The sequence below is a fragment of the Aplidium turbinatum genome, chromosome 2 (assembly GCF_918807975.1).
Source record: "Aplidium turbinatum chromosome 2, kaAplTurb1.1, whole genome shotgun sequence".
Lineage (NCBI taxonomy): Eukaryota > Metazoa > Chordata > Ascidiacea > Aplousobranchia > Polyclinidae > Aplidium > Aplidium turbinatum.
In genome coordinates this window covers 45,441,744-45,566,286 of record NC_137473.1, presented here as the reverse complement: position 1 = coordinate 45,566,286, position 124,543 = coordinate 45,441,744, and the positions used below count along the sequence as shown (strand labels likewise).

At 38.8% G+C, this 124,543-nt stretch overlaps 4 protein-coding genes across 4 annotated transcripts in view; 2 read left to right on the top strand and 2 right to left on the bottom strand.

Annotated features, from left to right (window-relative positions):
• Window positions 1–11,586: 11,586 nt before the first annotated feature.
• On the top strand, window positions 11,587–59,472 carry LOC145764561 (uncharacterized). The gene is made up of 49 exons (XM_082576186.1): window positions 11,587–11,854; window positions 13,754–13,829; window positions 28,326–28,588; window positions 29,043–29,209; window positions 33,894–34,089; window positions 34,630–34,752; window positions 34,962–35,045; window positions 36,131–36,280; window positions 37,297–37,458; window positions 37,608–37,793; window positions 38,145–38,258; window positions 38,555–38,668; window positions 39,374–39,461; window positions 39,594–39,746; window positions 40,161–40,267; window positions 40,635–40,739; window positions 40,921–41,011; window positions 41,991–42,136; window positions 42,263–42,376; window positions 42,604–42,723; window positions 43,085–43,237; window positions 43,578–43,753; window positions 44,309–44,563; window positions 44,785–44,938; window positions 45,210–45,381; window positions 45,853–45,998; window positions 46,230–46,353; window positions 46,573–46,675; window positions 46,831–46,953; window positions 47,087–47,294; window positions 47,540–47,595; window positions 47,862–48,055; window positions 48,383–48,518; window positions 48,776–48,925; window positions 49,274–49,435; window positions 49,864–50,062; window positions 50,474–50,631; window positions 50,907–51,053; window positions 51,209–51,422; window positions 51,726–51,905; window positions 52,241–52,430; window positions 52,572–52,883; window positions 54,371–54,528; window positions 54,922–55,279; window positions 55,897–56,062; window positions 56,282–56,463; window positions 56,694–56,883; window positions 56,970–57,062; window positions 57,474–59,472. The coding sequence occupies exons 1-49, from the start codon at window positions 11,788–11,790 to the stop codon at window positions 57,681–57,683; spliced, it is 7,695 nt and encodes a 2,564-aa protein (XP_082432312.1). The 5' UTR covers window positions 11,587–11,787; the 3' UTR covers window positions 57,684–59,472.
• Window positions 59,473–59,491: 19 nt separating this feature from the next.
• On the bottom strand, window positions 59,492–74,697 carry LOC145764562 (hepatocyte growth factor receptor-like). Its single transcript, XM_082576187.1, has 10 exons — window positions 74,602–74,697; window positions 73,098–73,323; window positions 72,539–72,745; window positions 68,696–68,892; window positions 67,591–67,700; window positions 67,120–67,279; window positions 65,376–65,512; window positions 63,465–63,686; window positions 62,874–63,023; window positions 59,492–61,291 (listed from the first exon to the last, which is right to left on the bottom strand). The coding sequence occupies exons 1-10, from the start codon at window positions 74,692–74,694 to the stop codon at window positions 61,192–61,194; spliced, it is 1,602 nt and encodes a 533-aa protein (XP_082432313.1). The 5' UTR covers window positions 74,695–74,697; the 3' UTR covers window positions 59,492–61,191.
• A 16,008-nt stretch (window positions 74,698–90,705) lies between these two features.
• Window positions 90,706–93,844, top strand: LOC145764335 (uncharacterized). Its single transcript, XM_082575952.1, has 6 exons — window positions 90,706–90,787; window positions 91,600–91,693; window positions 92,010–92,107; window positions 93,158–93,229; window positions 93,406–93,540; window positions 93,695–93,844. The coding sequence occupies exons 1-6, from the start codon at window positions 90,749–90,751 to the stop codon at window positions 93,842–93,844; spliced, it is 588 nt and encodes a 195-aa protein (XP_082432078.1). The 5' UTR covers window positions 90,706–90,748.
• Window positions 93,845–110,845: 17,001 nt separating this feature from the next.
• LOC145764650 (kelch-like protein 12) overlaps window positions 110,846–124,543 on the bottom strand; it is a 22,929-nt gene continuing 9,231 nt past the window's right edge. Inside the window, exons 5-13 of the mRNA XM_082576292.1 lie at window positions 118,517–118,666; window positions 117,559–117,670; window positions 117,165–117,244; window positions 115,108–115,294; window positions 114,807–114,968; window positions 114,384–114,437; window positions 114,109–114,228; window positions 112,941–113,091; window positions 110,846–111,748 (exon numbers count right to left, since the gene is read on the bottom strand). Coding sequence (XP_082432418.1) covers window positions 111,625–111,748; window positions 112,941–113,091; window positions 114,109–114,228; window positions 114,384–114,437; window positions 114,807–114,968; window positions 115,108–115,294; window positions 117,165–117,244; window positions 117,559–117,670; window positions 118,517–118,666 — 1,140 coding nt within the window. The 3' untranslated portion in view covers window positions 110,846–111,624. The remainder of the gene's footprint in view (window positions 111,749–112,940; window positions 113,092–114,108; window positions 114,229–114,383; window positions 114,438–114,806; window positions 114,969–115,107; window positions 115,295–117,164; window positions 117,245–117,558; window positions 117,671–118,516; window positions 118,667–124,543) is intronic.

Sequence of the window (124,543 nt, the reverse complement as noted above, 5' to 3'; positions counted from 1 at the left end):
CTGAATCCGATGCATGTAAAATTTAAGTGGCATATGTTGCGGATTATAGTTTTATTTGAGCTTTAATAAAGAGGTGTCAATTATGCAAAAATCGCATTATTCTCTTGATTATCGTCAATATATCCTCCATCTTTGAACCGTTCTGCTGGGAGTTCCTACCAAATGCCCACCTATTGGTGCACACCCCTGGAAAGGGAATTCAATACTGAATCCGATGCATGTAAAATTTAAGTGGCATATGTTGCGGATTATAGTTTTATTTGAGATTTGTCGAAAGTACCTCGGGTCGCATTGTATACCTCGCACTTATTCACGGATGACTTTTTAGGCGGAAAGCGGAAAAATTATTCTGCCAGAATGACGGTGGTAAGACGCCCTGTTGGTCAACCGGATAAAATGATGACGTCATATTACGTCACACTCATTGGAATGGACTATTATGAAGGAGGAAGTGCGGGGTGGAAATGCAATGAAACACACCAGAAGGAAATTGTCTCCCATTTATTGATTTGTTGTTCAATTTAAACAAATTTGCGATTGTTGAAAAGCACAAGCATAAATCTAACCAACTAAGTTAATACCAAGTCCCAAAATATTACTAGTTCTATCTGGTGGCCACCTAAACTTGACCTAATTCAAACCATTATCAAAAGTTTATTTGCAATGATAAAAGGGCGTCTTGTGAAAGAGCACCAAGAGTTGTTGCCAGGGAATTATTCCATCCACTGAATGGAGAGCAGTCTTTAGAATGCATTGCTCAAGCAAACACCCCGAAAGTGGAACCAGCACTGCTTAATCTTGAAGCTTCTTCGTTCACGAAGACACAAGCAAACCAACTGAGCTATCGGGGTGGAACAATACAGTAACAGCACCAACTAGCTTGAATCTACTAGAGACCTAGTTTTAGATCACATAAGTTTCGACTTGTACAACGTAGTAGAGTGCTGTTTCACTTTTACTATTCATGCCAGGAGGTTATACCAATGATTAATGGTTAAATAATAAATAATATATACATTATAACGAGCTAGCACCGCCCTTGTTCCCTGGTCAACAGAAACAAGAAATGTCGCATCTGTGACGGTATACATCAGAATAAACCACTAAACTAAAAAAAAACTTAAAGGTGAAAGTTAAAATGAAGGGATGCATGGTCAAGTCAATTTATAATAATCATTCGCTATCTCCGCTTGCAGCAGATTGCGCATCAACATGGGTTACTTGACAGGGTTCCATCACATGTGATTTTATGATCCGTAGGCTACTGCTTCCATGCTGGCTCAAGGAAGATTGGAAGAGGGTGACTGATATGTCACTAGATTATTCTGTCAATTTATTTTGTTTCAATAGAGCCACGTATAAAAAAAACAAGCAGAGTAAATGAGAAGTAAAAGCAATGCGTTGTAATTTACAGCTGTTGGGTAAATTTTAACACAATCAGGATGGTAGCGAAAAACCATACGCGGTCATCTAGCGGCATGGTCTCCGAAAGAAATCAGAACTGGTTGGGAAACAATACGAAAAGTGAGCCAAATTTTTTTTTTCAGCAAAAATAAAAGCAATCAATATGTATCATGCGTTGCATCATATGTTTGATTTAAGCTGAACTTAACTTACTTTCCTCAGCGTGAATTTATATTTCTTTGAAGTTTAGATTTTAACGACGTATCAATCAGAAAACAAAAACTTTTTTCAATATGAAAATCAATTAAAATCAATTGATTATAGCCTACACAATACACATGCAGAAAATTGCTTTTGTTGCTCACTATTTTGTCTAAAAAATCTTGTAGTTGGCGTAGGATCGTCTGGTGTGCACATCCCGTATGCGGTTCCTTTGGCGTTTCAACCAGTGTTTATAAATATCGGGTGTAGGCTATTGCTCCATATCCTCCACTGATTTGTTGGCTGAGCAATCCTTGACTAAGTGCACGACGTCCTGAATGTTGGATTTGCAGTGTGGACATCCAGGGCTGCAGAAAGTAGGCTACCCCATCAACAGTATCTAGTGTTTGAGCATTGCAGGCATGTTTGCTGATGATCCTGTTAGCTGTGAGGCCTACACATTCTTGTTTGTTGCGTGGAATCCTGGAAGAGCCGTTGTTGAGTCGGTGATAACGACCTCGTCTCCTTGACAAGTCTGCGTGACAGACCAGTATTGGTTCTGATCTTGGTGCCAATCCAGTTTGTTGTAGCTGGTAATTTTAATATAGATGGAAAAAAATTTGTAATCACACAATAGCCTACAGGCAGTGAAAATAGCTCTTCAAAAATTCCTGTCTGTTGTGGTAGGCTATCTAGATTGATATGGTGCTATTATATTCGTATTGTGTATAATTGTACCTTAGTCTACTAAGCTATTCTCGCAACAGACGAAATAAACGTTGCTCTCTCTTTCTCTCAACAAAGCATTCAATCCGTTTCGGACCTTTTGCAGTGCAAAGTTACGCATCACGTCATCAAATAATCAAAAATTTTCAACGTCTGATTTGATTCACAACATGCATAGGCTGTTCAGTCGGTTTTAAGTCATGGTGGAGCGTAAACAATTTTTACAAACTTCTGTGTGCTTTTACAAACCATGTTTTCATCAATCAATCAATGTTTTATTTGTCAGTAACAGGAACATAGGTAGCCTACATGTTTGAAATATCCAATTAATATACACAATGCACAAGTTCCCATACCGACAGGGAGACAACGAGACGACCATACGGTCTACTAGTCAATTGCCACCCTACGAAAATGACGATTTTGCCATTTAAAATAAGCTTACAAGAGAAAAATAGAATAAAACGTTCCCGCGCTTCAACGTAGCCTACGCACCAAAAAAAAAACATATTTAAGATAACGTAGGCCTAAACACAAAATTCAAAAAAGCAAGCAGAGATTAATCAAGTTTCCGATTGAACATGTTGTAGGCCTATTGCATAAATATGAAACTGGCAAGTTGGTTTCCATAACATATCACTTACGATGGACTGTAGCTTTGTAAAATTAACGTTTTGATCTCTTTTTTGAAACAATGAAATGATAAGTTTTTTAGCCTACTTGGAACCTCTGACCAGACCATTGGTCCCAATACCTGCATAGACTTTTTGCCAAATTCTGTGTTTGATCTATTTATAAAATAGTTGTTGCTTGTTTGATATCTTGTGTTATGCTGATGAATGGATGAAGCATTTGTAAATAAATCACAATACGTAGACAGATACTGATTCATATGAACTTTGTACATATGTTTTTTTTATTTCAATGTTATGTATGTCTTTTAGTTTCAAGATGTTCATTTTGAAAAATAAAGAATTAGTGTGAGCATATAGTAATTTTGTTTCGTAATTATTCTTATAACCTTTTTTGTAATTTTATTAATGGATCCAGTACACTGTCACAGGCCTTTCCCCAACTAGATATACAATATTGCAAATGACAGTAAATCAAAGCGTGATACACATCTTTTAAAGTGTCTGTGTTGACATAATTTCTGACATAATCTTCATCCCGAAACAGTTGGAGGTACCGGCTACGTAAAAGATCCTCAAAACGTAAAAGCGTTATGTAAAAGATCCTCAGATCCCTAATTCGTGCAATCTTAACGCTATTGAAAAACAATCGCAGGTTGAGCTTTCCTGTGATATAGGCCTACCATATTTTCACCGCCTAAAAAGAGGACACGTTTCGCCAGCAAGTAGAATTTTACGCTTGAAGAATGTTTTACATGTTTTTAGGTCAATACAGTATAGGCCTACGCAGCAAAAGTTACCATGATCGCAAAATCTGCAAAATGTGACAAATCAGGCACGACCTCCAAGTCAAGTCGTACATTTTTTCAAGAAATGGTCAGCCTTAACGAAATTGTTAAATTATTTGCAAGAAATACAGTCACCCCGCTTAATCGGACCACATCGGGACCAAGCCAAATTGGTCCGATTAAGCGGGTGGTCCCATTAAACGGGGAGAACGAATTTCGTTATTTTTTTCATCGTTTTTGAAAATAGTTTAAGCATTTTACAATTGCGGCTGTAAACACAACCAAAACACCATCAACAATCAAAACAAAATACAGTAGCCTACTGTACAGTAGTCACTGGAAAAATGCATCAAGGGTCGTCTGTCTTTTAGCTTTATCAGCAATTTTTCGGACTGTCTGTACCAGGGTTGTTGGTATTTTACCCGACCCAAAAAAACCCGGGTGGGTTTTTTTAATAAAACCCACTTAAAAAACCCCCAAAAAAACATAAAAAAACCCAGAGCATCATATTTGTCCAGTTTTTATTAGAAAATTAAAAAAATGAACAAAAACACTACAAGGCACTTAAAACAAACTTTAAATTAGGACTTAAGGATGTGAATTTAGGGGTGTTCAATTTCGATTATTTGAATATTCGGAATTCGAAATTCAATTTATTTTCGATTTCCGATTTCGAATATCACAACTATTCACCACACTGCAGAATGTGATTTTATAAAAAGAAACGTTATGAAAATTCGCTAGAAAACACGAAAAAACGCCATGAAAATTTGCGAAAAAAGAACACAAAATAACGTCTACAGCTCCAGGCCCATGTTGGTGTTTAAGAACACAAGCTGATCGACATGGTCACCCGTCAGTCGGGATCTCAGCTTCGTGACGGTCAGGCCAGCTTTTGAAAACATCGCTCCGCTAGAGCCGAGGTCGCTGGGGTCACAAACACCTTCTCGGCTAGCCTTTTCAGCAGCGGTAGCTCGCCTTCGTTTGCTTTCCACTAGGAAAGCGGATCAGCTTGCCCAAAAGCAAGCTTCTGCTTCATAAAATAGGAAATCTCGTTTGAGATGGATCTAATTTCATCATCATCACTGTTGTTGGAGTCTTCCGTCTGGACCCCGCCCATGGAGAAGAGGTCCGTCAGAGTTGTCTGGCGTCTTCGCCTGTGTTGGCTGAACGTCGGGGCTATCGGAATCGGAAGAACTGACACCTCCCGTTGGCTGCACGCGCGTGGAAGACAACGACGTTGCGCACGACTTTTCTCAACGCACATGTGCAGGACTGGCCGTTGGACCCGCGAGAGCGTGTGATAGTCACGTGATCGACGATGCGCATGCGTCGAAGCCTTTTTTCGCTTGCAAAATGCGACAAGACAGATGATGTGAAATGCAATTTAGGAGGCTATTTACCAATTACAGATTCTGGATTCTAATGCATGGCTGTTTCAGAGCATTTGCCTAAATGGCCATTGGCCACGTAATCGCTCAATTGCTCATCCATTACTATATATAATATATATAAATATAAATGATAAAAAATATTTAAATATGATGGCATAAACGCTCCTTGCCTTCAAATCTAAAGCAAATGATGCAATAATGTGATTTCTACCACGGTAGCATCAACTTGGTATAGAAATCAGTGGATGATGCAACATCCAACTTGATCTTGAAATTAATAGATGATGCAACATTCAAGCAACTACAGCCCTAGTGCATTATTTTATTGAGTTATGCAAGCATGTAGGCTACTGTGAGTGAAAGGCACTTCATTCGTAAAAAGTAGTTTTGAGGTGAAATAAGCATGAATCTACCTTTTTTTGCATCTTTATTAAAAAACCCAATAAAACCTCAAAAAACCCGGGTTTTTTTAAAAAACCCGGGCGGGTTGGGCTTAACCCGAGTTTTTCTCAACCCTGGTCTGTACACAAACATCCAAATCAGGGATGCCAGCGACAGATTTCCAATAAACTTAGATTGTGTGCTGAAAAAAACCCAGATGAGGTAAAAAAAACCCAGGTCCAGAAAATATGTAGTAAAGCGGTTAAAAAAGCCTGATGTGCTTTTAGCACCACTTGCGTTTCATTATTTCATATCTATTTTTTGCAATCGCACTATCAGGAAATGCTTTCCTATAAACATCAACAAGATGATTAATGTGAGTGAATGGTACATGATGCTCAGAAAAATAACCTGCAAGCAATGCTTCTGCTTTAGCAATTTGATCTGACTGGGTGGCTAAATTTTGTGTTAAAAAGGTACCGTATTGATTTTCACATGAGACTTAGCAGCACTGTAGTTTTGTTTGTGTTTTTCAGTCTTGCTGTGAGCTAACAACATTGATTTATTAGCATTTTTCAGTATAGCTTTGCAATATTTACAATAACTGTTGTTTTTATTGGAAGCATCTTCTTTCATTTGCAACCAATCTTTGAATTCAGGAACTTTTAGCCAGTCCTTTTCGAATGATTGTCCATACCACAATTTTTGCTTCGTTTTGGGTTTTTTATTTTTATCACACAAATATATGTATCAATTAAAACCTGCTCACAACAACTCGCTAGACTACTGTATACCAGCTGTACCTCACTGACTACAGTAATTGATGCAAAAAACATTACCTTAAAATCATTTTTGTGTTGCAGTGTGGACCATTTACCGAGGATCCCAGTGCCTTAATACCGTGCAAGCTCTGTACAAAGTTAAAAACAAAAAAAACCTAGCTTCACCTATATTTGAAAAAAAAAACTTAAAACCCAGATCTAGGTGGAAAAACCAAGCTCTGGCATCCTTGATCCAAATGCTTGTGAAGGTCTTGCTCGGCTCCTTGTTCTTCTGTACAGTACAGTATTCGGTGCTGCATCACAATTACTGCAATTCTGATTAGATGACAATTGACCTTATGACGTGACAACAAGCGTTTGTTTATCAGTAGCCTACTTCACTTTAAAATGGCTTAGCGAGAACATAGCACGTTGCCCATCAACAACTCTTGACGCGTCACCTCGCAGAAAAACGTACAAAAAGTAAGAAACGTTAACCATAAAGGCCTATTTTAGGGCGGAGGGTGGTCCGTTTAAGCGGGGAAAGTTGTACAGAAAAATGGATTTGGATTCGGGACCAGTGCAAAATGGTCCGAATAAGCGGGTGGTCCTATTAAACGTGGGCCGATTAAGCGGGGTTGACTGTATTACTAAAATAGTAGGCTAGGCTGCACATTACCGTTAAGACGCTAAAAATGGCGTGAACTAAAAAGCTGTTCCTTTCCTTGCAAAGCTGTACCCTATCCATGGCACGATTTCTTCTGCTGAAGCAGTGGCGGTCTTTGGGGTGTGCAAACCGTGCGATCGCACAGGGCCCGCAAATTAGGGGGTCCGCAATTTACTCAGAAAATGCAGTAATTTTTGTCATTTCCAATGGAAAAAATTCAATTCGATTCACAAGCAAGTACCGTTGTCCTTGAAGTCAGTTGCGGCTTTAGGAATTAGCAACAAGAAAACATGGAGACTCAGCTTTATTTCCGAAAAATGCCAAAGAAAACATGAACTTATCCTTTTGCTATGCCACCGGACAGCACCATTTTACAGTTAATATTCATACCCAAATTTTTGTTGAACATGCGCTCAGAATGCACCAAATTCAGAGTAATTTTTCAAAAATTCCTGGGGGAGGCCCCTTAAACCCCACTCCGCTGGGTGTCAAATACGCCGTCAGGCTTTGCCCGCCGACCGTCAAACCCCCTCCCTTTCAAAATACTTAGCTACGCTACTGAACTGAATCATTGTCATTGGGGCCCGCAAAGCACATTCCGCACAGAGCCCGAAATACCCTAAGACCGGCACTGGCTGGAGGTTAGGTGTCAATGTCATACACATTGCACTTTAGACATTCGTTTCGATTTGATTTAGGTAACAAACAAACCAAACTGAGTTGGTAATCAACAACGTCTACAAGCGTTGTATCAATATAAAACGTGTATTTATGTAGGTAAAAGAATATTTTTTGTGAAAGTGTGAGCATGGCCTTTAAAATGTCGTTTAATATCTTATAGTGAACCAGGCAATGTACGTTCAACAACAGTTCCATAAAATGCGCCAATTTCTTGTATAATTTATAAATCAGCACGTTACATTGGTAGCCTATACAAAATGTTTAGAAAACAAATAGCCTACAAGCCGTCGCTGAAACGTCATCAAGCAATATAATCCCGTTGAAAATATAAGCATGAAAACCCAATCTGTCAAAAAAGTGGACATTTGGGCATTTTTTAGTGTTCTCGGAGGACAATTTATTTTTTTTGAAAAAAGAGGACAAATCCTCTTAAAAGAGGACGTATGGTAGTCCTATGTGATACCACGTTATTGTTGTCCAAGCAAAGACTTGCCATTGTCACAGTTTTAGATATCGCTTAAAAATGAATATTCTGAGCTCAGTGACAAAGCCATGAAATTATTACTGATTTTTTGTACAACTTAGGCTACCTATCTAAAAAAAGCTTTTTATCGTTACCAAATATCTCATTAAATTGAAATTTCCATTCTTTGCTTTTGAGCAGTGGCGTAGCTAGGGAATGTGCCGCCCGGGCGGATTCAGATTTTGCCGCCCCTTCAAGAAAAAGCATGTGAAAATGAAATGCGCTTTTTTATCAGATTATAATCAAAAATCGTAGTCTGAAAGTGTCGCCCCCAGACGAGCCGCCCGGGGCGGTCCGCCGCCCCCCCCCCGCCTGCAACTTTACAAAAGGTACCATTAAAAAATCCCCTTTGAGCAACAAAAGAAAAAGGCATATAATAGCGAAATTAACTCATCGGTTTGCCACTGCCTGATTTGGCGCAGAGGGTTAGGGCGGTGATGCAGATAGTCATTTCATCGATGTGGGTTTGATTCCCACCAGTGCTATTGCTCTTTTTCCTTCTGCAATTACCAAACAAACTTCGAAGGGGATTTTTTAATGGTACCTTTTGTAAAGTTGCCCCCCGCCTCCATAGCTACGCCACTGCTTTTGATTTGCATAGGCTACTTGTATCGTAATTAGATTTTGGGTTGATTTTTGAAGGTCCACCGGTCCGCAAAATTTGTTTCGAAAATTACTGGTCCACAAGCTAAAAGGGTTGAGAACCACTGCTCTACATCATAGGCTACTAACTGCAAAGAATACTTGTTTGGAAACTTGGAAATACAGTTGAAAAGCTTCCAGTAGGCTATTAAAAAGCTGCTTTTCTTAACAAAAGCCCTATAGTAGGCTAGGTGTAAACCAAGTAGGCTACACGGGTAGGCTAATTGAATCAACAAGTAACTATGAGCATGCAGTGAATATCGAGATCTGATGTTAATAGCGCTATGCAAGTTATTATAGAAAAGTTTGTTGAATTACTATCGGTGCTAATTGTCATTTTATGATAAGCAGAAGGCAGAAGCCCTTCTATTGTCAGATGTAATGAAAGCCTTCATATCCCCTTGTTTAGATATCCCTGAACCGGCTCTGTCTCAAAAGCCTCTACAAGTAGCTAGCCTATGCGATAACGCCAAGATTATCCTAAAGGCTTTGTCAGTTTGAGGATAAAGATTCGAAACCAGACCTCAGAGCTATATTGGTCAATTCAACTTCGAAACCAAAGTCCCGGTACCAACTAAACCAAACCTATAGTCTGCAATAGCCTACAATCCCAAAAAAGACAAAAAAACAATCGATTAAAAATCAATCAAGCAAGTTTATTTTCGGCATACATCCACATTCATTTCAATGTAACATATGAAATATTAGGCTAGGCTACTTGTGTAATATGGAAGCTGCATAATGGCGGCATCGAAAAAATTCTTCAAAAATCTGAAAGTGGATTTTGGTAATTTTTTTTTCTGCACTTAAGTGGCTATAGGCTACTTCACAATGTAGATATTAACGATTTGTTTTAGCCTGATGCTGCGAGTTCGCTGTGGTATTAGCGAATTGCACTAGCTTTCGGAACACTGTTCCTTTGTCATGTGTTACGACGAGTGGTGTTGAAGTCAGTGAGTCGTTCTTTAATGCGGCACTTTTGTTTGGCTTGAAGCTGCTGTCTGTTGAGTTTCAGTGTTGTTAGGCGTCATTGCTGTGAAATCTTGTTGAATCGGTTGATTAAAAAATTATAGTTTCCGGAGAGAGTTTTCTTTCTTGTACGGTACCAAAAACAGGCAAGCAAGACACAACAATACAACAGGGTAGAGCATTATAACAATATATTTTACATATTTAGTATTTACAAATAGTTTTAACAGTCAAACATTTTCGGCTTAGCTTCATTATAAGCCCTCATCAGGAATCTGAAAATATTTATAAAAATGCAATAAATTTCAACTTCCTGAAGGTAGCTTAACTAGCTAACTGACTGTAAGCATAAAAAAATACGCAGCGATTAAAACAAACCAAACGCTGATCTAACGCTAATCAAAATCTCAATCAAACGTTTAATTAAACGCTACAACCCAAATTTAACCAAACAATTGCTGGTAGGTTTATATCGATTTTTGTAGTTAGTATCTTTTTCGTCCCGGACGCGTTAATGACGAAAAATAAAATGATTGATTGATTTTTTTTTTAATTAGGTTATTTGCGGGAGGCGCCTCCATTCTCCTCAACATTTACTAGATGCATCACGTAGGCTTACCATGTTGTGCAAATTCTTTTGTAGTTACGTAGACGTAGTTGCCTTTTACTAATGTAGGCTAATTTGTTTTCCGTCTGTCTTTGTTTTCCAATCTATTGCTTTTAATCACTGCGGTCTTCTTGATGCTTACAGTCAGTTAGCTAGTTAGCCAAGTTAGGTTACCTTATCTTCAAGAAGTTGAAATTTATTGCATTTTTATAAATATTTTTAAATTCCTGATGAAGACTAAGCCGAAAACGTTCGACTGTTAAAACTATTAGTAAATATGTAAAATATATTATTAAAAAATTAGGTGACGTATTTCTTCCTTTGCGGCACGGTTTTTGATCTTTGGATTTTGTCTACTTATGAATTGCTATGCTTGTACTATCTTTTAAATTGCTGACAACAACTCATTTTTGGGAAGGATATAATATTTCCTTCATAAAAGCACACATGATTGTTTTGATACAAGCAGTTTATTTAATTTGATGCAATAAAAAGGAAAACCCAAATTGACCTAAACCACGTGGTGTCGCTACAACGCAACAAGAATTGTTTGTTCTTGACGTCATTTTAAATCATTTTATTTCACTTGCGCAGGAAACTGGAGGAGGTGAAAAAGAAGTTCTTTTTCAGGATTTCAAATTTGGATTTTCTGAAACCATTTTAGCTTCAAAGTGTACAGCTTTATGGACTCGCCATAAAAAAATATGCGCAATCCTTATTTGTTAACCAAAATGATGTTTGGAGACCAGAAGACCAAACTGGAGTTGAAAACAGATAGGCCATAGCAAATAGGCTAGTTTAGATTCAAAGATAGCTTAGTTCAAGCCGCCATAGACTCTATGGCATAGAGCTTCAGCATAACATTTTATTGACTATATTTTTTCATAAGCAAAATTAGAGTTATTTTGTATTTGTGCGTAACATCACGTTAAAAACTCAGTGAATTTCAATTTAGTTTTTTAGAATCAAATATGGTGTTGTTTTAATGCTAAATTTTAATGTGGTTGGTCTGTTCCAGACTTTGATTTTGTTTCTTGTTTAAACACGTGTTTTTAAGTTTATTTGTTTCCATACTTCAGCAATTCAGAGTTTTTATATTCACTTGCAGGACTATATAACACATGTGTAAAGTTGAAATAAAAAAAAATTGCTGTATTTTTACTTAAATTTTGCTGTGTTAGCAGATCAAGTTAATTAATAGCAACTTGGTTACTGTGTGACTTTTACTAAAAGGATATTTACCAAAAGACCGTTCAACAGTTAACTTGAATTGGATTATTGAGAACAACTCAAGGATTTATCCGTTTCAACTAGCCTTACTGTTAGCTGCCAAATGCTTTGACAGGGGAACAGTTAACAATTACAAGACCAATCTGGTAGAAATTAAACAGTCATTTCATCTTTATATAAGATGAAAGTGATACTTTTCCTAGTTTTGTGTTTTGTCGTGGGAAGCTTTCAAGACTTTTTTGCTGAAGGTGAGTTAGTTACAATAATTATAATGCAGAAAGTATGATTTCAAGTGATTAATTGTTCTTTGCTGTTTTTTTTTTGTTTTTTTTCGGTCATGTATCGGTCATTGAACGATTTTTTAGCAAAATGTTCGAAAAAAATGGTAGTCAATTTGGTCAAAATATTTGAAAAAATATTTAGTAAATTCGGTCAAAATGTCTCTTTCGAGAAAAACACAACGTTTCTCAGCGAAACTTAATGTTGTAGCTAGCCAGGAAGTGCAAATTATAGTTTGTACCAGCTACTTGGAAGGAAATATTTTCATCAGAAAAAATTCCAGTCATTTCGGACAAATGACCAAAAAGTCTCAGCGAAAAAAAACCCAGGTTCCTTGCATTAGCATAATGCTTGCTTACATAAAATTTGTATGAAATAATATCCTGTTTTAAGAAACTAAACAACATATATCCAAATTCCAAGAACCTTATTAAGCATAATTATATGCTCGTAATATATTTGTTTAACGAATTACTTCAGGCTAAAATAGGTCCTTTCTGAACACTTTAAAACCATATTATATCTGCTGCTGATATAATATTAATGTCTTGTTGTTGTCTAAAAACATATCCTTGTTTACAGACAGTGAAAATTTTCGTTGTTGTAATGTTGGCATTTTCCTGCTGAACTAATTGTAAAGGTAACTCTGTTCCAAAACAACAGTTTGCAAAGCTTTTGAAAACAAGAATATATAAAATTTCTGCAAGATACACTCAGTACCGGTAATTGAAAATGTACGCCGTACATTGTACGGCTATGTACAACTTTGTAAAAGCTTTTTTGCTGTCAAGTGTTTTTGTCGGTGGGTCAATTCTATTGAAATTGAATTCCAGCGTGGTCTTGTGAAGCCAACCTTGGAGTGCCAATAGCTTTGAAAAAATAGTGGATTTACTAAAATTTCTTGTGCTACTAAAGTTTTTTTTTTTTCTGTTCAGTTTAATAATAATAGAACATTCACTTTTGATGTTTCCTATCAAACAATGTGAATTATATCTGAGCTGAGGTCAGAAGAAGTACTTGTACGGTACCAAACACAAACTATATACTTTTTTGCTATTGTACAAGAATAATGCATTTTTGTGCTGAATTTTGTTTCTTATTTATTATATGAAGGAGTTATCGAATTTGTTTAAAATACAAGCCTTATGTTCTATCTTTATATAATTTAACGTTTCTTGTTCTTTTATTGTGAGGGTTGGGCACTAACAAATATTTGCTCAATTATATTTTTAAAACATATAATACCATGTATTTCAAACAATGAAATGTCTTGGACAAAGCTGTATGATGTGTTGTTATTAAATGCGTTGGAATAAAAGTACTGATGTAGTTATTAAAATTGAATGAGCTTGTTGAATCAGGCTGAGTTTTGAATTGAATTTTCACACACAGATTATATTTTAAAGATGTCTTATCTCTGTTAAATTTAATGCTCACTTATCCACACTTTATATCTTTAAACTATTTTAAAAGTGAGGCCCTTGATTTTCCCCTGTTAAATTATTATCCTGATTAAAATTGGAGTTTAGCTCTTATTCTTGCTCTAAGAGCTTTATTGGGTTTTCCCACGATCAGCAAGATTTTTCAGGTCAATCTTACAATCACAAGTACCACCAAGCTCCTTGTGCTTATTGAAGGACCCTTTTAACTGCCAGTGCATTTACTTTCAAAAAAAGATGTTTAATCTGGGTTTGCTTTTTGTGTGGTAATCAGTGATTGAAATAGTTTACTGTTTCCAAATTCTCGCTTTCATATTTTTTGCAACTAAAGCTTCTTGGCATAACTGTATAGTTTTGCTATTGTCACTGAACATATTGAAGTACGATGATGTTCTTATGATGCATTTTTAAATTTTTTCACTTTTTCAGGTTTGTCATGCTCCGATAGTCCATGTGTGCATGGATCATGTATTCGTGGAGATGGCGATGATGAGGATTTTTGCAGGTATGTTGATATTTTATTGTTAGGCTACTCTTTTAGTCATGTCTTTTTAATGTAAAGTTAATTGAAGTTCATTCACAAAACATTGGTTAAAGTATATCTGTTAAAGGAAGTGGAACACAGAAGTATAATACACAGCCAGGCATTGGTTGTCGAAATCTTTCAAAGGTGTGTTTTGTCTTGTCTAAGTTATGTAAACTTTGGTCTTGTTCAATTACAAAGAAATTGTTTGCATTCAGCTTTACTTACAGTTAAATCACTGCCTTTTAGATACTATTTGAGATGTTTCATTTGCTTGTATTCATCTCATTGTTCAAATTAAAGTTGTTAAACAAACATATATATATATCATTTAAAATGACATCTGTATGCTTTTTGAGCCCACATCTCACTATCTGTACATAGAAATTCGCTTAGCTTGGTTTGCAAACTGCTCCCTGTTTTGTGTTAAGTTGAGTGACTACAATTTTGTTAGTATCCTATTCAAATAAAGGAAAGTGTCTTTTGGACTTAAAGAATATAGATTGTGTCAAATTTTCTGTTAGTGTTCCTTTGTTGACATAGCTGTTCAGATAAAGTAACTAAACGGCCATTTTTGTTCGAAAGTTGGTAACATTTTGAGATAATAATACTGGAATTTGCAAAGCTTTGCATGAAAACATTGAATGTCTTGTTCACTTTTTCATGATAGCAAACTACTACAACTGAAAATAGCTAATAGTTGGATTTAATGGCCAGTTGAGGTCGGTTTGGTTTGGGTTTTGATTTGTTTGCAAGAAGTTGTCAAATTTCCTGAAGTAACCATGCATGCAGTTTTTTCATGGTCTGTGGGGCGGGCACACCTACATTCCTTAGCCCATGGAGATAAAACTTAGCAAAATGTGCCATTGTATGCCTCAGACAAGCCATATGTTCTAAAAAATAATGTCTTTCTGCATTAGTTCAATGTCACTAGGCATCGCATTGACGTTAAAAACAGGACGAAATCAACAACTAAGTATGTTTCATGTCTTGGTTACACGATACCACTGAGAAAATGGTCCTCAGTGGTAACAGCACACCCTTCCACAAACAAAGTCTCTTCAGGGTACTCTGATTAGCTCGCTCTAGATCTTACGTCGATCTAACGTTGGCTTATTCAATCGTTGTGTTAACATTTCGGAAACATCTATTTGTAATTGATATTGGCGATATTTTTAAGGTTTTGCTCCTTTCTGACAAAGCTGTTATTCAATTAACTGATTGTTTTTAAAGAAAGACAATCCCTAACATCAGGCAAAAGACAATTCCTTGTGACCTCACAATGTAATCTGCATAGTCTGAAATACTTGTTGTTTTTTCCATTTCATCCTTTGAATAGGTGCACCGTAACTTCTACTTAAAAAACCAGTTCAGCTTTATTTTTTGTGTGCGGTATTGATATAAAATTTATGAATTAATTTGTTTATTGCGTCAACACACACGTGCGTCTAATTTTCGTTATAGGATAAGGATTTACGTAAGCCACAAGCATACTATTGCTAAAAGCCTAAACATTTTAAGTATCAATAAATTGGCATAATTTTTGTGTGGAAAAGATAGGCTACTAAAACAAAAGATATATATAATATTGTATTTTATATTAGGACGAGATGTGTGAAGATAATGCAGTCATATAAGAAATGGTCCTTGTTTATAAACTGCTCTTTGTTGCCGCTTTTCTTTCTGCAACCATATTTTTAAATGTATCAGGAACAAACATGATTTAATTCCGTCAAAGAAATCGGGTTATTCACTTTTTCTGAACATTCGCTTTAAAATTCTCATTACTCGCAATAAATACAAGATTACTTTGGCTTCAATAAACTCGGTCTTTTTTTCCCACTCAAAACATGGCTATAAAATTAGTACCGCATCATTTAAGTACGGCATTAGTTTTAATTTCATTTGATTGTGAATTGAAGCATGATAAATAATTGGATTGATGAAATGGATATTAGGAAAAGATACTACTGCGTCCGTCCATGCGGACACAATACGCCTAACAACGCCAAGTGGCCACTGAAACGCGTTTTTATTATAAAAACTCATCTAGAAAAGTGAATTCATCTAAGCGATTATTTTATTCGGTTTTGTGGCGTATTTTTTGCATCTAAAAGTGATAAAGTTACATATTTGCTTTCCGTGTTTGGTGCGGAAAAGGTGCGACCAAAGCCACACGATATTGGCAAGCAATTGGCTTTAAATGTGTGAGAAGGATTGATGTTGAAGTGCTGCCTAAATTTCTAGACTCCATGGCGGTTTAAAGGGTCATTCAGTGGACTTGTGGCCAAGCCACAGTCTTTAAGCCCTGATCAAGCTTTCTCAACACCAAAAACACGAGTTTTAACCCACTTTTGATATAATCAAACTTCAGCGCATTCCGTGTTCACGCCAATGAATAAATATCATCATACGATGTTGATGCAATATCATTTCTGAATTATTCCCAAAATGATCTAATTTAACTTGCCAAATCCATCTTACATGTTGAATGGAACAACACGATTTATTGTGTGGAAAGAATAATGTTATGTTAGGGTCAATGCTCGGTACATGAGAAGCAACCATCTCGATGTGTTCCCATTATTGTTTTTCTCTTTGTTTCAATTTTCAATATTGTTTGACATTCTTGCGCGTCTTTGTCTTAGCTTTGGTTTCCAAAAGCAACTCAACCATGTTGTAAGGGTGAGACTGGCAACAGAGTGTCTCGTTTTTCCTTTGGAATAGGACAATTCAATTATGGTTGGAGAAAATGCACCAAGGTCTTGATATTTTTGTGTCCTTTTTGTATAGCAGTGTTGTGTAGTAATTTTTCTCCAAGTATGTTTTATTTGTAAACTATTGAATTCTCTCACTTTAATTAAAATCTATTATTAATAGATAAACTAAGTATTTTTGGATACAAGAGTGAAACTTTATATTTGGTGTTCTGTCAAGCCTTGTAGTAATATGACGTGAAAGCAAAAGTTTCAAATTCCTGAAAAATCTTCTGAACTTCGTTTTTGCTATCATGATCTGTTAAGCGCGCATGAGTTTTTCGTTTTCGAAGTTGCCCCGTCCATTATTAACTATACAATACAAAACTTTATGAAGCTCCAGTGGCTAGTTTGCTTTTCTGCGTAAGACAATAAAAGAAGAATTGACGTATTACAGTATGGAAAAGCAATGCCTGTCACCGTAATGGACTGCGCTGTTCGAAATAAGGTTTTGTGCGGTTCTTAATGGCTGTTGCTCTTTTCAATGTCCTGTAGCTTTTGTAAACATTAAACAACAACAGGGCACGGGTACATTAGTTTCAAACAAGCATTCTAAACCGTTATCGGTGGGTTTAGAATTTCGTTACTCGCTTTCCTTGGACCTTTACGGTTCACTCGCGTGTTAGAAGGGCAGAGCAAATATCACCACGTCGTCTCCTTGCTAATTTGTTCAGTCCGAATCTAAACCCTGTTCTTTTCAATGGTGAAATGCGCTTGGAGGTAATTGTGTCTTTTGTGAAGGAAGCGGCCCGTGTTATTTGCCTTCGCGGCTTGGCGTTTAATGGATTGGTGTCGGATCACATTGCCAGCACATTCCCATTCTAATTGTTCTTGCGTTAATTAATCATTGCGCCATGTTTATGATGGTGTTTGCTAACGTGAAAACCACGTCGAAAATCACTTCGCTTAACCCTGAATCGAAATTGTCCAGAACTCATTTCAGCTCTTTAGCTGTTTAGCTTTATCGTTGATAAGTGCCTCTGACATTTTTCTAATAAAAAATCAACAGGAAAAATTCACATTCTCTAATCAGACAGCATCACTTGGTTCCCCCCCTCCCCCAAAAAAACATTTCTAAGCGTAGAAGTGATGTTGAATGAAAGAATTCTTACATCTCTCAGTCGAGCTTTTCTGGAGTGTCATCTTTGACTAGTGGCTGTTGTTTGCATCTTATCGTACAAACTTCTTATCAGCTTTTCCTCGAGGCCACGCTCCGGAAAGGTTAATGATATACTAGCTTGTCAGTCGCATGGTGAAATCACTGTGTCCATTCTGTAGTGTACGCAGCTTAGTTTTTACATGACATAAAAGTACATTTTTATATAACGTGAAGGTGGATTTTTACGTTGCAACATTGATAAAACGCTGTTTTGTGAAATAGTTATTAGTTTTCCGTTAAACCTGTATTGTTCAAACTGGGCTTACAATTTGTTACCTTTTGAGGTTGCTCCAAAAAAGCAACAATGGTTTAGTCACCTGGCATTTTGTTTTTCGTTCTTTTGATTCCAAGAAAATTAAGTTTAAATTTGATCATTTCGCGGTCTTCAGTTTTACATTTTAAAGAAGAATTTCCGGCGTCGAACCGCTGACAAACTGTGCTGCTCTAAATCTGTTTCATAAAGACTTGCTGAATGTTATTAAAGAAAAATCACAATGGCCAAAAGACAACCAAATGCCAATTAGCGTGACATGAAGGACGTGTATTTGCGGTTGAGCTACTTCCCCGTCAATTCTTCTGCTCAAACCAGTTTTATCCGATATTATGCTGTAGACAAATTTTCAGTAATTAATGGTGTTGGTTTCCTGTTCACTAAGATCTCTAGCTGTGTCCTGGTTGGTTTTCTTGAACGATCAAACAAAAAATATTCCTGAAATAAAAACATTTTGAGATGTATGTTTAAAGTGAAATCCGTTCTCTGAAAACAAATTTCTCTATATGGTTTTGATTGAGCAAGAGTAGTCATCAGAGATGACATATTTAACAATTTTTTTTCTGGATTTTGCTTCAATGTAACGTGACCTTCCCACTACTGCTGCATATGAAAATAAGTTTTTAATTTGAGATATAAGAATTTTTAGAAGCACGCACTTGGGTTTTTTGAGAGAGCGTCAAGTTTATGACAGTGTGTTCAAATGCATTTTTTGGTTTGAAATCGCATCCTTCGCGTTTTGGGAGCGAACTATATCAGATTTTCATTGCAATAGAGCTGCGTTTGTGACATTAAAATTTCATTTAAGTCGAGAGTCGTTGAAATTCAGCATAAAGTTTGTTTAATCAAGTCACAGCGTTTGCGTTAGGTTTTCCGCTCACTTCCAACTGAACAAACATATCTTTTGCAACCACGCAAAGGTACACCGGAAACACGCTTGACCAAATCCATTTTTTTTTGTAAACGTCCGCTTTCGAGAAACAAGATGCTTGTTTTATGAAAACAACGTTTTGAGACTTGGTTAAGGTTTTACGAATTGTAATGTATGTGCTTTCAGACCAGACGTCGCTATTGATGTTGTTGGTTTCATCCGTTTTGTGCCTTGTGTGTTTTATTCCTCAGTTGGAAAGTCTCAACTCAATCAGTTCAGTTTTTAGGGTTCTTCTTTCAAAAACTCACCATACAGCATAAATCCAAAACAAAACTTCGAAGGAAAGCAAAAAATAATAATTTCCAAATTCCAGTGGTTTGATCGTCGTCATTTTTTATGATGTAAATGAGTATTAAACACATTACACTTGAAAACCACAGGCGGTCTTCATATTTCAGCAATAATTTACTTGACAGAAATTCCATTTTTTTTTCAAAGCCCTCCTCATTGCCCCACAAAAATGTGCAAGGCTGAACAGTGAACACACAGACACAATCCCTAAAGCCATCTTTACAAGTATGCCCATTTGCCCAATCAAATGCACCACCTGTTGCTCATCCAATCGATCAGATAACAATATTTTTTTCTGTTGTCACAATAACTCAATTTTGTGTCAATTCGACGTTAAAAAACAGGGAGAAAACTTGATTTTGAAGTCATTGGGCGGTGACATCGCTTGAGCGTGTCTTGTTGTCTCGTATAAAGAAACAAACTAAAGAATGATCGGCAGGTGTTACTCGTAGCGGCATAGTTCGATTGTCATGGTGTCTGAAATGAACCTGACCAATTCCCCGAAGCGATTGTAGTTTCAGCCTTAAAATACTTGAAGTTTGTTCAACTTTTGCCCTTATTGTATTTATTTTGCCTTAACTTGTTCAACTGTACATTTCGCATTTTTTAGCTTAGTTGATTTAATTTAAAGTTGAACTAACTCCAATTCATTCTGATGTGCTGACAAAATCGATGCACATAAAGCATGAGGTCAAAAACAACGTCAAAGTGTTTTGGCTTTGTTTGGAGATCTTCTATGCTTTCTTCTATACTTTTAAATGCATTTTTGCAGTGAAACAAAATTGACTTGAAGCGAAGTGTCAGTTGAGTTTTCTTTGCAATACGGAGCAAAGTTTTGTGGTTAATTTTTAACCCAGTTGGGAGTTTTTGATAACGTCTGCCAAATTATTGTACAGTAGTTTGCGGTTTGGTTTGCAATTCGGGTGGCATGGTCTTAATTTACTGTTCATTTTCTACTGGAACACAATCCCACTCCGTACATCCACATCAATTTTCTTTGATGTTAATTTGTTTAAGATTGTTATTTGTTAAATGTGTTGCGGGAAAGGCAATGAACGCAATTAGACACACTGTCTCACTGTTTAGTTATCCAACTAAATCTGACAGGTAGTCAACCAGTTAAATTTATAACTAGACAAGAAATAGAAAAAGCACGATTAATTCAGTAAATGTACTCAATCAGTGCCATAAATTTGGGTTTCAATATTTTGAAGTCAAACAAGCAAGACATGGAGCTTCAGACTATTATTAAATTCCACTTGATTTACATCCTGGGTGTGTTGCCATTGAAAAGCGAACAAATATCGTAATAGCTTAACCTAGTCCTCATGGTAGCAGCTTTTAAAGCAAACTTTGCTGTTTTTGGCTTAGTTACATACAACTTTTTACTTCAGTATTTTGTGTAGATTGTATTCGCTTGGTGAAATAGTGTTTCGTGTTTGTTTGTTCCTTGCAGTTTAAAGACAAGCTTTGAACGAGAGCAGGAGACAAATTATAGCGCAACCTAATGCCCTACCCACCTGGGCAGCAATGTTATGTCAACTACGATTAAAGTTAGTTTTCAAATCACCAAATTTTGATGCTTGTGTACAGTAATTTGTTTCCTGCTGTTGGGTGCCGCCGTGGGAACGAATGTGGTAGCCACAATCACATTTCCTGTTCTGTTTGTCACTCCACCGATATCCAACTAGCTAACAAACGTCGCTTCTTTACATAGCCTCAATGTTTGGCGGTATTGATGCAATGAAAGATCTATGATTTTAATTTACTGGGTAAACTTCTGTTTTCAAAATCTTCACATGAAATGTACTCAATCAGATGTTGAACAAATGCAAAGTCTATTTTTTTTCGAACAGTATATTTTCTTCATGCTCAAAAGGTGCCAGCACTTATGAAAGTTCACGCTTGATTTAATGTTGAAGTGGGAACGGTTCTTTCATGTCACAGAGAGTTGTCCTTTGCAAGCCAATCCCACGTTTTTCTTTCTTGCTACGTAAATGACCCCTTCGAAAGCAGTGACGTGATTGGCTCTTCCATTGGTAGAAGCGATTATTGCACCATAAACAAAGCCCAGTTATTCACTGCTTAACCTTTACGCATTTGTCGAATTCAAAGCTGATTCAAAAACTTTGTCATTTCGAAAAAAGGTAAAATAGAAATATCTAACAAGTTCGTAATATTTCCAACTTGCGTTGAATGTTACAGAATTGATGCTAAATGCAACTTTGCAAGCGTGTGAATTCAGTCAGCGTTACATGTTATTGACGTATTTGATTGGCACCGTAGGATGTAATAACTTGTTTTGGTACTGAGTTAATCAGAAAGTCGGTTGAAAATGAATAGAAATCTTGTCCTGTCCGTCTGCAAGATGGCCCGTTTATTTACGTTTGTAAGCCTGAGGCGATCGACGAAGCGATTTGGTCGTGATTGGGCGTCCTGCACCGAAATATGTACCGTACGTACCTATTTTCGTTGATTCTTTGGCTATCTACGTTAAATCAACGTGTAAAGGGTGAAGTTTGAAAAGTTGCGCTTCCGTGTAATTTTACGTGTTACCTGATTCAATTGGGGGCCTGGAACTGGTTTTTACCGCTGCTATCGTGGTGTTGCACATTTTGTCAAGTTTTGTGTGAAATCCAAAAATACAGTACGATATTTTGGCTTTGTAACATTTTGAAGACAAAACTACTGACGTTTGATGAAATCCATAAGGTGTAGTCATTAGTGGAACAAAAAACCTTCAACAAAAATTTAAGAATACAATATCTTTCAACTATTTCACGCCTACTTCGGATAAAAGAATGTCACCGCATCGCTTCCTTGCTCCAACCTCAAGTCCAAGTTATTTCACTGTTCTCAATACAATTGCAACGTAAACCGAAGTTTGTCGCCTTCCGAGCATGTTGTTGGAATCTTGAAAAAAAATTTCCACTTCTAGTAATATTATCACTTATCAGCCTACCATTTGGGAGTCAATATGGTAGAAAGTATGTGGAACTGGTTGTCTATTTTTACCAGATTGTAAAAAATGCATTGTCCTGACATGATTGAACGTTCATTCTATGGCGAATTTCTAACGAAATGTTGCTGCTCGTACTCGCATGTCATGAGTTGCCATGGCAGTTTTGCATATTCATTTTAATCTTCCCAGCTTGTGAAAGTTTCTGTTTTACATCGCTTTTAACGTCTAGCGATCATACATTTCTCACAGAGTGAGTATGAAGTTGCTGCTCAGCATACCCCAGCCAGAAACTGTTGTCTTTTGCCGCCCAGGCTAAATAAAAAGCTTCTCACTGCAGCCTCATCTGACATTTTTCACATGAACCTTTGCGGTTCAAGGACAGAGAAATATTGGCCATTAATCAACATTTTTCTTTAAATGATTTGATGTTGATGTATTTTAATGCAAGAACCTTGAAAAGAAAGTCCAATACAGTTCTTATAATGTAGGAAAACTAGGCACAGCATAACATTTTAATTAATTGTTGTCTGCAAACTTTCAAATCAACAACGTGATCTGCGGCGGCTTCAAATGCAAGAAGAATGGTTTCCATCGCTGCTTATTAGGCGTGGTCAAGTTTAATTTCACCAGTAGTTTCCATCCAACGAGAATTGCTCATTTGCAATATGCTTGTCTTATTATGACAAATCCACATTTAACCATGAACGATGTGGTACGAGTTCATGCAAAAATTGATGATTTTCAGCCTAGGAGAAAAAGTACTATAGACGACTCCACAAAGTCTGCAAATTGCTTGACTGTTTTCAGTTGTCGATATGAGACAGGCTTATAATTACTGCTGTGCAGCATTGATTTTACTTATGCGATTTTTAAGGACCATAAGTCGCCTGTCCATCTAATCACAAGTTGTCATTAAAAACTACTGAATTCATGAAATGTAACTTTACAAAATTCTATTCCCCATAGACTGTAGAGTGTAGCGTAGACCGTTGTAGTGTTTCAACACCAAGGCTGGTTTTCTTTTCTGTGACTGCTTGTTCAGTGTTCTCGTGTGTAGGCCAGAAAAAAATAAGTTCAATTAATGTGCTAGTGAATTTGGTGATTTGCGATGGTCGAGTTTGTACAGCAGCAGCAAGCGTCTCTGTTTTACTATCCTTCGCTTCCTTTCATGTTTAATAGATTGTTATATGGGTTTATGGTAGAATTTCATCCATTGCAGAGTTGAAAGAAACCCTTGAAGAAGATGGTCTCCATTTGATTTCATGAGGTTTAACCTTCATTTTTATAGATTTTGATGCCAAATTTATTGTTCGCTTTTGTTGCATTCAAACGCACGAAGACATTTTACTCGTCTTATCTCAGCAGGATGTCAGTCCTTGAAAGCAGATGTTAAGCGTGGCTTTTGAGCAGACAAAACTCGCTAACTTTTCAACGTTGCAACGCTTTTGAATGTCAAGTTATTGAAAATAGCTCAAATTTGGCAGCAGCACTAGACAAATCTGAAACCACACGCTGGGTCGCGTTTATCCTTTGGTAACACAAAAGAAATTACTTTTGTTATTCATACTGCCCTGTCTTTGGCGCTAAAATCAACAAGTTTAAAAAAAAAACGTGTTGGTGTGGGATATTTAAGAATCACAACTTTATTCATTTTGTGAATGTCGACCTACAAAAGCATTATCCCACCAATATTTTCATTATCCTCACATTGAATTGATGTTGCTAGACATCAAATCAATCGAAAAATAAGGAAATTTACAAATCGCGACATAATTTCTGTGTTTGCATCTTTAGACCATCATGTTCCACGTTGACGCCACGCTGAAGAGTGTGTTAATGCTTGCTTATACCGTGAGAAATAGTCGTTAATGCAACTGGTGTTGTCTCTTGTTCTGTCACGCGAAATCGTTGTAACGAAAGAAACACTAAAACAAGTCGGTGTATTGCTGACTGACACAATATTGGAAATAAACATCTCGTATTGGAGGGTTTCCCAAACTTTTTTGGGCAACGGACCACTATTTGTGAGACTTTTTGGGCCACGGACCACTAGTAAGTAAAATGTTCGAGAATTTTTCGTAAACAACTTTTTAACTGCAACGAAGGTGCAACAAGTAAGATTTACGAAACTTGATAGCAAAAGCTTTCGAAATCATTTAAGTTGTAAAGAACTGCGACAATTATCTTTAACAGGGTACGTACTGTACAACGTATATGTGTGACTTTTTAATTTCTTTTGATATCGCCACGGACCACCGGTGCAGTCGTCGCGGATCACCAATGGTCCGCCGACCACAGTTTGGGAAACCCTGTGTAACGCAAAAAATAATATATATTTGCGGTGGATGCCTGGTGAGCAGCCTCATTTTGTATCTAATAAAACAAGGATTAACATATTAAATACCTTCGTTTGGGCCGGGGTATGGAATCTGCAAAGGTATTCACATTCATTTATACTGTTCACATTATTTGCACGTTTTACAAAATAAAGTCGATGAAATTCATTGGAAAGAACGAAGCCAACCGATTGTTTGAATTTGTGTGAAAACTGAATGACAACAACTCTGCACAATCCCTCGCATTTCCGCAGTCAAATCCTGATGAATATCCAAACTATTCGGTATTCAACTCATGTAAAAAATAGCTTGTCATCAAGTTAGTCTGCCATAAAGTCAGGAAATGTCGGTTTATATTGTATTTTTCTCCCTTCACATTGATTATTATTTGAATTCACATTGTTTTAACTTCGGCGATATTGAAGCTATCGGAAAACCGCACGCATACTAGCAAACGTGTAATTGTAATTTTAGAAATGTTACTTTGTTTCGTATCGAGAGTACTTGCACGGTTATGGTTTACTTTGTTGGTGCGTTGTTTGAATAACTGGTAAAACCCGATTCGGTTAAAATCTTTCTATTTTTATCAATTTTTATAAAAATTTTAAACTACAAAAACGATGAAATTTTCCTCAGACAAGCAACAATTGACGTATGCAGACTGTTTACTTACACACAAAACATATGAGCTAAAGATAATTTTGCTAGATTGGAGAAGCTAGTTTTTTAATCTTTTTGTTCACGCTGTTTTGACATCTATCAACCTCAAAACAACGTCAAAGGTTTGAAAGTTGGTCTTCAACCTCACCCATGTACTTTGTTTGAAGTAATCATAATAATATCATTAGAAGATAAACCGCAACTTCAGGTTGGTCGTAGGAAATCAGTTCAAAAGTCTATTCTCTCTTTCAGGTTTAGAATTAGAAAAAAACACGCTTCGAACCCGAACCAATGGATCATGATGCAAATGTAATTGATGACCTAACAGAAATGTTGAGGAGTCATGATAGAAATTTTTGTCAAACACAATACAAAAATGATGGGAACTTTAGGATGCCATTGTTGATGTGAATAGCTATTGTTAATGAAAATAACCAAAATAAATGATGCGGATGATCAGAATTTTTAAACGGTCTTGACTTGAATGCGCAAACTTGCACTTAAATCTTCTGCTGGCTTTATTCCCAGTATGTGGTGTCGTCGACAGACTTTCGCATAAATCTGAAAAATCTTCTCAACGTTCTGAATATTCTTGACACATTACTTCAGTTTCAGGTTAAAGCTTTCAATATTTGCGACTTAACAATCCTAACAGACGATTAATGAATTATTCACTGCGTTCAATCAACGTTATCTCATCTCGCTCGCATGTCTAAACGCTGATTCGCAGCAAGCACGTTTACCACCTGTGTTGTTGTGCATAGGACACACTTTAACGCAACGGCTTTTGTTTCTACTGAAAACGAGATTCTACTGCTTAACTACCAGCTAGCCAAAGTCCAAAATGTGAAAAGTCGTTGTTCTTTGGACAGCCTTTATGACCTTAACCACAGTTTAAAAATGTAGTCCACAAATATGACGATATTTTTAAACACTGGTTGAAGCGCCAAAAGCACCGCATATGAGACGTGCTCACTATACGAATCTACTACAACCTTGCTACAGCTTTATCAATAAATTATACAACTTTTCCAACCTGAGTGATTTGCTTACTTGATATGTTCTTTATACAGTTTGGCAAATGATCTGCTCAGGGATATAATAACAAATTGTCTGCTGTTTTGTGGATATTCATCATGATATAGAGTTCCGATGTTGTTGAACACTTCTTCAACGTTTATGTTAAGCCAAGATAATGTAAATTTTGCACTCGATAGCAAACTGGTTAGTTGCTGATTTACTGCAACGTTGGGCTGATAAGTCATAATTTGAAATTCATTTAAGCTTTCAGAAAGTTAAGACAAATTGTTTGCAACACAAGCAATTGTATGAATGATAGTTGCTGCCGCTGCCGTTGAGTGTGAAAATGGGAGTCTTCTGACGTTTCATTATTCGGTTACTAGAATCTTCCTATGTCGTTCACATAAATGAAATTGCATGATCAAATCACATGCAATGTATGGTATCAATCCAGACAACAAAATCCGCCATTTTACATTTAAAAATGACCGATTTGGCTGTCCAGGAAACAATATGCAACCATGCAAGTCAACGTGAGTTTGACAAAGAGGAACTTGAAATAAGCAACGGAGCAAATGTGTTGTCAAACTAATCGGTGTTTGAAATGCTGAGTTGTACCATGGCAGTAGCAGGCACGATCCATGGAGGTCGGTGAAGATTGTAACTGATATATTCCCCATCTGCTCTGCTTGTGCCTTGTATGTCAAGAATTGGTTCGCACAATGTGTTTTTGAAAGTTCTTTATTTTCATCGCGATTTTTGTTGAACGGAGTCCAATTGATTTGTGATGAACTTTTCCCTGGGGTTGAGTCATTATCTTAGTCAGTTATGTCGCGTTGATATCATATTTTCTGACATAAAATCAACGCAAAGAAGAATTCCGTTGGTTGAGAACTGTGTGGTTTGGGGAATCAGAGCAACCGTCCAATACTAATCGTTTACCATGGGAATTTTAATGTTTTCTGGTAGATTGTTTCAGTATGAAAAAGGTTTTGTCAATAAACTGTTTTCAATACCCACTTGACAGCTTCTTAAATCTTGTTGGTCCTTTTTGTTTTTGTAATTAAACTTTTGACAGCACTCTGTTGAAAACCTACATCTCAAAAACTGAAGTGCTTCGTCGATCTGTTTATGATTAGCTATGGTTTTTCATTTAACCTTTCTTACTTGTCAACTGACATCTTGATATCGTTTTGAGGGATGTCGTAAATTAAAAAACTGCAGCAAATATGAAATATCATAATACGAATATCAGCCAATATTGGTCAGAGTATTTGTCTTTGTATGAGCGTCCACTTCGCCAATTGTATTTTCTTGTCCGATTCACCATTTTTCGTCGCTCGCAATCTGCAGTCATTCGGAACGGATAGTTCAGAACGTAGTCAAGCAAACTATGACTAAATATCAACCAACCATGACTTCCACTGTTGTTAATGTTTTTTTGTCTTCACATTGTTCATTAACGTCAAATTTACGCTGGGTAAAAGCCATCTTCGCTCTTTTGACGTCAGAGTTGAAGTATGTTGAAAGCCTGTGATTTGTCACTCCATTTTGAAAAGCGGTGAAATGAGTCAGTGATCACGCCGTCCTTTGCTTAGGCTACGCGGCAAACGATTCTCCTCGACCCTTTCAGAGCTTTTGTTTATTGTAAGAACCAGTATGCTGCTGTTATTCGAACGTTATTTTACATCCGTAAGGCTCAAGATACGTACCATTGGGTGATTCTTGATGACTTTTGTTGTTTTGGCTAAAATAACATTATAAATAAGAGAGTACGGTATTAATTTGTTAAAACTTTTAAGCTTATACTCAGTTCAATTTTCACAACGCCACGTTACAACGCTATTCAACTTCAACAATGGAGTAGTTTGGACCTGGGATAGAGTCTTTAGGTGCACAGTCATACTTTGTAGATTTTACAGAATAGAAATCAAAGAGTTTGCTATGCATGTCAGTCATAATCTGACTTGGAAATAACGTTTTCAAAGCAATTCCCAAGATAACAACGTTCACAGACGTTGAATCAACGTAAAAATGACGGATTTTGCTGTTCGGTCGTTTATCAATGTTCAAAATATGTTTTTGCTTTCAGATGCGACAAACCGTATGGAGACCGAACATGTAATGTTAAAGACAAAAGTCGCCTTTGCTACCCGAGTGAATGCCAGAACCAAGGCACTTGTGTGACGTATTTTGAAAATCCAACTGATCACTCCCTGACGTGGACATGCAGATGTCCACAAGGATTTTACGGGAGATCGTGCGAGCATGTGTTATCCTGCGGAAGATGTGAACGCGGAAAATGCAAAAGAGAATCCGGCATTATACTGTGTAAATGTGATGATGGCTTCACCGGTAAGTTAACGAGAAAGCGCTCAGTTCCAGCATGGCTGTGGTGTGTACGTATGTGAGCACAGCGGAGTGGTAATGATTATGATTTTAGCTCAATGGTACCTGGTTTAAATCTTATTTTTACTCGTTCACTGCTCAAATTAATGTTGAACACACACAGCAATGCCCACGAACAAGCTTGTGACAAATAAAACCGTTCGAACACAATATAATAAAAAGTGGGCTGTTTTCTGTCAAATTAAATTGGTTAAAAAAATGCCAGATAATATTAATGTGTCTTATTATTGGATGCTTAGCAGAAAAAAAACTTCCGTTAGAGTTCGGTTAAGTTTTCATCCATACACGCTGGTAAGATTTCAAATGCTAACGATAGATATACAGTATTTCATATGTCCAGGTAACATTTTCTCATGTTTCTGTATGTCTTTAACATCTCTTCATTTTTTTGATGTTTCAGGGCCTGACTGCGATAAAGTGGACTATTGCTCCAACGATCCTTGCTTGCATGGCGGCACGTGCATCAACAAGGAGACGGAGCACGAGTGCCTATGCACTGACAATTGGTCTGGAGCTACTTGCAAAACCGATGTGAACGAATGCTCAAAGGAACCCGGCAGATGCGGGGTAAGAGTCGAACAGTCGTTGTGCGATTGTTGTTTGATTTCTAGAGGTTGCTTAGTCTATCACTTGGCGGTGCAAAATCCTTAGAAAATTAGTTAGTTAGTTAGTGCACGCTTTTACGTCTTTCGTTCCTCGTATTGCTAGGGTTGGACGTGAGCAAATTTCGATCCGGCTTCATGACGGCTTTCCACGTACTCCTATTTTGAACATTGACTGCCACAAGGTCCCCCTTTCAGAGGTCACTCCGCGCGTTATCGCACCACCTCTTCTTTGGTCGTCCACATGGATTACGCCCTTTTACTTCCAGCGATTGAGCCTTCTTAGGTCAAGAGTCATTTTACATTCCTACGTGGCCATACCAACGGAGTCTCTTCCATGTACGACCTCTTCTACCCAGTGGATGCCAAGCCTTCTTTTCAGTTTTTCACTTAATACTCTGTCCACCAGTCGCTTTGAGTATATCCACCTCACCATAGCGTTGTCATTATGGCAGGCTCAAACGCTTGATGTCCTCCGCAATGACTGAGCATGTCTCACTGGCAAAAAGCATTATACTTCTGACGCACATGTTGTACACAAATGTCCTTTAATTTACATCCATCTGACTGCCTAATCATATCGCCAAGATAGCAGAAGGCATTAAGGGGTTCATACTGATCTTCACCCAATTTCAAGTGCGTTATGATATTTTCTAAAAACGGAGTTTTACCACAACATCTCTTGCACATATAGTTGGGATCCTCTGTAAGCTTGCCACTAACACCAGTGGTCCAGGGCATGTATGATGAACCCAACTTTTGCAGATGGTGCAGATTATCGAATTACTCCCAACGCCTCGTCCACATACACCGCATGGGAATTTTCCGATGTCCTTCTTCAGACAGTTAACATTACAATTACTATGTAGTAGGGGCTTGGTCTTTTTCATGTTAACACGAAGTCCATGTGACTCCAGACCGATCTTGTCCCTGCGATCTTCCAAGCAGTAAATTCTTGTTCCAGTTCCAGAAGCGAGTCAGTAACTATGACTAGATGATCAGCATAAAGCAATTCATGAGGGTATCCTGTGCGAAATTCACGAGATAGAGCTTCCATGGCAATCAAAAATAGCAAAAGGCTCAAAACTGACCTCTGGTGCACTCCAACCATGACATCAAACTCAGCGCTATGACTACCATTCATTCGGACGCTAGATTTTGCTGAACTATACATGGTCTGACTGAACATTATGAACAATCCATTCCTCAACACCAACCAGCCTCATTGTCTCTTCACAGCACCTCCATCGGCACACGATCAAACGCTTTCTCCAGGTCAACAAAAATGAAGTACAGGTCTTTTCGCTTCATGATATTATTACTTCATATTGCTTCATGATATTTTTACTTTTTCTGAGGTTGTCTCAGAATAAATATAGCATCTCTAGTCCGACATTGTGGCATAAATCCAAACTGTGTTGGGTCAATAGTCACCTGTTATCTGATAATTGGCTCGAGCACACGTTCGTCGACTTTCATGATGATTTTCATGACGACATGCAGTGTGAGAAATTAGTAATCTGCGTCTGCGACGTAAAGTTTATTTTTTAGTTAATTCTTATTTTAGCATTACCAAGGTTTCAAATTGAGGAACATCTTTGTATTGTCTTTTCTGCTAAGAGTCGTTTCCAAAGATTTTAAAACTCCAACAATAACAGCTATTATTTCAGAAAATGTTTCTCCATTGGTTTCAGTAGATACACAGTTAAGAAAACTTCTTATGTGTTGATTTACTGCGTGCGGTCCTTCACACATTCTTTTTGAGACTAAATACTTTGACGTGTATACTGCATTTCTAGCACATTGCTAATAGGTTTACAACAGCAATTTACAAAACCTATGTATAAAACTTCAGTGCTTGAAAATTGTCATCTCTTTTGTTGGTATGTTGTTGTTTTTCATTGAAACAGACGTAGAAAGAACTGCACAACAAGCTGAGATTGGATAATTGCTCAGAAGCACTTGGCTTCTTTTTATGATTTAGATCTGCAATAAAACCGCTTGTTGCGAATTAAGAAAACAAAAAAGCGTCTTTGAAACTGTTCACTTACAACCGGCTCATAGTTAATCGCCGTGTGTTGTTATTGTCAACCAAGTGTTATCTGTAATTAAAGATCAAGTTAGTGAAAATCGGTTTTAGATGATGAAACAAAATAGTTGGGCGCGATACCATTTTGATACGCCACTGGTTGAAGTCCAGATTGGACAGCACCAAAATTTCCGTTGAACTGTAACTAAAGAATTTTCATAAAAGCCAGTTTTAGGTCAAACTAATGCTCTTGTTAAAATACGCCATATCCTCATATCCAAACGTAAAATTGAGCAATTGAGCGTTGTTGATATGATTTAGGCTTGTGATTCAACCTCACCCGCCTTCGTGGCATCTAGGGATGGTTTGTGAGATTCTCCATTTTAGTGATTCGAATTAAGATACAACAAAAATTAATATCAATTTCAGACTTTTTGTAGTTAAAGCATAATTTTTTTATTGTTTTAACATGATTTTGTTTGCTTAGAATTGCCTTTTAAGAACAATTAAAACAAAGATTTGTCATTTGGATATCGATTCAATGACATCATTCGTTGAAGCAATGTCACATGAAACGATTACGTTCACCGAATTCTATTGTAGGCTTACAGACACGTTTTGTTGGGCAGCGGTATCTTTTTACAAGCGGGTAACTTGTCACGCCTACCAAGAAAGCCCGACACAGTTCTGAAATCTGCCGCCGCTTAGTAACTATGCTGTGTTCTGTTCACCTTGAACCTACACAACATCCCTTTATCAGCGCAAGGAAAGCTTACGATACGGAATGCGTGGTTAATGTTTGCACCATCTTCTCAGGATTTGAAAAGAAACAGACCTAGTTAGCAAGGATTCTTTGCGGCTTCTATCATTTTTATATGTCTCTTCATGCGCGACAGATGCCTTTCGAGAAACATTGTAGAAAGTGCGAGGTTCAACTACCACATGGCCGATTAAGTCGACTGAATCAACCACATCTATGTTGATGTAGTGTCTTTTTACGTCAAAAATGGACTTACCAAAAGATTTCACTGCGATATTACAGCATATTACATATTGATGAAGACCCTATCCTAATCCACGCTCTTCGCCTGTTTTTAGCATTTACGCTTGAGTTGCGCGCGACCTGCTCACGCACACGCGTGTCATTAATTTCATTCGCATGCACGTCGAACGGTTGGCGTGGGAAAGTTGTTCGAAGAGGTCTAAGAGCGATTAAACAATGAATACTGCTCTTTGGCACTTGTAACGCTCGCGAGTGAAAAAAAAAAGAACTAACAACCACTGTTCTTTATATCCGAAGGTTAAGATTTCTAAAGTTTCGCTTAAGAGTTATTTTTTAAGATCATTTGCGCTAGCTTCTACTATTTGTGATTTTAGTTTTTGTCTAAAAATTGATCGAATTTCCAGTACTCAGATTTTTTTCTGTTATGAATCGGTTTAAATCCATGTCTGCCACAGCACTCAATAAAGCATACATTTACCTCTCAATGTTGAATTTTGTAATTTATGATCGTTAAACCATCTTTTGTGTCATTTCAACGTCTTCAGTTGTTGGATCAAAGCAAAAAGCACTGATTTGTTATCTGGGAATTATTTGGCCACATTTATTTTGTCTTAGATTAGAATCATGGGTGTGTGTTTGTTGGATAGAGGTTATGAAACTCAGTTATGCCTTTGAATTCAATTTTGAAGTGCATTGACGAATACTAATTCTTTCTGATGTTTTAAGTTGCACTTGCATTGGTTTACGAATCGGGACCCAAGGAATACAATAATAACACGTTAGTTTAAATGAAAGAAAGTTGATATAGCAACGTCTTATTACCAAAAACCAATCATCGAATCAATATTTTTCGAGATAAAAAACCTTTCTTCTGCGTGTCAAATTGCTTGCCTTTGGGACAAGTTTCTTATAACTGGTTGATTAACTAAATTGATGGTTTGGTGTATAGTTGCTGGGATACAGAATCTTCTGCGTGTGTGTGTGTTTTGCCTTCAAAATTGCGGAATGACAGAAACAGTGATTTCTATGTGTGGTTAGATGACTGTTATTTGCTTTTTGGGTTTTTTTGTAAGCTTTGATCACAATTTTTGGTGGCATGTGTTTAATTTTGGGTTTATGTTGGCAGTTGACATTTATTTGAACATGCGCATGCCGCAAAATAGCGAATTGAACAAAGAAATATTTTGTTTTCAAAAGGGAAAAGTTAAAAATAGGACAGTTGTGACGGACGGATTAAACCGTGCCACACATTCTGATGTTTTGTTTATTGTTTTCTGTTTCGTTTTTAATCTGCACTCAGACGTGGTTAAAATTAAAATATATAGTTTCGTAAAATCGATAACAGAATAATATCAATCAACGCTTGACAACAGTTAGATGTTACGCAATTTCACTGCAACTGTCATCTACATACAGTTTATCGCATGCTCCGCACTTCATAGCCAAATAAGCTAAACAATCACAAGTTGTAATTGTAAATGGTAGCATCACAAAATCAAGATGCAGTTATGACACTCAATACAAGACAAATGCTGTACCAAGCAATGCACTAAAAAGTAATCGACGCCGGTACACAATGACTTTAGCTCAAATATCAAGATTTTTTATTGTTTTCAGGAGGGCAAGAGCTGTGTGAATCTATTGGGATCCTACGTCTGCTGCTCCTCCGACTTCTCAGAACCTAACTGCAACCTCCAAACTCAATACTCAAGATCCGGTGGCAGCACTACTCCTTGCAGTTCCAATCCGTGCAATTCAAACGGCATTTGCACCGACTTGTCCGCTACGGTTTACGATTGCGCCTGCAACCCTGGTCAGTCGCGTGAAAATCATGTGTTTTTTATAGTTACTTTTTAGTGCATTACAAATAAAAGTTTTGTTAGTAATCCAATTATTATTTTAGACTTTTTGTGCTCATGTTGCTTGTTGATGTCAAGCATAGTTAGGACCAACATCCAGAAGTTGAGCTTTGTAGAGTTAACTAGTTGCATTTTTCTTTAATGTACAAAGTATGCGCTCATTTATCATTATGAATACAAAGAGGCGGCCAACTGTTGTAGTTGTGCTGCTGTAGTGAACGACCACTGACGTTATATTCAATTTTAATAGAATACAATACATGCGTGAGTTTAAATTTCTTTGATGATAATGTTCTGTAGGCCTAATTTATAAATTTTTATCAAAATTTATCGAAGCGCAGTTACAACAGTAACTTTTGCTCAGTTAAAATGAAGTAACAGTTATTATGATTGGGGACGTCTATTACTTTCAAGAGGTAATGTGCTGTAAATATTACATCTCTTAAACACGGTGTACAATTTTTTATTCATTCAACTTGTTTTCGCCTACGCAGGATTTCAAGGGGCAGATTGTTCAACCAATATCGATGATTGCGCCAGTGGCCCGTGCAAAAATGGGGCCACATGTACAGATGGGGCGAACAACTACTTTTGCACATGCACTTCCGGGTGGACAGGTAGTGTGTTGGCGTAAAACTTGTCTCTTGCACGTTTATTTCACGTTAAAACATGTTTTTGGATTATATTTTTTGTGGCACAAGTGTATGTTCCATTTTCCTTATATTTCTTAATTTTTTTAGTTTTGAGGTTGAAAAAAACCCCATGCATTTGCAGTATTTCTTGTGTTAATTTTTCTCACGTTGACGTTCGAATATGTTGTTTTTAGGTTCAACTTGTGAAGAAGATGTAGATGAATGCACTTTGGACCCAAACACATGTTTGAATGGAGCAACTTGTTATAACAGCGCTGGTAAGATCCCAGTCAGGAGTTACTCCTTTTTACATTGGTTGATTGAACATTTAAAACCATTGAGGAAACGCTGATCTAAAGATCTGCAGACGCTGAATCAATGTAAAAAGGTCTGGTTTGCTAGCTTAGAGACCGTTTTGATAAATCGGTGCCAAAATTTGCAGTTCTTGGTCTGAAAAACGCGCAACAAAAAAGATCGCTTTTTATGGAGGATAGAGTTTTTTCCCGATTTTCGGAGTATTTTTTCCCATCAAAGTTTGCATTTGTGAAGGAACCAGTTACGAAGGTTCCGCGTTGCCAGATGTTGAAACCTGACAACCCTTGTGCTTTGGGAAGTTTGTAGGATAGCTGACTTTCAAATTATCACGTAATGGTGATTTGGAGCGAATATAATATAATAATCGTACTTTTTCTTTCATTCGTTACCTGTCTACTCAAAATCGACGTTGATTAGAGAAAGCATCGGGAATGTTATCTATTCTTGCGGTCAGCATTGTTTTGGTAATCAACAGAAACTCTAAAAATACTCCAAAGACGAAATTGACTGTCTGTCCTGAAACATTGAATAAACGTAGATTGAACCACTTCATTGCACAAGCGACAATTTCTTGCTTTACCTCACAACATCTAGTCTTTTTGACAAATGTTTTTGCATCTAGCGGAGTTCTTTCCACAACCTTGGCTCATCTCAACACGATTAAAACCCCCTTTTAATGATTGACTGTCATTGGGCCCAGGTCAAGCCATTGTGCTTTGAAATAGAGATACAATGGACCGTTGTTATCCCTTGCACTATTCAAGTCATGTGACAGTGATCTTGTTGCTTTCATATATGATGCAAAAGAATGGCGAAGTTTCTGATTACTTGTTTCTTGCCTTTTAGTCAAACAGAAACGAAAGCGTGTTGATTTGACACAGTTGTATGCGTCAGGTCACACGGACCGGTGTTTTCATCCACACTGACCCTCATGCTGAAGACAATAGATTTGCATCCAGATGGCTACCAGATTTCGTCCTCTCGTAGTGCTCCTTCTAAATTATCTGCGATAATAATGACTTCACACTCGAAGTGTTTTGATTGACAGGCACCTTCCAGTGCACTTGCGTGAATGGTTGGGAGGGTACGCATTGCAACGTGAACGTCGACGACTGCCAAGACTTCCCCTGCTTTTACGGCTCGACGTGCGTGGATGAGGTTGGCACGTTCTCATGCATTTGCTCGACAGGCAAATCAGGTAAAAACCTAACAATTTTAAAGCTTCCACCAACTATTGACCTTGGCATAATACTAGCGCTTAGATGTTTGTCGAGCCTTGGTAGGGTGTGGATGGCCTGAACACATTGGATAAAGAAACGACACATACGACTTGACAAATTGTTGATTAAGAGTTGAATGAATGTGAAAAAGCTCGATTTTTGTTTTTCTGGAATACGTCGAATCAATTTGTTTTTGTTGTTGTAAACTTTTTGTGGTTTGCTTGCAAAATGACGTCATGATGTACAACCTTTTACAAGTCATACGTTTTGCCTACGAAATTACTTGTTCTACCGCCAAAAGGCACCGTTTTGCGTTTATCCAACGTCGACAAACAAGAAAATCTCTCAATTGAAACAATTTGCGTCAGCGTTTCTGCTCAATGAGGCCTATTTCAAAATCCGATTTCCAGTCTTGTTATTTTAGGAAGTCATTGCAAATAGCCTTGGTTTCTGTCACGTGCGCTTGACTATGCAACGTTTGGTGATCTTAAGGAAACCAGCAATTTCCTATAGGGGACTCTTACGCAGAATGTTTCTCAATTCCAATTTCCTTGATTAGGTTTTATGGCGTGATGACTGCTTTAACATTTCCTGGTCTTCTGCTGTGTGATGATGAAAGATCTCTTTTCTAGCGTCAATTTTGACGTTTTTGATCAATGCTGTTGATTTTCAGAAACAAAAAATGGCGTTTTTTCGCCTCAGTTTGATTTTCTTTCCACCGCGTGTCATTCACGCAAAAATCAACAAATTTTTTTCTTGAGATTTGTTTCAAATTTTTTACATGATTTAAATGTTTGTAAAAGAGCAAGACGATGCAGATAATAAGAATTAATAATAAGCTGTTTGATGATGAAAACAGCCGATAAGATCCATTTTTGCACACCTAAATTTAACATGGCAGACATGTTCTCACAATATACTGTATCTGCTGCAGTTTCTAACGTTAGTTTGTACGGAACACACGTTCATCAAACCGAAATTGTTATTTTTTCAGGAATTCTGTGCCAGTTGGACGACGCGTGCCTTTCCACCCCTCCGCCGTGTGCCGCCGAGGCTACTTGCAACACGAACCCAGTCACTGGAGCCGCCATTTGCAATTGCCCCCAGGGTTACACCGGGGTCAATTGCTTGGAGGATATTGACGAATGCGAACTGGGTGAGAAAAAAATTACTATACAACAATATTTATGGGAGTGAAAGTAAACTTTAGACACAATGTTTTCAGTGGGTTTGATGATAAATTCAGCGTTTCATTAAATTTATGCTGAGATTGGATTAATTGACGTATGAAAATAATTTTCTTAGGGGACAACCCTTGCGCCCATTCTGGTTCCTGCGTGAACACCCCTGGCTCGTTCACGTGCCACTGCATGAACGGATACTCTGGGCCAAGGTGCGAGACAAACATCAACGAATGTGAATCGTCGCCATGTCTCCACGATGCCACCTGTCTTGACCAGATAGGAACCTATAAATGCGTCTGCATGCAAGGTATGTTGTTTTCAATCTTCCTCCTCAATTTCGCCTTTTACCTTGTATCAACATTGTCCTACATAGATTCAAGGTAAAAAGGTGTGTTTGTTGTTCATAAACAACAGTTGTTTAGTGATTTTAGTTTTGGTTTTGTTTCGGGACTTGGTCATAAGAAAATATATTGAAGTATTTAATTGAATGAAAACAGAAACGTGGATAACAAAACAAATCCAAAGCTTCAGTTTTCTGCTAATCGCAACCAGACATTTAGAGTCAAACCACATCAGTTTTTTTTTTATTAATTGACGTTGAAACAATGGCTGACAACTTTACTCAGCGGGGGAACCTGAACATTTCTTTTGCTTTCAGGCTACACCGGCGACAGATGCGAGTTAGAAATCAACGAATGCGACAGCAACCCATGCATGCATGATGCCGAATGCTTTGACAAGGTCAACATGTATGTCTGTCAATGCGACACAGGTAGGGCTTCGAAGTTTTGTTTCATTATAGCTTGCTGTAAAGTGCTGCTAAGTTTTAATTAATAGAAGCGGTTGGTTTTTCTGACTGTTTATTTAGTGTTAAAAGAAATGATGAGAAGTGTAAGCAATTTAGGTATAAAGTCAGTGTTATGGCAAAATCGATTCTTTATTAAATTATGATAAGACGTTCAGTTGGTTGTGCAAATGCCAGCCTTCGATTAATGCAAATTAACAATTCTACCAATTTTGGTATTCTTATATTGTTTCATACTTTTACTCCCAAAAAAATGTGTCCAGGTTTTACGGGGCCTAACTGCGAGACCAACATCGACGATTGTGCGTCCACCCCTTGCCAGAACCACCTTCGTTGTGAGGATGGCATCAATTCCTACACCTGCGTGTGTCAGTCAGGTATGTGTGCGTTCAAAGCGGAACGTTACGGCAATACAACGTCCAATGATGTGTTTATAACTTTTTTTAGGCATTTTTGAAAAATGCAATTATAGTTTGTTAAATTAGCACTGATGTAACGTTTAACAGCATTGCAAAATAATGCAAGCAAGTAACTCTATCTCTGTTACGGTTGAGTGCGTTTGTGGTTACGCTCGCTGCACTTTACTGTAGCCGCAGATTCTCAAACAGACGTTCGGGCTAAAGTGCTTGGCAAGGAATCCCTTTGTTTGACCATTCTTGATTTCTTGATACTGTAGCGAACATGCTGAACTGATAAATGTAATTTTGTCAAAACAATTGTGGTAAAAAAATTGATAGCATTCTTCATTTATTCATCGTCTACTGCCATGTTCTCACAATAATTCATTTCTAATTATTTTAAGCATAGAGAAAAGGTGACAGAAGGTAATATCATAGCGAATTTGATAAGTTTGACAGGTGCAACCTTAAAAAGCAGACGGGCATATCAGTTGGAAAAATTGCCAATGTTCAACCTGTTTCATCTAAATATCACCCCAGTCTGCAAATCCGTCCTTTTTACGTTGATTCAACGTTTACTGACGCTGATTTGGTTTGCTGGTTGAGACACAGCACGCAGAGTGCGTGGGGACCGAAGTGTTAAACCAATCTAGTTACTTTACTAAGCGATTGGATATGTTTCAGGGTTTGTCGGGACAAATTGTGAAGTTAACATAGACGAGTGCAGCTCAAGTCCGTGTCACTATGGCAACTGCAGCGATGGTGTTAACCAGTGAGTTATTCTTTCGCTTTCTGTTTTTTGTTTTGAAAATTACATCTTGCCATGGTTTTGTTGTTTAGAATCATGCGCACTCGTATTGCGGAAAATAACACAACGTTCATTCAAATCATATTTTGCGTTCAGGTTCACTTGTGATTGCGAACCTGGTTACGAAGGAGTGTTATGCCAGTTGCCCATCGATGAGTGCGCCCCCGGCCCCTGTCTGAACGGGGGTACATGCACAGACAAGGTGGCCGACTATGAGTGTACGTGTCCTTTGGGAACCTCTGGAAAGAAGTAAGTGTGGAAACAATATTTATTTATACCAATACCCTGTTTTACCCCGACATCCGGGAAATGAAACGGAAAAAAAACATGAAAAAGATGAAATAATGTCAAGAAATATACGTATTTTTTCATAATAAAAGCGAGAGTTTGCCGCTAACACGATGCTGTGGTTAAATTTGTTTAACACTAGCCATTTACCATGTCAGAACAAGTTTGTTTTCACAATGTTTAATGCTACTCCAAGTCTGCCTTACGCCTGTAACTAACTTTACCCCATACAGAAAAATTCGTCATTTTTACATTGATTCAACGTCTGCAGACGTTGAATCAATGTAAAATGACGAATTTTGCTCTCTGGGTGCACTACTGTAACGTGCAGTCTCTCGCTTTTGATTTTTTTAACCCGTTTCATTCATTTTTCAGTTGTGAGGTCAACAATGATGAATGTGGTTCCCCGGATCCCTGCATCCACGGGGTGTGTGTGGACGGCATCAACACGTACACGTGCGATTGTGATCCAGGCTACACAGGTTAAAGCTCAGGCTTGTGCTGTTAACACTGTTGTTCCAGCCTACTTAGTTGCCTTTCACTCTTTGTAGCCAACTTTTTGTTTACTGAAAAGGCGTAAAAGTGACAATTTTGTTGGTTTTCACTGAGGATTTTTCTTCTCTGTAGTAACTCAAAAAAAAACTCAATAAAATATTGTACTCTGCCTCAGACAGCAAAGACCGTCACTTTTACATTGATTCAACGTTTGCAGACGTCGAATCAATGTAAAAACGACCAATTTTGGTGTCTGGAGTACTCTGCAGTTTACCTTTGAAACTTCACAACAGTAGTTACCGTGCAACAACAGTATTTGTTGTTAAAACAATGTTGAATCCGTTTTTTTTTTAGGGACACTTTGCGAAGCCGATATCAACGAGTGCGCATCCTCCCCTTGTCACAACGGAGGCACCTGCGAAAACCGAGTGAATGGATACATCTGTCACTGCCTCTCAGGTTCGTATTGAGAGTGAGTCTATTGTAAATTTTCTATTGTAACTTTGCTGTTGCATTTAACATGAAGTTAGCTTTTAATAAAAAAAAAATCTAAATTTTTACGCCGCCACATAGAAATTAACTCTGTGATTAATGACCGCAGTCACATATGGTCCCGTAATCTTGCGTGCCTTTTTTTCAGGTTTCAGCGATTCCCAGTGTTATTCCAACATTGACGAATGTTCGGGATCCCCCTGTCTCAACGGGGGTACATGTCAAGATGGGATCAACAAGTGAGTTGAAATCTTTGTTCAGTTCAATGATTGGGATACGTTTTATTCCAAAAATGAAACCTTTTCATCTAAAACCTTGTCGGATTTTGTATCACTGTGAAAGCTTTTGCTTGTTATTGTTTGAAATTATGACTTGTCATGTGATTTTTTTTAGCTTATCATTTCAACAATTGATTTCAATGCAGCTGTTTTTCTTACAATAAAACGCGGTTGGATAAATTATAATTGATTCAGCGGATTTTATCTTCCTGATAATGCACAGGCCAATGTTTTCTGTCTACGTGTCAAAATCTGCTTTTTCGCACAGTTATTATCGAATATATTTGATATTGTGTTTTTAGAAATCAGTAATTTTGCCTGGGAAACTCAAGGAGTTCTTGCTGCTTCGATAAATTTCTGCAGCATCAGCTGTATTGAAATTCAGCATGAGATATTAGTTTCAATTTACATACAGCTGTAGCGTATTTTTTTGCACTCATCTTACAATCTATTAGGCGAACACTCTTTCCAGCAAGTTGAATATACCTTACCGCTTATACATTTGATCGTCTGTTTCTTGGCAGGCTTGTTGTATTTTGTGTTGAAGAATACCTCGTCACACAAGTCCAGACTAATGCGGTTTTAGCGACATATACTTGGTGTTTTGAGTCTGGAATTATTGATTGAGTTGTTTGGTGTTTATAGAGTTCTTGGAACCGATGTACCAAATTGAAAGGTGTCAATTTAGCTGTGATTTTTTTTACAGCTAAACCAATGCTTTGTTTTTTTTTCCACCCTGTGTAAGAGTAAAATTACAAACGGTTGGATCTATCAACACATTCAGAGAAATACTTGAGATTTTCGATTCACAAGAGCGATTTCAAAAGCTGTAACCTAAGAACGGCTTTAATCAAACCATGAATTTTTCCGAAGTCTCGTATCTTTACGTGGTTTCATCTAAAACTAACGCAAAGTTGATGGCGGTTGTGTTTGACTTCAGGTACACTTGCTCGTGTCAACCAGGATATGAAGGAGAAAATTGTCAGCATGACATTGACGAATGCGCATCTGCTCCTTGCCAAAACGGTGCTTACTGTCTCAATCAAGTCAACAAGTATACTTGCCAATGCCGGGTCGGTTATGCAGGTAAGATGGCTGATAATGCTGATAAGAGGTAAGTTGTCACTTTATGACAACTTTTTGATGCAAAGTTAACGTTTGAAAACGAACAATCACGATTTTTTGATACTGTGATGTTGCATATTTTTACAGGTATCAATTGTCAGACGGAAATCAACGAGTGTTCAGGCCACCCCTGTCTCAACGGAGGCACATGCTCCGATTTGGTGGGGATGTACCAGTGCGCATGCCTTCCTGGGTTTACAGGTGATGCTAAAAATTCCTTCATTTTCAAGTCATTTTGTGCAGAAGCACCAAACGTTTGGTTTCGATTGCAGCGTAGTGTTGCATTTTCAGTCCAGGAAGGGTTATTTTAATTAAAATTGGAAGATTAGCAAAGAGAGTCTTGGTCAATTTTATCCACAGACTCGCTTTCAGTAAACCATTTTCTTATCTGCTTATGAAATTTAATCAAAATGTTAATATTTGTGCAGACATCAATTGCGGTACAGCGCTGACTCCTTGTGACCCCTCGCCATGTGAAAATAACGGAGAGTGCACCCCGACACCTGACTTTCTCAATTTCGTTTGCACCTGCCCCTCTGGCTTTCAAGGTCAGTGTTGCGGAATTAGTATTTTACAAAGTTTGATGTTTCTTTATTAAGTATTTCGACAGCGGTTATTTATAATTGTTATTGTACATTCGCGTTGACGCATTTGTTTCTATTGAACCAATTGATTTTATTCACTAAACAAATACGATCGATTGGCCGATCGATTTATCGACAACACAATAGAAATCGTATCATCATACTCATTCATGTCAGTGCAACCATGTGTATTAAGCTGGGTGTCAATTGCAGTCCAAGCAATCATATCTCCAGTTAAGCTTGTAGCCTACTGATATGTTTAGAGAGTCAAAAAATAGATATGAAAAATCCAACTTGTTTCAATTATTCTTTTTGTCATCAATAGGTGCCACATGTGCCGTGGATATCAACGAGTGTGTCAAGTCACCGTGCCTTAACGGGGGCCGGTGCAGAAACCAAGTTCCAGGATACACCTGTGAGTGCCGGCTTGGGTTTACCGGGGACAACTGTGCTGTGGATATCGATGATTGTTCTCCAGGTAGGAAAACTCCCCTTGAACCCGGTTTTCTTAAACGTGACTCTACTGTAACGTCACTGATCGTGATTATGTCGTTTGAAAATATCCGTCGTTTGAAAACCACGAAGAATATACGACTATTTAATCTGGTCGAAAAATATAGAGCCTAAAATATTAATACTAAACAGTTTGGATAGCAATGGGTTTACTATTGTTAAAATGGTTCTTGAATTTATTTCATCGAAAATGAACATCGATAACCGTTAACAATCGAAAAAGTGTCTTTCGGTGTTAATTACTTCACTCGACTGCCGAGCATATCAAGCCCCATGTCTGACTTTGCATAATTTGTGACTCACAGAGCCGTGCATGAATGGCGGTACTTGCTACGACGACATCAACGCGTACAAGTGTCTCTGTGAGAAGGGATTCGTCGGCGAGCGGTGCGAGTCCGACCACAACGAATGCAGCAGCAACCCTTGTCAAAATGGCGCCACTTGTACAGATTACGTCAACAGCTTCGTATGTGATTGCATGGTGAGTTTCCATCAGTTGTCTTTGACGCATTTCGAATGCAGCGGTCTGTTGTGCAGCCAAGTGTCCTGTCAGGTCATGGCCATGGAAAATGTTGAAATGGATTTGAAAACGTAATTTCTGGATGTAATTTAAATTAAACTAACCGAAAGTAAATTCGACTCTTCGAAGACCTTCAAACTCTATATGTGACTGTATCTGAAGGAAAAAAAGATGGTTGTAAGGCTGTTTTAACAAGTGTTGCTGTAAAAGATTTTGCAATAAAATTTGTCCTTTTCTGCGGGATTAGTATCCAACAGCTGCTGATTATGCACTCACAGGTTCAGTTCTCGCCCACACCAGTCAAGTTTTTGCTCCGAGGTATTGGCAACCTTGCTTTAGCAATGTCATAGCAGCCATAACAGAATACGTATAAAAATTTATACTCTTTAAAGCTGTTGTTTGTTCGATCATTTAACTACTAGACCTTTTGACGTGTTCATAAGGTTTTCCCGCTCAATAAACAATGACGTATTTTTACTTAATTTCAAACACCAAATCATCTCCACTTTCTTTTAGCCTGGATTCCGTGGTGAGAACTGCGAAGAGAACATCGACGAATGCAGCCAAGGGTCTTGCCTGAACGGCGGCGTCTGCAACGACGGCATCAACGGATACACGTGCGCCTGTGTAGCTGGCTTCAGCGGCCAACACTGCGAACGGGATATTGACGAATGCGCGTCATCTCCGTGCAAAAATGGCGCCACTTGTGATCACGTAATCAATGCTTTCATCTGCCGATGCCCGTATGGCTACACCGGATCGACGTGTTCCGTAAGTTATTTTTGTTATTAGTTGGGCTTTTTAAAGTGTGTGAATTAAAATGAAAATTCAATGGTATATCGGTTCGGTTGTCAGTTGGTGCCCTTGTGTATCCATGAACTATCGTGGAATAAGTTTAAAAGCCAATACGCGTAAAACGAATAATTTGAGAATATAAATTTACTTTTTTAATTTTTTTTTTGTTGCAGTTTTAACTTGAAACATTTTTTCAGGAACTGGTCGATCGCTGCCTTCCCAGCCCGTGTTTGAACGGAGGCTCCTGCAGCCAGACTGGGACCGAGTTCAGGTGTCTCTGCCCAGTAGGCCACACTGGGGTGCTATGCGATGTGCCAAGTGTGTCTTGTGCCGCTGCGGCTACGAGCAAAAGTAAGTGTAAAAATATACAAGATTTTGACATCACGTCGAAAAGACGTTATGAGATTGTTGTAAAGTTTTCTTACTTTGAATTCACATAGTTTGAATTTCGTGACGTTAACAAACTTGTTTAACGTCACCAAAGATTCATATTGTATTGTGTCACTGAAGCGTCGTGATGTGTTAAATCAACGAATTTACAAGTAACAGTCAATAAAGAGTAAACTTAGCAAAGTACCATTTTTTACTGAAAATATTGAATGATAATGTTGTTTGCCTACAGATGTCGCCTTGTCCCTGCTATGTGGGAGCGGCGGGCAATGTAACAACGTGGGAGCCACCCACCAGTGTACTTGCGCCACCGGATACACTGGGAGCTATTGTGAAACAAACATAGACGACTGTGCATCGAATCCCTGCCTGAACGGCGCCACATGCAACGACCATACAGCAGGGTGAGAGTTTTTGGTTTGTGACTGTTGTGTAATGTGTATGAGCACCCAGTCAGCTAAAAGTTGCCGTTTCTATATCAGACGTTGAAATAAAAATAGCAGCTTTTTGCTGGCTGGGTGAAATTAAGTTAAAATATTATTTGACAACTTTGCACATTGCTTTTTAATTTTTTCCTGCTTTATATATTTAAAAGTTTAAAATTTGTTAGTTAAAAATTTTCATGTTGATAAACCATTTTTATGTTTTGATTTTTACAATGAAAATGGCGTATACTGAATACAGTGCCGTAACTTCTTCATTTGTAAATTATGCTCCAAGGAGCTTGTGGATGTCTTGATTCGTTTTTACAAATAAGCAAACCTTTCAACCAGCAACAGCTTAAGGCTCATACATTTACCTTTACAAAACCTTAAAAAAATGTACAGCAAGTCACAAGTTGACATAATTGTGACCTTCTTTCATGCAACGTTCAGGTACTCGTGCAACTGCTTGTCGGGTTATCAAGGGACCAACTGTCAGGATGAGATCAACGAATGTGCTTCAGGGCCCTGCCAGAATGGAGGCTCTTGCATTGACCTGGTCAATACCTACAGCTGCACATGCCCTGTTGGAACCAGTGGTAAGCATTTATCAAGCTGATTCAAATCGTTCAAGATTATTTTTTCTTTAAATTTTACACGTTTGTTGAACATACAAGTTTCAGTAGGAAATTGGAGTTATTTATAGGCGTGTTTTGAAAACTGGGAGATAGATATTTGAACCCTATGCGCTTAGATTAAAATCGATGGTTTTTACATTGATATGACATAGAGGAGCAGTCAAATTTGCAATCTCACCCCCTCCCGTTCAGGTTCACGTTGTGAAGTTGATTTCGATGACTGCGCTGACCCTAACACTTGCTTGAACGGCGGCTCATGTGTCGACAACATTGGAGGCTTTTCTTGCACATGCCTTAGCGGCTACGCCGGCCCAAGGTAAGATATGGTATTTTCTTCACTTTGGATACAGATCACCTCAAACTGACAATTATCCCAGACAACAAATCAGTTATTTTTTACATTGATTCAACGTCTGCAAACGTTGGATCGATATAAAAAAAACGACTGATTTGCTGTCTAGGACATTTAATGTGATTTTTCTTTTTAATTGAGGTAAATACACGTATTGATGACGATGCAATGTCTACGTTTCAGGTGCCAAGGTGACGTCAATGAGTGCTTGTCCAACCCTTGTGACGCAGAAGGGACGCTGGATTGCATACAAGGCATAGACACTTTCACCTGTAACTGCAAAGAGGTAGATTGTTTTCTTTTCAGTCGTGGAAGAAAAAAGGCGTTGAAACGAAAACTGAGCAAAATTTCTCTTCGATACTAAGCTAGTTTGAATAGCAATAAGTAGGTTTCGGAAATTTCGAAGATTCTTTCAGCTTTTAATAACGTTTTTCTTCTCAGGGTTACACTGGCGATAAGTGTGAAAAGAAACTATCCAGCTGTAGTACCTCCCCTTGTCTCAACGGAGCAACGTGCACTGATGACACCCTAGAGCCAACTGGCTACCGCTGCACTTGTGATTCTGTAAGTTGCTTTTTTTCTTTTTAGTTTTTTTTGTTGTTGATGTAATTAATTTGTGAAGTTTTCAGCCACCTTCACACTTAGGTTCTGCTTTGAGTGAAGTTTAATAGTGTTTAACAATGGTTTTGTATTTCAGGGTTTCCGCGGCACAAATTGTGAAATATCAATGTCTAAGTGTTCAGAGGATTACTTTTGTTACAATGGGGGAACTTGCCAACTAACATCTGATGGGATACATATTTGCCAATGTCCGAAAAACTTCAACGGCGATCGATGCATTTATTCCATCCCAGGGGAGCCCACGGGGCCCGGCACCAACAATGTGGACTTCCCTGTCGAAATCGGTAAGCGTTTTGAATCGACATCTTCCCATTTAACGCAACTGTTCTTTTACGGTGATCCAACGTCTACGAAGATGGATTCAACATAATGGTTTGGATCATCCTCAAGCTGAAACTACTTGGTCTCTGTTAAACCTCATAACCTTGTTTTCAAGTCAACAGAGCTTTGTTTTTGTTCTCTTTGCGTAAAAGCGTTAATGCGATCAATATTTTTGCTTTGATTTTAACCCACCGTTTGATGTCTTCAGGTCAGAACTGCCCCGATCCATCTTGCGTTGGTCTGCGAGAAAACGGAGATTGTGACGTAAGTGAAGCCTCATTTATTGTCTTTGAAGATTGTTCTGTATCCATGCGCGGTTCTTGACAACTGGAAATCTTGCAACTTACTGAAGCCTTATTACAAAGAAGGCTTGGTTGCTTTATGCTTTTGTTTCGCTTAAACAAAATCTTTCCAATCAGCTTCCTTATAAAGGGGCAAATGCACTACCTCACAGCGAAAGCTTTCACGTAACTCAAGTTCACGTTTTGATTTCGTTAAATTTCGTTGCATTTACACGACATCATTTACAGGCGAAGTGCAACTCGTACGATTGTCAATACGACGGAGGAGACTGCTCTTTGGGGATCACTGATCCCTTCTCTCAGTGTCCGGATGCACTTCAGTGTCAATTGCGCTTCCACGATGGGAGCTGTGATGAACAATGTAACACGGAGGAGTGTCTCTTCGACGGCCGGGACTGTGAGACTCCTTACGAACCATGCCCGTGAGTGATGATGCTCATCTTCTGTTGTTGTAGCTTGGCATTTTTTATTGTCTCATTAATTGATTGACTCGATTGTTGTGTAATTGTTAGATCATGCTGTACTTGGAGTTTTTCATTCTAATATATCTTTTAAATTTTAAAGTCTTTCTGAATTTGATTTATTTTCATCACATGTGAGCCATTTTTTGGTAAAATCAAGAAGAAATGTTTCCTCTTACTCTCAAACACAGCCTTGCAACTTACCAATTGCTGAGCAATTGAAACCACGATAACAAACTCAAAACACGGTTTTTCTTCGACGCAGTAAAACCACGTTTTTATTACCAGGGAACAATACAACGATTACTGCAGTGAGAATTACAACAACGGTCATTGCGACAAGGGTTGCGACACCTACGGCTGCGGATACGATGGCCTGGATTGCGAAGGGGATTACCCGAAACAACGAGCCGCCGGCGTGCTGGTATGCGTTGCATGATGATATGTGGCTGTTTGGACGTTTTTATCCACAAAATTTCAGCTTAAATTTTTTCTGTTAACTTTTATTCAAAAACCAGCAGTATGTGTAACATTACGAAAACGTTTTATATTAACGATTAGACTTTCACATTCCATCGTGTAAGTTAATTAAGGGTATCGGTACTGTCCGGGTATGCCTGAATGGACGGTGATAATGATGATGAAGTTAACTAAATCCAATCCTACATCGCTCCTCCACAGATCATCATAGTGGTGATGTCTCCCTCCGAGCTGCTGGTCCACCAGACCGACTTCCTGAGATCGGTCGGTCAGATTCTCGGTTGTATCGTTGAGTTCGAGTTGGACAGCAATGGCCAACCAAAGATTGAAGCCATCTACCCAGAAGCTGAGGTAAATGTTTGTGATGGGTTGAAATATGTAGAAGAAGTCAGTCGTGTTCTGTTTTTCGAGCTGTGTTAGAGATAGCAGCAGAAGTTAGTTTTCATGTGCTGTAAGCAATCTTTTTTTTATATAGTCTTACGGTTAAGTAAAGAAGAATTTATACATTTTTTTAGAGAAATAAGTATTTTAGAAAACATTTTTAGAACCTATTTTTTTTAGAGTTGTAGCCAGACAAAATAACCTAGAAAGGGGTCCCTTTTCTTTTTGAATCATAATAAAAAAAAGTTGCATAGTTTTTCTGCAACATGGATTACACTTCGAGTATTTTCACCTGTAAAGCTTGACATATATCAACAGCTGTCTCGCAAACGACGATCTCTCAGCGAGGCATTGTGGGATGTTTTCAATCACGAGGAATCTGTTGATGTGGAGGAAGACATCATTTGGTCCATTGCTTACAGCAACTCCTCGTTCGTCCATAAGAGGCTAAAGAGAGCTTCTGGAGCCGAATTGTCAAAGGTATGTTTTGCGGGGTCCAATGTTTTTACTGCAGGTACATCTACCACATAATTTTGTTTTTTTTCGTATTTTTGCTAACTATCAGAGCACCTCTCGGTATGCCACTGCACCTCAGTGCCATCATCAATGAAAAATATAGGTTTTCCACATCATGGGAAGGTCTGTACATCGGGCAATCTTTGATTATAAGGCCTGCCGTCTGCACCTCACCGCACTCACAGACAGTGCTCACAGTCGTTTTTGTTGATGACTTGACTTGAAATAATTTACTTGAATACAAAAGGCTTTTAGTTCGACACCAAACTCGGTCACAATGCTGCAACGAAACGACTGCAGTATCTACATTCGGCCACAAATTAAATTAATGTGATCACTTTGCCTTTCTGTTAATTTTTAAGAAATAAAATTAACACAATCGCTGTTTCTAGGCCTTTCTGTTGATGAACAACCAGAAATGCAAGCAGACAGGAGGACAGTGCATCGACAGCGCTGACGTTGCCGCGTCCTATATCGGCGCCCGATCGGCTACCGACACCTTGACGACGCCTTACTCCCTCAATAGGGTCTCCAGTACTGGAGACTCACAACAAACAACAGTGGACTACACTTACATCGTTGGACCAGCCAGTTAGTTGTTGCTTTTTTATTCATCCCATTTAAATTAGAAAATTATCAATTTCTACGTTTTTTGTTAATTTTTGTTTTGGTGATAGTAGTAGTAGTAGTCCAGTTTTAATCCGGTGATGTCCCCGTTACCGAGGGTGGCCGGATTCACCTCAAAGTGCCGTTTTTTAACACTTATCATAAGGAATTCATATGCATAAGGATTCATAAGAACATGTGATTATTGTTGACAGCAATCAACAGTTTTTTTTATTGGTTCAACGTCTGCCAGACGTTGAACGTTATCCAACTGCGTCTGGCAGACGTTGAATCAATGTAAAAAACGGTTGGTTTGCTGTCTGGGTTCACGTCTTGCTACTCAGCATCAGTCGTTTTTACATTGATCCAACGCGAACTGATGAAAAACTTCCACAGTCGGAGTCATCCTCGTTGTAGTCATCATCGGAGTCCTTACCCAGCGCAAGAGGAAACGGGAATCAGGAAACTTATGGATTCCAGAAGGATTCCAGTTGAACAAGAAACAGAGGAAAGAGCCCATAGGTCAAGCTGACCTCAAGATGAAGACTAGAGATGTAAGTTTTTCGACTCTCAAATTCTTATTTTGAAAATGACAAAATCTCATCATTTCAAGGTTGCTGAGCTTGGCACTTCATTCAGATTGAAAAACTCCGTCTCATCTTAATAAACTTGGTTCATCTACAGTAGATTTTTAAAACTTAAAAGTTGTTTCCTTTAGAAACTACAGTTTCGACTATTTGCATTATACCAGTTCTAACTAGTTCATACCAGTTTTACCAGTTCAGTATGTCACGTCAGTGTTGCTCACATTTTAATTTCATGTTTGCAGGAATTCAGCAACGGGGACCTTCGTGGGGATTCAAGCTTAGGGATGCCATTCTTGAACGGGTGCTACGACGAAAACAGATATTTGCCGCAGAAGAACGCCAATAAGTACCAGGTCGGAAATGCGTCTGAAAACGGGACGTTTTTGACGGTAAGATTTTTTTGCACTGTTCTTGGTCATTTTGAAGAATTGAGGTTACTATCCACATTTTTAGCTCTTTATCTTCTGATTACAATGTCTTTCCTTTTTAAAATTATGAAAAGATCACCATGTTCATCTTCTTCTCAACGTGTCTTCTTCTTCAGAGCAACGGAAGTGCGGGGACTTACCACTCCCAGTCTCACCTTCCCTGCAATCGCGACGACGCTCTCGCGGATGATGGCAAGGACAACAGGAAGTGGACTCCCCAGCATCTCGAAGCCGCCGACCTTCCCAGAGGAGACTCCGCATCGGCAGTGACGGACCTCACCCCTCCGCCACAGGTCGACGCGAACGCTGACGTCAATGCCCGCGGGCCTGGTAAGTCATTCATGACATCATAGACCATCATACGATACGCCATAGTTTCAACAGATCTCGTGTTTTTTTGCAAAACTTTGAGAACAACAGCTTTTGGGAAATAGCAGCCCAACTTTTATACCATGGTTCAAAGATTTCCCTGTGTAAGTTATAAGATCCATCCTTTCATTTGGCATCAGGTAAACTACAAAATTTTGATACTTATCCAACATATCGAGAAAATGTTACACTGATAAAAAACTGACCAGAAAAGTTTGAAATTTTTCTTAAAAAAAAATTGCAACAAAATTTCCTCCTCTTCAGATGGCATGACTCCTCTCATGATTGCTTCGGTTCGAGGAGGAGGAGTGGAAATTGGATTGAGTGAAGATACGTCAGAAGAAAGCTCCGGAGACACATCGGGAGCTGTGGAAGGGAGCGATAGCATGATAGCTGGTCTCCTCCTCCAAGGAGCATCACTGGGTGCCCAGACAGAGAGGACAGGTACAGCTGAAAATTGACTGAAAAAAGGCCTTTCTTATTGTGTGTCAAACAGTTTACTTTCTATTTTGTTCTATTGGACCAATGGACCAGGTTGTTTTCTTGCTTTCAGTATTTACCATTTTACACAGTTATTCTCCAAACTTTCAGGTCTGACTAAAAGCGTTTTGAGCATTTGAGAAATCTGTTTTTTTTTGTCTACTTATTATCAGTTTTATAATACCGAAGAACTTTTCTCCTTTCATTTCTATAAATTCGAAGTTGAAAGCTCAATAAGCCATTTTTGTTTTCCTCCTTGGTCACAATGGAGTTAAATTTTTACAATGCGGCTTTTTTAGGAGAAACTGCTCTTCACTTGGCTGCTCGATTTGCAAGAGCAGATGCCGCCAAAAGACTTCTTGATGCTGGAGCTGATGCCAACATCAAAGATCACACTGGAAGAACTCCTCTCCACGCAGCAGTGGCAGCTGATGCTCAAGGAGTTTTCCAAATTCTCTTGCGGAACAGAGCCACGGATTTAGATGCGAAGTATGTCATTATACCCTAATTTAAACTACCTAATTTTGGCAATAATTCAATCGTAAATTCCGATGAATGCAGTTAGAAATCGTTGTCGAAACGTTAGCTCCTTGCAATATCAATTCATTGTCGTTTCTTCTGATTTTTCAGAACTAACGATGGGACCACTCCGATGATCCTGGCATCAAGGTTGGCTGTGGAAGGCATGGTGGATGAACTCATCAACGCCAGCGCTGACATCAATGCAGTTGATGCCCACTGCAAATCCGCTCTTCACTGGGCGGCCGCGGTGAATAATGTGGATGCTCTGAACACTCTTCTTCGGGCCGGATGCAACCGAGATGCGCAGACGGAGCGGGAGGAGACTCCGTTGTTTTTAGCCTCAAAAGAGGGAAGCTATGAAGCGGTCACTGTCCTCTTGGATCATTTTGCTAACAGGGACATCACGGATCACATGGACAGGTTTGAAGAAGCTTAAACTAGTTAAAAATAATCTTATTTTGTAATAATTTAACGCTTTTAGCTGTTGATAGGGATGGGCAATTCAGAATAATTCACTATTCCAGAATTATTCCGGAATACTAAACCGAATCCAGAATCGAATCCAGAATACCAAATCCTATTAACTTCCGAGCTCCAGCAACACAAAAAGTAAAAAATTTCAGACACAAAAGCTACACAACCAAAGTAAATGTTTGTTGCAATGCAACACATTAAGGCATTCTAAATAACTTCCAGCCAAATGGGAGCAGTTTTGCCAGATGATGGAAGCCGCTTGGCAACAAAAAGTAACTAAAATTTCACCAGATATTCAAAACACCCTAAACAGGCCCGTAACCAGCCGGGGGCCAGGGGGGGGCATCGCCCCCCGCCCCTGAAAAAAATTCGACCTCCTGGCAAAATCCCAACATTCTCGAGCAACAGCTACAATTATAATGATTTTGCCCGAAAACATTTTTCGGCCCCCCCTAAAAAAAAATTGCCCCCCCTTGCTCTGCGGTCTGGCTACGGCCCTGACCCTAAATAAAGCAATTTCGCTTAAATACAAATAGTTTTTAAGACATAAGACACTGCCATCATCCATATGCAAACCTCTTGCAAAAAGTTTTCTATACGAGCAGGGATTATAGCCTATCGCTAAAAAGTTTAAAAAAATTGAAAAAACTTTCTTGAAAAAAATTGAGTAGGGAAAATTTCACCAGATTTCACCAAAAAGTTATCTGGTTCCAATGTCAAAAAGCTTGGCAATAAAGACCTCTAAATTTCACCAGAATTTTTTAATTTGATATTCTATTTTCCCATCTGGCAACCCTGAACGGGAGCGCAGCTTAGTTTCCGTCAAGCCGCGGTCGAAAAGAATCGCTCGGAAGATGCTGATGTGGCAGGTATGCTGAGGTGTTTCAGAGCCAACTCCTTTAGCAGGGTGCATCCAGTCAAACTATCGCAGAGTCGCATACGCACGTGGATTGAAAAAAAGCATTGCACGATTGTGCATGTGTACAAAGCGTGAAGAAAATTGTGCACGCTTATTTTCTTTGATTGCTCATGCGAGCGAGTGACGTAAAGTTGCATGCGCCGTGCGCGCACAACGCGTGCACAATGCTTTTAAACGTTTGCGTGCGTAAACCACACTTTTTTCAGTTCACTGTCTCCAGCTGACAGCTTGCACAAGACTTATGTATATCTTTAAAACCGAATTTTATTACCCGGTTTTATTGCCGTTTTGGATTCGGATAGTTTAGGATCCGAATCCTTCTGGATTCGGTATTCTGAATTGCCCATCCCTAGCTGTTGATTCAACGTAACAAATTTAGAAATAATATCATTTTGATTACGTTCAATAAATCATTATTTTAATAAAGAACTCTCAAGTTGATACGGATCTGTAGGAAGATCACAAAAGTTTAATTTACTTTAAGAGCAAGTAAACATCACTTATTTATCCACAGACTACCAAGAGACATAGCGCAGGAGCGGATGCACACTGACATAGTCCAGTTGTTGGATGAGTATAATCTAGTCCGGAGTCCGTCCATGCAAGGAGGACACATGTCCCACATGAATGGGATGATGAGAGATCCATATATGGCTGTGAAGCCTCATGGTGGTGAGTTGCGTAAGAATTACGTCATGTTTATATTGCGTTGACGTCTGAAGAACTTTTTACTACAGCCTAATATTTTGTGAAATGTTTTCATATCTTTTTGAATTCAATCCCAAAGTAGCTCTCCACTTTTATTCATATTGTTTTTGTTTCTTTCGGCCCGCAGGGTTTGTCCACCCCGGTTCACCGCACTGTGCGAAGAATGTGCTGTAGCTTAAAAACAAAATCCTACCAAAAGTTAACGCTGTGTAAAGTGATCAAGTACTGTTGTACTATTTGATTTTTTCCTGTCCTTATTTTCTATTAAAACTTTTGAAAATAGCCTTTTCTAAAAGATTAAGTATTTATTTAGGAAACATTGTGTCATTCTTTATTAAAGACCATGCAATTCTTTAGGAAATAAAAAATCCCGGCGCCAAGCTGGACGTCCAGATGGCAAGGCATCTCGAAGGCAGAAGAAAACCGCGTCTTCTCAGGTTCCATCAACCTCCAGCACCAACGCCGAGAGCATATCGCCAAACAGCGCCGACACTCCGCCTAACATGGGTGTCCTGATGCACCACGGGATGGGTCACATCGGTGAAAATAGCTTGTCTCCCGGGAACACGTCGCTTTCATCTCCGGCGACGACTTACAGTGCTGACTCGTCCCTGTCGCCGCCATCTTCCATGGGACCGGCTTCGAACGGATCATACCACCCAATGCAACAGCAACAGATGTATAATCAACAAGGACTTATGCAAGGGCCGTACGGGTAAGCGGACATGAATGCTGGTTTTACACTTACTAACGCAAAAAAACGTACAGTTGTCGTTGTCGACATTTTATAAATATATTAGATATAATGACTAATGAGACAGTGCATTCGTTTGAAGTCAATCAAGCTGTTGATCGTTTGTTTCCAATATTGATGTCATCCATCATATATTTGCGTTCTTTCTGCTGCACACAGCTTTGTCTTTGCCGAACACGGTACAAGTAACAGATACGAGCATGCTTCAATATATGCAGCCAAGACCTCAGCCCTTGCATTATTCACAAGAAGAAGGCTTCCCTCGATCTGTTTGTCTGATTTGAAAAAGTATAATCTTTACACCAACACGTGAGCTTGGGTGAAGGCATCTGTTCCGGTTTAAGTTCTTTTCTTTCCTGCTTTTTTTATTTGCTTTTCTTTTGGGGACGTTGTTTTTATGATGTTTCAAGTTGGTTGAAAATATAGAGTTAAAATTAATTTGCGTTTAGTCCCGTCATGATGAAATTGTGATGGTTCAAGTCTGGACCAACTCTAAATACTGTAAATTCATTTTGGTGAGTTTGTGCCTTTTTATGATCATTTGTGCCTAAATTTCTAAAGTCTTTTCTTTTTTCCAGAAACATGCAAAATAGTGGCATGGCGTATCGTGGCACTCCGCCTCGCCTGTCACATCTCCCGCCGCAGGGTGGCGCACAACACATGTTTTCCAACCGCTCTGTCGGCCAGCACCCGAACTCCCACACCGCACTGGGATTATCGTTGGGCCAAATGCAGCCTGGACAGGTAGAAAGTTTTTCTAAGATGGCAACTTGCTGCTATTTGAGTAGGAGGAATGTACACACGGATTAGTTAATGCTGTGCCTCATACCCAGTCAGCAAATCAGTTCTTTTTTAAATTAATTCGACGTTTTTTGACGTTAGACCAATTTTAGAAGTCATTTTTTGGCTGGATGCCCTGCATTTTGTGTAAAGAAATGATCTAACGCAGCGATTTATTTTCAGATGCAGCAGGAGTGGAATCATAGGAACGAGATGGCAATGCAGCAGAACCAGCAAATGTACAACACTTCTATGCAGCAGGCCATGCATCACCCCTCGCAGTTTGCCGCCTATAAAGCGCTGGGTGTTCCCCCAGAGCAACAGCAAAACGGAATTCCAGACAGGGCTCCCAATAATCAAAGAAGGTGTGCACTGCAGTGATAACTTGCTGCTAATATCATGTCTATTGACATTGAACAAATCATACGTTCAGATTTCTTGGAATTTCTCGAACTTGATCATTTCTAACCTCGATGACCAGACACGCATGTTTGGCTCAAAACGTAATTTTTTTGAAACCAAGAGTTAATAATTCCTCCATCCACCTGTTCGCAACTGCATCGTATTTTTAAATTCTAAACTATTCCATTTTAAGGTATGCCGAAGCCATAACTTCGTTCGCCACGAAAGTTGGCAACCAACACCCTGGTAACCTGTCGCATCAACACTCACACAATGGGATGAACCATAACGGGACCCCACACAACTATGTGCACCCCAAACCTGCTTCCCGGGTCCCCTCACATCAGGCCCCCATGAACACAGCCCAATCTCCCCACGATCAGGTGAGAAAAACGTTCTCCAATTTGTTTAATATCGTTTTGATCTGTGTTTTCTCCAGGATTATTATTAAAACTTACGTTCTTTTTAGATGATCTATCCGACTCCTCCATCGCAAACGATGTCTCCAGGATCCGACAATCTTTCTCCTCCCGGACCTCCTCCTGCCAATCTCAAGCAAATGGTGAGTTTCTTCTCAAAGCTTCGATTAGTAATTGTAAGGACGAGGAAAATGAAGCCATCTTTTAAAAATTGCTTTAATAAAGGACTTTCGTTTACCAATTATTATCGTTGAATAATGAGGTTTCAACGTTATATCAAAAGAATCGTAGAAAAGAACAAAAGAGAAGTAATACGGGTGTTACCAATGCTCATTATAAAATCAAATTTACTTAAATTTCCTTTTGTTACTAATGTTACAAATTGTTACTAAGGTTTTGCCGCCTTTTCCGGTTCATTAACGTGCTGGTAGGTCTACATCGATTTTTGTAGTTAGTATCTTTTTCGTCCCGGACGCGTTAATGACAAAAAATAAAATTATTGATTGATTTAATCCTATTGGAGTAACTTTGTTGACACATTATCGTGTATTCAGCATGAGGCATACGAGACCCCAAGTCCAGACTCAAGTGACCACTGGTCCAGTTACTCTCCGAGTAATTCCGACTCATCCGAGGGAATACGGAGCCCCACCGGCCATCACCTACAAGTCGGGGGGCCTCATCATCCCCACCAGCAGAATTTACAAGTTTATCCCCACCAGAGTTCAGCTTCTGCCATCGCTGGAAAAATGCAAGTCGCTTGATCTGAATCAAGAAAAAACTGAATGTTTCTCACTGCTCAAGCAAAGCAAGACTAAGAGGGTCATGAGTTTCTGTGCTAATGGCGTTTATTTAACGTCAAAATGACATGCTTTCTTGACCAGCAACTTGTAACACGTTTGTTACGAAATCAACGCTTGCCACGAACTTTATCGGTGTCCGTCATTTTGAAAAGGACATCGAGTTTTTCTGCCCGGTTTCTGCCTCTTCATTCCACTTGGTTTGCCGCGTGTGCCTTTTCCTTAGCCTCATTCTCTAAGTTGTTATTTACCAAAAGAACGTTAACGGTTTTACTCGTTTTTCGTAAAGATCTTAGATTTTTGTTGTTGAAGCATAACATCGTTAGTTATCGGTAGTAAAGAATCATTTTTTATCAATTAAATATCCCTTTTTAAAATAACAGGATCAAATTTTTAGTTTTTTGTAAAACCCCATTGTGAAAGCGCGGGCCAAAGTGTTTTTTCTGATCATTTTTGTATTTTTAATATGTAATTGATGTTTTATTTTCGTTCACGTTTTGTCTGTAAATGAATGTGCATTTCCCGGTGCTATTTAAGTCAGTTTTATTGCATTTGTTGTAAAGTGCGTCTCTGTTGAGGTACAAGCCAAAATCTTGGGCTGCACAACAAACGACTGGCTCAGGCATCAAAACATTTCATGTTTCTTCCACGCAATTTGACGTCACAAAGTATGGTAACTCTCGTAGTGACCAATATCACTAGCAAATGTTTTACTCCGTTACAACTTCAACGTCGCTACAAGTTAGTTCTGAGATATTTGCATTCTTCTAATAACTAGGCTGGTTGTAAAACTCGAAGGTAGCCAAGGGTCTGCAGAATTTAAAGCTTAGTGACCTTGTTCTTCCATCGGAAGCATTCATTTAACTTTTTGATGTTGCTGAACACAATGCGTTATCATTACACAATGTAAATCTGTAGCTTGTATTTTCAACGGTAACTCAACCTAACCGAAAAGTAATCAGCCTTTTTACTATCGTTTCTTCCTTGCCAACAATTTAAAGTTAAATTTACTTCCTACCCTTTTCCTGATCATTAAGGCCATTTGTCAATGTACCGTAGTCTGTTTGGAACCTTTTTTTGAGTGTTCGGTTAAAAACCAAAAAAAGTACAAAGTTTGTGGGAGATCATCGAATTTTAAACTGAAAACAGAGCCACCCGTTGCCGGATGTGTCAAGACTACATAGACGTTGTTTAAATATATTGACTAATTTTATGCTAGTTAGCTTTCTTCAATTGCTATCATGAGTTATTTTTGTGTCGCTTATTTTGTCATTTTCATCAATTTAACGTCAGTTTAGGTAAAAGCAGAACGAACTAGTCTTTTTATTATCGCAACAACGTTGTCAGACATCAAATGTATGTAAAAAATGATGTGTGCGATTGTTGAATGTCTTTCCTCCAGTATTTCACGTTTTGTACAAATCTTTCACGAAGCTTTCTGGTAATGATCGATGGGGGTAAATCTGTTGCTGTTCCAACATAACAGCAAGACTCCTCGCCATCTGATCACCCTCTTTCTACGAAGCAACGCCACCATTTTGAAGCTTACTTGTATCTATTACCTACCATAAGACATCGTGTATTATTGTACAAGCAACTCTTTGCAAAGCAATAAAATAACGCCAGAAATGTTTGCAGTGAGACAAGTCTCCGATATCGTGAGCAGATTATGTTTTACTTGAGCAACAGGATGGCGGGACGTCTAGACTTGTGACAGAGCAAAAGCTGGGGCTTTGTCTCCGACAACTGGTGATCAGCATCTACAACCAGTAGAGGATGCAAAACGAAATTTATTGCTTAGACTGACACAGGAATATCAAAGCACGTTCAGCGTCGATTGCCACCACAGAGCGGTGGGTGAATGGTGCAGTTGAAAGTACCAAGTACAATTTTTTACCACGCACCGCAGTCGCACTAGAAATCCAGAAAATGTAAATTTCAAGAATTGGAGACTGGATTTACTGGGTCATTGCAAAAGCCATGATATATCGCCTTCGTTCGCCTTCATGGATTCGGTTGAAAAGACCGATTCCCTCTCGCCTTTTGCATTGCGACATGATAAATGTTACAACAACTGCGTTTCATGCAAACTACGGCCACCAAGGCAGTTTTAAAAATGGGTGACTTTGTATGTGGTAACATCATTTCTAGACAAAAAGCGACGCAGTAGGCGCGGCATTGTAGCAAGTACTGTATTAAAAGAAAAAAGTGCCACCTTCGTCCATGACATTTTGATCAGTGCAAATAGCATTCACATTTCATAGCAATACGCATTGGTGTTAAGCAACTCAGACCAATGGCCCTGAGAATTCTAGACTTCTGATATCAAATACAATGGCAGCACAATTCAACGATGTCACATACAACGATGCAGAATTAACTCACAATAACATTATTCATGGTACAAAAAATACTTGAGAAAGTCGATTAATATTGCCTATATACAAAAACAAACGACTTCAGATACATATCCCATGTCGGCTAAACGTAAAAAAATACAAAAATACGGACACTTCGAAGTCATTGCTCGGTTACAATCGTTAACAGTACAGTAAAAGATGTTAGGACAACCACCGTCAATCATAAGAAAATCAACATTTTCAAATCGAGGCACCACAATTTTCCACAGGGCTGTGAAGTCGGAGTCGTTAAAAAAAGGCCGACTCCAATTTGAACGATAAACATTAAATTTTTGCTCGCATTTTTTTTTAAATATTGCTTCTTTTCTCTGTAATGCGCTCTAAAACTTTATCAGAAAATAGACGTGTTTCTTGTTCGTTTGTTTGAAAGTGGCCATTTTAGTTTCGATTGCAACGCAAGTGAAATCAAATTTTAAAAAAATCAAAAAAATCTGGCAACCCTCAGAAATCCGGCAACACTGAAGTCGGAGTCGGCCAGTTATAAATCGAGGAGTAGGAATTGCATATTTTTCGCCCGATTCTACAATCTACAGCCCTGATTTTGCACATCACCAGACAACAAATCAGGCGTTTTGTACAATGATTCAATCGTTGCGATATAAAATAATCGTAGTGTGCATGCGATAGGTGTCTGGTGGTTAAAGATTTGACTTTAGGTGGTGTGCAACTATTAAAACGAAAAGAAATAACGAATAATTTTAGAGCTCGAAAAAGATTTACGAACAATGGTCTTGGTTGTTTAACTGGGATAGAGTTGAAAAAAAAATGTTCAAGTCTCTCAACAAAAAGAAACGAAAGTACAGAAGCATCAACATAGGAAACGTCACCAAAGCAAGTTGAAACCAATGATTTCATATGAAGGAAGGCACGTATGATCGAAGCGCGTTTTTATGAAAAGTCGTCTGGTAAAGTTTCCTCTAGCGACCTTTAAGTTTAAACCATGTCTTCGATTTTGGTTTATGTGCACTCGAGTAGCACTTAGTATTGGAATGACAAGGGCAGTTTCCGGAGCAGAAACCAGACACCAAAGCCTGTCCAGGAAATTATCAGGCTTATACGGAAATTGTTCTGTCTTGATTAGCCGAGTCGTTGTACTCGCCCAATTCCACATCTTGGTGTGTGTTGGGCTGATGAGAGACAGAGTGTTGCCGACTGAAAATCGAAAAAAAAGTTAATTATATAATCAGAAGGGCAATGGGACCTTAAAAATATATTTCAAATTCAAAGTATTACGTGCACTGGCGATTCAAGAAATCGCAGGTTCAAAGCTCGGTTTGGGTTTACCACTTCAAAGGTCATTTTCTCAGCAAGATAAATATAAAAAAGTTTCGAAAGGGATTTTCGTATGACAATCATCACCCTATTTTTATAAGCTAGACCTGGTGATATCAAACTAACCCTAACGCAGTGGTCTGGCGTAGATAACTTTGCGTGACAATGTAGCTTCAGACAGATGTTCAAGGAACAAATAGTTATCAGTGACGGACGGTAAGGCTTAATAAAAGCAGGCTTCGAAATTCACGGCGGTCATGTCCGCCGTCACAGCATGTGATGTCCGCGGGAAGTACCATCTAGATCGGTCATATTTGTCCGCCGAGAAATAACATAGGAACTAGCGATACAAATCGTCATTGCATAGCACGAACGTCGAACAATTGTTGCGACTTGCGAGAATATAATTTCTCGCGCATTCTAGCGCGCATCTAGAAAATTAAAATACTGTACGATATCCTCAGCTTCCATTCAAGCAGGAAAACTTTCGATTTTTACGTTGCTTCAACGATTGATGACATCGAATCAGCGTAACAAAGGTGAATTCTTCGCTAAGAATCGATAGGAGTACGGTACGATTTTTCTACAGCAATCACGCGCAACTTAGTTCAAGTCTTACGTCACAATGTCTGGCTTTGATCTCCGAGTAATATTGATAAGCCAAGGTTGGTTACAAAATTAGATTATACGAGTAGGCTATTACAGCAAGATGCAGCAAAATTTGTTAAGTTTTGGTATTACGTATAGTAAGTAAAAAAAAGGTCCAGGGAAAATTCACTTTCGCTCACATGACACGCAAAAATAAACTTAAAGAAAAAAATCCTAGTGAAACTTTGCACAGCAGAAAATAGTAGCGTTAGTGTAGAAGTTTTCCGACTCGTGTCCAGAGCATTGTGACGCAAGAAGCTACACAACCTCGTTCGGTAGAAGTTCATCAGATATGCGGCATATTAAGCAGCTACACGGCGCTTTGACTCTTCAAACGCACGTCGTTGGTCTTTTCAAATGGCGAAGATTTATCAAGATAAACTGATTAAGCATGACGATCGACGCTAAAACTCGTGTGTCTGCCGTGAGACTTAATTTGTCCGCCGAGATAGCTGCTCAGACCGGACACGTTTGTCCGCCGTCAACAAAAACGAATTTCGAGGCCTGTAAAAGCATTCAGTTAATACAGCAGGAGATATTAAGACTTTACTCACGAGTAAGCCAAAGTGACCAATAACAAAATATTCAGAAATGGCGGAACTATTGACTAAATCAAAGTTTGAAGTGCCACATCCATATAAAGAACAATCCAGACTGCAAAATTTCTCATTTTGACAGTGTATGTTCTGCGTCTGCAGACGTTGAACCAATGTAAAATGACGAACTTTGCTGTCTGGGAATGTTCCCAACTCCACAATGAAAAAGTACTAAACGGGAACTAACAGCAATCTATTCATTTCACAACACAACTCACCTGGAATCAATTTCATCTATGGCGTCACCGCTTTCGTGTTCGTTTCTCTTCATTTTTTCTCTTTTTCCTGTTTCTTTATTATCTGAAGCACGCTCGTCGGGTCGGGCACGATTGGTTTGCTTCAGAGAGTTGCGGGGTTTTGGGGTGGGTCTACAAGGAAATGCGATTTTCACCGCGAAAACCGAACTACACTGTTTGCACTAACGTGATATGGAACAGCGTTATCAACATTTTTATTGAAAACGCCGGTCAGTCTAATCCAGGGTTACTCAACTAATCTTAACAAAGGTCCAGTTTGACAAGTTGAATATTTTTATCGGTCCGGTGAATAAGTTATTACACACGCAACCACGAAAGTTAAACTATCTGTAGTTCTGTACCAAACCACTTTTTTAGGTAAAATGTAACTCGAATTGGATTTCTGAGAAAGTGTTGTGGAGTCTGGGAGTCGAAGCCCCCCAGCAATTAGGATAATCACAGTAAAAATTGCTTCCTCCCAGTAGAAATCTGTTTAAAGAAGCCCTGAAACGCCATGAAGCAAAGACAACTTTTACGTGAATATAACGTTAAATACACAGCAAACTGACGTACCGTTTCGCAGATCCTACATCGTTTCTCTTTTCACTATTTTCATAAGGATTGCCTCCTCCTCTACTAGAGCCTGCGATTGAAGAGCTGGCCTCAGAACCCCCATTCCTACGCCTCACGGACTGTTTGGCCTCATGGAGAATGTCATCCGTCGATCGCACCAGCTCCCGGAACGTTGGTCTGTGTCCGGGATCATCTTTCCAGCATTTTTTCATCAGTTTATAACTGAAGAAAAAGGTGATGAAAGTTAAAACAGATTTGTTTGCAATGCTATAGATGGTGTGGAACTGTGGAATAAAAGTTGATCATGAAACAAATTTCAGGCCCTAGACTGGATGTAATTAAAAAAAAGCGAAATCAGTTTTAAACGGGTTAGACTTTTACCTGACGAGATGAAACCATAGTTCACGTTTATTTGGTTGACGTTTCGTCAGTTGTATTGAGTGATTTCCTCAATAAAACATCTTTCCTGCCTACGCAATTCCATTAACCAAACCGTGGTACAAAATCAAGTGGAAAATAATAAGAGCACTCCTTGGGCTATGTCTAAGCAGTCTTATAAAGATCAAAGAATTTGGATGATAGCACAAGAGAGTGTCCACTGTTCAGCAGTCTTGGCCATTTGACGCAGTTCAAATGTTGGATTCCGCAATTCAACTTCATTTGCCTCTAAGTGCTCTAGATGAAAAACGAAATTGCAGCGAGAAAAATTACACGACTTTAAAGAAATGGCAATTACACACTCTTCCGAGAAATCAATCTCGGCGCAATAAAGAGATTATCTAAAATCAAACTTGTCGGTTTGGCCTGAAGGTGACAAAGCGGAGCGTTAGGGCAGCAAGTTGATACAAAGACAAATTGCAGACTTTTGAAAGAACTTCTAATTCACGGTCTGATGAATCCACGAAACGATTTAAATTGGTCACTAAGGTGAATTCCAACCAATGCGTCAAAATTACATAGTATTAACATTGCTTCAACGCCTGCAAACCTTAACAAACCAATCTCGAAAGGTATAGACACTGGGCTACAGTGGATAGCTGAGATAATGTTTCATCATATGATGTCCCCTCAAAGTCACGAAGCGTATAAATAACGTCACACAACAACTACGCAACTGAAATAAAAACTTTACAAAGAGAAAATGATTATGTTGTAAATACTAGCTCTATCTAATCACGACATGTTCATACAAGTGTTGGTAGTTATTCAAGGCTTAGTTTGAGGTATTTTCCGATAAAACGAGAAAAAAGCACCTAGCCAGTGGTCATCTTAGATGTATAACCAGACAGCAAAATCTGTCATTTTTGCATTGATACAACGTCTGCGGGCGTTGAATCAATGTAAAAATGACGATTTTGCTGTCTGGAGTGTGTATAACGTCATCTTAACCACGGGCTGGTTGTATGAGGCAGATAACCTTTAATTGGTTGAAGAATGTCTAATCCACAAACTAAGTCATTTGGGTTGACGCTTAGTTGTGGAGAATGCAATGTGTGGACGTTGATTCAACGTCTGGGAACGTCATCGGATTATTAATTTTCAAGCTTGAGTATCTCTGGACAGCAAAATTCATGTCTGCAGACGTTGTATCAATGTAAAAATGACGGATTTTGCTGTCTAAGTAAATTTAACAACACCAAGATTATTCACGAATATTTAATGAAAACATTTCGAAAAGGTTTTCTGAACTGTATGTGTAATTGTGTATGGTTATTAAAATTTAACCTTAACTAAAATAACTTTGTATTTATGGACCTATCTATCCAGGCTTACGTCAGGTGGTAGAAAGGTTTAGATTAAGTAGATGGAAAGGCAATGTCCACCATCAGACATGCCTTTAAGTGTCCTGCTAAATCCCTGGTTGTGTTACATCAACAGACGCCAAGGTAAAAAATGATTACTTAAACCTACAGTTTATAAGGACAGCATTCTGGTCTGTCCATCCTGTTTCCATCAGTGATGTACTCCAAGATAGCGACCGCCTGTACTGTAGGATATGGAATGGCTCCTCGAGTCATGATCTCCCAACAGAGAATACCATACGACCACTGAAAGTAATTGGACGAATTAGTTTACAGCATCCTGGTTTGTTTATTGTGGTGTAGTAACATAATTGGTGGCTAGTCATAGCTTAAAATCAGAAAGACCATGCATTCAAAGGTTATTGCTGGTTGAGAAGAACATTGAAAAACATGGACGAGTTTAAACTTTATGACATTCTAAATGCAGGCCAAATGTCAAATAATCTTTTTGTGTAGATATAAATCATATCGACCTATACTGTATTATGCAAGTCTTGCCAACGTGCGGCCGGTATAGTATGATAATGGCTGGAGGCCGATGTAATTTTGATTTCGAACTCTAGTGTAGGTTGAACGCACTTAAAACCTCTTTGAAGTTATAGTTATTTTTCATTTATTTATATCAGACAAGAATGTCCAAAAAATGGAAAAGCGAATTGCCATATTGTGATTACTGAATCTCAAATCAATGCAAATGACTTTATTGATATAAATCTATTTACTGTGCATCTCATACATCAACAAATGCGTTTCCAAAGTTTTTGTCAAATTTCATGTCTCTATATGTAAACATTAAATTAAGAAGTTAGTAAAAAAGGAAACTATTTCACCATTTTCACACACATTTTTTTGTCAAATTTCATGTCTCTATGTAAACATTAAATTAAGAAGTTAGTAAAAAAGGAAACTATTTCACAATTTTCACACTGTTGCGTTTCACATTTCCGACCATATACCGTTATATGACCCCGAATTCTACCTAACCATTTTCTTAATATCACAAAAACTCTTTGGCCAGAAAAGTGGATAAACGGTGAGGTGGAATTTGTCCAGTCACTATCAAGCGTCCACTCAACGTCGTTAGACGTATAGACAACATAAAAAAGTAGACGCGTTGCAACAGGCTCAAGAGAAAAATCACCTGCTTTAAGTAATTACACGGTGACTCAGAAAGAAGGCAGCCCACGCTTGCTTCAATATTCTTTTACATACAAAAAGAAAATGAACAAGGACTCTGTTCATTGAACTGTTCTACTTGACAAGCACGCTTCGACGTTAATTCAACTCGCACAAACGTTAATTCAATGTTGCTTTCACATCACATTCGACGGAAAGGCTATTCCGGTAAACTGACTACAAATGGAGTAATGCAAACTGTTTTTTTTTCGATTCCAGATACACGCTTGGTGGTTAAAGTTTTGAAATAAATAGACAGGGAGAAAAGGAAGCCAACCTTCATGCACATTATTGACTGTCTTGCCAATGCAGCTACGAGGCAGAAACTTTCACTACTCATGCATGCAGTTTGCTGAAAGTAAACAAATGGATGAACAACAACTTTTTTCACCACAGCCTAGAGCGGGCAGCAGAGAAATTTCAACCTTCTAGAAATATCAAAATAAAAAAAAAAATATGATACCGACATTTAAAAAAACAGACAAGACTATGAATTTTCGTTTTTGTTAGCTGCAATATCTTTAAGACGGTTGCGTCTAACTGCAGCTGAAAATATTGCTCTGCCTGAGAGTACAGATGACCATATAGATCTCAAGTGGCGTTTTTACATTGATTGCTGCATTACTGCAAAAAAAGGCTGATTTTGTTAGCAGAAACATGCATGTTGGTTCACTTACAGCATCAGTTTTTTCATCGTAACGTCCATACTTGATGCTTTCCGGGGGCATCCATTTCAAAGGTAGCTGTGTCTTGACGCTGCTGCGATAATAATCTCTGTCGTACAAGTCACGAGACAGTCCAAAATCAGCAACTTTAACGCGCCAGTTCTCGTCAACCCTAAGTAAAAACCGTGTTGAATTCATTCATTCATAAATTACCATTGTTGATGATACCATTGCGCACTGTTGATGATGCTTTTAAAGTCGTTATTGTCATAGGGATGGACCAAGGGGGCAGTTGGTAAGGATGTGTTTCACTGTCTGAATTTCAAGTCCACATTGTATCAAACATGGGCAATATGTGTCATACGGCACCGAAGAATGGCAAATGTTTAGCAAACTTGGCTTAAGTTTGACTTGAAGAATGTGTTTTCATGTGAATTCGGTGTTTTAAAACATTTAGACCAAGATGAACTTTCCAAAACTTACATGCAGTTTCTCGCGGCCAAATCTCGGTGTACAAAGTTCTTTTCGGCGAGATATTCCATTCCCAGGGCGATTTGTTTGCAAAATTTGACCAAATGCAGAACAGTCAAAACCTGTAAAAACCATCATTTGATGAAGACACAAGCAAAACAGAGTGTGAATTTCAAGGAAAAAAAACTAGCGATTGGAAGCACCCTGTGAAAAACATCATGAAGTTACAAAAGTCATTTGACTGATACAAGTGTTGAGACAGAATATATCCGTTTGTGAGTGTTGTTTTGAAGAAGCTGTTTGGGTATGTGAAGCTTTTGGAGTGTAAACAATTTAACAGGTAAAACTACCTTTGTTGAAAACGATAAGGAGAAACATGTACCGATATAATTATGTTTCTCGACCTGAAAGTGATATCGGCAAAAGAGGAAATATTGATATCAGCATATCTTTTGTAGTCGATCGCAGAATACCCAACCCTTGTTTCAAGCAAAACAACAGGGAAAAAATATTTCCTTTTGCTACAAATTGGTATTGCATGTAAGACGACTTGCCCCAAATTCTTGGCAATGAAACTCGAAAATCTTCACAAAAAAGAGTTAAACAATGATTCAACCGTTATTGAGAAGTACTGTAAACATGTGAAGTGTAAGAATTATATCAACAAAACCTAATTTCAGTCGTATCAGTGGAGTAGCTGGGCTAAACAACGCGCAAACACAAACTCACTGCCCCATATAGCAGCAAGCTTTTCAAGGCAGTTTAAATATTAGCATAGTCATTCTGGACTGTTTGAGTATTGTACGTAGGCGTGCCTGAAGTAAACGTTCTACAATCAATACTAAAAAACAACGTTTAGAAGTAGCGATAAGACATCCACTAGTTTATTAAAAGCTGCTGAATAAAGTTCTATCCTCTAGTTAAAAATAAATAAGAAATTGAAAAGATTTTTAACACAAAAATTTTACCTTATATTTATGCCTTGAAACTACCCTGCCAACCATGTCTTTTCTATATTGATTTAATGTCTTCTGACGTTGAATCAATGTAAAAGGACTGATTTGCTGGCTGGGTAGATCAAAGTTTGTGTGATGCATGATTTTAGCCACAAACGTACATTATTTCCATCTCTTAAAAACGTTCTAAGGTCTCCGTTCTTCATAAAAGGTAAGATGATGAGAGGAGACGTTTGGCAATGCTCCACCTCTCCATCTACACAAACTCCGATCAACGAGAGCACATTTTTGTGATCTAATCCCCGCATCATTACTCCTTCCCGGAGGAACTTTTCAACATCTTCTTTTTCACTCACATCTTAAAAAAAGATAAAAGTTGATCATCGGCTTATTACAAGAAATATGTTCAATTACATTCATGAGCAGACGGTGCATAAACAAAAACAACGAATATCTTGATGTTAGCGGAATGGCCCGTTTCGGCGAGTCCGATTCGGCGAGTCCGATTCGACTAGTCCGATTCGGCGAGTTCCCTATTCGGCGAGAGCCCTTTTCGGCGAGTGCCCTATTCGGCGAGTTTTTGAAATTTTTAAAAGGAAATTATCGGGTACCGTAGCCTAATTGCAATTGCCGTTTTTACATCGCTAAACGTTGAAATCGTGCAGAAAAGAATAAAAATAAAATGTTTGAACTATTAAATTAAAATTTGTCATGTCAGTTCAGTTATTTTTATTTTTGACCATCATATCAAAAACAATACACTTCAACATAGCAAAGGTAGAAGCGACAAAACGCGAACGTTAAAACGTGCTTGAATTCGTCATGTCAGTTCAGTTATTTTGATTTTTGACCATCATATCAAAAACAATACACGTCAACATAGCAGAGGTAGAAGCGACAAAACGCGAACGTTAAAACGTGCTTGAATTCGTCATGTCAGTTTAGTTGTTTTTATTTCTGATCATGATATCAAAAACAATTCACGTCAACATAGCAAAGGTGTAGAAAAAGGTAGAAGCGACAAAACGCGAATGTTAAAACGTGCTTGTGACCGAAGTAAGTTATTGAGTTAAAAGAAATTTGGCAAGGTTGCATCACCTTCAGAAAAATTTAAGATATGAAGGAAAAATAAAACAAAGAAAATGTTACAAAAAAAATAATGTTTATGTCTATAAGTTAGTACTTTTGAATAGTTAAAATCATAGGCGCCTAACTATTTTTTTGGCCGTGGGGGCGAAAGCGTGTTTCATCAGCAGCAACGTAAATTCAGCGAAATGTCACGCAGATGGATGACGTAATTATGTCGTCACACTAGGATTGCTTTTATTGCCACACTCGGAGTTATCGCTACGTTCGACCTACCGTTAATTATTATAAACAAAGCTCGACCAAAACACATGCTATGCGTCTGCGTTGGCTAGCGGTTGATGGACTGCGACTCTTTAAGCTAAGCGCAACATAAAGTTTAGCAACGAACTAGATTTATTAGCATGAAACAAGAGACGAAAAGGTTTACTAAAAGGTATACTGTGAATGGAATGAAAATACTAACTTGATCATATGCTTGAAAATATACCTGTTGAAAGCAAAATCATTCATGTTTACATCAATTCAACAGCACGTCACCTTTAATAAATTTAAAAGTTGCTGACATCCGTAAACAGCCCTTGAAAAATAGTTACAGAGAGACGTTTGATTAAGATTTCGACTTGACATTGCTCCCTTTTCACTACAATATCGCAACTTATGGCTGACCAGCTTTCAAGTTCCAATTCGCTGTAATACGCTTGTTTTCGTGTTGCAGATCAAACAAAAGATGCGCATATTCCCCGCCTTTGATCGGGTTTCTATGGCAACGGACGTGTGTGCGCCATGCAGTTTGCGCGAGTCCGTTGTTGTGTTGATTATGCCGCTTGTGCGACTGTGGGCAGTGCGGTTTGTACCAGCACTTGTTACGTTGGTTAGTGGTAACCTCGGGCCGAGACTTCAAGTTCATTTTCACAGCAACCGATTCACTGCCGCGACAATTCTCTGCAGAGGTTTCGACTTTCGAAAGCGACAGGAGGCTGTTTGCAAGCGCATTAAGTTAAACGCACGCTGCGTCAACGTAGCAAATTATGTTGTTTTTGGGTGCATTCAACATCTGATGACATTGAATCGACGCAAAATGGTAGATTTTTGCTATGTCACAGGCAGCAAAATCAGTCATTTTTACATTGAATCAACGTCTGCAGACGTTAAATCAACGTAAAACTGACAGATTTTTTGTCTGGGGTGGGATTGTAGCATCGCTACTCGTTCTAGTGATTATTTACTGCGAAGCTGTTGCGGTTTGCATTTAAAAATGTTTTCCTGCTGCCGATCGCTAGTTCAACTATTGTTTTATGTATCAATGCCGCATAAAAAGTTGCTCCCACGCGGAAATATGCGTGGGGGCCTGGCCCCCACGGCTTAGGCGTCTATGGTTAAAATGATTAGTTTGGATCAACAAATGTGTGACCTACACTCCTACAGCTTAGATTGAAAGAAAATTATCGGGTAGGCTACCGTAGCCTAGTTATCCCGACCAGCAAAATTTTGTTCCAAGAACACAGTTCATTTTTACATTGTAGTAACAGAATGAAAAGGCTAACCAAATGTGTGGCCTATCGTTTTAACGTCGCTAAACGTTGAAATCGTGTAGAAAAGGGTGCTTTTGCTGACTAGGATACGTTGAAACTGAGAAACATTTACAGAAGCCCTACGATACGTTGCATTTTTAAGATAATGTATTCAGACGTTGAATCAATGTACAAATGAAATGTTATGCTAAATGGGTTCTTGGAACAAATCGTAGGGTTTCTGTGAATGTTTCTCAGTTTCAAAGTATCCTAGTCAGCAAAAGCTCCCTTTTCTACACGATTTCAACGTTTAGCGACGTTGACACGATAGGCCACACATTCGTTTAGCCTTTTCATTCTGTTACTACAATGTAAAAATGAACTGTGTTCTTGGAACAAATTTTTGCTGGTCGGGATAACTAGGCTACGGTACCCGATAATTTCCTTTCAATCCAAGCTGTAGGCCACACATTTGTCGGTCCAAACTAATCATTTTAACTTCTCAAAAGTACTAACTTATAGACATAAACATGATCTTTTTTTTTTGTAACATTTTCTTTGTTTTATTTTTCCTTCATATCTTAAATTTTTCTGAAAGTGTTGCGACTGTGCCAAATTTCTTTCAACTCAATAACTTACTTCGGTCACAAGCACGTTTTAACGTTCGCGTTTTGTCGCTTCTACCTTTTTCTACACCTTTGCTATGTTGACGTGTATTGTTTTTGATATCATGATCAGAAATAAAAACAACTAAACTGACATGACGAATTCAAGCACGTTTTAACGTTCGCGTTTTGTCGCTTCTACCTTTGCTATGTTGACGTGTATTGTTTTTCATATGATGGTCAGAAATAAAAACAACTGAACTGACATGACGAATTTTAATTTAATAGTTCAAACATTTTATTTTTATTCCTTTCTGCACGATTTCAACGTTTAGCGATGTTAAAACGATGTAAAAACGGCAGTTATAATTAGGCTATGGTACCCGATAATTTCCTTTTAAAAATTTCAAAAACTCGCCGAATAGGGCACTCGCCGAAAAGGGCTCTCGCCGAATAGGGAACTCGCCGAATCGGACTAGTCGAATCGGACTCGCCGAATCGGACTCGCCGAATAGTAGCAGACCCTGATGTTAGACACTGTTTGGATTCAATGGACAGATATGATATCAAAACTTGACTGAAAGCAGTCTGTGACGTTAAAATCTGGTTTAATAACAATGAGAAAACTAAATCAATGAAACATCAACTATTTTTTTCAAAATTTATTTCATGATAACATGCATGAACATTTTAATTAAAAGACATAGCCTACTAGGCCAAACAGTTACCATTTTTATACAGTTTCAACAATAAACAAACGACTCGTTTGGCTGGTTTGGTATCTGTACTTTAAACTTACTTTTTAAACTCTTAACAGCGACATCAACAACAGAACTATCTCTCATTTTCAATTTGCCTTCCCAAACGTCGCCAAAGTTTCCGCTGGTAATGACTTTTCCTAGTTGCAGTCGTTCACGTTCAATGTAACATTTGCTCAACCCCAAAGCCAGGTCGTTATCAAAGTTATCGATGAGTGGTGATTCATAATGGTTACCAGCTGGTGATCCTAAAATTGACTTGATTAAATTATATTCTGGAGCAAACAAAATGAATATATACCGGTAAACCAATTGCAATGAAAAAGGTCAACTTGAACCAAGTTTGCAAAAAAAAACAATAGCACTTAAAAAACTAACACTGCACACTATTATGGAGCTGTTTAATGTAAACCCTTAAATGTACAGAATAATCAGAATATACACAACCAACACCAATTAAAAAGTGAGAATTTTATAAGCTCTGTAGAAAATTTATTAATGTTAGAAACTTGAACAATTAGTTTGAGTTTGTGCTGGCAAAAGTTCAACCAACAAATCAAAAAGCTGTTGAGCATTATATTAAAAAAGCAATTATGATACCATTTCTATTTGTGTTGAGTGCAATCATAGGATAGGACGTGTAAGGCCGGGAGCTTTCCCTCATCTTCATCTCCTTTTTCATCTTTCTTCTTTTCCACACAATATATATCACGATAAGAATTATTATGAAAGCAATGATTCCAAACACAATTCCAATAATTAGTCCGACAGGATTGTCCATGCTCGCATTGTCAGTTTGTCCAGTGTAATGATCCCAGAATTTTTTCTGCAAAACATGAGAAAACTCTGTTTTAGAATGATGTTCTTTCCATTGATGTGTGTTTGTAAATAGACTCACAAATACAGTGCATGAAAATTCTTAATTACGGTATACGTTTATATTCATATTCAAGAAAAATGGAATTATTTGTAGCCTATTGTAGAAAAAATGCGCCTATTTGTGTTGGCATTTGTATACTCTCTTACTGCATTGAGCCCAACACACATTGACTACCCTGGCAGCACAATCGGTTGAATTCGGCACCCCACATTTTGAAGAAAGAAATGACATGATCAAGATTAATGTTTCTACTATTGGGGTGATAATAAGGTGTGAGCTCTGGGACGGTCGGACATGATTGATTTTTGTGAAAAGGATCAACTGAAACCTGTTCTAAGGGAAGTGAAAGTGACTAATGAGTTATGGAAAAATGCACCAATGGAATAACCGAATAACCCCCAATGTTAAATGGGCTCCACTTAAGCTATAGTACCGTTACTGTCAATGTTTCGGTCAACATGAGTCTGCGTTTTCTACCTTCAAAGACATTACATCAAAGCATCCATCCGTTCTAATCGTGGTAACATGCATAACAACCAATGTCTTGTAAATTTCTTTAATTTTCTTGTTTGTGTGGAACATTTACAATAAATCTAGCTGGGCAAAGGTATGTGTGTGAGTGAGGAACAGATGGGGTGATATTCACAGAATGGTTAGTTTCTAAGAATCCGATTCAGAGACAGTCTGTTTTGGAGAAAAACAATTTGGTGATTTCTTGAACATACACTACACTACTACAGTGATGGCTTCTGTTTATTTAGAGAATTTGTAACAATCATTTGGGTAGGTTAATGTTTCAGTGAAGTAGATGTAAATTAGCTGATATCTTGCAGGTATAGACCTAGGCTATAGCGATATTTTTGCTGAGACTTTATTTGATTAACCTCTATTTCAGCTAATTCCTTTGAATAAACAGATTCAATTGTGAGATTGTAAAAATCTCCGAAAAAGGCTGTTTCTGAATTGGGATTTCTCAAAATTGGCTTCTCCAAATAGTAGCAGACCGTAATATTCAATATTCATGTGTGCTAATGTGTATGATGCAGCTTTTTACCACTGGACAGTAAAATGAGGCTCTTGGGCTCTGGCTGGTTGGCCACCTTGAGGCCATGTTTATAATGCCCTCTGTCGTAGCCACTTTAAACAATACAAAAGGAAAATTTTACAGTCTACATCAAAAATATAACTTTGACTTTAAGTTCCATTTGTAATCTACATGCTCACCAAGCCATCAACATCTGTCTCAAACACTTCTCTTGCTTCTTCATAACTACAATCTTCTTGTAAGCATTCTCGATCCAAGTTGCCCTGTTGCATTTCCTCAAAGTGATGCCATGAGTTTTTCAAGAGCTTTCTTGTCAAAAAAGTATTCGCTTCTTCTTTTGATTCATTGAAATCATCCAGGTATGTCATTTTCCAATATTATTAAAAACTTGCCATGAAAAACTTTATAATTTAACCTTAGCTAGCTTATTAGACTAAAACAACAAAAAACAACATTTTTTGGTTAAATTGTACTTGAGTTTAAGTAAAATGTGGCTATATTTACAGCATTGTACATATAGTCACTAATCAGTCCATATAAAAAAAAAACTATAGGTCTTTTCCGGTGCCCATAGCTGCCGAGAAATCACTGCATGGTATCCAAAAGTACTGTGCCGATAGGCCACGTTTGTTTGCTGGTTTTTACAAACCAACATTCCTCCACGCACTTTCGTATTTCAAGCTTTTTTTTCTTCACTAGCATGAAACTTTTTTCTCTTCACTTTAATTTGCAACATGTTTTCACAAACAAGGCAAAGTCTCTCACACACCGACAAGAAATATTGCTGATAAAAGTCTCGCAATAAGTGCGAGCATCGACCAATAAAAACTCGAAGACTAGCTCAACACCTACTTGGGAAGCAGTGCATTTAAACACAACTGCCAATATGTTTAAGAGCCTTGTTTGAGTTGTTCTTACCAGAGTGAATGCAATAACACGATATTAATTAACAAACTTTTAAAAACACGAATTTTAAAAGGATTTTTCTATTTTGGCAGCCGACGCAAGAGTTTGGCTGCCGGAAAGAAGTTTTGGTAGGCAATGCTTGGTTGCCAAAAAATAAAAGAGCTTAGAATATCTACAGTGTTTGTACTACACTGGCATATAGCGGAATGGCCCGTTTCGGTGAGTCCGATTTGGTGAGTTCCCTATTCGGTGAGAGCCTTTTTCGGAGAGTTTCCTCTTCAGTGATTTTTTTTTTAAATTATTGGGTACCGTAGCCTAATTATCATTGCCGTTTTAGGGTTAGAGGTTAAGGTCTTATTTCAACGTTCAGCGACTTCAAAACGATGTAAAAGCAGCAATGATAATTAGGCTAAGGTACCCAATAATTTCCAAACAAAATTTCCAAAAATCACCGAATAGGGAACTCTCTGAAAAAGGCTCTCACCGAATAGGGAACTCACCAAATAGTAGCTGACCCGGCATATAGGATTATAGGAATGAGCACAATCACATTTATGATTTCATAATCTTTCGCTTTGAAATGTAGGCCTAGACCAAAAAGAAGTATGTGTACATTAACCCTTTACACGCCAACGTTCCCAAAATGGGAACATGGAGTTGAAGTCGCGCACAGCTTAACATAGACTTCATATAAAAATTTTCTGTTTTGGATATTGTTGTTGAATGATTATTGTTTCAGATGCATTTGTTGAGAAATTATTATTTGCAAAATTGTTCCTTTATGAAAGCGATGGATTTAGTCAAAAATCATATTTTTCAGCTTTCGAAAAAAACTGCTTCTCGAAAACACAAATCAAACTTTTTTTTTAAATATTTGCGTTTTTTATGTGAGATTAATACTAATAACTTGTTTCCCCTACCATTTGTTTCGTTATATTTAACGTTTTTCTTCTCATAATTAAATTTATACGTTGTTCCCAAAATGGGAACGTTGGCAACATGTGGTACACAAATAACGGAGTTTATCTCAAAAAAGTTATCACTATATTTATCAAGAGAACATTTTCACAGCTTGATGCTGTCACAGCTTGATATGTTCACAGCTTGATCTTAAGCAGAAAACACTTCTATGACTTCTATCGAAGGAACGGAAAGAGCTTGCAGATGGCGAAAAAAAGACAAAACATCACTGAGCGACCCAAAAGAACTGCAGCCATTCGATAAGGTTCAAGCTCATGGAGGGAAAGCATGTTTGAGAAATTTTCTCTGTTCTTTACTGATGACATGTTCTCTTTACTCGTAGAGCAAACAAGCTTATACACAAGGAGAGACAAGAATAGGATAAACTTCAAAGTTGATGAGGTTGATATGAGAAAACTTATTGGCATACTATCAGTGTTGTACGCGTCAATGAAATAAATTGACGGCGTTAGCGCAAATTGCCTAAATACTTCACGGCGTAAAGCACTGCGTAAACTCTCAATGAAATTGACGGTGTCCGCGCTATTTTCTAAGACCATGAGCAGAGACCGTTTCCGCAATATAAAAACGTACTTGCACCTGGCTGACAATCATAATCTAGCTCAGTCTAAACTGGCCAAGGTACTGCCGCTGTTAGATCTGCTAAGGTCAAATTGTCAACAATTTGGTAGGCTACATTCATTTCACCAGTTACTAAGCATTGACGAATCGATGGTTCCTTATCGAGGACTACACAGTGCAAAACAATGTATAAAAGGAAAGCCAGTAAAGTTTGGTTACAAGTTATGGATGTTGTGTAGCTCCGATGGTTATCCCTAATCTACTGCGATAAAGATGAAAGAAGAGCTGAACCTTTAGGAGCACACGTAGTTGAGACAATGCTGTCATGTGTTGCCGGCAAAGACCAACATATTATTCTTTTTGACATTTTTTTCACAAGCCATCAACTACTTACTGATCTTGCTGGAGAAAAGTGAAAACATCAGAGCATGTGGTACAATTAGAGAGAACAGGACCGGTTCCTGTCCTCTCTCCAGTAAGGAAACCTTTCAGAAAAAGCCTAGAGGAGAATATGTTTACTGACCAGACGGCATTGTAATTTGTGCCAGATGGAACGATAATGTGCTGTCACTATTGCAAGCACTTAATGCGGTGTAGCATCAATTCAAAACAGTTCAATGAAGAGTGAAACATAAGGAAAAATCAGTAACACAACCATTTCTGATTGCGTACAATCAGGGAATGGGGGGTGTGGATGTAGGCTATGTACCGGGTTGCTATCTTCTTACCGGCCACGACTTCGATCGAAAAAATGATGATGGAATCTTTTCGCCCATATTATCGACCTTTCAATTGTAGCTGCCTTCTGTTTTTATAATCACGTAAATCAATGTTCTGAAAACAACCTTCAGTTCAGGTGCGAGATTGCTGGGTCATTGGTGGAAGTGGAGAAACCTAGGCGTCGACTTAGGGAACCTACTGCACATCCGTCTGCAACCGCGCGATTCGACTCGTTGATTCATTTTCATGTATCATCGTCACAAGGAAGATGTGTAATGAGCATGAAAAATACAAGTTTGCAATGCACAAAATGCGAAAACCGACGCATAAGTTATGCAGTGACGCATACCGCCACAAATAAAGTTAGTGACAGGGTAGTTGTAAAAAGTAGAAAGTACGCTACATGGTAGAAAGTACAGTGGTAGAAAGTACATTTGTTGTTTGTGGATCTCTTAAATGTGTGTAATTTTGTTTATTGTCTTTTTCAATGCTATTGTATCGAATAAAGGAGGCTACCTAAGTTTACGTCGTATTCAAATACAAAACACGATACGATATTTTTTGGTACCTTTACATGCCAACGTTCCCATTTTGGGAACATAATAAAAAACAAACAAAGAAATTAAATTTTTAAATTTTTTTCATAAAATATTCTTAGTTAGACTAAAAACTACAATATACAAAAAAATCACGAACAAATAACGAGAGATAGTCTTCGCCGCCTGTAAAGGGTTAATATTAAACAAACAAGTTAAAATTGCCAAAGCATGATCCGACTCGACCCATTTGCTACAGACATTTAGGCAGGGTTCGACCTCAACTTTTTTTCGCACTGGCCAACCGGACCAGTGGCTCACCATTTGCACTGGTCCATCCCGTTTACTGATAAAAACAAGATTGTCGTGAGAAGCACGAGGCCAACCCAGGGAAAACCACCTTAAAACGAAAATAATGAATGGTGGCAATAACATGGAAATATACAATGGCAATAACAGTAACAACAGTTTATCTAGGCAAGACATTCAATCTACGTTGAGTCTTCAATCTACTTGGGGCTCTTCTTCAATTTCTGAATCCGATGATGGGTCATAATTGGAATCTGATGACGGGACGATCACGCGGTCATAATCAGAATCCGATGTGTGTTTGTCTGGCCTTGTAAACACATAGCCAGTGTCGGGCCTTCTTGACCTCACAGATGAATCATTTGCCAGCCATAGTTGTATGATCTGCGACTGATAGCTAATCTATATTGGACGCAAAAGGCATTTCTTCAGATGGAAGATGGTTTATCTGGTGCAATGGACATAAAACGTGGAGTTCGCCAGGGATGTATACTATCTCTATGTCTATTCAACCCAGGGTTGTCGGTATTTTACCCGACTCAAAAAAACCCGGGTGGTTTTTTTTTAAAAAACCCACTTAAAAAAAACAAAAAAAACCCATAAAAAAACCCAGAGCATCATATTTGTCCAGTTTTTATTAGAAAATTAAAAGAATGAACAAAAACACTACAAAGCACTTAAAACGAACTTTAAATTAGGACTTAAGGATGTGATTGTGAAGTAAATTTCCAAGAATAAACTGAAAACGCAGTGGATATTGTACAGTACACAAAAATCAAGTAATGCCACTTTGTGTATACTACACTCGTCGTCGTCTGAGCTTCTGGGGCCGAGGGTTTATCCTTTTACCACCCCAGATTCACGATGTTCCCGGACTACACTGGAAGGCTGCTAGAGAGCAGCCAGCCTTTAGTTTCATCATCCATGACGCGCAGACCTTCTACTCCGTTAGGTGGCTTGAAGATGGTACAGTCATTGATGATGTGGTCTGCGGTCTGTTCCTCGGCACCACATTCACAGGAGGAGGAAGAAGCCATTCCCCATTGGTGCATGGTTGAGTGGAAAAGCCCGACGCCCGTACGGAGACGGTTGAGGCGCACCCATGCCTGTCTTTGTAGTGTCAGGCCGATGGGGCGTGTGTCGGCGTCGGGGATGAATGAATGGAGTCTGGTGGTGCTTGACCTCCATTCAGAATTCCATTTATGGTCCGCCCAAGTAGCCGCAGAGATGTCTTGTTTATCAGCTTCGTTGATCAGAAGCCGAGCGGCTGGCACAAATGGGTGTCTTGATTTCAGTCGGCGGGGGTGCCCGTTTGGGAAGGCAGAGATCTTGTGGTGGAGAAGATGGTTAGGCTCCAGTGCCGGTCGACCGAGGGACAGAGTGGCTTCTTCGCGACGAAGCTCAGCAGGTTGGATGCCAGCGAGAATGGGGAGATTCTCCAATGGTGTGGGACTACACTAAAACTCATTTATGCAAGAAGGCCTTATACTATAGTTAAACCGGTGAAAGTACTACTCTACTGTAGTCTGTATATATGATGTAAAATGCAATTTAGGAGGCTATTTACCAATTACAGATTCTGGATTCTAACGCATGGCTGTTTCAGAGCATTTTCCTATGGCTATTGGCCACACAATCGCTCAATGCTCATCCATTATATAATATTCTTATAAATGATAAAAAATATTTAAACATGATGGCATAAATGCTCCTTGCCTTCAAATCTAAAGCATGATACAATAATGTGATTTCTACCACGGTAGCATCAACTTGGCATAGTAGTAATCAGTGGATGATGCAACATTGAACTTGAAATTAATGGATGATGCAACATTCATGCAACAACAGCCCTAGTGCATTATTTTATTGAGTTATGCAAGCATGTACTGTGAGTGAAAGGCACTTCATTCGTAAAAAGTAGTTTTGAGGTGAAATAAGCATGAATCTACCTTTTTTTGCATCTTTTTTAAAAAAACCCAGTAAAACCCAAAAAAAAACGGGCGGGTTGGGCTTTTTTAAAAAAACCCGGGTTTTTCTCAACCCTGATTCAACCTGTATACTGAAATGATTTTCAGACAGATTGATGGAATGGAGGGTATCAGCATAGGAGGTATGAACATATCCAACCTACGGTATGCAGACGATACTGTTTTATTGGCGGAATCAGCAGAAGCTCTCCAAACAATAATAGAAAAAGTGAACAATATTGGAAAGGAATATAACATGAAAATCAACACAAACAAGATGAAAACGATGATTATTACAAGAAAAGAAAATGTACCAAGTTTAAATATTACTACTGACGGAATGCTGGTCAAGCAAGTCAAAAGCTTTACCTATCTGGGACACACAATAACTGATTTGCGTTTTAACTTAATCGGCACATCTGTTGACAAAATGTCAACAATCAGAAACAATAGGAGTTTGGAATTTAAAGCCACTATGCAGTAGCTAGCTTTATTACAAAGTGATAACCGGCGACTTACAGGAAAGTTGCACGTGTATTTAGTAAATCGCTGTCTGACTAGTCCTAGTGCAGGTCCTAGTGCAGAGCTCCTTCTAGTCACTAGGAGGAGTTAAATTGCCAGTTGATATAACTCAGAGGGCATTTGAAATTCAATGGTTGTTTCGGTTAGTTACAGTAAGGGTCAAATTTACTGATGGACAGACAAAGAAGATTTTCATTTCAAGAGGCCCTAAGACACCTGCAAATAACTTGATGTTGATAGCAACACTAATGCTGAGGCTACAAGTAGTAGTGAATGTAAGTCCATACTAGGTGTTGATGAACTGCCTTTGGAAGACGAGGAACTGTCCGATACAGATGTCTTTGAGGAAGAAAGTGAAAATGACGAGACTAGTAGTGATGCAGATCAAGAATATAATGATGGTTCCTCAGAAGATGAGAATCAAGTACCAATAACAGCTGGCAATGCAACCTATATTATGCAAATCCTTTTCCAGGCAGGCTCAGAAGAAGAAATATATTGACGCAACAGCCTCGGATTGATGCTACTTCTGAACTTGAAGTGCTTGGATGCCTTCAAATTATTTTATCGGCTTGAAATTATACTTCAGATAGCCTACTACGTAAGACGAACAGAAAAGCAAGGGAGGTGAGACACGAATGTAAGCTGTTGCCTAATTCTATACACAAAAACTTCACAATTGAAGAAGTTGATGCAGGTATTGCAATCATGATACCTGCTGGCTTGGACAGAAATAACTTCACCGATTCACGTCGATTGTGGGATCCTCTTGATAGTACCGTAGGCCATTTTATAGAGTGGCTAAGGCACAAAATCGATTCAAATTTCTGCTACGATGCATGCGTTTAGATAACTATCAAAATCGACCAAAAAGACAAAGGTACAACAGGTTAGCTGCTATTCGACAGGTATGGGAAGCATCCAGCAGTAGTCTGCGTAACGTCTACATCCCTAAGGAAGCATTGACTGTGGATGAAGAACTGGTCGTATATCGAGGCAAAATTCCTGGAAGAACATAGGCTACCTGCCATTGAAGCCAAGGAAATATGGTGTAAAGTTCATTTGGCTGTGTGAAGCCACATCAGGTTTTGCTCTAAGTGGCATTCTTTATTCCGGAAGAGAATCCGGCTCGGCTCCTCACAGAAATCTTGCATAATAATGATACAGTGATGAACCTGTGTTCTGTTTACTTTGGTAGTGGTCGGGATATATACGTTGACAGATATTTTACATCTCATGGACTGGTTTGCAATCTTTTTACTTTAAAATCTTACATTGGTAGGAACAGTAATGGCTAATCGCCGTGAAGTTCCATCGCTGCACAAATCAGCAAGGGGAAGAGAGGTGGAAAGTACTGAAGCGTTGTAGCCTATGACCATTTGAACAAGATCCTGCTATTGTCATATGTACCAAAACGAAACAGGAATGTCCTCATGATGTCTTCTTCACACTCTTCTGTTTCCATCACTGACTCTCACAGGAAACCTACAGTTGTCATCGATTTTAACAAGCATAAAGATGGAGTGGACACTCTTGATGAAAACTGTGAAGAATTCAATTGCATGAGGAAAACAAATCGTTGGCCAATGGTTATAAATTACAATTTGAGAAATGTTGCCAGTAACAACGCATTTCTCATAATGAGAGGCAATGGGAAAAGTGACAAAAAAACAGATTTTCTCAAACAACTTAGCTTTCAGTTTGCTCAAACGTATGTCAGCAAAAGAAAATTGGCGAGAGAAACTAAACTACTAGCCTAAAAATTAAGGTTCATCGATGCTGCTACTTCAAGGACTTTCAATCGCACAGTTAAAACTTTCAAACGGGGAAGATGCTACAGATGTGCAAAGCATACTCGTTCTGAATGTGTCACTTGTAGCTGACGGGTTTACCTTCGACAGTGAAAACTTCAGAAGCGCCAATAGAAAATGTTGAACAATTTGTTGTAGTGCACGTTTCTTCGTTATTGTGTTTGAAATATATGTGGCAAAACTTCGCTTGTTAAAATTTCTTTGCATTTTTATGTCCTGGATAGGAAGCAGACCTCCCAATTAGGATTAATGATTGTTTTGATGAGGTTTTATCAACATCGAATCATCTAAAATAACAACTTCACTTTGAGACCAGCGCATTTGCATCGAAAAACACAAGGAAATGCCATGTTGACAATTTGTCAACATCTGTGCCGATTAAGTTACCTAAAATCCCTGTGCTAATAAGGGTTACAGAATAAATTTATTTGTTTCTTAGAAACCAAAAAACATTATTGTTGGTTACTTTCTAAACGTAACTGCCGCATCCTTAAATTGAAGATTTTACTATGCCTGTTATAAAGCTGTGCTGAAAGAAAATTTAATATTTGAAATCGCGATACGGTACCCTATAGACAGGGTTGCCATACCGCCTTATTTCTAAGATTTGTCCTTATTTTGAAGGGCCAGGTCTTAGAAAACTTAAATGTCCTTATTTCTAAGAAATGTCCTTATTTTCGACTTGCGTCCTTATTTTGTCTTATTTTCAACAATTACAGAACTTCGATCGTTTTCCTCGGGTATCTGGTGTTGCATAATATTTTAAAATTAGTCTAATTAGATTTCTCTAGTCATCAGATTCTTCAACGCCAAAGTTGAGTGCATCTTCTTAACCTGCGATTGATGCCAGGCAAGACCTCGGCACAGATCACGAACTTTATTCTCTCCTCTATTCAAGAGAATGGCCTAGACATGAAACAGCTTTCATCCTTTTGTGCTGATAATGCACCAGTGAATTTTGGAGGATCACAGCATAGTGGAAAAAACAACGTCTTCTCTCGTCTCAAAGAGCAAACATTGCATCTGATCCCAGTCGACTGCCCTGCTCATATTTTGCATAATGCAGCAGAGAAGGGATCAGAGCGCCTCACACTTGACATAGAAACAATCGTACTAAAGATTGGTAGCCACTTCAAAAGCCAAACTGGTAGAACAATGAGGTTCAAGCGTTTTCGTGAGGAGCTTGATAGCAACTACTCGACTCTACCAACACACACGCCGACTCGATGGACCACACTTGATGTTGCACTCGAGCGAATGATTGATCTCTGGGAACCACTCAAAACGCATTTTCATTCGCCGAAGCATCCATCAAGAATATTGGAAGATTTCTTTAAATCAGAAGAGTCACTGATCATCGTATCATTCCTTCACAGCGCTCTCTTGCTCTTCAATAAACCACTGTTACTCCAGTAAAAGTCAGCTGTATTGTTTCCAGAACTGGCAGAGATAATTGAATCTTCAAGATCAAAATATTACAAAGCCAGTGTTCATGGTTTTTCGGAGCAACAACAGACGAACTACTAAGAGCAGTCGATGAAGAGCATGTTAAGGTTCTCAAAGCGAGCTTCCAGGAGTTCTACACCATTACTTTGGAATATATCAACAAATGGTATCGATTTGAGAAGCATCTAACGCACATCAACGGGACCCTGCTGAAAGATCAAGAAATCGAGGACCGTACGAGGAAGTCAAGGGGTTGGCTAAGCAAGTTGATCCACTGATGGCAATAAAAGATGAGCTGTTCGATGAGGTCTTGGCTGTTAACGCTCTGCTCAAGAAGATTCCAGATGATGTGTTCCGCAAAGATGAACTTGAGGCCAAGTGGATGAAGATCTTTACCGGAAATAACTCTTTTCCGCTGCTTTACATGCTAGTTAGCATCATTTTCTCTCTTCCGGTCAGCAATGCGTTTGTGAAAAGAGTGTTCTCTCTTGTTTCAGCGCAGTGGACCAAGGGAAGGAACAGACTTAGTTAAATGACAGTCAAATCCCAGCTACAAGTAAAGATAGACCTAGACCTGAGCTGCCGTGAGATCCATGAAGCAATTTGCCAATTTGTAATAACAAGGAGTTGCCGGAGCAGACCGTTTCTGGCAAATAGTATGGAATGACATATGACACGGCTCGTATAAATACAAAATATGTACAAAAACGTTTTTTAAACGCTAATCTAATTTTTCGGTTGTCCTTATTTTTGGGTCCATGTCGATAGCAACCCTGCCTATAGGCCTACACAACAAGATAACTTGATATAACTTGAAATCGTCGTAGGCTATCCTGCATTTTTCTTGAATATTTAACTAAATAACTTTTAAAAAAATGAAAACCTTAATCTATCTCCAAGCTGGCTTCCTATCTAATCATTCCAATACACTCACTCACATAGAAAAGCTAATTCTAAAGGTAGGCTACTTTTGGTAACAAGCCGCCCTGTTAGCTCAGTGGTTACGCGCCCGGCTCACCTCAAGATCACTCGGCGCAAGTTCGACTCTCGGGGTGTGCGCTTGAGCAACGCATTTTCAGGACTGCTGCTCTCCATTTAGCGGCATCTAATGGATGAAATAGTTCCCCGGCAACAACACTTCAACAATCGGAGAACCTCACTCTGCCAATCTCGACTCTGCGTCAAAAACCTCTACATAAGTATGCAAAACTACCAGGAATAACCAATCAAGGCTGGTGCAAGTATAGAATCCGCCACCCTAGTCAACATGACGTCACAAAACGGACGCAACTACTACATAAGGGGTGAAAAAAAGGATGCTGAAAAGCGGCGGAATGAAGGTGATAAAGCGGAATGGATATGGATTTTTTAACAATTTTACTGTGTTTTTACAATAAAAACATTAAACCAACGTCGAGTGTTGAATATAACTACCTAGAATGACATAAAATTTACCAAATTGCATCAATTCAGCTAAAAATTTACCCAATTAAACTTTAAAAATAAAAATATGAAACGTTTGCAACTAAATGTGTTGTAGCTATCTAAGTTCAGCTCGCATTTTAATTTTTACAATAAAAGTACCAATCAGACGCAACTGCAAAGAGTATGTCTTGCTTTATGCACCTGGAAAGTTTCAGGTTTATATCTTATCTACAAAACGGGCAATCGTCGTTCAAACGTAGCCGCTCGGCGAAGCTTTTTTCCAATGCATTGTAAAGGCGAATCGATCCTTATTCAGTATACGTTACCCCCTGTTTGCTGTGATCGGTAAGTAGTGCTTCCACTAAACTTGCTGTAGTTTTCTTGTTTCTGCTCGGATTTTAACAACTTTGCCATCGTTGGAAAGCACGATCATACATCTACACGAATCAATCAAACAGTAGCACAAAATAGGTAGGCTACTAGCTTTATCTTGTAATAACTTAAACTTCACCAATTTGTACCGATTCTCAGCAATTTAATTTTTGCAATAAAATCACTAAATCTTTGCAAACTAAAAGAATATGTCTTGCTTTATGCACATGAAAACATTCAGGTTTATATCTTATCCACAAAACTGGCAATCGTCGTTCAAACGTAGCCGCTCGGCGACACTTTTTTCCAATGCATTGTAAAGGCAAATCGATCCTTATTCAGTATACGCCACCCCTTGTTTGCAGTGATCGGTAAATAGTGCTTCCACTAAACTTGCTGTAGTTTTCTTGTTTCTGCTCGGATTTGAACAATTTTGCCATCGTTGGAAAGCACAATCATACATCTACCCGAATCAATTAGCTACAAATCCAAAACAAGTACTATCTTTATTTTGTAATAACTTAAACTTCACCAATTTGTACAGATTCTCAGCAATTTAATTTTTACAAGAAAATCATTAATATTCTGCAAATGGAAAGAGTATGTCTTGCTTTATTCACCTGAAAACTTTCAGGTTTATATTTTATCTACCAAACGAGCAATCGTCGTTCAAACTTAACCGCCCAGCGAAGCTTTTTTTCAATGCATTGTAAAGGCGAATCGATCCTTATTCAGTATACGCCACCCCCTGTTTGCTGTGATCGGTAAATAGTGCTTCCACTAAACTTGCTGTAGTTTTCTTGTTTGTGCTCGGATTTGAACAATTTTGCCATCGTTGTAAAGCACAATCATACATCTACCCGAATCAATTAGCTACAAATTCAAAGCAAGTACTATCTTTATCTTGTAATAACTTAAACTTCACCAACTTGTACCAATTCTCAGCAATTTAATTTTTAAAATAAAATCATTAATCTTTTACGAATTCAAAGAGTTTGTCTTGCTTTATTCATCTGAAAAATTTCAGGTTTATATCTCATCTACCAAACGAGCAATCGTTGTTCAAACTTAACCGCCCAGCGAAGCTTTCTTTCAATGCATTGTAAAGGCGAATCGATCCTTATTCAGTATACGCCACCCCCTGTTTGCTGTGATCGGTAGATAGTGCTTCCACTAAACTTGCGGTAGTTTTCTCGTTTCCGCTCGGATTTTAACAATTTTGCCATCGTTGGAAAGGAAGATCATACATCTAAACGAATCAATTGGCTACGAATCCAGAACAAGTACTAACTTTATCTTGTAATAACTTAAACTTCACCAATTTGTACCGATTCTCAGCAATTTAATTTTTACAATAAAATCATTAAACCTTAGCAAATTGAAAGGGTATGTCTTGCTTCATGCAACTGAAAAGTTCAGGTTTATGTCTTATCTATAAAGCGAGCAATCGTCCTTCGTATTTGGACAACACTGATACATCTCACATCTAGGAAAAGAGCAAGATGCTAGCCGTTTTTGTTATTCGTCCAGTTCAAAGAACACGCAACACAATTTAAACCCTTTGAATTGGGATTGTTTGGAGGGTAGCTCATAGCCTTCCCACCAGTTCTGTAGCCAAGGGGGGGGGGGGGGGTTGGGGGTTACAACCCCCCTTTAGCACGCGTGTGACGTCACAATATTGAAAATGATACTTTCAGTCTTTACGTCTCTAAAACAAAGTTTGCCTAATTTTAAACGAAACTGCATTAAAAGAGCGAGTTTTGCCAATACCAAACATTCAAATATCTCAACCAGGAATACGCAACAAGAAAACATAGCGACTTAGCTCTATTACCAAAAAATGTTACGTTTGAACGACGATTGCCAGTTTTGTAGATAAGATATAAACTTGAAACTTTTCATGTGAATAAAGTAAGACATACTCTTTCAATTTGCAAAAGTTTAATAATTTTATTGTATGAAGTAAATTGCTGAGAATCGGTACAAGTTGGTGAAGTTTAAGTTATCACAAGAAAAAAATGGTACTTGTTTTGGATTTGTAGCCAATTGATTCGTGTAGATCAGGGGTGCACAACCTTTTTGCTATTGCCGGCCGCATTCCGATTAATTCTATAAAGCACGGCCTGGAGTGAGTTTTAAATGATCTTTTTTTTCAATTTGCGTTATCTAAGAGAAAAATTTATTCGTTAATATTTACTAAACTTATCATACTTAGGCTATACCTAATAGTACCATGAAATATCAAACATTTTGAAATGAATTTATTCAATAAAAGTCTGCGACATTGCAACTCCCTTGATTTTGCATACGAGCACCGGTTAAGACACCAGTCTCAGTTAGCCTGATTTGTTCGGTATTCGTTTTTGTAGGTACTCCATTCGTGAAAAGGCAGACTTACACTTTTCTTCAAATTTTCGACACAGATTTTCCTAGACTCGCCTTCCAATTTTGCATAATGGTGTGACATATGACGACAAAAATGCTGTTTTGCATTATTTACTTTAACAGTTTTAACCACTTGACTGCATATTAGACACATCATAGTATGCGCTGCCGTCTCCATCATGAAATAACCCAACTCCCATTTGGAATTGAATACCCTTTTCTCCTCTGCTAGTGTTCTTTTTCTTTTTAAGGACATAATGCAATGTAGGCAGTGCCGGTCTTAGGGTATTTCGGGCCCTGTGGGGAATATGCTTTGCGGGCCCTAATGACAATGATCCAATTCAGTAGCGTAGCTAGGTATTTGAAAGGGGAGGGGGTTTTGACGGCGTGTTCGCCGAAGGCGACACCCAGCGTCTGGACTGGAATGCCTCAGAAATTTTTGAAAAATTACTTTGAATTTAGCGCATTCTGAGAGCATGTTCAACAAAAATTTGAGTATGAATATTACTGTAAAATGGTGCTTGCCTCACCCTCAGCACTTGCCTCACCCTAAAGCCGCAACTATGACTTCAAGGAATGGGCTACCGGTACTTGCTTGTGAATCGAATTGAATTTTTTTCCATTGGAAATTACAAAAATTACTGCATTTTTTGAGTAGCCTAAATTGCGGGGCCCCCTCATTTTCGGGCATTGTGCGATCGCACGATTTGCACACCCCAAAGACCGGCACTGAATGTAGGCTACCGTTACAATGAAATTAGGTTGAGGAAAAAGTTTTGTCTCAAAACGATTTTAACAATAGATAGCCTAGCTTCAAAAACTTATGATGAGAATGTTTTTCAAGTTTTAAAATTTGAAATATTATATATAATTACAAGCTACAAGGGTATCCAGTGGTTCTAGATATCCCTGTATAATATTTAAAATACATTTCATTTTTATTAATGAAATAATTTTTAAATTTTACAAACAGAGCACGGCCGCCAACACATGCTTATTAAATTACGTGTTAACGGCCGCATGCGGCCGTACGGCCGCAGGTTGAACACCGTTGGTGTAGATGTATGCTCTTGCTTTCCAACGATGGCAAAATTGTTCAAATCCGAGCAGAAACGAGAAAACTACCGCAAGTTCAGTGGAAGCACTATTTACCGATCACTGCAAACAGGGGGTGGCGTATACTGAATAAGGATCGATTCGCCTTTACAATCCATTAAAAAAGCTTCGCTGGGCGGTTAAGTTTGAACGACGATTGCTCGTTTGGTAGATGAGATATAAACCTGAAACTTTTCAGGTGCATAAAGCAAGACATGCTCTTTCAACTTATAATGGATTAATGATTTTCTTGTATTAAATTGCTGAGAATCGGTACAAATTGGTGAAGTTTAAGTTATCACAAGATAAATCTGGTACTTACTTTGTGCTTGCATTTAATTGATTCGGGTATATATATAATTTTACTTTCCAACGATGGCAAAATTGTTAAAATCCGAGCAGAAACGAGAAAACTACAGCAAGTTTAGTAGAAGCATTATTTACCGATCACAGCAAACAGGGGGTGGCGTATACTGAATAAGGATCGATTCGCCTTTACAACGCATTGGAAAAAAGTGTCGCCGAGCGGCTACGTTTGAACGACGATTGCCAGTTTTGTAGATAAGATATAAACTTGAAACTTTCTAGGTGCATAAAGCAAGACATAGCCTACCCTTTCAATTTGCACAGGCTTAATAATTTTATTGTATAAAGTAAATTGCTGAGAATCGGTACAATTTGGTGAAGTTTAGTTATAACAAGATAAAGCTAATACTTACTTTGTGCTACTGTTTAATTTATTCGTGTAGATGTATGATCGTGCTTTCCAACGATGGCAAAGTTGTTAAAATCCGAGCAGAAACAAGAAAACTACAGCAAGTTTAGTGGAAGCACTATTTACCGATCACTGCAAACATGGGGTGGCGTATACTGAATAAGGATCGATTCGCCTTTACAATGCATCGAAAAAAAGTGTCGCCGAGCGTCTACGTTTGAACGACGATTGCTCGTTTGGTAGATGAGATATAAATCTGATAAGTTAGTGCTTACTTTGTGCTTGTGTTTAATTGATTCGGGTAGATGTATAATTGTACTTTCCAAAGATGGCAAAATTCTTAAAATCCGAGTAGAAACAAGAAAACTACAGCACTTTCAGTGGAAGGACTATTTACCGATCACTGTAAACAGGGGTAGACACTTTAACGTAGGACAGTTTTCCTCACGAATCAGCTGATTTCAGTCATGTGACTCACGCCATTATGATTGTTGGCGCCGAAAATGCGTTGGTATTGACTTCCCGCTAAAAACGTCAGACAACTAGTCAACTGCATCTATCTGTGAATCTAAGACATGGCAAGCACAATGACTCAAGCAAGAATTCTTGAAAAAGTAAGTGGGCTTGCTGTTGTTAACTTAATTTGCTTGAACAAGTAAGTGGGCTTGCTGTTGTAAGTTAACTTAATTTGTAGATTTACTTGTTTGTTTATCTTTATCCTGCATTGCGGGAAAGCGGACTTGAGCGCTATGCATCGGTGTACGCCTTTCGACATACACCTGACCCACGCTGCAGCCGACGGCAATGTCTGTTTCCGGTTGTCTGCTCTACTTATGACTTAAATTTGGTACTACCCATTACTCGAAATCGATCACTGGGTAGAGGCAATTATCGTAAAGATTCTTGCCCAGAGACTTGTGTCCTGGGGTAGCCTTTGTAGGTCTGTCGAGGATTTTACTTTTTGGTGGTTTCAGTAACAGTGTAGTGAGGTGGTCACCTTGTGTTTTGTCTAGTGCTTTGACTAGAGGTTTGCTTACTTTTCTTTCATTCACTCGGACCTAGTGGCACGGTGGCATACGGTAGTTTGTCATCGCGCAGTAGATCTGTTGTTTTTGGTTAATTGCTTCGCGTGGAAGCATACCGTACCATTCTGCTGTACGCTCTATTGTTGTAAGAGTTAAAAAGGTATTTCATTGTAAATTACAGTGTTTAACTTTTAGTCTCGTATTTTGCTTCAATTAAGCTGTTGTACAAATGACTCACTATTTCCTTTGATCAAGTGTAGCCAGTGGCGAACGCATAGGGGCATTGGGCTTTGCCTCCCAGGGTCCGTTTGTGATTCTGCAAAATTCGGTTGTTACGGTACCGTACATCATTTTAATTGTTGCATTTTGCAATGTCTGCATTGCAATGTTATTTTATGCAGTGGTTTACAAGTGAAGCGGATGCTCTTGAAGTTATCAAAGAGTTTGGACGGAAAAGTGGAAGGAAATTTATGCACAAACATTTTAATGAACTTCGTAAGTAGGCTTTTTGCTCTACTTCAGTTTTGTAAGAACAACTTTCTATGATATCGGTACCTAGACTCCGGCCATTTTCAGCAGATGTTCCTGCCCTTGAGTGTGTGCTAACTCTATTACTGGAATTGCTTACGTGATTACTGACTCACTCTTTCAGTGAACAATGGGAAAAGTCAAGAGGAGATACATTGTCTTGGTTGATTGTGTGTTGTTTGCTGTCAACTTAACTGAAGATGGCCTAGCAAATGGAAGTTGATTTTTAACTGTATAGGCTAACACTAAACTGACTTGCATGAAAATGATTTATTTGTATTAGCTTTGGCAAAATGTCGAAACATTTTCTGGGATTCCACAAACACACCATATGTCATTATCCAAAGAGCTGACTTTGTCTCATCAGCGAAAGTTGGGTCTGTAAGTAGCCAAGTCTGTTGTTTTCTTTTGAATTTAAGTACACATGAGCACCTAATTATATATAAAATCTGCACTGTTCATGCTTTATTAAGAAAGAACATGTTTTACTTTAGACAGCCTTGTATTAACATGGGAAACATTTTGATATTGTCATCATACTGTTTTTACACTGTCTGACTAGTTTTAGATTGCTAAGCCTTCTACTTTTTTGCACCAAGAAGTTTTGGTAGTACAGGAAAGTGGGAACACTTTAGATGGCGTTGCTTTAAACCAGGGTTGTCGGTATTTTACCCGACCCAAAAAAAACCATAAAAAAAACCAGAGCATCATATTTGTCCAGTTTTTATTAAAAAATTAAAAAAACGAAAAAGTAGTTTTGTAAAAAGTAGTTAAAAGTAGTTTCGTAAAAAGTAGTTTTGAGGTGAAATAAGCACAAATCTACCTTTTTTTGCATCTTTTTTTAAAAAAACCAATAAAACCCAAAAAACCCGGGTTTTTCTCAACCCTGCTTTAAACAGAATGTTCGTTTGTTTGAATAACGTCCGCCCTGTTAACTTAGTGGTAACACGCCCAACTCAAGATCAAGCAGTGCTGGTTCGGTTCTCTTGAGCGCTTGAGCAACACATTTCAGGACTGCTATCCATTCAGCGGCACGACTAATTTTCCAGCAACAACAATCCAAAAAGTTCACTCTGCCTATGTCGGTAACTGCCCCTGCGTCAGAAGCCTCTGCAAGAATGAAAAACTACTAGAAATAACCTATCAAAGGCTTTGTCAGTCTGAGGATAAGCATTCAAAAACTAGCCAACCAAACCAAAATTGTGCAAAGGCAGCGCTTCTATTTTCTACCTTTTTTATGCAATAACTTTGGAATACAATGATCATAAAAGTTTATTTACACTTCCTTTAATTCCTTTATGTAGCAGTTAAATTTAGAAAATGTCTTCAAAGTGTTCCCATCTTCCCCTATATTGTCATTATTGTAAAACATCAATCTAAAGTAGGCCAAATTGTACAGTATTTACTTTCTTATTCCTGTCTGCATTTCAGGAATGCACTGGAAAAATTAGCAAGTATACAACAATTCACCTATCAAAAGTGGTTAAGTTTCCTGACTTTCAAGTAAGTATCATTGTTTGTATTTGTCGGGAATGTGAATTATTGTTTTGTTGAAAAAACATCCATACAAGACATAACGGTGAGGTTTAACTACGGATTGCTCTGCGTGAATGAAAATGAATGCAAGTTTCATACAGTTTGGTGAAATGTTGTGCTGCAGCTTTCTCTTTATTTGGCAGGTGTCAAGTGAGGTTCTTTCAGAAGATGCGAAATTAAAGATACAACCTGTACTTCGTGCACGTTGTGCTGGCACCAATTCTTTTCAGATGACTAAGAAGATAGAGTATAGAGTCAAGTTCCCTGCAGTTGACAAGGTCTTACAGTAGTAGTGTACTTACAATACGTACCAGCTTAACAATTCTTTTTTCTCTAACCTACTATAAATGTGTTACTTACACTTATGGTTAACCTTTGCAATGACAAGTGTAACTCTAAAAGTTTCAAAGACAATTGAAATTGCATTCACAGTTACAAGATGCAAGACAAAAAGAGAACAGTGTTGGTGAAACATTTCAACACAATGAAGATGGTGAAGACATCACTCAAAATTTTGATGTAAAGATGAGTAAATTTGTTATCTTCAAAAAGTTCCAACTTGTATTGTTCCAGATATTGTGATCATCCAATGAAGTGATTGCCACTCATGTATCCTACAATGCAGCAAACACCGGATTGCCTTTTCAGTCTTGTAAAGGAAAGGTCTGCAAATAGTGGGTTGCAACCTAAACTTTGGTCACGCAACTTTCAGCTTTGGGTTGCAAAACAATTTAAACTAGCAACAAATAAAACTATTGTACCTGTAAAGGTGTTTGCTATACTTTGTTGTTATTGCATTGCTACCCAAGGAGGATATACAACTAGTTTTTAGGATTGCACCAAAAGTGTTTGTAGACTCCTGTTCTATATACTATCAATACATTGTTTGCAGTGGTTTTCTTCATGGGAATGTGCGACTAAAAGTGTTGAAGAATTTGAAAAAGAAACAACAACAAAATTTATAAAGGGAAAGAAAAACAAAGCTGGTAATGTGATGCAGTAAGCTTTTGGCTTCGGCTTCAAGTTGCACAAATGTATTGCTTATATGAGATAAGTGTGCTGTATCATAATCTCTGCATATATGTCCATTGTTCATGTATTAGGTGGTTTAAAGAGCTGACTGGAGTGGGACGAAACATCAGGAGTTCCTTTTGTCATTGCATGCACTCACTACTGGGGATGTCAGCATGGTAGAGATGACAATAAAGCAAGAAATGAAAAGAAGAGACTCACACAACCACATGTCAGTTAGTTAAAAAAAGTGAAATTAAAGATATAGCGTACATTGATACTTTATTGCATGGGTCACCAAACTATCTTTCATCAAGAGGAGCATAAGTAGTAGGGTGGGTCGCGAAACGGACTTTTTCACCAAATCGAAAAGCAGTTAAATTTTTTCTCGTATTTCTTTTGCAGATTGTTTAGTGCTTCTGTGCGATTTCCATAGAGAGCAAGCTTGGGAAAGATGGACTAGAAGAAGCGACAATGGTGTTGGTGACAACAAACCAGCTGTAATGGGTCATTTGCGCGAATTGGCTAAAGCCGCTTCTGAGCAGTCCTTCACAGATGCACTAAATGATTTCAAAACCAGCAAGTGCTGGATGAATAACCCCAAGCTTCAAAGATACATTGAAAATGCTTGGCTTCCAGAAAGGCAGGTTCGTTGAATGAGTAACTCAATGCAAGCATTCACAGCATTAATGTTGCAACGTTCACTGCTGGATACAATTGCAATGTGGTAGTAGTAGTCCAGTTTTAATCCGGTGATGTCCCCGTTACCGAGGGTGGCCGGATTCACCTCCAAATGCCGCAATCGCCTTCACACCCTGCCTCCACATCGATCTGTCTAACGCGTCCTCTCTTGTTAAGCCCACCTTGCTGCTTTCTTCCTCAGCTTGCCTTTTCCACGTTTTCTTGGGTCTTCCTTGTTTTCTACGACCCTCCACTCGCAACTCCAGCGCTCTTCTCAAAACATTATCTTCATCCCTTCTCATCTCTTCCCTTCTCCTTCTCTTTCTCCTTCTCATCCCTTCTCTTCTCAAAATGTACTGAGCTAAAAATATTTGCAGCGTTGGGTGTGGTTTTATCGAGCCAACAAGTGGAGCGTAACCTTCCATACAAACAATGGAGTGGAACGCCAAAACAGAACACTGAAGGAGTCATACATTCGAACACGGAGGGATAAATCTTTGTCAGCTCTTGTAGCGATAATTCATAAAGAATTCCTTCCTGACAACAAGCGTCGGTGAGTGAGAATTACCATGCTGTGTTATTGTGGTACAACTGCAATTACAGTACGGTACTACCATTTATTGTAAGCCTTGAAGGGTTACAATAAGCTCAATTGGTTAGCTCAATTGGTTAGCGCGTCACTTCTGGAATGAAGAAGCTTCAAGATCAAGCGGCGCTGGTTCGACTCTCGGGGTGTGCGCTTGAGCAATGCACGTTAAGGACTGCTCTCCATTCAGCGGCATCTAATGGATGGAATAGTTCCCCGGCAACAAGACTTCAACAATCGGAAACTTCACTCTGTCAATCTCGGTGACCGGGCCTGCGTCAGTGATTCAAAGCCTCTACAAGTATGCGAAACTGCCAGGATTAAGCTCTGCAAGAAGCTTTCCCAGTCCGAGGATAAAGATTCAATCAATCAATCAATCAATCAATGCTAGATATTAAATTTCAAGAATGCCTAAACTGTCATGTCATTTCCGAATGAACGTGCACATACCGTCCTAAACAATAACCATAATGACATTATTAAGGCTGACCGTACTTTTGCGGGCTACTTTTGTAGTCCGACCTATAAGCTATAAGATGCTGCTTTTGAGCACTGTTTGCTTGCTTTGCAGGTACGAACAACAAAAATCTTTTTTCTTCGGAATTCTATCGTCAGTACAACTCCTCCATTCCAGAGTATTTGTACAATAGACCAAAAGAGGTGATCGGTAACTTTCTGAGAAGAATTGCTTCATCGGATGAAATTCCATACACCTCCATTTCTCAAGTTGGAGATGCATTTCTTGTAAGAAGTGCTTCGTCGGAATTAATCTATCGCGTAACGTTTGGTGGAGAAAGTACCATCCCCGATTGTTCCTGCGATGATTTCCAGAAGCATCTTCTTCCGTGCAAGCACATGTTTGCGGTTATTCAACACGTTGCCCATGTGTCTTGGGAGACTTTTCCTACTTGGTACGCAAATTCCCCTTTCATTGTTCTCGACCCGTGCGTAGTTGACAGCTTAGCAGTTAGGCCTGGGCGTGAGCGCCCACCAGACTCTGCTGAAGTGTGTGACTCAAGTTGTTTTGCGTCTAACACTCACATGGAACAGATTCTTCAAGACGTACCCGGCCCAAGCAATATTTTAAGCAACGCAAGACTGAACACCATAAAGGAAATGCGGACTGTTGTCAATGAAATGTTCAATGTGGTGTATAATGTGGAAGAAGACGCAGACGTGACAAATGCACTTGGTCAATTGTCCGCCATGAGAGATTATCTTGCATCACGTTGCAATTCTGATGCAGGATTAACAATTCGAAAGGATGTGAAGAAATCTCTTAAAGTTGTGCGGAAGCGCAAACCTGGCATTGCGTGTGCATGTGATCCATTGCCTAAGCGAACAAAACCTAATGCATACGCGCATCGTCATGGGGAGAAAGCAGATATGATGAAGTCTGCGTGTGCAGTGTCTTCCTTAGATGAAATGAGGAAGCAAACCTTTTAAGTGCTTATCATTTGCATTGTCAACATTTTCCGCTGTAAGCCTTTTGGAATTTTCAATTAAGCTGTGTATAGCAGTGGAGATGCTCTGTATAGAACAGGCTTGCTTGTTCTTTCTATCAACCCAGGCGACAATGAGCGACTGGCAACCGTGAAACCCCCCTTTTTAGGGCTAATATGCGTGTTTGTGACCGCAGGGGACCTGGAGCCAAACTTATACTTATATGAACAGTGAACACAGCATGCAATGTGTCAGTGAAGGTGGATTGTGTAAATATCTACCATTATCAACGGTCATATTAAATATTCATCTACCATATCATATCTACCGCCATTTCAATACAGTCCTGCTATTAACTCCGCTTAAATCTCGTGAGTTAAAATCATTAGGATTAGATAGCAATAATAGCAGCTTAGGTAAGATGTTTCTGGTAAGATTTTGAAATTTTTTCGACTGCTGCTAACCAACCAAATCAGTTGTTGAAAATTTAGTTGTGTGGCCGTCGACCGCCACTGCATGGTGGCATTAACACGTAAGACCATTATGCGTGTCCCTCGTAAGCAGCTAAGCACAATAAAGAAAGACAAGATCTACTGATTATGAAACTATGCTCAGACTCGCAAAACAAACAGTAGTTTTTCATAGCTTTGATGTGTTTGCCCAATCTAGGGTTTGCACGTTGTAGACTAGAGTGTAGACAACCACCAGTCTTCTGCTTTTTAAGGTTAGACTGAGCTATTCAAGATTGATTAAATCAGGGAAACACCTAGCTTGTATGCTCACATTACTTTTAAGCACTGACAGAGTTAGATCCAGTGAAATTTCAGATAGGCTACACAACCAAGGGCGTAGTCAGCGGGGTCAATTGCTCTCCCGAAATATTTTTATACATACGACTGACCAACCGACTTTTAAGTTATTGGCCAATAGATATTGATAGAGTGTCAGGTCTCGTGATGATGCAAATAAACAACAGCAGTCCCAAGAGAACCCGAAGCCTACACCTCAGACCTAATGTGAACATTAGATAGCGTACGTAGGCTGCTGTGCTGTATTTTGTGCGAAAGGTATTCATTGACAAACTGAAGTCTACCATTGTACCAACCACTAGCCTACATTTTTTCTTACAAATGTGTTTTATGTAATTTAAATAAACGTTTTACCCTCTGTTGCAGCATCATTTGACAGAGTTTTGCCATTGATTTCGACCGAAAGTACTCTCAGAATGCCCAATTTTGGGATATTTTTTCAAAACTTTGTGGAAGAGCCCCCCACAAACTAAAAGGGTGTCACCTTCGGCGATAGGCTACGCCGTCGGGTTCACTTACAGGTGCAATAGCTAATACTCATTTTCCCCCTCCCAAAATTTTGTGCTGGCTACGACCCTGCACACAACCAAATGCTGCAACTTTGTTTTTTGAAGATTTAGTAAATTCCGAGGATTTTCGCGGGGCGTGGCAGGCCGATTCTTTAAAGTCTCTGACCTGGCTATGTTTATTGTGTTCTTCTCGCTGTGTCCAGTAGCGCACCCAGCATGGGGCTAAGGGGGCTCAAGCCCCCCCCCCAAACCCGAAACAAAAAATGAAGTGTTTGTATATTCCCCATTTATACCTTTTGCTTACAGGTTAAATATGAATAAAACACAACAATACAACAGGGCTGAGAATTTGATCAAATATATTTTACATATTTACAAATAGTTTTAACAGTCGAACGTTTTCAGCTTAACTTTAAGCCCTCAGGAATATGAAAATACTTAAAAAATGCAATTAATTTCAACTTCTTAAAGGTAAATTTACATTAGAAAAAGGCAACTACATACAGTAGCGTATTTAGGGGGGAGGATACAGGGCGATGACCCCCCCTAATCAGGTAAAAAATACAAATTTTGCAAAAATATAAGTTGTAGCGCAAGACATAATTGCTTGGAGGATTCATCCTATAGCGCGCGGGGGAGAGGGGTGTACTTTTTGCTATGCACCTAGACAACAACATCGACCTAACATTCAAGCTGAAATTCTGAAATTGCGGAGATCGATCTATTTCAAACGAACAGTTTTTCTTCCTTTTCTTGACAATTGCATGGCACAAATTCACGAGAGATTCAATGAGCACTGCTCGCTAGCTTTTAAAGTCAGCACATTTCTGCCTTCATTGATTAATGAAGATGAGGACTGCCCGATCGACGAGGTTTTCGACTTCTACCATAAAATGCTGGATGTTGAAGCAAGCAATTGCTTTGCAGCTACTATTGAATTGCGAAGATTGAGAGCAAATTGGCTTGCAGTTTCTGTGGATAAACGACCTGCGACTCTTGTGGATGCGTATCAAGCGGCTGAACAACTCGGCACTTATCCGATGCGATTATAAATTACTTCAAATCTTTGCTACCCTTCCAGTTACAACTGCCTCATTGATTGGAACAGTAACTTACTTCTGCAGATTAGCTCTTGATTTTGGACCCCCCTATCTGACGGTATTAGCTAACCCCCTCCCCCCGTACTGACGCATCATATGACATTTTGGTAACCCCTCCCTATTTAAAAGGTCAAACAAGGCTAATTTTAACCCAAGTAGAAAAATTTGAACCAATTAACAGCCATTTTCACCAAACTTGAGCTTTCTGTGTAGGCTACTACCGCTCCAGCAAATAATTGTTTGTTTAAATTTGCGTTGTAGCGTTAACACAGCTTCCTGAATTTTGGTGTCAAATTGGGATTTGCCTTTGCGTAAAAGTTTAAATGAGTCAGCAGAGAATTTTGGATCTGTGCAAAAAGAACACTTCATGATATGGTCTTTGATGGCACCTTTCTTTAACTCCCTGAAGTTCAGATGCTTCCGTAGCCTACTCTTGGGTCAAATGTCTGGTGGATATACCGATGTACTATACGTCAATGCGAATCACACATTAGTGTTTTGTTTCAAACTGTTTTCGTGCTAGTTGTTGTTTTTGCAATTATTTGTGTTAGCAAACGGAAAGCTAATTCTATTTTGTCATAGATGACGAAAAAGTGGAGATCTATAGAAGATTGCGAGAGTGGACGTAGGGATGGGAGTGCTGATGGTTCTAATAGCATGGGGTTCACTAGGCCAACTTCTAATCTGATTGAAAGAACGAATCCTGATGTATCGGCACCTGTGGGTTGTGGGCCGTGAGTGCCTTTAAATATTAATCAAAGGGATGGGCATTGGCCTACTGTCATTATTGTCGCAAATCACTCGGCCGACATTTCTGAATTAGCCCCCCCCTAAATTTTTTTCTGGGTGCGCTACTGGCTGTGTCAATTACTTTGTACTCGTGCGTTGTTGATCAAAATAAAACAGTTTATCACCTTGTTATTTTAACTGTGCAATAATGCCGTAAAAGCTCAGCCTGATGGTTTACACTTCAAAATTTGCTTTCGATTGTTACGCATTTTAGCACCTACAATCATAATGTGCATGAGTCACAATGACTGCGTTCACCTGGTCCGCAAGGAAATTTTTCATCGGTTAAAATGTCAGCCATTTGATACATGTTAATAGTTAATACTCAGAAGACACTTCTTTCTTTTTTTTTGTCGCTGGATACCTACTTTTTTTTATGTCCCTTTTTTGTATCAACTTTAATTGCAGAAAAAATGTTGGCAACACGATTTGTGAATCAGCTGATTCGTGAGGAAAACTGTCCTACGTTAAAGTGTCTACCGTAAACAGGGGGTGGCGTATACTGAATAAGGATCGATTCGCCTTTACAATGCATTGGAAAGAAGCTTCGCTGGGCGGTTAAGTTTGAACGACGATTGCTCGTTTGGTAGATGAGATATCAATCTGAAACTTTTTAGGTGAATAAAGTAAGACATACTCTTTCCATTTGCAAAATATTAATGATTTTATTGTAAAAATTAAATTGCTGAGAATTGGTACAAGTTGGTGAAGTTTAAGTTATTACAAGATAAAGATAGTACTTGTTCTGGATTTGTAGCCAACTGATTCGTGTAGATGTATAATCGTGATTTCCAACGATGGCAAAATTGTTCAAATCCGAGCAGAAACAAGAAAACTACAGCACTTTCAGTGGAAGGACTATTTACCGATCACTGTAAACAGGGGGTGGCGTATATACTGAATAAGGATCGATTCGCCTTTACAATGCATTGAAAAAAAGCTTCGCTGGGCGGTTAAGTTTGAACGACGATTGCTCGTTTGGTAGATGAGATATAAACCTGAAACTTTTCAGGTGCATAAAGCAAGACATGCTCTTTCAATTTGTAAAAGATTAATGATTTTCTTGTAAAAATTAAATTGCTGAGAATCGTTACAAGTTGGTGAAGTTTAAGTTATCACAAGATAAATCTGGTGCTTAATTTGTGCTTGCATTTAATTGATTCGGGTATAGGCTATATATAATTTTACTTTCCAACGATGGCAAAATTGTTAAAATCCGAGCAGAAACGAGAAAACTACAGCAAGTTTAGTGGAAGCACTATTTACCGATCACTGCAAACAGGGAGTGGCGTATACTGAATAAGGATCGATTCGCCTTTACAATGCATTGAAAAAAAGCTTTGCTGGGCGGTTAAGTTTGAACGACGATTGCTCGTTTGGCAGATAAGATATGAACCTGAAACTATTTAGGTGAATAAAGCAAGACATACTCTTTCAATTTGTAAAGGATTAATAATTTTATTGTAAAAATTAAATTGCTGAGAATCGGTACAAATTGATGAAGTTTAAGTTATTACACGATAAAGATAGTAGGGGAAGGTGGGGTAAAGCGGACCAACGGGGTAAAGTGGAACCCCGCCTTTTTTTTCTATTAAAGTTTCACTACTGTGCAGATACCATTAAGTTTAGTGAAGCATGTCGATAAGTAGCTGCACACGCCATTATTCAAGGTTACATGGTTTAGAAGACACAAAAAAGCACGGAAATTACTTTTTGCACCATCTGATCTATTGAAAGGGATGTATGGTAACTTAAATTGTATCTTATGTACATAACGTAGAAGTTGTTTTGAATGATAAAAATGAGCCTCACTATATCACGTACGCATTACGTAGATTCACTCATGTTGCTGACTAGCCTAAATTTGGCCAACAGTTAAATTAGTAGTAATGTAGAGCTGGGGTAAAGTGGACCAGTGGCGGCAGAGCAGCTTCCAGATCAGCTTTCCAGACCAGCTTCCAGATCACCAACGCTTCAGAAGCAAGACACTACCAATGAAAGTGGAAGTAACACTGATGCTGAATGTTTTTACTGCAACGAAATGTATTCAAAATCATCAGAGAATGATGGGTGGATCCAGTGCTCCATATGTTTGCGGTGGGCGCATGAAGCCTGCGCTGGTTGCAATGAAGAGGATGACAACTTTATACGTGAACTGTGTTTTTAAATAGTTTCTTCAAAGTTTGATTCGTAATGGACTTATGAACTGCAGTTGTGAAGTTTCATAATTTCTTCGCTAATGATGCTAGTTGTAAATAATTTGATTGCGTGGAAAAAAATTACGGAATTTGCTCAAAACTTAGAACGGTCCAGTTTACCCCTCATATTTGGGGTAAAGTGGACTTTTGGAGGTAATTTTAAAATAAAAAAATGTATATAAAAAAGCTGGCAGTCATCAATAGTGCACTTTAAGAATTGTCGAAATATGTTAGAGTTAACGCCCAAATAACAAAAGTTAAATTTTTTGGCAAAATCAGTGAACTGTACTGAATTAACCCTTAGGTATTCCACTTTACCCAATCTTCCCCTACTTTTTTTCGATTTGTAGCCAATTGATGCGGGTAGATGTATGATTGTGCTTTCCAACGATGGCAAAATTGTTAAAATCCGAGCAGAAACAAGAAAACTACAGCAAGTTTAGTGGAAGCACTATTTACCGATCACTGCAAACAGGGGGTGGCGTATACTGAATAAGGATCGATTCGCCTTTACAATGCATTGAAAAAAGCTTCGCTGGGCGGTTAAGTTTGAACGACGATTGCTCGTTTGGTAGATGAGATATAAACCTGAAACTTTTCAGGTGCATAAAGCAAGACATGCTCTTTCACTTTGAAAAAGATTAATGATTTTATTGTAAAAATTAAATTGCTGAGAATCGGTACAAGTTGGTGAAGTTTAAGTTATCACAAGATAAATCTGGTGCTTAATTTGTGCTTGCATTTAATTGATTCGGGTATATATATAATTTTACTTTCCAACGATGGCAAAATTGTTAAAATCCGAGCAGAAACGAGAAAACTACAGCAAGTTTAGTGGAAGCACTATTTATCGATCACTGCAAACAGGGGGTGGCGTATACTGAATAAGGATCGATTCGCCTTTACAATGCATTAGAAAAAAGTGTCGCCGAGCGGCTACGTTTGAACGACGATTGCCAGTTTTGTGGATAAGATATAAACCTGAAAGTTTTTATGTGCATAAAGCAAGACATATTCTTTTAGTTTGCAAAGATTTAATGATTTTGTTGTAAAAATTAAATTGCTGAGAATCGTTACAAGTTGGTGAAGTTTAAGTTGTTACAAGATAAAGCTAGTGGTCACAGCGGTAAACCATAATTCTTCGTGGGAAAATTGTAACATAAAGTTCCCGGATCCGTTTGTCTGTACGTAATGACCGAAAAATAAACACACCTTCGAAACGTCTATTCAAAGTGTATTCCAGTAAAATTAGCCCGCGGCTATCGAAATGACTGGTGCAACGCCGTACACCTCTAAAACTGTCACTACGATACAGATTACTTGGATAAAAGACGGAGAATTTGTCCAGCTAGCAAGCACCAAATAAACCAGTTAAATGTGCGACCGACTTCCAACAAACAACTTCGAGAATGAATCAGAAAAATTTGTGATAACTCAAAGGCACGAGAGCAGTTCGTGTGACGCAATTTCATGTCCAAACAGGTTTCAAACTGAAACAGGTTTAAACCGGTTTAAACAGGTTTGACACGAGTCTTACGGACGATGGTGCAATTTTGGCTCATGTTTTAGGAATTTCCATGACGTAATATTCAGTAGACCCGAACGGTTTCTACATGACGTTTGACCAGGCGAACAACCGTCTGGAACATAGCGGCCCCTAGTTATGACAGTCTGACATGGCATAACTAAAAAAGAATTGACGACAATTGTGAGCCAATGAATAAAAACACATGATACACAAATTGTTTGAATCATTCACGTTTAAGTTAATACGCAAATACAAAGGGCATGCAAAGAATGAACAGCAATAAGAATAAACACGACGATACATGAAATTGGTACCATAGGTATTAGGTACACGCAAAAAATGACGCTATATACCATGGTTGCGATAATAACCGACTGTTCTGGGCTCAGACAAGTGTCGGCCACCGCAGACAAAACCAGGCTCAAACCCTAACACTTAGGTGTTCTTTACGGGGGCGAGGCACGAAATATCCCTCAACACATAGTCTACTTTCACTTTCCCCGTACTCTCATCATAGTTGCAGACGGCAACTTTAGCTCTACGAACCACAGGCTTCCCTTTCCTAATTTGTGGAATTACCTCAGGCACCCTCCCAAGTTGATACTTCTCACGTTTACCAATGTCCTGGAGAGAACCTACCACTACAAGTTGACCAGGCTCCAAATTCTCGGCCATTTTTAGCCATTTTTTCCGGCCCTGAAGACCTGGCAAGTAAAAATCGATCCATTTACTCCAAAACTGCTGAGAAAGTGACAAATTGAACCGATAATCCCTTCTTAATTGGTCACGATCATGTGGTTGCCCAACAGCACAGTATGGGTCTAAGTATGGGGTCAAAAGTGAGGCAGGGGTGATGACAGTAAAATCCCTAGGGTCGTCACTCAAAGGTACCAAAGGGCGTTCGTTCACGATCCGAACGGCACTGCCTGTGTACGTAAGCAGTTCAATAAAATTGGGCTTACGAATTGAAGAGTCCAAAATGTGAAAAAATGTGATTTTAAATTGTTTAACCATTGCCTCCCAGGCGCCACCTTGCGCCGAAGCATCACTAAACCCATGCAATTGATATGAAACAATATCATCCGGACTGCACACACCAGAGTTTGCAAAATACCATCTCGGTAACGAAAAATCCTTAAGCAGGTCCAAAGAGCGAAGCCACGACTCCCACTCTTTAACAAAGCTATCAGGGACCTCGGTGTCCCAATCAAACTTGTCTATCGCCAATTGCTGAAGTATAAGGCGTGCTTTTAGAAAAAATGGCGCTCCAAAGCCTAGCGGATCAAAATTTTGTCCAAGCTGACTGAGCATACTTCGGCGCGTGTGTTTAGCTAAGGGCTTTAAGGAACATGCGATACGCATCTCGTCAGACTCGGTTTGCCACACACAACCCAATGTCTTCGCTGATGGCAAAGTCATATTTTCAGTCTGAAAGTCAATGTCACGAATCAAAGGTGAAAGCATCTCATTATCCAAATTTGACAAGACAATCATAGCCTCCTTGTTAGCACTCCACTTACCAAGTTTAAACCCACGGCTATCAAACAAAGCAATTGATTCATGAGTGATTTGCTGAGCTTCCTCTAAGCTATCAGCCGAAAATATAAAATCATCCATGTACATATTATTTGCAATATTGCAGAGAGTCAATTCACCAGCACTGCTGGGATTCTGCTCGATCATTTTCTTTATAGCCAAGCAAGCGATATACGGGCTACTCTTTATTCCCCAAGGGTGTACACAAAAACGAAATGGTACCATCCTACCATTTTCAAGGTCATCATCTTCAAACCACAATATACGAAACAAATCCCTTTGCGACTCAGGTAACTTTATTTGAAAGAAGCATTTAGTCACATCAGCCATGAGACCAAATCTACCAAGCCGAAATCTAGCCAAGACATCTACCAGAGGGTTTAACAAGTCAGGACCCGAAAACATTACATCATTAACACAAGTTCCTCGAAATTCAGACTTGCCATCGTAAACAATGCGCTTTTTTAATTGTGACGTAACAAAGTATGGTAAATACCATTCAAATCCCTTGACATTTCCTGCTTCACCAGTACGCTCAATATAGCCATTTGATTTAAGATCTTTCATGGTGTCAGTAAGGAAATCACGAAGTTCAGGTTGTTTTAAAGCTTTCTTTCTTAAAGCAGCAGCTCTATCTGACGCCAACACAAATTTGTTAGGTAGATCAATATCTTCCTTCAACGGAACAGGTATCTCAAATCGACCATCTTTCAACTCAATATTCGGTTCGACAAGTTCTCTAGCCAAATTATCATTGCGAGACAATTCACAGGTTTCATTTTGCAACGTCAAATCCTGAATGACTTTATTCAGGTCTGCTATTTCCATATCACGAGACTCAATTTTACGCTGAAAGCCAGAGATGACATCCGACTCTGAAGACGTCTGCACTCTGCACACTTTAGCAACGCTTTCATCTAAGGGTGACTTACCACCACAAGCCAACCAGCCGAGAGGAGTGAGCAAAGCATGTGGTTCACTACGATTTTCACCAACACGCTCTTTTTTTGCACACATCAAATAAGCGTTGTCGTTGCCAATCAGTACATCTACAGTACTACAATCATTCAAATGAAACATATTCACGTCATGAAAATGACGGAAACCATTTAAATCTTGTTTATGCGGTAAAGTTTTAACATCATCAGCCCAAGCTGGGTTAACCACCGAGGTTATATCACAAAACAGTTCATCTGTCTCTAACGACTGGATGTTGAGTTTGACAAGGTCAGCACAAGTAGCTTTCTGACCAGCCAGGGTATCCATTTTAAACGACGCTTTATCGTACGGTTTAAGATCAAGTTCACACACCAAATCACTCGAAACAAACGTCAACTGCGAACCAGGATCATGCTGACAATACACCAACTTCGATTTACCAGTCATTGGATTCAAAACACGAGCAGCAGTAACGCGGTTAAAAGCTGCTTTAACATTTCCAATCTTAACATTACGCACAGGAACTCTGGCACGAGCATCATCTTTCCCAACAGAATCCAGAGAATCACGTGACGTCACATAAAAATCATGCAGAAGAAAATAGGGTTTCCTATCGTTGTTAGGCCCACACTTACGACAGTTATTTGCATGAACGCAATCCCTAACCATATGCTGGCGCAAACAATTCAAGCATTTGCCAGCTTTCACAATGACATCTCTCCGATCTTTAGGTGTCAAGCGCAAAAATTCTTTACAATTAGACAAAAAATGATATTCAACTTGACCACGTGACGAACAACAAATGCATGCCGGTAGGTTTTTACGTCTGGCTTCACCACCGCGCGGTGCGCCAACAACAGTCGAGTACTGCGAACTCCCTGACATCACATCATCATGGGGTTTTACGGACGTCTGCCTAACCGGACATGAAGGCAATTTTCCTTTGCCAAACTTTTTAAATTGCTGCGACTCACCAGAATCGCCCATTAGCATAATGCTAAAATCAGTCGACTTACGCGTTTCCTGCCGTACTACAAATTCAAACAAACTCTGAAAAGTAGGCTCATCAGTGCCACCATACTGATCACCTAAAAAGTCAAGATAACGCTGCTTAGCGTCAAACGGGAGTCGCTTAGCCAAATCCAAAACAAAACGTCCTTCCAATTTGTCACGCTGACCATAAGCTTGCGCGTAAAGCAAACACTGCGATAATTCATCTTTAAACTCTTTCAGATCACTGGAAGAGGTCGAAGTCAATTTGCTACCATAGCGATACTTTCTAATTTCTGGTTCTGCGAAAAGACCTCCACGAACCCCAAAACGCTGGGACAAGCGAGCTAACGACATTTCTATCCTGTCTTCCTCTGACAAGCCAGGGGTGTCAGAAACCAAATTAGCAATCGTTTGCGCAGCTGTTCTAACACAAGCTGCTTGTAACAAAGTCAAACAAGTCCCCTTAAAGGGCGAAGCTGCCATTAAGGCCGTAACACGATTTTTAAAGAAGATAAATGGCATATTATTACCATCGTAACCAATCAAGGCCGCCTTATCGAAAAACGTCCTACTATTTTGGTATTCAAAAAAGCAATCCTGCTGTTGAGAATTCGATTTAGCGGGAGAAGACAAGCTATATCCCTTAAGGGGCTGAGTAGGCTCAGTCACGTGCACAGCCCGATCACGATCCTCACACACGTTAAAATCAGGAGACGCGATACGCCTCTCACAACCACCCAAATTACGTGTAGCTGGGCGATCAAAACCTAGCGGCGCAGAAAACTGTGAAGGGGGCAAAGCATGACTGCTAATGGCGGCCCCGTGACCTGTACGCTCTGGGGGAGGAGTTCGGTTGTAATTCGCAGACCTTGGCTCTACAGCATTCGGAGGACCCTTAGCCGCGTCCCCGAGACCTCCTGAAACAGCTGGAAAACGTGTGGATTGCCCTGGTCCACTCACAGGTTGAACGGGCGTTTGGAAAAGGTTATGTAAATTAAACTGCGATTGATGTTCATTTCTGGAATGCCTAGAAGAGCTCTTCCTAGAGCTACGCCGGGAGCCCGCCTCTGATCGATATTCAGCTAGAACTACCTCTTTACGTTGTTCAGCCCTCAACTGAGCGTCTTTGAGTGCGAACTCAGCAGCTCTCGCTTCGGCTTTCGCGGCGGCCTCAGCTGCTTTCGCTTCGGCCTCAGCTCTCGCGGCAGCCTCAGCTCGAATGGCCTCAGCAGCTCTCGCTTCGGCCTCAGCTCTCACGGCAGCCTCAGCTCGTATGGCCTCAGCTCTCGCGATGGCCTCAGCAGCTCTTGCTTCGGCCTCAGCTTGGATCTGGAGCTCCTCTCGTCTTAGCTGTAGGTTAATTTGTGCCACTATCCGAGACGAAGTCCTAGACATCCCAGTGCTTACATTTGAGGCGCTATCCTCAGGATGTATGTCAGCATCCAACATATCTGAGAACTCACTTTCTTTTTGTTCAAAGTTATTTTTTAACGAGTTAAATTCGGGATCTACCCTATCACGAAGTTCTGCCAAGATTGCAGAGTTAAAGATTTTAGTCAAAAGAGCATGGAAATGCCGTAATTCCTCTTCTAAAGTAGATAACTTAGATCTAAAAATTAACAGTTCCTGCTTATCACTCAAAGAACCTAGGGCTACAGAAAGTTCCCCAATTTGAGTCAAAATATCCCGTCTAAGATGCCGGGCCTCTCGAACTGACTTAGCCTCATCGTTAATGGGTCCCTCCCCAGAATGGCCTGCCCGACCGCAAAGAACACCATCAGGCTTAAACTCAGTCGAGTCTACGGCGGTCGAGTCCTTGTCGCCACCGAGTGTAGACATATTAAAATGTTGGGGCTAAATTTAACAATTAAAAAAAAATTAAGTTACACAAACACACAAAATTATTAGGCTACAGTAGTTATAAAAAACTTAACTGCAAAGACCGTAAAAAATACAAAAAAGAATTTAAATGCACGATACCGTAGCTGTACGGGTATGAAGTCCTAAAGTCCACAAAACTTGCTTGGATTCTTCCACTTGAATCTACAAGCACAGATGGATTTTCTTTAATCTTCTTTCTTGCCAATGAATGTCAAAGTTATTTTTCTTCTGTACCAAACTGAGAAGAATTGTCTTTACTTTTCTTTGCTTCTGTAAGAGTGTAGACTACCAACCAACAAATCTTCTTTTATTATTTCTTGTACTTCTAAGTAGTCCTTCTGCACTAGCTGACAACAAACACGTCGTTTATTTTTATGCCTTCAAGTGCTTCTTGGCCTACCAGCTAACAAATCGTTTTTTATTTTTCTTGCTTTAATTTCTTCTTGACCTACCAACTGACAAGAACTCGTCTTTTATTTTTTATGGTCACAGCGGTAAACCATAATTCTTCGTGGGAAAATTGTAACATAAAGTTCCCGGATCCGTTTGTCTGTACGTAATGACCGAAAAATAAACACACCTTCGAAACGTCTATTCAAAGTGTATTCCAGTAAAATTAGCCCGCGGCTATCGAAATGACTGGTGCAACGCCGTACACCTCTAAAACTGTCACTACGATACAGATTACTTGGATAAAAGACGGAGAATTTGTCCAGCTAGCAAGCACCAAATAAACCAGTTAAATGTGCGACCGACTTCCAACAAACAACTTCGAGAATGAATCAGAAAAATTTGTGATAACTCAAAGGCACGAGAGCAGTTCGTGTGACGCAATTTCATGTCCAAACAGGTTTCAAACTGAAACAGGTTTAAACCGGTTTAAACAGGTTTGACACGAGTCTTACGGACGATGGTGCAATTTTGGCTCATGTTTTAGGAATTTCCATGACGTAATATTCAGTAGACCCGAACGGTTTCTACATGACGTTTGACCAGGCGAACAACCGTCTGGAACAGCTAGTAGCCTACCTATTTTGTGCTACTGTTTAATTGATTCGTGTAGATGTATGATCGTGCTTTCCAACGATGGCAAAGTTGTTAAAATCCGAGCAGAAACGAGAAAACTACAGCAAGTTTAGTGGAAGCACTATTTATCGATCACAGCAAACAGGGGGTGGCTTATACTGAATAAGGATCGATTCGCCTTTACAATGCATTGGAAAAAAGTGTCGCCGAGCGGCTACGTTTGAACGACGATTGCCCGTTTTGTAGATAAGATTATATACTTGAAACTTTCCAGGTGCACAAAGCAAGACATACTCTTTGCAGTTGCGTTTGATTGGTACTTTTACTGTAAAAATTAAAATGCGAGCTGAACTTAGATAGCTACAACACATTTAGTTGCAAACGTTTCATATTTTTATTTTTAAAGTTTAATTGGGTAAATTTTTAGCTGAATTGATGCAATTTGGTAAATTTTATGTCATTCTAGGTAGTTATATTCAACACTCGACGTTGGTTTAATGTTTTTATTGTAAAAACACAGTAAAATTGTTAAAAAATCCATATCCATTCCGCTTTATCACCTTCATTCCGCCGCTTTTCAACATCCTTTTTTTCACCCCCTATGTAGTAGTTGCGTCCGTTTTGTGACGTCATGTTGACTAAGGTGGCGGATTCTATACTTGCACCTCAAGGCTTTGTCAGTCCGAGAATAAAGATTCAAAACCAACCAATCAACCAGCCACGCATTACTTTTTGACAGTATTTCTATTTATTGTATTTATTAACACACTTTTTATTTATAGTATAATGACTTTCAAAGCATAGGTTAACAAAAATAAACAAATCTACTGGCTTGCTGGTTCTTGTATTGTTTTGCAGAAACCTCTTCATCCAAGCATGACAAATTGCCACAATACGCTCGAAGCTGATGTCACTTATCCTATTAACCACTGCTTTCAATCTGCGATTGGTGGATCATCATGTCATTGTTTAGCTAAAGTAGGCTAACGGTTACGGTAAGCATTGTTTTTGTACCGCAATCACTTTTGTACCACTTGCTTCTTCGCATGTTGCAGTTGTCTAATGATTACAGTAGGCTATATTGACAGCTTTAGTTTTTTTGTTATTCAATCATTTAATATAATTAATATTTCAACTATTATGACTGCCGTTATCATAATCCAGTTAATAGCCTTAGATAGCGTTGATCTAACTTAATGTTTTCCATAAAAGATCGATAAAAGCAACAAATTCTGGTAGTAGTTCAAAGAATTTTGGAGTATAATCAATTCAAGACAAATCATTTGTCAAGACATCAGTTCAGTTTTCATTGTTTGTAAGATCTCGTTTCGTTTTAGTTACATCGTTGCTTCCAAACCACCAAGCCAAGGCTGCCTCCAGCAATTCCAGGGAGGGTTTGGTTGTCATTTTCATACTTCAAGGAATTTGGATTCAACATTACCAGTCCATTGTTGTTACTGTGAAATGAATACCGCATAAGCTGCTAAAAAGTTAAAAAAATAATACTGCAAAGTTTTTTTTAGATTTTTTATGCTGCAACCAAGAGGTTACAACAACAGGTCAATCAAAGCAAAAAAAACGCGAAAAGTATCACAACCAATGGCTTACACAAACAAGTCTCGTGAGGGTTTACATTTCATGTCGTTGTTATTGCATTAAAATATCGCGTTGTATTAGTTTTTTTTCACCTCAGCCCGACTATCACAATATGGTTTAATTCAAAAACGACGGTTTGATGTTGTTGGGTCGTTTGATTTGGGCTACAGCCTAGGCCTACAGATAGAAAACTGCAAAAAAGATTTGAAATGAAGATGGATTGGCCAGAAAGAAAGTATGACAAGCAAAAACTGGTTGAAATAACAAGTAGCCTACGTTGATGACAAAGTGTTGAAACAGGACCGCAGGAAGACCAAGTAAATATGGCAAAAATGAGATTAAAGAAGGAACTGGATTAAAGGAAAAAACATGTGGAAGAGCAAATCAAAGGTCGATTGTCGTAGATGAAGTTGCAGAGGGCATCTGCTAAGTGGCATGACTTATTGGTAGCCTAATTGCCTTTTACTGTAATAACCAGGGCTTTGGAGAAGGAGCAAGGAGCCGGAGCCCCGGAGCCGTGCATTTTCAACGGAGCTGGAGCTCTAAGTGAAATTCAAGTGGAGCTGGAGCCAGTTGTTTGAAAAATAGCTCCGGCTCCGATGTATTTCATAAGATGCTACTACTATTGGCTGAAATCACATAATTTAACAACAACCCTTCTCAAACTTAGGAAATTATTTGCGTAATCAGACGTCGAGTTAACGAATATGTTTTGAAACGCGGTTTCACATGACATTTTGATGAAAGTATTCCTTAAATTTCATAAGGTTGTGCCATTTTCTAGCAACAGTTGACTGCAGATAATTTTAAACTTTAGAAATTAAATTAATATGTGGTCATTATTTGAAAACACTTTTCGGAGCCTGGAGCCGGAGCAATGGTATCAATACGTTCAGGAGCTGGAGCTAATTTATGATAAAAGAGAGCGTCGGAGCTGCAGCTGGAGCAACTTAACATTTATGCCTGCTCCAAAGCCCTGGTAACAACAAATTCAAATTTCACACAAACACAGTTGATTAAGCGACAACAGTAAAGTGTGTTACAGTAGCCTACTTTCCGACAGCAATGATGTTATTTCCAGCACAGCATGCCCACGTATTTCCCATATTAACTGGTATCTGAGTAGGTATGGTTGTCCAAGTGCCGTCTGTGACATCCATGTAGGCGCTATTCTTTTGTATGCCATTGTTTGTGGTATATCCACCTAGAAATATTATAATATAGGAATAAAATCAGACGAATTGCGCGGGCGTAAGAAACGTAACAATTTCGTGTATGAAGTACATTAAGGAAGTCTTTTATTTTACAACAAGATATAAAGCCTACAATTTATTGGGATCTCTGTAGCTTTTATATGGCGCTTTAAGATAACTTTTTAGATACTTTTTGTTTCACATGCTTGTGCGTAGGATAGAGCTGTACGTAGCATTGTCATTGAGTTGATGCGATATCTCAACCCTTGTGAGAGAGAGAAAGCTACAACGCTACTATACAACGCAAAGCTACAATAGGTAAACACCATCACTGCCGTGACAAGCCAATCCTGTAATAGCCTAACTGTTTTTGAAAAGTATTGATTTATTAGTATAGTAAGATAATACCAGCAAATAAACACCCCAGCGGCGGCAAGCGCATTTTTCTATTTAGAGATTAAGTTGAAAAATAAAAGTGTCCAAAGTTATTTTTGTTGTAGCCTATATAGCCTACTTTCTTTGAGGTTCACTATTACACCTATCGTATTTTTATTGGCCTAGTGTTTTACGTGGAGGTGATTCCTTCCTTCAGCACACATTAAACAAACCTGAACAGAATAAAAATGCTTGGCACCATTTCAAGATACATCAGATTGATGCTTATTTAGTCTCCTACTGAAAGTGGAATAAAACGAAAATAATAGCACTGATATTCAAACAAATAAACTTCATAAAAAATAGCATTTTTGACAACTCGTCAGGTCCAGTAGCTCAGTTAGTTAAGCGCCCATTTTGTGCTAGAAAAAAATGGAAGATCAGTCGGCGCTGGCTTGGTTCTTAGATGTGCGCTTAAAAATAGCCTACATTTCAAGGACTACTCTCTCCTCAGTGGCATCTAGTGAATGGAATAATTCACAGACAACGAGATGTCTGTAATCGGAAACTTTACTCTGCCAATCTCGGTAACCGGTACTGTGTCAGTGGTTCAAAGCCTCTACAAAATCAAACCAACTAGCAACCAAACGTACCAACAATGTAAATGCTATTTCTCCACAAAGCGGCACCAAAACAAGCTTGTTGGAAAGGCATGGGGGACCCAGTTGTCCACGTTTTGTTGGAGGTGTTGTATATTTCAACCGTATTGCATGCTAACAAAATAGTAAAAAAGTTTTTAAGAAGAAACGCTCGCCTATATCAGTTAGCAACGGATAGGCTACAGAAAAGACCCTATTGGTCATATGCCTCTGAAAATAATAATAAATAAAAAACAAACAAAATGGAAAAACAGCTTGCTGTAGCCTACTTTGATGCTGCACGTTTCCACTTGCCACATACCCTCCAAGAAGATATACCAAATCTGAAATAGTAAAAATAAAAATTTAAAAATAACAGGGAGGCTAATAGTGTAATAAGTTCTCTGCAACCATTCCAAGAAAATAAGAACCAAGCCAAAATATAGCATATTTTGTTCATCATAATACTGTAGGCTAGATTGATAATTTGGTCATGAGTATTTTTTGGATAGAGGCGCCTATGTTTGTAAAGTTATAGGCTACCAATGACTTTCTTATTTATCCGTGATTCAACAAATTTGCTAATTTTATAGAATGTTCTTTTCAAAAATAAAATTAAAATACTCTGATTATTTTTTTTCAACCTTTCAAATAAAGGACTATGATTTATTGACTCCATATTTAGTGTTAATGTTGATCACAATGAAGCTAACCTTCATTCACGACCGCAGCTGCAAAACTGCGTTGGGTTTGAATTTGGTCTTTAGAGATCCAAGTCTGTTTTTTGGTACAAAACATCTCGATATCCTCAACAAAGTCCTGTTGATTTCGGAATTGATTTTTTCGTTTCTCACCACCAAAAACATACAGCTCACCTGAAAAGAGATTCAAGAGTAGCCTACAGCTTCCACCTTTTAATAAATTACATTTTTTTATAAACGTGTAGCCTACTTCTGAATGATGGAGACCTAAAAGCACAGGTCGTGCAAGTATAAAATTTGACCTGAGGATCACCTTTAACGTATGCAGCTGAAGCTCCAGCTCTGCCTGTTTTCATTGGAGAAAGTTCTTTCCAAGTAAAACCATTGAAGGACACTACTGTTGCACAAGACACCTGAGAGTTGGCAGGGTATCCACCGCAGAAAACGACAGTTTGGTACCGCGAAGTGACAGCAGAGGAAGGTATAATTTGATCCTTTACCTGAAAATAAAAACATTTAACATTTTATCAGTGTAGTCATGTAGACTACAGCAGTCCTAACATGGTCCATTCTAGAATATGATTAATACTTTTATTTTATGTAGCTTATAGCCTAGATTAGCCCAGAGCTCCCCAAATTGGGGGTCGCGTAATGAGCTTCGGGGGTCGCAAAGAGTATACCAATTTTGCATAAACTATAATTACTGCATATCAGGTATTTTTAGAAATTTATGTGGTGAAGCAGAATCGAAGTTTAAAACATTATGAAGTAGGCTAATGTGACTTTTAATAGCCAAAGCTTTAAAAAGGCTATATTAATGTTGAAAAATGAAGTCGTGATTTTTCTAACAATACAATTTTGGTAAAGAAGTGACTTTCTTAAACCATAGAGAGATAAACTCAAGCAACCACACAGCATTTAACATAATACATTAAAGTGAACATAAACTATAAACTGCAAACGTTTTCGGCCATACACATATGTTTTCGGCCTTTCTAACGGAAAAAAAGATGAGGGTAGTCCACTTTTGCAATGATAGCTGGCTTTTGAAATTATACTATTTGTCAGATTTCTCTGACAAATTAACGAACTTAATTAGTCCTTCCAAGGAGAAAACATCAAATTTTTACGTGAAATCTAAAACTGATCGTTTATAATAAAAAAAAAGAAACATCTGGAAACAAAAGGTTCAAAATGATTCATTTGAAATGTTCTCATTTGCTGGAAAGTTTTTGGCTAACAATGATGTGGAATCAAATGTTGGTAATAAGCCTCTGGTTTATCGACCATTTGTCAAATCTGTTGAAACAGTTTCAGACATAGCCTATCTTCTCTGAGAATTGGGCAATACCATATTAAATGGGATCCAAAACCCATTTGCAATGCAACACAAAGTAAGCTACCGAGCACCTCTCTCTTAAACCTTAGGAAGAACTTGCTGATCAATCTTTTGATCCTGAGTTGCGGCTTAAATATTCTGGAAAAAAGTTTTAAACTTTTTGGCTAGAGAAGGTCCATGATTATCTAACTCAGGAGTAACCGCACTTCTGCTTTGTCTCGACGTATCTGTGCGAGTTAGCGGTTTCAATCTCGACGGCAATCAAAATACAACACTGTTCCAGTCTAAACAATATTAAAACCGCCTTGAGACCAACATTAACAAACATTGAGCCTGGAATTACTTTGTAGCAGAAAGTAGTCGCACCCATCACACTGAATAATTGTGTTTGCTTTTTGATGTTGTTTCCAGTAGACAACATGTAAAATAGTAGGCTCCGAGTACGGCCAGCTTGTTTTTAGTTTTCGTTCAAATTAAGCCTTTCAATAAATATCACAAATGTATAATTCGCACTATTTATTATTTTATTTGTAAAGCATCGAGGAAAACATTTGGAGATAAAAGGGGTCGCGACCAAAAAGTTTGAGAACCCCTGGATTAGTCTATAAATAATAAATACTATCAAAACTGCAAAAACTGCTGTGCCAAGCGAAAAGTTCAGACAGAGCCAATTAGGCTATATCAAACATAGTGACCATTCACCCAAAAACCTTAACAGCCTGTTTCACCCTTATTGGGATCATCACGAGGTTTTTATTCAAATAGAATTAGACTATTTCCAGAGTCAAGATGTTTTGCTAACTCGTACCACGCAGCCGCTCAAACTCAGTTGAGCTTCACGCATTTTCAGCATATTTTAACATGTCAAACCATAACTAACTAAAATCTTGAACTAGAATCTCAATAGTAGTTGACCAAATGCAAAGCCTTGGTTGGTTACAACAAGTCATGATGGCTGCCTTGAGTCAACGCTTGAGTTGAGTGTAGTCCGTAGAAAAGATTTAAAACTACGTCATAGCCTACTGGCTTACCGGAATGCTCGACCAAGCTTGATTGCGATAGTTGTAAATATACATTCGGGTTGTGCAGCAAATGATCAAAGCATTGCATTCTGAAGACAAAAATGTTGTTTTGGAAAATAAATATCTTGGAAATAAAATAAATGGTAGCCTACTCGAATAACAATGTCATAGGTAGTTAAAACGAAAATTTTAGGGGGAGAAAAAGCAACTGTTTGTGGGGAAAGAGCAAATATTTAATATTCAAAATAAAAAGTTTGTTTAAAAATATATACAACGTCATTAAATCGTTGTAATAACATTGAAAACCTATTTTTTAGGGGAGAAAGCGATTGCTTTCTCAAGCCCCGGCATGTTGTAGTATTCCTCTAAACACTATGTGGGTAAAATGAAATCAGCCGGATACCAAATACGTGTCCTTTTCTGGGCTGTTGAGCCTCATGCTTCTCAGGCCGGAGATGGAAATCCAAAGCGTCCTCAACACTTTCGATGCAAGCTGGAAAGTTTCGTACAAGTGTCTAAGAAATAATGAAAGCTTGAAGCGGTGTCAGTGCAATGCATATTGAAGCAATGTGATGTGGCTTATGTGTACTGTGTCGCAACTTTTGAGTTCAGATCGCTGTTTCTCAAAGAAGTAGGCTACTGTAATTAAGCTACTGTATAAGGCCTAGGCTATGCAAGGTTAGGTTTCATTATATTGAGTTGCAGCACAGTGTCGAAAGGTAGGCAGGCTACTTAAGAAAATTGTTGCTTCTTCTCTAAACTTGTAATGTCCATTGACTATGAAAACATTCGTCGTGCTGTGCGAATGTTCAAAGTACCAGAAGTGAAGAGCAGCTGAGTATTCACGTGTCGTAATGGGTAGATCAATCGTTGGATAATCCGCTGGCTGCGGTAAGCTAGTCAGATAAAATTTGTAATGTTCGACGTTTGTTTAACCTTTATAGGGGCTTTGGAGTTTGTGCAGGTCCAAGTTTGAAACAAAGGCCTGTCGCTTAAGATTGTTTAAGGTGGTCGTGGGTACGTATATGCACTTGGCCAGCTGCATGTCCACTTTGTAGCCAGATGAAAGCGTGTAGCTTCAATTGAGCCGGTTGCTTGGGGGTGCATGGTGCTTTGTCGATTATGGACCGTCCTGTCCGTCAAACAGTGCATTGTTTCGCCGAAAATGCAACTCCCTTTGGGGATATTTTTGTGTGTCTTTTGGCTCCAGAAGTTACTTGGAATATGCTTATATGAGAACATTAGGCCAACTTCATATCGCTGAAAATAATTTTAGTAGATTTACACAGAGTTAGTTGGGCAATCTAAGTGCAAACCAAAAAAAAATGCAAATAGGATTATAGAATAAATACATAACAAACCTCTTTTCTAACTTCGTCGCATAGAAAATCAGGCGTCATTAGTTGAAGTCTGATTAAATTAAATAGACCGGGAAATAGGTTTCTTCTTGTATTTAAGCTCTTCTTTGTCCACTTGATCAAAGATTCGTAGACAACGTTTTCAGATTTAACCTTAAAGAAGATATTATAAAAACGATACAATCATTATATTGCAGTATATTTACTGCTGCAGCTTATAGGTTAGGGCAGTGGTTCCCAACCTTTTTGACCTTGCGGCACCTTATCAAAGAGATAAATAGTTTGCGGGACCCTGGCAAAACTGGATCAATTTTATGAGGTTACTGTATTTCAAATAGGCCTGATAGCGCGCGTAAATAAATATATTTATTCAAAATTAGTCAGTGTGAAATTTGGGCTTGACTTCTTGCAGAAAGTCCCTTAATATCTGGGGGCACTATTCGATAAAGCCTCCCGCATATCTTCCTCGACTATAAGCAGTCGTTCTCGTTTTCTAGTTTTTATGTTCGTTTATACGGAAAATCCACTCTCACATGGGTATGACGTGGAAAACTGCAGAAAAGGCACAATAGCTTTCTTTTCAACGCAAGGATATTCATTTGAATTTTTATCCAGAACTCGTGGAGAGGCATGTGCTTGTGCATAAGCTTAAAATTTCTATCGTTACGAATGTCAATTAATTCTTCTTCTTTAAGATTTAAAACAATACGAGAGTCCAGTAAAAGTGGATATCTTACCCATGCGTAATTTTCCGTGGACAAGCTATAGTGGTCACAGCGGTAAACCATAATCTCTTCGTGGGAAAATTGTAACATAAGATTCCCGGATCCGTTCGTCTGTATGTAATGACCGAAAAAGAAACACTCCTTTGAAACGTCTATTCAAAAAGTGTATTTCTGTAAAATTAGCCCGCGGCTATCGAAAGTGGAGTGCAACGCAATACACCACTAAAAACTTGTCACTACAACAAACTACTTACTGTAGATAAAGACGGAATTTTCGTCCAGCTGACAAGCACTAAGCAAACAGTTAAATATGCTACCAACTTTCAAGCAACCATTTTACGAATGACTAGAATAATTTTCGATATCTCAAACTCACGTAAACAGTAACTGTGACGCAATAATGAAAGACATTGTCACGCAATTCAAACAGGTGTTCAAAGGTGGTGATGCAATGTTTCATCAGGTCTTACGAACGATGGTGCAATATTTGGACATTTTCTAGCAATTTCCATGACGTAAGTTGCCAGCTAGGTTAAGTAGACCATAACGGTTTTTATATGACGTTTGATTTGGTGAAAATTGTCCGCAACAGCTGGGGAAATTTTTCTAAATTTTTTCTTCCAATGATTTTAGGTGCTGAGTTATTAAGGAGACAACTTCTTTGTTCTTCATTTCAGAGAAAAGAGAAAGCATGTCAAAGTTTTCGTTCTCCACTTTTAAGGACCACATTTGCAGTTTTTCTCTCAGTGCTTTCATTTTATCGTTTGAAGTTAAGAGAGTTTCATTTTTGCCCTGCATTTTCACATTCACGTTATTTAAATGGTCGAAGCTATCTACTAAATACGCTAATTTGGAGACCCAATTGTAATCGCAAAGCAATTCACAAAATTCCTTTTGCTTTTCAAGGCTGAAAAAAGAGAGCATTGCATCCTTCAACTCATATAGTCCAGTTGAGAAGGAGCGATTTTCCTAGCGTCAGCACTACCTGACTGCTCACTATATAGAACAGCGAGCAATGTGTTTCGCTAACCATACCGGTGTAGCCAAGATTTTTCCAAAAACATGTGTTTCTCTGCAGTCGAGTGTAGCAAGAACTCAGCGATAGACACGTGTTTCGCCCATGAGGTTGGGCTCATCAGTACCGCACCACTTGTTCTTGCTACACTCGACTGCCGAGAAACTCATATAGCTTACTCGTGACAATGCTTTTCCTCGCGACAACCATCTTACTTCGGACGGTATGTAACAGAAGATTAACATAGTTTGCTCGCATTTCCTTACAAAGCTTGGCAAATAGACGTGATTTAAGTGGTCTACTTTTGATGTAGTTGACCATTTTGACAACTTTGTTTAACACTTTTTAAGGTCTGAACCTAATGTTTTTCTGACAAGAACTTCGTGATGAAGAAAACAGTGTGTTGTTATAATATCACTATTTTGCCTGTTTGCTAACGATACGAATCCTTCAATTGACCTTGACCCAACCATCGGTTTACAATAGTTCGCAAACAATCGTGCAATTTTATAATCGTGCTGGGTCACACAACCCAATAATCCATCACTGCAATTTGACTTTGTGCGCGTGAAACGCAAAATAAAATCATGAAACCTGGCAATAATGATGCCTTTCAAACGTTTTTGGGAAAGAAAAACAACGAGTCAAAATCTCTTTCACGCTGTTTTTCCTGGGCGAGAAAACGAAGACTTACCGCCAGCCCAGCGGCTTCCCCACTAAGCGACTCTCCATAAAGGAGCCGGGAATAACTACGAGGCGCGAAACTTAATACGCACTGAAACTCGGTTAGAAATAAATAAATTCCGCACTTAACGAGTTAAAGTTAAAATAAAGAATGGGCCGCACTATTGCAATATTTTGCGGCACCCTTGAGCATTGCAATTGGCACTCCAGGGTGCCGCGCAGGCCCGTAGCCAGACCGCGGAGCAAGGGAGGGCCAACTTTTTTTTAAGGGGGGCCGAAAAACTTGAAATGATTTTGGCATTTTAACCTCTTAAATACCGGTATCCACAAAAATTGCAATATATCAGATTATTGTTAAGACCAACACTGGTCTCTTATTTTATCTGCTAGTTAAATCACGGCAACCATATTACAATGACCAACATAACACAGCAACCCATGGTGATGGTGTGTTCGCCGAATGCGACACCCAGCGACAGGGGGTCTGGGGGGACCTCCCCCTGAAAATTTAAAAAAATTACTTTGAATTTGGTGCATTCTGAGAGCATTTTCAACGAAAATTTGGGTATGAATATTCCTGTAAAATGGTGCTGTCCGGTGGCATAGCAAAAGGATAAGATCATGTTTTCTTGGGCATTTTTCGGTAATAAAGCTAAGTCTCTGTGTTTTCTTGTTGCTAATTCTTGGCTGAGATATTTGAATATTTGGTATTGGCAAAACTCGCTCTTTTAGTGCAGTTTCGTTTAAAATTAGGCAAACTTTGTTTTACAGACATAGAGACTTAAAGCATCATTTTCAATATCGTGACGTCACACGCGTGTCAAAGGGGGGCGTTGTAACCCCCAAAACCCCCCCTTGGCTACGCCACTGCGTGAGCTAGTCTATTGCAATTGCAGTCGCGGATGTTTGGATGCAAACCGTCTCACAAACAAGTCTAAATCGATAGATTTCGATACAGAATGTTCAAAGGCCATAAGCACCAAGTTTGCCTGTCTTGGTTGTTGTTCCCGACAATTATTCACCAAATCAAACGTCATATAAAACCGTTATGGTCTACTTAACCTAGCTGACATCTTACGTTGTGGAAATTGCTAGAAAATGTCCAAATATTGCACCATCGGTCGTAAGACCTGATGAAATATTGCATCACTACCTTTGAACACCGGTTTGAATTGCGTGACAATGTCTTTCGTTATGACGTCACAGTACTGCGTACGTGAGTTTGAGATATTGAAAATTATTTTCGTCATTCGTAAAATTGTTGCTTGAAAGTGAGTCGCAAATTTAACTGTTTTGCTTATTGCTTGCTAGCTGGACAAATTTTCCGTCTTTTATCCAAGTAATCTGTTCTGTAGTGACAAGTTTTAGTGGTGTACGGCGTTGCATCCCATTTTCGACAGCCAGGTGGCTAATTTTACAGAAATACAAATTTGAATAGACGTTTCGAAGGAATGTTTCTTTTTCGGTCATTACATGCAGACGAACGGATTCGGGAATCTTATGTTACAATTTTCCCACGAAGAGATTATGGTTTACCGCTGTGACCATAAAAAATAAAAGACGTGACTTGTTAGCTGGTAGGCCAAGAAGCACTAGAAGCACATAAAAAATAAAAGACGGAGTTGTTGGTTGGTAGGCTACAGAAGCAAAGAAATAATAAAAGAAGATCTTGTTGGTTGGTAGTCTACAGAAGCAAAAGAAAATTAAAGACTTTTCTTCTCAGTTGGTACTAAAGAACTTCAAGTTAATAATTAAAGGCGTTTCTTTGTTGGTTCTGAAGAAAAAACAACATTGACATTCATTTCAAGAAAGAAGATTTTAGACAATCGATCTGTGCTTGAAGATTCAAGTCGAAGAATCCAAGCAAGTTTTGTGGAAATTTAGGACTTCATATACCCGTACAACTACGGTATTGTGCATTTTAATTCTTTTTTGTATTTTTACGGTCTTTGGAGTTAAGTTTTTTATAACTTAATTTTGTGTGTTTGTGTAACTTAATTTTTTTAATTGGTAAATTTAGCCTCAATATTTAATATGTCTACCCTTGGTGGCGACAAGGACTCGACCGCCGTCGACTCGACTGAGTTTAAGCCTGATGATGTTCTTTGCGGTAGGGCAGGCCATTCTGGGGAGGGACCCAGTAACGATGAGGCTAAGTCAGTTCGAGAGGCCCGGCATCTTAGAAGGGATATTTTGACTCAAATTGGGGAACTTTCTGTAGCCCTAGATTCTTTGAGTGATAAGCAGGAACTGTTAATTTTTAGATCTAAGTTCTCTACTTTGGAAGAGGATTTACGGCATTTCCATGCTCTTTTGACTAAAATTTTTAACTCTGCAATCTTGGCAGAACTTCGTGATAGGGTAGATCCCGAATTTAACTCGTTAAAAAATAACTTCGAAGAAAAAGTAAAAGAGTTCTCAGATATGTTGGACGCTGACATACATCCTGAGGATAGCGCTTCAAATGTAAGCACTAGGATGTCTGAGAGCTCGTCACGGATAGTTGCACAAATTAACCTACAGCTCAGAAGAGAGGAGCTCCAGATCCAAGCTGAGGCCGAAGCAAGAGCAGCTGAGGCCATCGCGAGAGCTGAGGCCATAAGAGTTGAGGCCGCACGAGCAGAGGCTGCCGCGAGAGCTGAGGCCATACGAGTTGAGGCTGCCGCGAGAGCTGCTGAGTCCGCCGCGAAAGCCGAAGCGAGAGCTGCTGAGTTCGCACTCAAAGACGCTCAGTTGAGGGCTGAACAACGTAAAGAGGTAGCTTTAGCTGAATATCGATCAGAGGCGGGCTCCCGGCGTAGCTCTAAGAAGGGATCTTCTAGGCATTCCAGAAGTGAACATCAATCTCGGTTAAATTTACATAACCTTTTCCAGACGCCTGTTCAATCTGTAAGTGGACCAGTAAAATCCACATGTTTTCAAACTTTTTCAGGAGGTCTCGGGGCCGCAGCTAAGGATCTTCCAAAGAATCTAAAGCCAAAGCCTGCGAATTTTAGCCGAACTCTTCCCCCAGAGCGTACAGGTCACGGGGCCGCTGATAGCAGTAATGCTTTGCCCCCTTCACAGTTTTCTGCGCCGCTAGTTTTTGATCGCCCAGCTACACGTAATTTGGGTGGTTGTGAGAGGCGTGTCGCGTCTCCTGATTTTAACATGTGTGAGGATCGTGATCGGGCTGGGCATGTGACTGAGCCCCATCAGCCCCTTAAGGGATATAGCTTGTCTTCTCCCGCTAAATCGAGTTCTCAACAGCAGGATTGCTTTTTTTGAATACCAAAATAGTAGGACGTTTTTCGATATGGCGGCCTTGATTGGTTACGATGGTAATAATATGCCATTTATCTTCTTTAAAAATAGTATTACGGCCTTAATGGCAGCTTCGCCCTTTAAAGGAACTCGTTTGACTTTGTTACAAGCAGCTTGTGTTAGGACAGCTGCTCAAACGATTGCTAATTTGGTTTCCGACACTCCTGGCTTGTCAGAGGAAGACAGGATAGAAATGTCGTTAGATCGCTTGTCTCAACGTTTTGGAGTTCGTGGAGGTCTTTTCGCCGAACCGGAAATTAGAAAATACCGCTATGGTAGCAAATTGACTTCGATCTTTTCCAG

What these genes read in the sequence shown, in the direction of transcription:
- LOC145764561 (XM_082576186.1), top strand. Translation starts at nt 11,788, where the DNA reads ATGAAAGTGATACTTTTCCTAGTTTTGTGTTTTGTCGTGGGAAGCTTT. An exon ending in ATGTGATGATGGCTTCACCG is followed by an intron (nt 28,589 to 29,042) that starts GTAAGTTAACGA and finishes TTGATGTTTCAG; the next exon opens with GGCCTGACTGCGATAAAGTG. An exon ending in AACTTGTTATAACAGCGCTG is followed by an intron (nt 35,046 to 36,130) that starts GTAAGATCCCAG and finishes TTTGATTGACAG; the next exon opens with GCACCTTCCAGTGCACTTGC.
- LOC145764562 (XM_082576187.1), bottom strand. Translation starts at nt 74,694, where the DNA reads ATGCAACAGGGCAACTTGGATCGAGAATGCTTACAAGAAGATTGTAGT. An exon ending in GAATGCTGTCCTTATAAACT is followed by an intron (nt 63,687 to 65,375) that starts GTAGGTTTAAGT and finishes CTTTTTCTTCAG; the next exon opens with TTATAAACTGATGAAAAAAT. An exon ending in GATGTAGGATCTGCGAAACG is followed by an intron (nt 63,024 to 63,464) that starts GTACGTCAGTTT and finishes ATTTCCTTGTAG; the next exon opens with ACCCACCCCAAAACCCCGCA.
- LOC145764335 (XM_082575952.1), top strand. Translation starts at nt 90,749, where the DNA reads ATGGCAAGCACAATGACTCAAGCAAGAATTCTTGAAAAA. An exon ending in AAGCAAGAATTCTTGAAAAA is followed by an intron (nt 90,788 to 91,599) that starts GTAAGTGGGCTT and finishes TATTTTATGCAG; the next exon opens with TGGTTTACAAGTGAAGCGGA. An exon ending in TTAAGTTTCCTGACTTTCAA is followed by an intron (nt 93,230 to 93,405) that starts GTAAGTATCATT and finishes TTTATTTGGCAG; the next exon opens with GTGTCAAGTGAGGTTCTTTC.